The sequence below is a fragment of the Oryctolagus cuniculus genome, chromosome 6 (assembly GCF_051225735.1).
Source record: "Oryctolagus cuniculus isolate XC-2025 breed Fujian yellow rabbit chromosome 6, ASM5122573v1, whole genome shotgun sequence".
Classification (NCBI taxonomy): domain Eukaryota; kingdom Metazoa; phylum Chordata; class Mammalia; order Lagomorpha; family Leporidae; genus Oryctolagus; species Oryctolagus cuniculus.
In genome coordinates this window covers 15,730,567-15,874,745 of record NC_142872.1, presented here as the reverse complement: position 1 = coordinate 15,874,745, position 144,179 = coordinate 15,730,567, and the positions used below count along the sequence as shown (strand labels likewise).

At 46.0% G+C, this 144,179-nt stretch overlaps 1 long non-coding RNA gene and 1 pseudogene across 16 annotated transcripts; one reads left to right on the top strand and one right to left on the bottom strand.

The window, feature by feature from the left end:
• The first annotated feature begins 19,213 nt into the window (after positions 1–19,213).
• Positions 19,214–22,578, top strand: LOC100355111 (ubiquitin-conjugating enzyme E2 variant 1 pseudogene; annotated as a pseudogene).
• An 8,185-nt stretch (positions 22,579–30,763) lies between these two features.
• LOC138850050 (uncharacterized) lies at positions 30,764–141,881 on the bottom strand. Of its 16 annotated transcripts, none has more exons than XR_016235289.1 (5): positions 141,446–141,880; positions 139,389–139,519; positions 88,513–88,587; positions 72,450–72,541; positions 30,764–31,416 (listed from the first exon to the last, which is right to left on the bottom strand). It is a non-coding gene; the product is annotated as an uncharacterized LOC138850050 (long non-coding RNA). The 16 variants fall into 16 exon arrangements; XR_016235291.1 differs by lacking the exon at positions 30,764–31,416 and adding an exon at positions 47,111–47,531; XR_016235293.1 differs by lacking the exon at positions 30,764–31,416 and adding an exon at positions 59,396–59,410 and having other exon boundaries at positions 141,446–141,881.
• Between the last annotated feature and the right edge of the window lie 2,298 nt (positions 141,882–144,179).

Below are 144,179 nucleotides of genomic sequence, written 5' to 3'. Positions count from 1 at the left end.
ACATTTTACACCAAAGTAAATTCCAGATTGACCAATATTTAATCATAAAAAATAAAGCCAGAGAAATAATAGCTCCAGAGAATTAATTTCACAGTCCGAGTTGAGGAGTCACTTCAACATGCCGCAAAAACGAAGACCCAAAACAGCAAACGGATGAGTCAGATGACATACATAAAATTTTCTGCATTTCCAAACATACTATGAACAAGCTAAAAGATAAATGACAAGGCAATAAAAATGAAATGAATATGTCAAATTAAGAGCAAATAATCTTAATTCACAAAGAGCTTCTAAAAATCACTAAGACCAACAAAGTAATAGAAAAATGGAACAAGGGTAAGAACAAACAAAAATAAAAAGACTCTTAAAAATTTATATAACACTCAACTGGCTCATACTAATAAATGCAAATTAATGCTGTGAGATGCTATTTTTTTTACTTCTCGTTGTCAAGATAATGCAAGTTACAATCTATTAGGAACAGTAAAGGAAAACAGACATCCCCATTTACGCTGATAAGACTAAGTCAAAACAACTCTACTGGGAAGACACTGGCCACATTTATCATAATAAAAAAATTACAGGGGCAAGCATTTAACCTAGTGAATACCACACTGGCAACACCCATCACAGCACAAAGAGGATCAATCCTTGCTTCTGGCTTCTGGCTTCTTCCTTCAGCTTCCTGCTAACACAGACGTGGGAGGCAGGAGTGATGGCCACAGTCATCAGGTCCCTGTTACCTGCGCTGGATTGTGTTGCTAGCTCCCAGCTTGGGCTCTGGCCCAGAGACAGTACCACCGGTCTGTTGTAGGCATTTGGGGAGTGAATCAGTGAAACCTTGGTCATTTTCTCACTCTCGCTCTCTCATATAAATATTTATAGATGTCTGCATACACATATATGTGTGTGTTTATATATGGGTGTGTATGTGTATACAGACAGCTATATACAAATATTTATATATATTTAACCCAGTAATTTTACTTCAAAGAATTAATTGTTCTTATTAACCTGACATATTCAAAATAACACATATTAAAAGACATTCACTATACTACTGTTTGCTAGCAAAAATACACCGAAAACAACCAATGAGGGTCTGCTTAACTGAAATTTGTTACTTCCTTCTGTTTGACTAGTACGCTGCCATCATAAAGAACCACCCAGAATTTGGGGTATCGATCTGCACTGAATAGGACATAGGAAGTAAAAAATAAAAGATACAGAGCTGTGTGCACAGAATACTGCAAGTACTCACACGCGTACATACACACACGCGCGCACATGCACGTTTGCCGGCTGAGCGCCAGAGCAGACACAGACACAGGAGCTGGGGTTTCTCTGTGGACAGGAGCTGAGCGCACACAGCACGTGGGCAGCATGAAGACCGATCCTACACCATCAAGCCTGTCGTACCTCAAAGCAGATTCCTTGTCCCTCTGAATGGGACTCTCCTCCACTGCTGCTTCCCCAGTCACTGCCTTGACGTGGAGGAAACAGAGAAACAAAGCTTCTTGGGACACAATACTTCCTGCCCGTGTTCCTCTTCAAGCTCAGGAGCTCAGATCTTAACACTACCAGAAAGACACAGAGGGAATGTGACCAAAGGCAAATGCCTACACGTAGTAAGTGACCAGAGAAAGACATCCCAGAACCTGGGGCAGAGCCAAGGAGAAGAGAACAAGGAGACAGAGATTTCAGTAAAAGCATCCTGTATGCCCTTGGTGTCAAAACCCCAGTGTGATGATAGAAACAGGACCTGGAAAGTTAGTTCCAGAGCCAATCTTGTTCAGTTTGGCTCAGTTGGGTTCGTTGGTCACAGCCTGAGACACCTGCGCACCTCTTAGAGAGGCCCCAGACTCATCACAGACACTGAAGAACACGGCTCAGTGTCAACAGGAGAACGTCAGTGCAGCTACCAGCGTCCATGTCCTCGGGCCTATTCCACGCATGTGCAGGTCCCTGCTGTTCCTACAGGCTCTCAGAAGAAGCCAGAGAAGTGCAATGTAAAATACGGACCTGGAGAGGACAGGATAGAGTTAGGGCTAACAGGTGCAGGGAGAGGCACAGGCATCTTGTGATCAGAGCCAGAACCAGGGGCCTGAAAAGCACAGCTCAGCCCTTCACATTACAGATGACTCCCCTGTGGCAGGTGGGATGAGCCGTCCCCTGGGAGAAATGACCTGCTTGATACAGCAGACACCGAGTCCTAAGACAAAGCCTCTGAGGACCATAAAACACACTCTTTAATCAAACACTCCTTTGACATCAGTGTTTATGTTTGCTGTAAATCAGCTAAAATCATATTAGTCATAAGAGTGTAGCAATACATTCTTACCGCAATGTTGCCAAGATGGGTATTGTTGGTGAAAGCTTAATACATAATATCTACTGGAAATGAGAATCCTATTTTTCCCTAAATTTTTACTTAAAAGGAACAAACTGTGTAAGAAACATCAATACTCACTATTTTTTGGAATGGACTTTTCTCCGACCTTGAACGTCCTGCCAAGACTCCAATAAAACCTCCATTTTTAGCTTCACCTGCCTGAAAACATCAACATGCCATTTACCCAAGGCAAAGGCAAAGGCAAAGTGAGTGAGTGTGTGTGTGTGTGTGTGCGTGCGTGTTATAGATCTAAGAGCCACTAAAAAAAATCTTCAGGTAAAGCAGTAATCAACTATTTATAGTGCTTTGAACTCTCCAGGTACTTCCAAATGTAATATGAATATTCTCGGAGGCCCCCGCAGTATTTCTTGCCTTGTATATTCATCAAAGTGCTGAAAATCACACAAGAGCAATCAGATAAGGCAGTTAATATGGCTGGCACCAGTGTGACTGCATTACTCCACCCCCTATGATTAATTACAACTAAATTGATGTTACCAGCAATGATTAATTTGCAACTTAGGTGCAAAGTAAATGAACTAAGCAAATTGGAATTGGCACTAACAATTTCTTAAGCCTCAGCAAAGTACCCAAATCATGAAAAGCTATTATGCACAGAATAATTTCCCCTCCAAAATGGTTAAAATGTATAGGTGTAGTCTTTGGTTGATTTTACATATATACATATATATATATATATACATACACACACACACATATATACATATACATATACGGGTGTGTGTGTGTGTGTGTGTGTGTGTATCTTCTTAAGTCCTCTGAAGCAAATTTAAATAGTCAACATAGTCTCAATTTTTTCTCGAATATAGAGCATATACATGCATGGGAATGTAAGCGCTTCCAGTTTCTTTTGCTTGAACCAAATGCAAAATGTTTTCTTCCATCCTGACCTTTTAGGGTTGAAGTTTTTAGATTCGGTTGTGGGTAGACGCAAGGCCACAGCTGGCTCAATTGTGTGTAATTCTGAGCCAGTTCCCTTTCACTGAAAATGATAACAACTGTACCTGTTTATTAGAGCATTAAAATAATAGCAGAGAAGCCCTGACACAGAGCAGACTTCCTGTTAGATCACCTGCTAGAGCTTCCATTGGGTTCTCCTGGACAGAGGAAGAGCAGCCTAACAGGGGAGTACACTCCCTGCTGACACGACTTCATATTTACTCACAGACACAAATGCACAGGAGAAAAAAAAAAGCCTAGAGGATGACACTGTGACTCCCAAAATAATGTATTTATGATGACTGTGCTCTCAAACATCATCAAGATGGAGCACAGTTTCAACCTGCCACATTGTGTAGACAGAAACAGAATTACTAAAGCCACTGAAATTCAAATGGCTTTAATATATGATTTTATTGTAAAAACCGTGCGGATCCTTGATCGAAGCAGGGAGGAGCAGAGTCGGGGCCAGACCTAGGCTCTAGGCTAGACAGCTGCCTTTGTTTAGAACTGACAACATGGGACTGGCATTTACTGTAGTGGCTACGTCACTGCTTGGGATGTCCCCAGCCCATACTGGAGATTCTGCTTTGAGTCCAGCGACTCCACTTCTGATCCAGCTTCCTGCTCAGGTGCACCCTAGGAGGCAACAGGCGACAGCCCAAGTTCCTAGGTACCTGCCACCCGTGTGGGATACCCAAATGGAGTTCTAGGCTCCTGGCTTCAGCCTGGCCATTTCGGGAAGGGACCCACAGATCTAATATGTGTGTGTGTGTGTGTGTCTGACATTCAAGCAAAATATAAACAAATTAAGTAAATTAAAAATTAAAACAACATGTGCCTTCAGCCTGTAGCATTTATACAAGTTTCCAAATAATACCATTTAACCTAGGTGCACGCCTTTTGTATTTCAGCCAAGATTTCTTCAGAAGACATGAAACTCAGCTGAATTCAGGGACCTAACCACATAAGCTTTCCAGAACTTTCTATATTTTTTATTACTCAGACCAAAACCATATTTTGGTGCTTTATTCATTTAGTGCCACTTGCTTCCTAATTCTTTCTTGAATAACCATGTGTTTTTTAATATTCAGAATAGTAGAACAGTTTTTTTAAATATTAGTATTTATTTGGAAAGTCAGAGTTAGAGACAAAGGTGGAGAGACAGAGAGAGAGAGATCTTTCTTCTGATGGTTCATTCCCCAGGTGGTCGCCAAGGCCAGGGCCAGGCCACACTGAAGCAAGGAGCTTCATCTTGGCCTCTCACATGGGTGCCAGAGCCCAAACACGTGGGCCACCTTCCACTGGTTTTCCCCAGGGCATTAGTAGGGAGCCGGATTGGAAGTGGAACAGCTGGGACACAAACCAGAGCCCATAATGGATGCCACTGTCGCAGGGGGCAGCTTCACCCACGACGCCACAATACTGGCCTCGGTAGGGCAGTTTTTATTGATGGTTAACAATAATCAATTTTTTTGGACAGGCAGAGTGGACAGTGAGAGAGAGAGAGAAAGAACAATAATCAATTTTTAAAAGAGAATATGACACCTATCTTTATCATGTTAAATCAATCTGTGGCCAAATTTTTATTGCAAAGTCACATGTACGTTTTTATTATGGACATAAAGTATTCTGAATGCCTATTATCTTTCCTTTGGACAGTTAACACAGTCTCAAGTTCCTCTCAGGTGCCACGTCTCACACAGTTGAAGTACCTTTACATCATTTTAAATAAACTTACTAGGTTGACTGCAAACCTTAGGTGTGACCCTGAAACACCAGAAATGTGCTCCCAAGAGCACAGGTTTATGTGACAGAAGATTTTCTGACTGACATATCTCCCAATAGGTAGGATTACTCAGAGTAAAGCTGATAAGGGTGGTGGAAAGATGAGCAGTCACAAAACAGGGAAATGTCAAATATCTCATTTCAATCAAATGAGCACACTCTTGGGCACGAGCAGGATGACGTTAACCCTTGCACAGTGCCAGCTAGCTCTGTGGGCCCTTGTTCACCTCCTTCCCCGGGAGCCTGAAGAACTTGTTATTCTCTCTTTTCGGAAACCTTGTCTTTGTGAGCTCAAGGTGACAGCTAGGAACTTTGTTTCAGAAGGCGGACACTGGCTTCATTTCACAATCTTGCTTCAGTTTAAGAAAAACACTCTCTGAAAAGAAGGGTCTCGCTCCTTCCATCTTGTTACACCGAGACTTGCTCCGAATTTAATTCCCTCCCTTGCCCACAGACGCATGGCTCTACACTAAAGAAATGCAAACCTGAGCAAGCCTGAAAACCTTCAGGAAATGTAAAGGCTGATAAGGAACCTGTCACATGAACAGAAGACACAGAAATTCTGTCGTAGGTGCAGACAATGAACTTGTTCTTTGTGTGATTCAGTTGGTAAACTGAGTAACACAGACCCAAAATTTTTCAACTTGGCTCTTGGCATAAATTTTTGAGAGGCATTAAAAGCCTTATTTAAACTTACATGCATTAATCAACATTTTGTTAAACAACATGATAGTCACATCTTCAAGGATAATGAGAAAGAATAAAAGAGGGAAAATGTTGCAAAAATCCAATGCCATAAATCTATGTTCTATCGCTGACCACTCAAGCATTGTGATGATGGAGTGAGAAGGTTTATGGTCCATGTGCAGTTGTGTAGCTCTGTTTATGCAAAGCCCATGCGTTTTCTTTTCATGGAGCTGGATTATTTTTTTCCAAGTCACTCATCTCATCTTGGGAAATAAGTGAAACTAAAAATGTACTAAATTTGGGGCCAGCACTGTAGCACCAGCGGTTAAATTCGCCGCCTGCAGTGCCAGCATCCCATATGGGTGCCAGTTAGAGTCCTGGCTGCTCCTCTTCTGATCCAGCTCTCTGCTATGGCCTGGGAAAGCAGTGGAAGATGGCCCAAGTCCTTGGGCCCCTGCACCCATGTCAGAGGCTCCTGGCTCCTGGCCTCGGATTGGCTCAGCCTTTGTGGTCATTTGGGGAGTGAACCAGTGGATCAAAGACCTCTCTTCTCTGGCTCTACGTCCCTCTGTAACTCTTTCAAATAAATAAAATAAAAAGGTAAAAAAATATACTAAACTGACTATTAATTTTTGTTTCCTGTCCTTTGGTAACACTGCAGTAACATCATCCATTGATAACAACTGTCTATTACTAATGTCTATCCACTCATTCACTTTTAAAATCCTTTTCAATTCCAGTGCTAGAGATTTCCTCAGGAAAGGTGAGAGATCTTAGTCTTAGGAAAGCAAGGAGATTGACACAATCCTTCCTATTAAATCTGCCAAAATACATTCATCACCTGCATCACTGCCATCTTAAATGAACATTTTTCCAGGACCAGCGCTGTGGTGTAGCGGGTAAAGCCGCCGCCTGCAGTGCTGGCATCCCATGTGGAGGCTGATTCAGGTCCCGGCTGCTCCACTTCTGATCCAGCTCCCTGCTAATGGCCTAGCAAAGCAGTAGAAGATGGCCCAAGTCCTTGGGCCCCTGCATCTGTGTGGGAGACCCAGATGACACTCCTGGCTTCAGGTGGGCTCAGCTGCGGCCATTGCTACCTTCTGGAGAGTGAACCAGCCGATGGAAGATTATCTGTCTCTGCCTCTCCCTCTCTGTAACTGTGTCTTTCAAACAAATAAATCTTTTTTAAAAAGGAACATTTTCTCCAGTTGTACTTGAGTTTTATGCTGTATTTTTCTCACCCTATATTTAGAGATTTGTCTTCATTTTTCAACCACTAATAATGTTCAGATCTTGAGTGCCTCTCCCCCTTGCTGATGCTAGGATGCAAACTCTGGAAGAGCAAACCGGGATTACTTCATTCCTGTAGCACTTTGAGTGCCAAAAGCACTTAGTAATCTCTAAGTGTTCTAATGTGCATACAAGAAAATCACATAAAATCATCACCTTCTCACAACAGTATTAAAATTTTGCTCTACTTCCTGGTACACACAAGGAAGAGAAAATAAACTCTATAATAAGCAGAGCAAAAAGTTTCTACCATCTCTAGAGCACTGATACTATCTTCTGGGATGTGAGTATTCAGGGTCAACTACACCAGTTATGCTACTTTCTGCCCGTTCACCTAGTGGTCTGGCACTCCACACAGAAACCAGAAAGATGGCTCAGACCCTTTGACAGAGGATTTCTCTCCCATTCCTGTCAAGGACCCTTAACAATACCAAGTCTTCTGGCCATAGCCATGGTCCTACGCAAGTTGGTTTAAGCTGTTGGTTTTTAAAATTATTTGCAGAGATGGTTGTGCTCATGCAAACTATTTATTAAAATTAAGACACACGAACTAGATTTACTCCCCAAGTTCAAGGAGAGGTTAACATGCAATAAAGACCAAGATGCCAACAATCAGCGAAATGCGATTTCTTGCCCATAGGCATCAGAATGCTCATTCAAGGAGAAATCATGTCACTTAACAATAAAATGGTTCTATGCTTCCAAACTAAGAGTTTTATAGAGCAACCAAAGGCCAAAACAACAACAGGACAAAAATACAAGCCTGGGAGTAGGGAGGGAGCTTGCTGTTCACGTCTAGAAGAGAGTTTTAAAAAAGCGCAAAGAGTGCAGTCTCAGGGAAGAGCCAGGGAGAAAACATCAGAGGAAACTCCACACAAATGGGAGGAACTCAGTGCACCTACGTGGAGGGCGAGGATGCACACAACTTAGGACCCCAGCAGCCAAGAGCCTCCGCACCTGCATTGCAAAATGAGATGAGACCAGACAGCAGCAGCCCAAGACACTGGTGAGAAAGCTGCAGAAAGAGCTTAGAGGGAATCGGCTTGGAGCCCCATGGGGGATAGTGTACCCACCAAACTAGAGGAGAAAAAACAAAAGGGGGAGCACGTTTGCAAAGGCATCCTGTAACAAGCTGACAGAGCAGGTGCCATTTTGGACATACGTAACAGCTGCACCAGCTCCTGTCTGTGCCCAGCAACCAGCCAAGTGGAGACTCCTCTGTCTGGTCTAGAGAATGGACAGGGGGCTGGGTGCTCATGACTGTAGGAGGATTAAGTGTTGGGACTGTGAAAATGCTGAGGCTGTGTGGGAGGACTCAGGGTGTGGCTGGGACACTGGGCACTCACTGTGGGAGGCTGCACGCGATTGGGGCTCCCTGCTTACCTGGCGAGAGACATTGCTGGGGATCTGAGCTTACACTGAGGACTGCACAGATCCTTTGTGTGGCCCTTGTGGAAGAGCAGACAAATAATATACTCACTGGGCATAGCACCCAGGCACTGGTCTCCTTCAAGGAGAGGAGTTCAACTGAGTGTAGGACAATGAAGAAGAAGAAACCTCTTCTCTGATTAAAAAAAAAAAAAAGGAGATTTACCAAGCCAAACCTGGGTGTGCAGATAAACCCTTCACCCTGGAGCATGAACAGAGCTCCCTGGCCATACCCAACACACGACTCTAATTATTCCCTGAAAGCAGACACTCCACTAATTCACTCAGACACAGTCCAAAGATAAAAGCTGCCACAGCAAAAATAAAAGAAACCAATGAGTTTCTCTATGAATGCTGAATAACAAATGCACCACTTCAAGAAACAAGAATAACTAAGACAACACAATGCCCCCAAAAGAACAGAGCACTTCAATAGTAGGTTGTGAAGATGAAGAAATTGAAGAAATGTCAGAAATGGAATTTGAAAAATTGATCATAGGATTTACTTGGAAGGAATCAGAAGCAAACACAGGAACTAACGTAATCCATACACTACATGAAAGAAAATTTCTCCCATGAAATTGAGAGCTTAAAGAGAAATAAAAATGAAATACTGGAAATGAAGAAACAATAGAACAAACGAAAAAAAAAAAAACAGTGGAGAGCCTTAACAACAGAATTAGTGAAGCAGAAGAAAGACTATCCAACTGAGAAGACAAAGCACAGGAAATCACACAGTCAGACCAAAAACCAGAGAAGAAATTAGAAAACTACAAAACATTGCTGGGAATTACAGAATACTATCAAATGACCCAACATATGGGATTGAGGAGTTCCTGAGGTGTGGAAAGAGACAAAGGATTAGAAGGTCTTCTTAGTGAAATAGTAACCGAAAACTTCCCCAATTAAGAGAAAGAAAGGGGCATCCAAGAACAGGAAGCACAGAGAACCCCTAATAGACATGACCAGAAAAGATCTTCACCATGACGCATGGTAATCAACCTCTCCACGGTAAAACATCAAGAAAAGATTCCAAAATGTGCATGAGAGAAAAGCCAGATTACTTTCAGAGGATCTCCAATTAGACTCACAGCAGACTTCTCATCAGAAACCCTATAGGCAAGTAGAGAATGGCAACATATAGTCCAAGTCTTAAAAGAAAATAACTGTCAACACAGAACAGTATACCCTGAAAAGTTCTCATTTGTGAATGAAGGCAAAATCAAGACTTTTCATGACAAGCAGAGACTGAAAGAATTTGTCACCACCCGTCTGACCCTTCAGAAGATGCTTAAAGATGTGCTACACACAGAAATATGGTCATCACTACAGAAGTAGGCAAAGGAAGGAAATCTCCCAGGAAAAGTACAAAGGAAATCCAAAGTCAAAAAATAGGAATATTTATAGGGAAAAATGGCAGGGCAACGTTGCTATTTATCAATAGTCACCTTAAATGTAGATGGCCTCAATTCTCCAGTTGAAAGACACAGGCTGGCTGAATGGATTAAAAAAACAAACCCATCTATGTGCTCCCAACAAGAAATACATCTCACCAAGAAAAATGCATGGAGACTGAAAGGATGGAAAAAGAAATTCCATGCTAAGAGAAACCAAAAAAGAGCCAGTGTAGCCATCCTAATATCAGACAAAATAGTCTTTAACACAAAAACTGTTAAAAGAGACCAAGAAGTGCACTATAATGATTAAAGGATCAGCTCTACAAGATGAGGTAACTACTATAAACGTATATGCACCTCATTACAGGGCACCTGGCTATTTAAAAGAAATGTGAAGGGACCTAAAGGGAACCAGAGCATCCAATACAATAGTAATGGGGAATTTCAATACTCCACTTTCAGCAATGGACAGATAAACCAGACAGAAAATCAACAAGGAAACAGCAGATTTAATTGACACTATAGACCAAATGGACCTCAAGGATATCTACAGAACTTCTCATCCTACAGTTGCAGACCACGCATTCTTCTCACTAGTACATGAGATTTTCTCTAGAATTGACTACACACTAGGCCATAAAGCAAGTCTCAGCAAATTGAAAAAAATGAAAATCATACCATACATCTTCTCAGACCACAATGCAATGAAGCTGGCAATCAAAAAAGCAGAAACATCTAGAGCATATGCAAACACATGGAGACTGAACAACATGCTCCTGAATGAACAGTGGATCAGTGGAGAAATCGAAAACTTTCTGGAAATAAATGAATGACAACACAACATATCAAAACTTATGGGATACAGAAAAAAACTTATAGCAGTTGGTGCTTACATCAGCAAATTGGAAGGGCACCAAACAAATGAGCTATCAATGTATCTCAAGGAGCTAGAAAAACAGCAAACCAAACCCAAAACTAGTAGGAGAAAAAATAAAAATTAAAGAATAAACAAAGTTGAAAACAAAAAACAATACAAAAGATCAGAAAAGTGAGGTTTTTGAAAAAATTAAAAATTGATATACCATTGGCCCAACTAACCAAAAAAAGGAGAGAGAAAACCCAAATCATTAAAATTAATGATGAAAAAGGAAATGTGACCACAGAAATAAAAACAATCATCAGAAATCACTCCAAAGAGCTGTATGTCAACAAACTGGGAAACTCAGGAGAAATGGATAGATTCCTTGATACATACAACCTACCTAAATTGAACCGTGAAGACAATGAAAACCTAAAGAGATCAATAACCAAGATGGAAATTGAATCTATAATAAAGGCCCTCCCAACAAAGCAAAGCCCAGGATCTGATGGCTTCACTGCTGAATTCTACTAGTCATTTAATAAAGAACTAACTCTGCTTCTTCTCAAGTTACTCAAAACAATTGAAAAGTAGGGATTCTTCCAAAATTCTTTCTGTAAAACCAACATTACCTTAATTCCTAAACTAAGAAAATGCCTAGCAGAGAAAAACTAAAGACCAATTTCCCTGATGAACACAGACAGAAAAATCCTCAATAAAATTCTGGCCAATCGAATTCAACAACACATAAGAAAGATCATTCACCTGGACCAAGTGGGATTTACCCCTGGTATGCAGGGATGGTTCAGCATTCGCAAATCAATCAATGTGATAGACCAAATTAACAAACTGCTAAATAAAAACCATATGATTATCTCAATAGATGCAGAGAAAGCATTTGATAAAATACAACACCATTTCATGATGAAAACTCTAATAAAATTGGGTATACAAGGAACATTCCTCAACACCATCAAGGCAATTTATGACAAACCCACGGCCAGTATCCTACTGAATAGAGCAGAGTTGGAAGCATTCCCACTGAGATCTGGAACCAGACAAGGATGTCCACTGTCACCACTGCTATTCAATGTAGTCCTGGAAATTTTAGCCAGAGCCATTAGGCAAGAAAAAGTAATCAAAGGGATTCAAATTATGTGAATCTGGAAAACATCATACTTAGTGAAATAAGCCAGTCCCAAAGAGACAAATACCATATGTTCTCCCTAATCTGTTATAACTAATAAAGCACCTAAAAGGAAATCCGTAGAAGTGAAATTGACACTTTGAGAAGCAATGACTTGACCAGGGCTTGTCTGGACTGTTGAGGAACATTTTTTTTTCTTAATGGAGAATGGGACTGGAAATGGGAGAGGGAGGAGGAGGTTGGGTGGGAAAGCAGGTATGGTGGGAAAAAAATCACTATATTCTTTAAGTTGCACTTACAAAATTTGTGCTCATTAAATAAAATGATTCTTTGAGGAAAAATAAAGTGGAAAGACAGATTGTACTTATGGACTGAAAAAAAATACAACCCCAAAACTAGATAGAGCAAAAGAGAATAGCCTAAATGACACTAAAATAGATAGATAGATAGATAGATAGATAGACAGATAGACAGATATGCCAGGCTATTAAAAATACAAAGCAAGAGTCTCAAGATTTTAGAAACATGACTATGTGGCCCCTTCGAGTACTGTTTTAGAATTTGTAGAGCTGGCTCAATGTAACTCTTTGCTTTCATGAGAATCTATGATAGAATGCTGTACTCTTCTCACTTGGGCTATCAGATTTCTGTATTTTCTATGTCACCTCACATAAGGTGTTTTAGAGATGACATTCAAGTGTGAGCTTCCAGAGCAGATTTCCATAACTTTGCCAAAAATTCCTTACAAATAATGATATTAAACTATACACACGGGTTTAGCTTCTGTATTTAATATTTTATGTCATCCAGAAAATCTCAACCTACTATGTTATTTGAAAATCAGATACTGTTCATTTCTTATGATCCTAGGATATATTCTTCTTTCACAACTCATTTTTATACAAAGCATTTACTGATGCCACTAAAGCACATTAATCTTTTCTTTTAATATAATTAAAAATTCGGTCTTCAGAAATAAGATAGGTGATGTAATGCCTGCTTCCTTCACTTACCCACCTGCAAAATCAGGTTTATTTTCAGTACTGGAACAGTACTTTATTTTAACTACAAGACGATGTTTAGGTAACTATTGTCTTGACTGCTCCTTCTAGCATTCGACATTTAACAGTAAATTGGCCCCACATCCACCCATGCATAATACACAAGTGAATTTAACTCATTTCCTTGTAAAAGCTCAACAGCAGATGGCGATTATTCTGTGCCAGTAAAGAATGAACCCTATCTCCCTATTCAGTCCAGAAGATTTGTTCCCCAATCCAATGGGGATTTGGAGGCCAGCATTGTGGCATAGTGGGTGGAGCCATGACATCCCATATGAGCACAGGTTTGAATCTTGGCAGCTCCACTTGCAATCCAGCCCCCTGCTAATGCACCTGGGAAAAGCAGCAGAGGATGGCTCAAGTGTTTGGGCCCCTGTTACCGACAAGGGAGATCCAGATGAATCTCCTGGCTTTGGCCTGGCCTAGCATTGGCCACTGCAGCCATTTGGAGAGGGAACCATCAGATGAAAAATCTCTCTCTCTCTCTCTCTCTCACTCACTCGCTCTCTATAACTCTTTCAAAAGAAAAAAATAAATTCTTCCTGGATTTTGGAGCAGACGTCCAGGCTAGCCATTAAGATGTCCACATCCCACGTCAGAGTGCCTGGGTTCTATTCCTCGCTCCAGCTCCTGACTCCAACTTCCTGCTAATGGAGACCCTGGGAGGCAGTGGTGAAGGTGCCAATGATTCAGTCTCTGCCACGCACATGGAAAAACTGGATTGAGTTCTCTGCTCCACGTTTTGGCCTCAGCCCAGCCTCAGCCATTGTGAGTATTCAAATGGGGACTGATCCGATGGGTGGGAGCTCTTTCTCTCTGCCTCTCAAAGAAATAAAAAATAATTTTAAAAATTTAAAAACAAAAGGGATTTCAAGGACGAGACTTTCATCTTGAATTTTTAAACTGCCTCTGTCCCGGGGACCAGGAAATAGATAGGGCTCGGGGTGCTACACTTCCGACGTACACTGACCTGTTAATAAACGCACTAAGTTTCCCATCGCTCTTCTCAGCTCCTGCTTACAGCTCCCTCTGCAAGCAATCAGCAAGTATGAAAGCCCCAGTACTGGGGTGGGGGGCTGGTGACTGATCCCCATTTTCCGGGAAGCCATTTTTGTGGCAGGACAGGCTCTCCATTGGCAAGAAGAAACCCAGATAGAGAGAGATGGTGCGGCCATTTATTCTCATTCTCAGCAAACTTTATGCTTCCTGATGCTGGTCACTCGTGAGGCTCAGCTTTGCTGACCCCCCGCGGACTCAGTGAAATTCCTTGGGGAATATCCCTCTTCTCCAAAGACCAGGCCTCGCTGCATGACACAGTCAGTGTCTTCCACGTTTCTGTCACTTTCTTGGAAGACAACACAGGAGCAAAACGGATGAACTCAGGGAACACCGAGCGGTGACACCAAGTCTTCATGAAAAAAATCTCTGCCCCTGGCTTACACCTTCTGACCTCACCGTCCCCTCAATGGCACCAACTTCTTCCTTTCTCCACCAGCTCACCCTAGCATAAGCCCTTCAACAATTAGGAATTTCTAGCCAAAGCTTAGGAAGAGAACTGACCCCAGGCTATTTCTGCTTTGACCCTGCAGCTCAGCACTACAGCAGGGAAGGCAAAGGCCTTTTGAGAACTGACAATGGAGACACTCAAAGGAAACATGATGTGAATTCGTGTATTAACAAACTATATCCACCTGATAGTTTAAACATATGCCTACCAGTTGCAAATGAAAAATCATTGATGAAGGGGAAAGATTACCCAAATAATAAATGGGGGTTTTCACCGCATCATTACCAGAGCCAAGTCCGATGAATAAAGTGTTGTTCAAGATGGGTAATTCCGTTTGGGGTCCACAATGAGCTGTAACTCTCAAGTAATTAAATTGACATTATTAATGACTTGCAAGCTGCCTCTTAAATAAATTCCAAACCATGGAAACAATTACATAGCTAACAAAACTACTATGATCAACATCTCTTATTTGCAAATAAAATTGCTAGTGATGTGTGACTTTATTTTTCAGTAGTTCCAATATGTCACAATTCATTATTTAACCAATCATTATTAAATCTTATAAGTCATAAACTATTCCAGGCACTAGGGATACCTCCAAAAAACAAGTTTGCTCACACAAGCTAACCAAAAATGTTAAAACGCTTGCCCTCATGGAGTTTACATTCCCATGACTGGAAATAAAGACAAACAAAACAAGTTCTATATCATGCTGCATGGTGATAAGTTCTATGAAAAAAAGGAGTTAAGAACAAGGAGCAAGTTCAGCAGGATGAGGACAAGCAATAGAGATTTAAATAGAATACAGACAGGGAGTCTCACCAAGGTGACAAGGAAACACAGACATCAAAGAGCTGAGGATGCCCTTTCTCTCTCTCTCTCACTGTCCACTCTGCCTGTCAAAAAATAAAAATAAAGAGCTGAGGATGCAAACTATGCAAGAAGCATATTTTAGGATGAGAATAGTAAGAGTGAGCACTTGCACACGTAGCGCAGACATAGACCAAGTGGTTGACGTCACGGGTGCAAGGGAAAGTGTAGCAGGAATGAGGCTGGAGAGGCAACAGTGGGGCAGGCCACAAGCCCACGTTGTGAGCATCTGGGCTTTTACTGTAGTGAGAGGAAAACAACTTCGAAGGGTCTAACCAGATCTGATTTGTGTTTTATAGGATCATTGTTGCTGCTGTGTTGAAAATAGACTCAAGTACGGGAGAGCAGAGTAGGGAGACCAACTACAAGTTTTGGACAATAATTTGGGAAAGGGACAAGAATTCCCTGGACGGATGCGCCAGGAGGAATGGTCATGGAAACTGGCCTACTGCAGGATAGCATGAGAAGGCACAGTCCATTAGAATCTGCTGCCAAACAGATGTGAAATGGAATAGAAAGAAGCCACAGATGGGCAATGGAAAAGCTGATGGGCCAGTGAGAGTCTGGAGAGAGTGCCTATCAAGCATACTTGTTAGAAGACAATTGGGACTCATTCCCAACAATAATAAACCTGCTATTAGAATGGTAGTGGTATAAAGATCAGGGTAAGATACAAACCGGAAATAAACCCCGCACTTCAATTCTGAGCCTAACCACGTGGAAGGTGTGCAGATTTCTCTGACTGAAGGCAGACACAGTCCTACCCTCATGTCACACACAGGCCGTGAGGGCCAAGGCTTCAAATGTGACGTTTCCTAATACCTCTGCAGGCCTGACAGTTCTCAAACTTGTCTCACACAACACAGGGAAGCACTAGGCTTACAATTATAGTTCTACTATAAAGGATATAAACCAGGACCAGAAATATTAAGAGCTATGCAAGAGTAAAACAGGTTCACACCTCATTGCTTAACAACTTGTCTGAGTCCACCGAGACAGAGCAGGCACACACAAGAAGTTGCCCCCTGTAGGTTTATTGCTTACAGATAGGCAGCAGGTGCAATCTTGTCTGAGCATGCCCCACTAGCACCGCATCTAAGCAGGCTTGAAGGGCAGCCACCTCTGGGTTTTAGAGCACAGGGCCAGGGGAATCACTGGTCTACGTGTTGAAGGACACCCTGCTTCTAGCAGTACTCGAATGGAGCTTGGTTATCCAAGCCAACCTCTCCCTGACTTAGGATGTTGCACTCTCAGTGCATTCTACAGTTGTTCTTGAGAACTACAAGAGAGATTTAAGGGGGAGGGAAAACTGGGGCAATCGCCATCTCAGAAATTGAATGGTCATTGAAGACATTCTGGAGTGAGTTTAAAGTAAGGTGGAAGGGGCCAGCACTGTGGCATAGTGAGTGAAACCACCACCAGCAGTGCTGGAACCCCATATGGACACCTGTTCAAGTCCCACCTACTCCACCTGCTGTCCAGCTGTCTGCTACTGGTCTGAGGAAGTACTGTATGATGGCCCAAGTGGATGGACCCCTGGCACACACATGGGAGACCCAGATAAAGCTCCCAACTCCTGGCTTCAGCCTCGTTGTTGCGGCCATCTGGGGAGTGAACGAGCAGATTCAAGATTTCTCTTCTTTCTCTGTAACTCTGACTTAAAAAAAAAAAAGAACAAAGTACTAATATCTGCTGTGACAAGCATAAAACTTAGAAATGGTAAGCTACTGGGGCTGGCACTGTGGCATAGCACATAAAGCCGTGGCCTGCAGTACCAGTATCCCATATGGGAGCTGGTTCTAGTCCTGGCTGCTCCACTTCCAATCCAGCTCTCTGCTGTGGCCTGGGAAAGCAGTAGAAGATTGCCCAAGTGCTTGGGCCCCTGTTGCCACATGGGAGACCCAGAGGAAGCTCCTGACTCCTGGCTTCAGATCAGCCCAGCTCCAGCCATTATGGCTAGTTGGGGAGTGAACCAGTGGATGGAAGACTTCTGCTCTCTCTGCCTCTCCAAATAAAACTCTGCCTTTCAAATAAATAAATAAATCTTAAAGAAGGAAGGAAGGAAGGAAGGGAGAAAGAAAGGAAAGAAAGAAAGAGAGGAAAGAAAGAAAGAGAAGAAAGAAAGAAAGAAAGAAAGAAAGAAAGAAAGAAAGAAAGAAAGAAAGAAAGAAAGAAAGAAAGAAGCTATGTGAAAGAAATAAGACAGAAGAAGGTCACATATTGTAAGATTACTTGAAATATCTAGAACAGGTACATGCATACAGGCAAAACAAAGACCAGTGATTGTCATCAACTGGAGAAAAGAGGAAGGTAAGGAGTAACTTTAAGAAGATGGTTGAGGGGTGGCACTATGGCACAATGGGTTAACGCCCTGGCATCCCATATGGGCGCTGGTTCTAGTCCCGGCTGCTCCTCTTCCAATCCAGCTCTCTGCTGTGGCCTGGGAAAGCAGCAGAAGATGGCCCAAGTCCTTGGGTCCCTGCACCCGCGTGGGAGACCCGGAAGAAGCTCCTAGCTCCTGCCTTCAGATTGGCCCAGCTCCGGCAGTTGCGGCCAACTGGGGAGTGAACCAGTGGATGGAAGACCTCTATGGCTGTCTCTACCTCTCTCTGTAACTCTGCCTTTCAAATAAATAAAATAAATCTTAAAAAAAAAAAGAGGGTTGGAAGTTTGCTTTGGGGCTGAAAAAAGTGTTCACGGAGCTAGAAAAAGGTGGTAGTTGTACAACGTTCTGAACATGCTAAATGCCACCAAGCTCCTTGCTTACTTTATGTTGACTTAATTTTATGCAAACATTGGCTCAAAAAAATACAAAAGAATGAATAGAATGATGCTATAGCGCATATGATGGAAAGGAAAACAAAACTAAAGCCAGAGGTGATACGGAGCCAAAGCATGATTTTTTTTTAACAGAAGTATGTTGTAAACTGATGGAAATGACCCCGTAGAGGGGAAAATGGATGACAAAGAACAAAGAGAGATGGCAGAGTCATTCTGATTTCATTAAAATGCCAAAAGCAAAAAGCCTGCCTTTCAACGTTCACTTATATAGCACTAAACCAGATACAGCTGGTGCTTAATCCTAGCTCTGCCACTATCGTGCTCTGGGTCTTCGCAAAGTCTCCCAAATCCCCAGAAATGTAAAATTAAAGAACTGAGAGGAACCCTCAGCATCCCGCAGTCACAGGGCTCTGCGGACCTGGGATACTAGCTGATTTATTTTGAGGTCTAAGAATAACTTTATAAAGTCCACTCTCTCCACATTCGTATCATTGGATCTCCTCAAACTTCCTTTTAAAAAATTCAAAGCTATCCTGATTTATAGCAGATTAAATGAACGGAACACACAAGATGAGCAAAGGACTTCAGACACTCGATCACAGACATCTGGGAAGATTTACCACCAGGGGTTGGAAACATCTGGGTGGTGTTAGTCCTCCAGCTCTGGAAATCATGCATTCCTAAATCTGACATCAGTTTGGATGAGCAACTTGTATCCTGAAGCTGCAGATGCCTCGTTTTGGCAAGAAAACCTGATAAGCCCAGGCAAAGTCACGAAAGGAAATAAAACGGAATATTTGCAGCCTGTGCTGGCCGAATGCATTAACATAAGAAGCCATGGTCTAAACGAACATGCTATGGTTTTGATTTATGGACTACAGGTATCTGATAGCCTAGCAACCCATCAAACTCAACGTGCCTGAACCAAAACCATGACATTTCCCATAATCCCATTCTAGGCCATTTGCTGGTCTCCACCATCGCTCCCATCAGAAGCCAGGTTCAAAGTTAAGGACTAGAGCTTCAAGCTCCAGTGACCCAAGATGGCAGCCACCACTGGTTCGGGAGTGAAAGTCCCTAACAATTTCCAGGTGTTGGAAGAACCCGAAGGCGGCCAGAGAGGAGCAGGAGATGGCACAGTTAGCTGAGATCTATAAGATGATCAAGACTTGACACTTAAAAGATGGACAGGGATGGTAACTGGGTTGCCAAGAGCAACTTACAGAAACTGACTATACGGACTTGATCATCACGGACCGCAATCCAGCAGCACCCCGTTGTACGATTTGTAACAAAGCATCCTGTGAGTGGAGTTAATAGTTCTAGCAGGGTGGCAGACCCTAGAGTCCTATCAGTGCTAGCAAAACGGCACAACTCCTACAGCATCGACGCCGAGCTCCAAGAGCTGCAGCGCCGGATGATGTCTAAAGAGAACATGAAGCTCCCTCAGCCGCCCAAAGGACAGTGTTACGGCAACTCTACAGAGAGGACAGCCATAGAATCTGCCTACCTCACCAGCCAAAGGATCTGCCTACCTCACCCCACCCCCGCCAAAAAAAAAAAAAAACCTAAGCAGTCACCATCTTCCACAGGAGTAAATCATCTAGGTTCATCCTGTAGGCCTCAAAGTACTAGAAAGGAAGCTCCCATTCAAATTTATCAGGTCAGCACTTTGGCACAGCGGGTTAACACCCTGGCCTGAAGTGCTGGCATCCCATATGGGCACCGGTTCAAGACTTGGCTACTCAATTTCTGATCCAGCTGGTAAGCAGAAGATGGCCCAAGTCCTTGGGCCCTTGCACCTGCGTGGGAGACCTGGAGGAAGCTCCTGGCTCCTGGCTTCAGATCGGCACAGCTCTGGCCATTGTGGCTAACTGGGGAGTGAACCATCGCATGGAGGACCTCTCTCTCTCTGCCTCTCCTCTCTCTGTGTAACTCTTTCAACTAAATAAATATTTTTTAAAAAAGGCAATTTATCTAAAGATATCACAAATGATACTCATTTTTGGTCCACCTGAAATACGTAAATTGTGTTATAATATCATCCTGTCAAGGGTAACCACCGTCCATGCAGTTGAACTTCCAGGATCAAGAAAGCATATGAAAATTGAATCCCATCAGCACTGGTGGCACACAGCCAACTCAGCCATGAAAATCCACACCACACACCGCCTTGCTGCTGGCTACCTGGCCTGGGTCTCTGCCTTTTTCCTGCCTGCCCCTGCACCTGCCTCCATCCCCCAGCAGCCTCCAGGTCGGGGTAGAGCCGAAGGTTCCAGATGGCAGCTCACGGGACTACTGTCAGGTGTGGGGGTGCTTTGCACCCCGGTTTCTTGAGTCTTAAATAATGCCCCCTCCAGGCCATCAGCCCATTCCCCCTCCTCCACGCCTACCCTTGGCCGAAGCACAGACTGTACCCCTTCTGCTCCCCTTTGAAACTGGTCTTTGGTGGCCCATCCCCAGGGTTGGCGGGCTGCGTTCCCAGCTCTCTCTTCTGTGTTCCCACTTTCCATGCAGGACCACCAATGCTGAATTGTGTACACACATGTATGCACAGGTGTATATGGTGTCCTCAAGCTCTATTTTCATTTATTTTTTAGTATTTGTGTAAAAAAAAAACTGCCTTTTGAAGCAGCAACTATCAAAGCGAAGGAGCAGGTGTTTCCATTTGTCTTTCAGGGGAAAACCTTAGCTCTGAGTTGGTCAGATCCTGTCAGTGAAGTCTAACCTCAGAGTATTCCAAATGCAGCCTTTTTATTGTCAGACCATTGCCTGACTTTAACATAATAAAGTGTGCACCAACATTTTTTTTTACAAAAAGAAAAGCTAAGGGTCTTCTCTGAGGCTCTCTTCCTCTGCACACTCAGTGAGGCTATAGATTTCCGTCCCATCTTTCTCCTCGCTGCCTTCCCACAGGGATGGTTTTGTTCCTTGTTTTCTGTTTTACCTGCAAATCATACTGCTCCCCACATTTCCCGACAGCGGGGCATTTGGTTGTACCTGACTGTTATCCCCTAGGAAATCCCACCTGGGTAACCCATGCTTCTGGAACATTCTGCATTTCTGAAGACATTTCTAGAGGTACTGAGGCAACATCAATGCTGTCACACAATTCAATCAGCAATATTCTCTTTGGACAACCGTGTGCTCAGTCGCTCAAGTTGTCATAGAAAGAAAGGAAATGTTAGGCTTCTTGAAAACCATGTTAGATATAATACTTCCGTGTGATTTGTGTTTTGTCATTTATAATGCTTAGTAAATTAGCTGGAAAAAAAAATACCCATTCTGGATAAAATGCTACGATTTCATAAATACTCATTATCTATTTGTAACAAAAGATATTGTTAATGTCACCTTCGTCACACAACTTTCGAAGTTCTTCATTGCTCCGATGTTGTGGCTTTCGCTGAAGTGCAAAGCTCATGGCATTGGGGGTGGCCAAGAATGGAAGACAGGACCCCAGTTCATTCCCAGACTGGAATTCCTGGCTATCTTCTCCAGCAGGATTAAATTACCCATTGCTTTCTTTTCACTGTCATTATCCAGAAAGCCAGGAAGACAAAATCTAAGAGCGATGTTTGTCAAGGGCTTTTGTTTCCAATAGAATGTGGTAAATGATAAAATATCCCCAAGAATTACTGACCGTGTCAAGGTTGCTGACGGCTAACATGACAGGCAGCATCATGGAGGGTCATTTGGCAGTGTTTCTTGTTTTTTTTTTCCTTCGTTTGAAATCGTGGTGATAAGATAGATAAGCTCATTTAAGGATGGTGACATGTGGTATCCGTTAACAAATGCCGGGTCGTTTTTAAAACACTGGGAGCAGCACAGAGCCACCGACATAATGTTCTTAGCTCCTGAGCCTAATATCTCTTCTACTGTGTAGATTTCCATCAATTGGTTCTATTAAGTAAATTACATCTGACCTTTACATCCCAGTAAAGCTCAATGTAATTTAAGAGTTTATGAGTAGGGGAGCAGAGGAGAAAAGTCCACTGTGCAAAGCTGACTTTGTGAAAGAGTGACACAGAAGGCTTCGACTTCTTGTACTTCCGGTCAGTTCCGTTACAGCCGCCCAGGATGAAGAGTTCTATTCTTTCTTAATTTCCTGGGTTTTCTCTTTAAAGTAAATCTCAGAATTGGAGCCTCATTCCTTTTTTATTTTTTATTTATTTATTTTTTTGGGTTGAAGTTTTCCTTCGGGAAACACTTGTTTTTCCAATCAGTTTTATTGACAGCAGCACACAGGTTGGCCAAGGCTCCAGGGCACAAGTATTTGCACACGCTGTGGTACAGCAGGCAGTTCCAGCTGTCACATGACTTCTTCATGAACTTTGGTCCGGTTCTTCCAAGAATTTACCTGAAAATAAGAGATGTGCACATCTCACCAACACTTACTGTTTGGTAACAGCCATTCCAGCAGGTGTGAGGCGATATGTCTTCGGGGTTTTGAGCTGCATTTCCTGGTCACTGGAGATGTTGAGTATTTCATCAACCTGTTGGCCATGTCTGCCCACTTCTCAGAAACGTCTATGCAGATCTGGTGCAATTTCCTAACCAGGCTTGTTTTCTTAATATATAGGATTATGTCACCTGCAAACTGAGGCAATTTTAATTCACCCAATTTGAATGGCTTTTATTTCTTCTACTTGACTAACTACTCTGGATAGGACCCCTACTACTGTATGAAACAGAAGAGTACAAAGCAGAAACCCTTGTCTAACCCCTGGTGTTAAAAGCAAAGCTTCGGGGCCGGCACCGCAGCTCACTAGGCTAATCCTCCACCTGCATCCCAGGTTCTAGTGCCGGTCGGGGCACCGGATTCTGTCCCAGTTGCTCCTCCTCCAGTCCAGCTCTCTGCTGTGGCCAGGGAGTGCAGTGGAGGATGGCCCAGGTCCTTGGGCCCTGCACATGGGAGACCAGGAGAAGCATCTGGCTCCTGGCTTCGGATCAGCGTGGTGTGCCGGCCACAGCGGCCATTGGGGGGTGAAGCAACGGAAAAGGAAGACCTTTCTCTCTGTCTCTCTCCCACTGTCCACTCTGCCTGTCAAAAAAAAAAAAGGCAAAGCTTCCTGCTTTTCAATGTTGATAGTGATATAATCAGTAGGCTTGTCCTATATCGCCTCTATTATGTTGAGGTAGATTTCTTTGAGTATTCATCTACTCAAAGTGTTTTTCATAAAACAATGTTGCATTTTCATCAAAACCTTTTTTGTATCCATTGAGATGATCATGATTTTTATCCTTCATTCTACTAACGGGTAAATCACTGTTGCTGATTTGTAAATGATGCGTCATCCTTGTGTGGGAGGAAGTGCCTTGGCTGTCCCAATCCTTATCCCTCCCCAACCAGGGACTTTTCACTGATGGCAGTTATTGTTAAGTCTTGCAAACTCCTTATTCATTGCTGGTCCATTCAGATTCTCTACTTTTGCCTGACTAAATCATCGCTGGCTCTGTGTTACTAGAAACTGATCGATTTCTTCTGGGTTATCCAGGTTTTTGGTGTCTCATTTTTCATACTGATCTTTTATGATCACCTCTCTCTCTGTAGTATCAGCATTAATGTCTTTCCCATGTATTTTTCACCTCTCCCTCCTCATTCTCTCCTTCTCCCCCTCACTTTTGAGTCTAGCCCAAGGGAGGTCATTTTTTTTTTTTTAAAGCAACTCAATTTCATTGACTTCTAGTATTCCACTAGTTTCTCTTTCATCTATTTCTGTTCAAATCTTTATTACATTCTTCAGACTTTTTTCTAGTCACTTGAATTTTAAGTTACATTTATTGGAAACCTTTACTATTGCTCACTTCAGGCATGCAGCACTACAAATCTCTCTCCTGGTACAGTTTGTGATGCATTCTGTAACTTCTGGTATGCTTTAATTCCATTTGCACGTCTCAAGGTATTTTTTAACTGCTCTATTTCTCCTTTGACTTATGGGTTGTCCAGCATTGTACTATTTAATTTTCAAGTATTTTTTTTACTTTTCCAACTTAACTGCAATTCTCCTTAGGTATCACTGTTGTCAGAAAAGATATCTAAGGTAATCTATGTCCCCTGGTATTTGCTGAGACTTGCTTTGTAGCCTAATATCTATCTGTCATGGAGAATGTTCCATGTGTCTTTTTTTTTAAGACTTATTTTATTTAGTTGAAAGACAGAGTTAGAGAGAGAGGTAGAGACAGACAGAGAGGTTTTCCATCCACTGGTTCACTCCCCAGATGGCCACAACTGCTGGAGCTGTGATGATCTGAAGCCAGGAGCAAGGAGCTTCTTCCAGTCTCCCACTCAGGTGCAGGGGCCCGAAGACTTGGGCCATCTTCTACTGCTTTCCCAGGACATAGCAGAGAGCTGGATCAGAAGAGGAGCAGCCGGGACTAGAACTGGTGAACATATGAGATGCCGGCGCTTCAGGCCAGGGCTTTTAACCTGCTAAGCCGTAGCACCAGCCCCCCAGGTAACTTTAAAATGTATGTTCTGTTGCTATTAGATAAAATGTTTTATAAATGTCTATTGCATCCATCCGGTCTACAGTGTTGTTCAAGTCCATGTATACTTACTGATTTTTTTGTCTGGAGTATCTAACCATTGTTAATTATATGAGATTGAAATACCCTATTATAGCATTGCTGTCTAGTTCCTTGTTCAATTTTGGTGATATTTCCTTTAGATGTTTTGGGAACTCCATTGTCAAGCACACAAAATTTACAATTCTTATGTTCTATTGACAAATTGATCCCTTTGCCATTATACAATAACCTTCTTTTTCTAGTATGACAGAATTGACTTAAATTCCATTTTGTCTGAGACTAAGTATAGCCACCCCTGCCTTATTTTGGTTTCCTTTAACACTAACTATCTTTTTCTTCTGATTTCACTGTTAGGGGCTTTCAAAGACAAGCAAAACCCTATCTCTGTTTAATTTCCCAGACAGCCTGGTTAGTATAGTACCCTTGGTTAGCAGGGCTCTTCCTTCCAGCAGTTTGAGCATACTTAGATCGCCCCAATCGCTTTCACTCTGCAGTGTTTTTGATGAGAAATCTGCCATAGTTACATGAAGGCTTGGGGTTTTCCTTGTGTGTAATACATTGCTTTTGTCTGGTTGCTTTCAAAATTCAACATTTTTAACTTCTGAGACTGTGATTATAGAGTGTTTCAGTGAGTATCTCTATATTTAATTCATTTAAAGTTTTTGAGTTTTAAGGATCAAAGTGCTCAATTCCCTCACCTGATTTGGGGAATTTTCAGGCAATATTTCTATAAATAGGCTTTTATCACTTTCTCTGCTCCTTCTTAGACGTCTGTGATATGCATATGGATCACTTGATGGTGATTCTTAAGTTCTGCAAGCTTTCTTCTCTTCTTCATTCATTTTCCTTTCTATTTCTCTGACTCAGGAAATCTTAGATGCTCCGAGTTCGCAGTTGGAGCCAAGTCTACTGCTGTAGCTCTCATTGGGATTTTCCATTTCAGTCATTGTGTTCTTCAGCTCCAGAATTTCTATTTGTTTCTTCTTAAAAGTTTTTAATTCTAAGTTGAATGTCTCATTTGTTTATAGTTTTCCTGATTTCATTTACTTATCTGTTTTTTTTTTAGCTCAGAGAGCTTCAACATAAATTTTAATCAATATGTATTTATATTTTTGTATTTACAAAAAAAATCAAATAATTCCAAAAAACATCATTCCCACTTTTTGTGCTTCTGGTATTGTTCCACGAGTCCAGAAAATAGGCATGGAATTCTTTTGGTATCCAGCCCCAAAGATGACCTCCGATGGGTCTCATTTCTTGACAATCACTTTCTTGGGAAGTCTGCTTATGGAAAGAATCTGAATTCTGTGACCAACAGGATAGTGCAAAAATGCTGGTGTGATTTCTGGGACTAAGCAGCAACTGGTTTCTTGGATTACTCACTGGGAAGGAAGCTGTTCTTGTGTCACCAGTACACTAAAATAGCTGCGTATAGAAAAATGAAGCTTCCTACCATCCACTAGGATGGTAAACCATCTTGGGAGTGAATTTTACGACCTAATAAAGGCTTGAGACTACTGCAACATCAACAGAAACTGTGCTTGAACTCCTCAAACAAGCCGTAACACATTCCTGCTAAAAAACATTAAATGATTTTACTGTTAGACTGACATAATTTGCTATACAGCAGTAAATAACTATTTCTATGTATTAATTCATTAGTCTTGAACATTTTCTCATATGCCCTGCTATGAAAAATCAGAGTTAGCTCATCTTAACAACATCTGCATTTTCAGTCCTCCCCCTCATTTTCCCACCTTGTGACATCTGTGCCATTGAGGCAAGGATATTCTAGCTTACAGAATTGAGAATTTAAAATATATGTATATGTACATGTATACATATATAATTTAAATATATTTATACTTAATATGTATTTAATATACAACATGGTTGTGACTGAACAATTTTCCACATCTGGCTAGTTTGGATTTGCTGTTTTTGTGTGATGTCTACTGGTTCACTTGATGATGTCTCATAAGTTCCGCAACATTTCTTCCCTCTGTCACTCATTTTTCTTTCTATTCCTCAGCTTGTCTAGCTGGTATTCTGGCTTTCCTGTTTCCCTTGTACTCTCAGGTTAATTCCACCATTTCATTTATTCATGTCTTCCTGTGAATAGTTTTTTGCCCCACATTTCTGTATACCTTACTGATGAGGATCTTCTTCATCCTGACTGTGTAGAAACAAAGCTTTTTATGGCCTTTCTGAAATATCTTCATTATACCTTTGCACTAAATCAAAATAGTTATTAGATAATTACAGCTTCAAAAAACCTCTTCCCTAAGAATTTTGAACATATTGTCTTATATACCCTCTGTGTATACACACCCTCAGGAGATATTTTTATTAGTTTGCTTCATATCAAATTTTATAGGATACTTCACTTCTCTGCTAAGTATCAGAATTTAGCATTTTCTTTGCTTTATTTGAGTTTCATGGAACAGTCTCTAAGTCATTTGTCCTATGTATGTGAGCACAAACAGGATGAAAGGACCACAGCCAAGGGAATTATTTAAGACATTATTTTCAGAGCAGTTTGAGATTCACAGCAAAACTGAATGGAAGGTTCAAAAATTTCCCACATGCTACCAGCCTCGACATGTGTGTGGCCTCCAGGGATTGTTTTATTTTCTCCTTATCTATGAAGAAGGGCCACAGTCCAGGCCAATACTTATAGAAAGCAAAATTTTATTCAGTTAAAATTAAAATACTAACAGTAGTTGTTTCTCATTAGTGACATGTGAACACCATGATTCTTTCTGTAATTTATGTCTGTCTGTCTACAAGAAATATGCATTACTTCTATGATTATACAGAAACTGTTATCAAAATTTTTCCTTCAGTCTGGTTTTTATATTACATGAGAGAAAAGCAAAGCCAATCTCCGTGCCTGAGTGATCACTTTAGACACAGAAGAATCCAACTGAATAGTGCTGGTTTATGTGGTTTTGTTTTCTTCTTAAAGGATACTAAAGATAATATCCAAAAATATCTATTCAGAAATACTTCAAGATCTTCTGTGTTAAACACAGCTGGTATTAGCTTAAGACATAAAAAAATGGCAAGCAACATGGAACAAAGTCTGGGTTCATGATTGCCTTGTGCCTACGATGGATGTCATGGAAACACAAAGCACATTAAAGGGGGGGAGGGTGGCTTCTATGATCAGCATTTAATCATTATCCTGCCCCCAATTGTCTTGCTCGCATTTTTATTTTTATAAAGTTGCTTTTATAGAAATCAAGTGGCTCAAGCATACTATGATCAAGATCATTTGATTAAATAAAAATTTGATCCAGCCATAGCAGATGTTGTGTTGTGTACTTGGGACATGTTTTCTTTCTGCTGTATAACTAGAAACATAATAAACTTTGTCATGTTGTTTATTTGTACAGAGAATTCTTTAACCAGAATAGGGCACCATAAAAGCACAGTAGGACAAAATACGTAAGTAAGTTAAAAAGAAGACCACTTAATCAGTCCTCTGAATTTGCTAAAACCTAATAGAGGGAAAAAAAAAAAAAAAAAGAAAGAAAAGTCCTTTTTAAGATTCCTGATGTGAAGAAACCCTGCAAGTTTATGCTCTCAGGTTCAAGCTCCTGTCCTCGCAAGTCCCCGGCACTTAAAGCGGCCAGATTCACCTGCTGCACTAGGACACGTGGCTGGATGACAGCACTCACCACTTTTGAGAGAGTTCACACGTGCTCACGTGTACTTGCTCAACCATGCTGTGAGACCCTCTCAGCCAAGAGCCAGATGCTGGCCTCTGCACAGGGCCCAACAACACTGAACCCTTAATAAGCACCAATTTCCAAGTGCGTTTCCCACTGCAATGCTAAGATCAGCTAGCATACATGGAGTACCTCTGGGCCTAGGCAGCTGCCATTGTCATCTTTAACCCTTGTGGCAACCAGAAGAGTTAGGTCTTGGGCCAGTTGTGTAGTTGAGAAAAACTGAAGTTCAGAGGCATGAAGCCATCAGTCTCAGAACTTACAATTAGCCCAAGGGGAAGGGCTAGGAACCTGCCCCAGGCATATGCAACCCCAAAGCTATGCCAACCCACTGCATTACCCCCTTTGCATCCCTTACAAACAAGTTAGAAGTCTCAAAAACAGCAACAGAAGGAGAGCATCTGTCTCTACGTAGCGTGTTCAGAAAGACTAAGACAACATCATAGACGGTCTCCAACTTCTCAGTAGTTCAACTTGAGATCCGTGTGACTTTACAAACGGTACAGAGTGACCGCACACAGTAGCGCTTAGAATTTTAGGCTTGATCTTTCCCTGTGCTAGCGATATGTTCTCCAGTGCTCTACCGAAGCTGGAAGTAGGCCACGGCAGCTGCCACAGCTCCTGGTCAGACGTGAGGCCACGGGGTGAAGCACCGGAACTCTGCAGTTGTTAGGCTGTGATGCTCCAGAAGCCAAGTGCATTAAAAGCATTTTTGGCTTACGCTATCTTCAACTTATCAATCGATCAGTTCATAACCCCACTCTAACGGCTAAGATAACTATCATATATTATAGTTGGAGAAACTGCGGTTTGGAGGATTTAAGTCTTCAGGGTAAGTATATAGAACTAGCAAAGTGTTCCTGCCCCGTGCCAAATAAACCCTAAGATCGCCCTGCTTGCTGAGAGCTAGCACGCCAAGGGCTGAAGAAAATAAGAGAAACCACTCGTCAGCACCTTTGTGGGTCAAACTCACAGCACAGCCAGAAGCAGCCGAGAGTTTACTGAAAATCTACTGTGCCTCGTTCTGACACGTTCTGCGGACACGCTCTCGGGGAAGATGGACCAGAAATAGGAGCCGCACAGGGGCTGGAAAATGGAAAAATATTTCCTTTATGCATTCTTCTGGTTAACCTCGGCATGTGGTTTACTTGCCCTTTTTTTTTTTCTTTTTTTAAAGGTTTATTTATTTATTTGAAAGACAGGCTTAGATCCCACCTCAGCCCTGTGTGACCCCAAAGTCACACCAACACACTGTATTACCCTCTCTGTTCCCCTTCCAAAGAAGTGAGATGTTCAGCAGTATTGTACTTAAGATATCGAAACATACATGAATGTGAGATTCATCAAATTCCCACTTTGCAGATTTTAACACATCCCAAGCACAGTGCCCAGGGCCCTTTCGTCTTTGTAAAATTGAGGTAGAATAAAGTCACATGGCTTCCTACAATAGGATGCACCATCTCTCACTTCTAGAGGACTTGAAAGCATCTATTCTGTCTCTAATTGTCTTGCAGAGCAATGTTTTAAAAAGCAGGGGCCTATGTTGCGGCCTAACAGGTGAGCCCACTTCCTGCAACACCAGTATCCCATGTGGGCACCAGCAGCTCACGTCCTGGCTACAGCACTTCTGATCTGGCTGCAAACGCAGCAGACAATGTGCCAAGTACCTGGGGCCCCTGCCACCAACATGGAGATCCGGAAAAGCTCTTGGCTCCCAGCTTCAGCCTGGCCCAGCCCCAGCCATTGAGCCCATTTAGAGAGCGAACCAGCAGATGCAAGATCTTCATCTCCACCTCTCTCTCCCCCTCCCCCACCCTACCTCTCTCCCTTTCTCTAACTCTGCCTTTCAAATAAACAAACCTTAAAAAAAAAAAAAAAAAAAAAAAGACAAGTAAATGCCATGCTGAGGTTAATCACAAGAATGTATGAAGGAAATACATCTCCATTTTCCGGCCTCTGTGTGGCTCCTATTTCTGGTCCATCTTCCCAGAGAGCATGCTCACACGACGTGTCAGAACCAGGCACGTGGATTTTCAGTAAACTCTCGGCTGCCTCTGGCTGTGCTGAGAGTCTGACCTGGGCCAGGCTGCCACAGGGTGCTGATGGGTGGTTTCCCTCACTCTGTCCAGCCCTTGGCGTGCTGGCTTTCAGTGAGCAGTGCGATCTTATGGTTTATTTGGCATGGGGTACATAAAGTTCTGAGTTATATAAGGCTATTAAATCAGAACCTGCCTGGGCATCGTAGGAAGGCTGTTAGCCTAGTTCATCCTGGGCAAATACAATTAAAGTCATGGCCGTTATTTACAGCAAATACCAGCGAAAATAACCTCAAGTTCCCAGGTTTATTAACATTGACGCTGTAGAAGGTGGAGGATCGATGCAGAATGTGTTCAGTGTTGCAGCTTGCACTGATTAAAACCCTACTTGTCATATTCTATATCGCTGTACTGTAGTTATAGCAAATGTTCCTTGTAATGCATTTTCAAGTACAAAAATTGCTTCAGAAAAGAGCATTTAGAAAACTAATTCTATTGAAACCAATGAAGTGTTGACACATTGCCTGATGCAGATTTGTTTAAAGAGGCTTGTTTTAAGTTATAAAAGTACAGTCCTGGAGGCAAATATCAGTGACTTTTCAGTCCAATGGCTGTGAACACAGAGAAGCAGTCTGTGCAGCCTGTACCCTCTCATTACTCGCTGCCCGTAATTCTACCCCAGTCACCTTCTCCCTGGCCTGACTCAATAGCGTTTTAAACCTCCTGCCAGCCCAGGAGCTCGCTGGGAATCCATTCATTCCAGGGGCAAGCCATTTATAATGTTTGCTGATGTGCCGCCGCCGAACAGGAACACAGTGTCAACCTGGATTCAGAGTGCTCCTTTTTGTCTCCTGAATTGCTCCTATGTGATGTGCTCCGTAAGCCTTAGCCGTCGTAGGGGGTTTTTGACACCTTTCTGAAAGGGGCATTTCACTGTGTCCAATCCTAGGGAAGAAAAAGACAGACTGTTTGCAACTGAAAAGAGAGACACAGCATTAACTAAAAAGCTGATTATTCACCCCAAACTAGGCCACTGGATCCCACAGCAAACCTGCGGCCCCACAGCCCCTGCGGACATCCAACATAAAAGCAGGCATCTCATGCATTCCTAGCGGCCTCCCAGCGAAAACAAATCAGGCAGTTTGGCCATGAGAGAGTGTTAATGGATGAAGGGAGTGTTCAGACACAGGCCTGCTCCAGTCTGTTTGCGAGCTGTGTTGGGGTAGGAACGTGCAGTCATGAGGAGGTCACTCCAAGTCTCCTGGCTGCTTTACCCCTGCACGGAAGGTGGGGGAAGCCACAATGGCTCGTTTGCAGACAGGAGTGAGGGGATGATTGGGTGGGGCACATTTCTTCTGTTCACGGGGGTGGCAAATTCATCAGATGTGCTGCGACTCTGCATCTGGGGTCACGTGTGTATCTGGAAACCTAATTCTTACCCAGATCTTGAGCCTGGTGTCATCAGGATATGGAACAGCACTTAAGCCGTCAGGCTGTTTTAAACTAAACTGACATTCACAGGACGTAAGATCAATCATCTTGAAGCCAATGATTCGGCTGCATTTAATGTACACTAAGCGTTACACACCTTCTACAGCGACCTAGTCGTAGAATATTTTCATCCCCCAAAATAAACCCCAGCTCCACTCAGCAGTTACTCCCCACTATTCCCTACCCCTTGGGCTCTGCTCAGTGATCATCTGTACTGTCTGTGGAATTACCTACTCCTGATATTTTACATAAATGCCATCATAGATGACATTTTCCTCTGCCTGCTTTGCTTTAATGAAATGGATCCAAGTTTCATCCATGTTGTAGCCTCTCTCACTACTTCTTCCTAGATCACGCTCCACTGTTATGGCACAGTGTGTCCCTCAGACCACCCACTAATGGACATTTGAGTTGATTCTACCCTTTGGCTATTGTGACTAGCGCTGCTATGAACCTGTATGGGCACGTTCTTGAGTACCCGTTTCCACTGTTTTGTGTATTTTCCCCAAGTGGGACTGCTGGTCATCTGGCAATTCTGTTTAGCATTTTGAAGAACCACCAAACCATTTTCCACAGCACATAAACCATTTTATAACCCCGTCAGCAGTATCCAAGAGTTGCTATTTTTCTATACCCTCGCCAACACTTGTTATTTTTCTTTCCTTTAATTGCTTTTTTTAAGTGAAAGGAAGAGACAAAAACAGATTTTTTTTTTTTTTGACAGGCAGAGTGGACAGTGAGAGAGAGAGAGAGAAAGGTCTTCCTTTGCCGCTGGTTCACCCTCCAATGGCCACCGCAGCCGGCGCGCTGCGGCCAGCGCACTGCACTGATCTGATGGCAGGAGCCAGGTACTTCTCCTGGTCTCCCATGGGGTGCAGGGCCCAAGCACTTGGGCCATCCTCCACTGCACTCCCTGGCCACAGCAGAGAGCTGGCCTGGAAGAGGGGCAACTGGGACAGAATCCGGCGCCCCGACCGGGACTAGAACCCGGTGTGCCAGCACCGCTAGGCAGAGGATTAGCCTAGAGCCGTGGCGCCGGCCAACAGAGATCTTTCATCCACTGGCTCACTCCCCAGATGGCTCCGACAGCCAAGACTGGGCCAGGGTGAACCAACAAGCCGGGAAATTCACCTACATCTTTCTCATGGGTGGCAGGGACCCAAGTACTTGAACCACCACCTGCTGCCTCCCAGGGTAGGCATTAGCAGGAACCTGGAAAAAGCAGAGTAGCCAGGACTTGATCCTGCACTCTGATATGGGACACAGGTGTCACAAGCAGTAGCTTAACCCACCGCTCTGCAATACCAGCCCCATTAAGCATTACTCCACGTGCTGTTGACTCTTTATATATCTTATCCGGAGAAACACAAAAACTCAAGAATTAAAGTTCTTTGTTCATTTTTTTACATTAGGTTATCTGCCCCTTTTTAAGTAAAATTGTTCATTTCTTTATTTTCATTTTATTTGTAAAGCATAGAGAGAGATCTGCCATCATCCCTTTGTTCACATCCCCAATGCCCCTAACAGCCAGGGCTGGAACAGGCCAAAATCCAAAGCCAAGAATGCCACTGGGTCTTGCTCATGGGTGACAGGACCAGAGCACTTGAGCCATCACCTGCTGTCTCCCAGGACCTGAAGCCAAGGAGCTTTACAAAACGCACGCTTCCCTACTCTGACTTAAGCACTGAGCCAGACGCCTGCCCCTTGGCTGTTGGCCTTGTGGTTGTTGGGCTTTATCCCGTGAGGTTTTAGGTCTAAGCACTACTGACAGGCACATCCACCTGCCTTTGGGCACAAAAGGGCAGAAAAAAAAAAAACTAAGAATACGGAGGTTTGTATTACAGAAGGTAACTCTGATATAAACATGATGGGGGAATGGACTTTGAGACATGCCCCACCTGTGTGACCTTCAACAGGCAACTTACTCTGTCTGAACAAGACTGGCAATACCTATCTCATATGGCTGCTCTAAGGATTAAACTACATGAACCCAAAACTTGTGGCCCCAGAAGCCACTCTGCCAACTTATTGTTGGCTCTTCCCTATGCAATAAATATGGCCTCACGGATATTTTCATGAAAATCTCAAGTCCCACTGTAAATTTGCAAGAAATCTGCTGCTTAAGAAGATTTGGTGTTGAAGCTGATGCTGCATAGGCGCATCCTTTTGTAACTGACCTGGTTTTGCTGTTGAGTAAATCTGTTTCCAGCTCCAGTGCACATCAGTCTATTTTTTTCAAAAGTTATGAGTCAGTTTTTAACCCACGATGTGTTTTCCATTGGAATAACTTCAATGTGGCGGTTACAGGCCCAGGTTAGCTCACAGAGCCTCCACAACAGCCAGCAGTGCACTAAAGACCTATGGTAACCTCATCCTAGACCTGGGGTCATCTGAGGCCAGGAGGATGAAGACGGGTGAAGAGGGTATGTGGCTGGCCTGGGCACAGGGGTGACAACAGCACGGTGTTGGTCTTCCCCATATTCTTTCTTTACGCCTTCCCTTCCGTGTAGGGCTGACCCGCTGTGCCCTGAGCTTCGCAAGCATCCATCCACCCCTTCCACCCTCCCCCACAAGCTGCAACTAAGCCTCCAGTGCTTCCAAGTTCTGAGTGCTGGGAAGACAGTGATCCTCCCATCAGAACTGCTAGAGGCAGGCGGCAGGTACAGAAGACACGGCCAGGGACCCTGCACTCCAAATCAGAGCACTGGGGAGCACTGGGGTCCAGATCGACTCAGGACTCCAGACTCATGCTAATGAGCACCCTGGGAGGCAACACATCAGGACTCGGGGACTTGGGCCCCTGCCGCAGCCAGAGGAGATGGGGACTGGGTTCAGTCTGGCCCATCCTCCGCTGGTGTGGGCACTTGGGAAACGAAGCAGTAAAAGGGAGATATGCCTCCATCTGTCTCTCTCATTCTCACTCTCTCTCTACCTTTGAGATAAAATGAAAATTAAATGTTTGACTGTTAATTTCTTGGTGCTTTCCAATAAGTGAATTCCTAAGAGTCCCAGATATTTCAAAACGGTATCTTCATTATGAACACACCAGATTTGGTAACTACAACAAATGGCTCATGTGTGGAGTAGCATTGTATTTTCAGAAAAAAAGCAAAAAGCAGAACAGAAAAACTTCCTTCATGAACAGCGCATGTCCTGGCTCACTGTCCTTAAGCCTGATAATCTTGTCCCAGTTTCTTCAACTGCTTCCCTCCTGAGCCCACGTTCTCAAAAATTCTCAGAGTCAGGTCCGGCACTATGGAGTAATAGGCTAAGCCTCCATCTCTGCCTCTGGCGTCCCATATGGCCACTAATCGTTGTCCCCGTACCTCCTCTTCTGATCCAGCTCTCTGCTATGGCCTGGGAAAGCAGTGGAAAACGGCCCAAGTAATTGGGCTGCTGCACCTGCTTGGGAGACTTGGCTTCGAATCAGACCAGCTCTGGCCATTGCGGCCATCTGGAGAGTGAACCAGCGGATAGAAGACCTCTCTCTGTCTCTAACTCTGTCTCTCAAATAAATAAATAAAATCTTAAAAAAAGGAAAACGGAGTTTTTTCATGGAGAGTTTCTAATATCAGTAGTGCTGCAAGTAGAAGCTGATGTAAACAAAGTTCTGACAGATCTACCACATGGGGAGGCGTCTGTAAGCTCAGAACCATCTCTGCTGACTTTAGATGATCTGCGATTTTTAAGCATTCTCCTCTCACAGAGAAATCTGCCCATGTCATTTGTGGTTACACTTCCTGGACAATTTTCCTAATTTTTAAAATCTTTGTTTTTCTTGCAACCATTGTGGTATAGCAGGTTTGAGTCCTGGATGTTCTACTTCCAACCCAGCTCCCTGCTAATGCACCTGGGAAAGCAGCAGATGGCCCAAGTGCTTGGTCCCTGTATCCACACAGGAGACCTGGAAGAAGCTCCTGGCTCCCGACTTTGGCCTGGCGTAGCCCCGACCATTGCGGCCATTTGGGGAGTGAACCATCGGATGGAAGATTCTGTGTGTGTGTGTGTGTGTGTGTGTGTATAACTCTACCTTTCAAATAAATAAAATGAATCTTTAAAAATAAAATAAATATAAATTTTAAAAAAGAAATCCCAGATGGTGATGTATTAGTGCCCCATGTTACAAACAAGGAAGCTGAAACTTAACATTCTTAAGGAAGTTAACACCACGGTAATGTATGTGTGAGCATGCGTATCTATGTGCACACACACACAGACTTAGAAACAGAGAGGAGAGATTTATTTTAAATAATTAGTTCACGGGATTGAGGAGGCTTGGCGAGTCCAAAATCTGATGGACTAAGCAGGAGGGAAGTCCAAGGCCACAGGCAGTCTCCTGCAAACCTGCCTTCTTGTTCAGCAGAGGTCAGTGTAGCAGGGCGCTGCACAAAGGTCATTCAAAATGCAAGTCGATTCGTTTTGATCCAAGAAGTTTCGGAACCATATATATAAAAGTTCTTCCAAAGTTCATGGCAAACACACACTATGACAAAGCTATAGACTTACTTTTTTTTTTTGCATCAAAACAAACATCTTTTAATTCCATTTTCCCACTAATCTCTTTGGCTGATTGGATGAGGCTCACCCACATTCTGGAGCATAACCTGCTTTTCTCTAAGTCACAGATTTCAATTGAAATCTCACCCACGAAACAGCTCCGTGATCTTGACTCCTCTAAGAAGTTAGAGAGGGTCAGGCCGGGTTAGAACTCAGATGGTCTACTTCCCGGGAATACTGGGGACTACAGGCTCTTAAGAACACTTTCAGGGGCTGGCACTGTGATACAGCAGGTTACGAAGATGCCTGTGATGCTGGCAAACCATACAGGCCCAGTTCAAGTCTCAGCTGCTCCACTCCCCACCCAACTCCCTGCAGATGCGCCTGGGAAAGCAGCAGAGGATGGCTCGAATACGTGGGCCACTGCCACCCACACAGGAGACTCAGATGTGGTCCCAGGCTGCCGGCTTCAGCCTAGCCCAGTCCTGGCCTTTGAGGCCATTGGGCAAATGAACCAGCAGATGCATTTCTTTATCCCTCTCTCTCTGTATCCCTAACTTTGCCTTTCAAATAAACAAATAAAATCTGCATACACACAAACACACACACACACACACACACACACACACACCCCTTCATGGAAGTATCCAGGATGGAGGAGGCATAGTAGCACAATAGGTTCAGTTGCTGTTTGCCAAGTACTTGGTTTCCAATCTAGCACCCTGCTAATGCTCCTGGGAAGACATCCGATGACCGCCCAGGATCTTGGGTCCCTGCCAGCCACGTGGGAGATGCATATATACTTTTAAGCTCGTGGCTTCACCTGGCCCCCACTCACTTACTCTCTCTCTCTCTCTCGCTCTCTGTCACTCTGTCTTTGAAATAAACAAAGAAAGCTTAAAGTTTATGCATGCTATTTAGGAACAAAAAAAGCTTTGACAAAATATCCAGGCACTGTGGCCCAGCCAATTTGATCCATAAAACTCACCAGTACCCTCCCTTCTAGCCCAACATTCACAGTTCAGAGCTACCCAAACTCTCAATCCAGTGTTCTCCAGCGTCCCGCGTCCAAGTACCGTGTTTCATTCACCTTGCTATTCACCATAGCTGCAGGAGGGGCCACGGCTCTCGGGAGACTCTCTGGGGAGGAGGGAGGCAGTTAATTGTGACCGTGCACCCAACTCTGCATGCTGTGTGACTGCAATCTCATTTTCTCCCGTCTGTCCTCTTAAGCCTGACCAACCAAACTCTCTCGGGTTTCCTTTGAGGGCAAAGAGGCGATGCGTTGGTTAATTGGTGTGATCAAGTCTCAATGTGAGAGAGACGTGTTTTCTTGGCCCGCAGTTTAGGGTTTCACGCTGCTGTGGCTGACACAGTTCAGATCAGTGGGACCCACCTCGGCAGCAGCTACTCTTTGATCTGGAGTCTAGTTTGTAATTTGACCCATTCATATGGCTTCCCTGTAATAGTGAAGCAAGACAAAACCAAATCAGCCCATTTATCTTAATGGGCTTTTTCTCCTTTCTTTCTTCCTTTCTTTTTTTGAGACTTGCCGATCTTTTGTTAAGAAGAAAAGGAATCTGTGTATCTGATGGGCTTTGAAATACCATCTGGTGTTTAATGTTATTGTGTTCTGTTCACACAGCGCTGTGCTGAATCGTATCTTAAAAGTTCAACAACCATTCAGTCACAGCTACCATTCAATATACTGTGTCATTATCAAAGATGGGGATTTACGAAATGCTATCTGGAAACAAAGCACACTTCCCAGTCCATTCTGCCCGGGGCTGGCCCTGCTGCTTGGACCGGCCTTCCAGTGTTTCTCTGACATTTGTCACTGCCCTTTGGATGCTCAGAACTTTTAACCCTGCAAACTGCTGGCTAAATTAAATTATTTTCAGCGACAAAAGAAACACAGCAGCTTCCTTACAGTGACATATAATTCCGGGCATGCATTATTTTTCTTGTATAAACACCCATCTATTGGCAAGGAATGTGGGAACAGATAAACTTCCTTTTAAGCATTAAATGTGTGCCAGAAAAAAAATCTGAACCCTTGGATTACTCTGTCAGCTCTGCAAGCAGGAGGAAAACCCATTGAGGGAAAAAACCCTTGTGGTCCATGACTTTATTTGGGAATACACATTCCAGAAGGCACAGTCTGGCAGGTTTCAGGGGGACACACACCTACAGGTATCACGGGCTCACGACGGTAGCCTGGTTCAACACTCGCACGAGACTTGGGCTTGCTGGTTTTTGAGGCACACCGTGGCTTTCTCCTTTCACTTAATAACAGTCACGACGGCTCATAGGAAACACAGCAGCCCCCTGCTTCACGCCATTGTCATCAACAACCTCTCCTAAAACACATTTGGGCTTTTCTGCCTCACTGAACAGCTCTGCTTGAGCCAATGATCCATCCTTGAACGGCACAAACAGAGAGAAGATCAGCCCCCGATGGTGGTTTTAATAAACTGGACGTGTGCCAGCATCCTCTGAGCGGAGGACGAGGACATTAATGCTAGCATGCAATCCAGCCCGTGTTTGGATAGGAGACAGAATTTCATCTTCTGTCCTCCTTTCCCTCTCTCCCTCCCTCTCCCCCTCCCTCTCCCCCTGACACACGGTCTCTGTTCACGCAGTTAACTCAAACTACCCTCAACAGCATGAACTGATCAAGCACGGTGCTTTTCAAAGGGGAGGTATTCACAAACACTGGAATGCGGAACAGCCCAACTTCGTTCTGGGGTACTTAGTTTAAGAGAGTGGTGATTAATGAGTTTATGGTATCTATCAAAATGCTCCCATCACACTGCTGATGTGACGCAGGATTTATGGTAATGAGAAACCTGCAATCCCATCCCAGAGATCTCGACCCATCAGCCCCGCATTCATACAAAAAGCACTGAGTGATGAATTTGTAGCTATCTGAAAGCAAGATCATTTTTAAGCGATTAGGTGCTGCCAAAAAGGAACATTCTTAAAATACAGGAAAGGAAGCAGATTTCTTTCCAACCTATTGCTCTAGCAAGCGTCATCCGATGAATATCAATCTCTTCCCAGAAAAAAAAAAAAAAAAAGCCAAGAGGCAAACCCTGAGCAGATGAAGACCACGTGACCAGGCCAGGCCCGCTCAGTGAATTTCCTGTAATTTTCTCAGGACGCCTTTGTGATGCATTTGCTGAGGGTCACACAGATTTTCATTGGGAGACTTTGCAATTGCTCTTTGTGCTGCTGCACGATTTAGAAAGGGAAAACCCACCCAAACCTTGAATAAAACTCACGTGGCTCCATCTGCCAGCCCACAGCCCACAGAATTCCAGAAAGTCCAATAAAAACTGTCATCCGTTCTCAGCAGCTGGAGGCAAGCACCCGCACCAGGTGCCCCATCCTTCATTAAGTAGACGCCTCTATTTTCACCAAAAGGGTAACAAGAGCTGTCTGCATCTGGCGTTTCAATGCCCTCTCAAAGCGGTACTGGAATACACACGTAACACACCCAATTATCACGTGGCTGTGTGAATTCACAGTGTTCCTAAGCCAAGGTCCCAGGAGGGTGTGAATTAGCTAGCAAAGATATTTTTGTGTCTGCCCGAAGTGCAAATACTGCACTTTGCAAAAAAAAAAAAAAAAAAAGGACCAGCTGAAGTGTCTATTCATAAAATCCCATCCTCCGCCACACCCTGCAATGCTCTGATGAGTGGGAGAACAGGAGGAGGATGCAGACCCTCAAAGAGCAGAAGCGTTCACATCTACCCGGTGGACGGAGTCACGGTTCCGTGTGCCCCGGTGGAGGTGAGCGTCGAGAAGGGAGCAAGAACCAGGGCTCTCTGCACCGCGAGGGGCCCTCCATCTTCTCACCTTGGCAGGGTCATCTACAAGTCAGGCATCCCGGTGCCTGCATTTTAAGTTAATCCAGTTCTGTGTGCTTTGGAAAGCAGACAAAGAGTGCTGTGGGGAACTGTTTTCCTTCAGGCCTAATCTCTGCCTCCAGCGTGTGGACACGAGCCTCCCGTGTTCCAGAAACAGCACAGGCTTGTGCTCCTTTGCCATTTCCTGCTGCTTTTGCTACTTCTGCCTGGGAGAGGTGCAAAAGACGGAGCAGCACACTCAGCAGCAAGGAAGCCTGGAGGCCAGGCAGGGCGAGGGGTAGGGGTAAGGGTAGGGAGCCAGCGTGTGGGTAGCCTGTGGGACAGCAGCAGGTTTGCAGGGGGGAGGCAGACTCCTGCAGAAACCACGGAAACTGCCTGCACAGCAAACAGATCCTCCTCCCCCACCTCCCCTTCCTCGGGCTGTGCAAAATGCCATCGATCCCTATGCTGTTCAAAGCAGTCCCCCGTGATGCTGGGATAAAAAGGCTGTTATGACAACTCGGAGGTGGGAGGAGCCTCTAGCCACCCAGCTGTCTGTCAGACTGGGAGTCTGAGACCCTTAGGATCAAGAGGGTCATCCCAAGATCTGGCTACCCAGTTGAACGATCCTCTTCTGTCCCCTCTCCCCCACAACCCATCTCCAGGCGCCCTATGAATTAGTCCCTGGGGTTAAAGTCACAGAAGAGTAAATGTGATCTCCTACCGATGATGCCAGTGCGGCTTCGTTCTGGCCTCCCTGGCGTGACTCTGACCCAACCCAAACATCTTCTCCAACACGCTTTGCTGGCCCAAGCTTAAGAAAGAAATGATGAGACCTCGAGTTTTAAAAGCACACTTCTAGTTTACACAGAGGTTGGTTTCGGCTGGGCACCAACAGTAGAATGTCAACATAACTGGCCCAAGAGTTACCTGCCACACTGGCTATTGGCATAAAAATGCAATTAACTGTTCGTTTGCCAGCTGGGAGAGACAGTCATGAAAATATCATTCTCTCTTTAAAGGCAGGCAATTTTTTTTCTATTGCCAGTGAAAAGGAGGAAAGAATTTACATACGCTAGGAAGTAATAAAACAGAAATCGTCCTAAGAAAACACCTTTAATTGCTTCAATCTCATAGCACACAGAGAATAACAAAGCAGACACACGTTTCAAGCAGAAATAGAATAGAAACTAATCAAGTTGTAGAAAGAACGAGAAGAAAAGGGACTTCCTGCACTCAACTGTCAGTGTTTGGAGACTTTCTCATGGCCACCCCTGCTGCTGCACATGGTGAGAACTCTCTCAGGGGCCTAACCCCAGGGACAAGCATGGTTGTGGCCCAAGGTCACTGATACTGACGTGGCCAGCCACCTTGCAGCCAGAGGGAAAGGGAGCAATCAGTAACACCTGTGTATGCTTAGCTAAAGTGCTGATATTTTGCACACCATGATTTTTTTTGCATTAATTTTTTTAAATATTACATCTAAACATGATTTATCTTGATTTGTGAATTTGGTTACCTCCCAAGTTTCACAACTCTGGCAAGTGCCCAACCTGCCTCCCTCGTTTCAAGCTAGTCAAACCCTGCTTTCAGGGAAAAACCAGACAAACCAAACAGAGCCACTGGCATAGAGTGATTTTCCTAAACTTGCCAAGTTCCAATGGACATGAGAACTGAAGACAAGCTTTTAATTGACATGGTCACCTACACGCCTTTTCTTCAGCACAAGCAGTCTGAAACATTTATGGAAATTAAGTGACAAATTTGGAAATGATGGCTGGTGATTTTTCTCTCCCACCTCTTATTTGTGGCCAGCAGCTCTCTACCTATTTAGTCTGTGACCTCATTACCTCAGTGGCTGGAGGTACTATACAAATACCTAACAGAGACCGTCTAGAAAGCTACAACAGTGAATTCCAAAGGCAAAGTAATTGAGAAAGAGATTTCTTCATTTTAAAAGTTTATGGCTTTGGTGGTGGTGGGGTAGTTACTGTTTGTTTTTTAAAGATTTATTTGAAAAGCAGGAAGACAGAGAGAGAGAGACAAAGGTGTCTTCATCCACTGACTCACCCCGCAGATAGCTACACCAAGCAGGCCTGGGCCAGGCCAAAGCCAGGCACTCCGTCTGGGTCTCCCACACTTGTGGCAGGGGACCAAGTACTTGGGTCATCCCCCACTGCCTTTCCAGGTGCATTAGCAGGAAGCTGGATTGGAAACAGAGCAGCTGGGACTAGAAGGGGCACTTGAATATAAAGTGCTGTTGTTATAAGGAGCGGCTTAACCTTTAGTTCCAAGATGCCAGCCCCTAAAAGTTTTTTTTTTGAAGATCTTATTTACTTATTTGAGAGGCAGTTACAGACAGTGAGAGGGGGAGACAGAGAGAAAGGACTTCCAACACTGCACCTATCCAAAGCCAGGAGCCAGAAGCTTCTTCCTGGTCTCCATGTGTGTGCAGGGGCCCAAGGACTCGGGCCATCTTCTACTGCTTTCCCAGGCCATAGCAGAGTGTGGGGAGCAACTCGGACTAGACTAAGTTACTGGAATTAAGACTTATTCTATGCATTTGCTCTCCCACAATATGGCGCTGGGAGAGGAGAAAACAGCTTCTACACAGCTGCCTCCAGTTCAGCCAATAAACTGTAGGACTTGCTCCTGATTGGAGGAGAGCAGCGTACTCGGTGTGTGGGCAGCCGAGTTGGGATTGGCAGAGGAGGACTATAAAGGAGGAGAGAGACGGCATGCACCAGGAACATCTAAGGGGAACATCTGAGGGAACACCTGTGCAGCCCCCGAGAGAGCTGGCCGGCGGTGTGCCGCTCCCCTGCGGAAGTGGGGAAAGTGGCCAGGGGGAACCGCCCTTCCACGGAGGTGGAAGGGATGGTAGCCAACCCGGGAAGAACCAGCAGCAAACCCGGGAAGGGCCGAGCAGACGAAAGAACAGCGCAGGGTCCTGTGTCATTCCTCCACGAAGAGGGGGAGCGACAGCAGAGAGCTGGATGGGAAGAGAAGCAGCCGGGACTAGAACTGGCACCCATATGGGATGTTGGTGCCGCAGGCCAGGGTGTTAACCTACTGCACCACGGCACCAGCCCCAGAAGTTTACTTTTTAGTATCAAGAAACATGATGGGATTTTCTGAAATCACACCATGGGAAGAATGGGAGATTCCCTAAGAAGCTACCGTTTTCCCACCTGAAATTAAATAAGAGCTCTATCAGTAGAAAAATCTTAGAGGATGTAATAAAAATATAGATATCAACAGGCACCTGGGAAACTGTCCTATACCTGTGTCCTTAATGGATCAAAATCCTATATGGTGCAGAACTGCCATGTCTGAACCAGAACCCCAGAGAAGAGGAGCTTTTTTTTTTACAGACCCTTTTCCCAGCTTCTGAGTTGTCAGCGGTCACACAGCTTGCAGGTGGCGGAGCTGAGATTCAAACCACGGTTTTGGCATGGTCCCCAAGTAATGGAAAAGCACTGAGTGAGAGGCAGTTTGAGTGCATGGTCTCCAAACAGACCCCACAGAGCCACTTCGCATGCGTCAGCACCGAGCTCTCCATTCCCCGAGACAAGCTCGTATGGCACAGAAGTACGTAAAAAGTTCCATGAGAGCCCAGTGGCTGAGCGCATGGAGACACAGACGGCTCTGTAAGACCAAGTAGAAGAAGCCATCACAGTAGAAAAAAGAGACGACAGATTCAGTAAGTGTAAAATGTGCAGCTGATACATAAGCCACCAGGACACAGAGAGCCCAGAGAACACAGAAAGCGGAGAGCTAAGATAGTACAGGCTGCAAACACGTATCCTGGCACATTCCCCGTTCAGAATCCCAGCTCTGCTGCTTCCAGAACTTGCGGCACTCTAACTTCCCCGTATTTCAGTCTCTACAAGCTACAGTCAGGGTGGTATACTGTCTGCCCACAAGATTAAATGAGTTACTTGACACAGAATATTACATAGAAGGTCTAAGTACTAAATGCTACCACATTTTTACTCAAGAAGACCACAGAAAAACAGTAGGAAAATCCCAAATTAACTACAACGCATAGCAAATAGAAATATGTGAAGTTCTAAGTGACTCAGTTTACCTCGACAAATCTAAATTTTGCATATTTTTTTTAAATGGAGATTCTAAAGTTAAGCTCATTTTATTACAGAGGAATACAGAAGCTTACATTTCTATATACTGCATCTATTGGGAGGTGATCGTCCTTGGGTCCAGCCGTTTCTGCGCATGTTGGGGGTGGGTGGGCTCACTGACCTGCCTTTTCCCTAAAGCATATTTTGAAGGGTGTTCATATGATAAAAGGCTTGAAGGATGGAGACAGTGCTTCCCTCCTAAGACAACATGATATAGCTGTTTATTGGCCAGCTTTCCAACAGCAAGACAAACTCTCAAGGACCAAGTCACAGACTATTGCCTAAGGTTCAGACTCCCTCAACGCGGTTTTCCTCTGTCAGCTTTTCTTCACCATCTGGAGGTCCAGGTGAGACGAGGTGGCCCACTGATTTGGTCCCTGTGAGGGCGGCAGGCGACAATGGCAGAGCATGCGTGGAGGTGAGCAGGGAGGCACAGACAAAGCGGGTGGGTGAAAAGCAAACTCAGGCTGTTCCAACAACCTGCTCAGGAGAACTCCAGCATTCATGCAAGAACTACCTTCCAAGGGCACACTCCAGGGACCTAAGGACCCCTCATTGGGTCCCACCTCCTACAAGTTCCACCAGTTCAAATAGCGCCACCCTCAGGAACAAGTCTTGAACACATGGGCCTCCGGAAGACACAGACACTGATACCCACATCGTGGCACACTCCTGTAACAGAGCCCACTGTGAGGACCAGCATGACCCATCCTGCCCTCTGTAGCCCAACAGGAATTGACTGAGGCTGGGAAAACCGGGCTAAATGCTGCTCCTCTCCCTACTGCTTTTGCTGTGAATAACAAATAGTTCTTTGTCCCCGACTAGGGAGTCTCATGTTTTCTGCCAACATCCATGAAATTTTGGCAGGATAACTTGCTAGTCTGAAAGCAGGGTAAAATCTCAGAACATTCACATCCTATTCAGTATGGTACCAAAAACTTAGGTAAATCTAATTATTTTATGTATGCAACATTATTTTAAATGGCCCAAAGAATAATTTTTCTTACTTTTATACATTTTTGTGTTTCATTCTCAGACCATTCAGTATGTGTGCTTATTTTATTCTTTACTCACAAGATGTCCTTTTATAAAAAAAAAAAAATACGTGTCTATATTTAGGCAGTAATTAAAGGTTTGTGCTAGTGACCAGAGATGACCAAATGCAGTACATTCTGAACACAGACACAGTCCAGAGATGTATCATTACCTAAACTTAGAACACTGAGGAATGCAGATTTTCAAAGAGTACAAATTCCATTTCTCCATCTGCCACATGCAGATGAGGTCATGGAATCAGAATACATTAACATTTCAAACCCAAGTTCAAGACAGTACCATGAAGAAACTAACAGCAGCAAATGGCAAATTCAAAACAACTACAGCTCTCATTATTTGATTATCTCTGATTCAAAACATGCAGTTGGGCCACATTCTTAAGAGTATTTAAAGAGACAGACAAAACACATCAGCTGATGGCTCTTCTAAAATCATACAATGAGATCACCAAAGCAAACATTCAGGGTATGTTTTCTCAACACCACAAACATCCAAGAAGAGAGTCACTGTTTTTCTCTAGCTCTCCCTGAGCCTGGCCATTCTGGAATAACAGGCTTCTACCATCTGCCCCTTCGTGAATGACTTGTAGAAACTGACATCTAAAATAACTTGATGGGGGTAATTAAACCTAACCAGTCTTGGCTACTTTCTCAAATGTCATAATAAAAGGGTAAAATTATATACTAGACATAGTTGTTTTCCAAAGTGGGAAACATAAAAATTTAAGGAGATGAATTATAATGTTATGACAGCAGTATTTTTACAGAGTGGACCTATGAATGTGGCACTGGTGAGACATTTTTCCCCTTGCCCTGCTGTTGGGAGTTGCCGTCCGCCCCTGCTTTCTTCCTCCTCCACTTTCCTTACTCGGTCATTATCGAATGCACTCATCTTGTTTAAATAACACGGTCCTTAACCTCTGTTTGATGTTGAGAACGTAGGGCTGCTGAAATTACAACCAGGAGGGTAGGAGAGAGGGCGAGAGACACAGGCAGAGAGGAAAATAGAAACAAAATTCACATTTAAGCCTTGTTACAACCCCAAAATATTCCAAGTTCAAAGCATGACCCCTTCTTCTGGAAGGAGGAAGCCAAACTGACGATATTCCAGACTAGTAACCTGGTCAAACTAGACACAATGAATGGTTGTTAGGTTGATGGTTGATTTCAGGATTTTAACATGGTTTCATATTAACATAGCTCATGGGCCAGTACCTAATCTAAATAACTCTTCTCAATTGTGAATCTGAAAGAAAACCCAGTAAAAGTAGTATCTCCTTCCCCATGCATTTGTTACTGACCTATCAAGCTTTTAGACACATCTACACCAAAACTCTGCTTATAAACAAGACTTAGGGTGACTCAGGTGGTACCTACTGAGAATCACGAATCTTGGTCGTGTTAGCTCAGTCCTCTGCCCCTCCATAGCTGCCCAGAAGGGACATGCATAACTCACCTTCATACCAGGGGATTACTAAAATGATAGCAAAGGAAAGCTGTGTTTTACAGTCCTTCTAAGTCACAAAGCTTTGCTCTCCCTCTCCCTCTTCCCCCTCTCCCACCCTCCCCCCACCCCCCGCCCACACACACAAAGGATTTACAGAGGCATGATTTGAGGTGCAATCTTGATTTACATAATCAAGAGCTCGCCAAGTCCAGAAGTCTATGGATTGATACTGCTTCACCACCAAAGTGCAGTCTCGCTGATGTTGTGATGTGTTTCATGCAAGCTCCCGAGAGGAGGAGCCGCCACAACCCCAAAGGGGAGCCCCTCAGAGTCCATCTTCCAGTCCCAGCCAAGGGCGTGATGCTGGAAAGCCAGTCCCTCTGCTTCCCACTCGCCTAGGGAACAGCTACCGAGCTCACTCGCTCCCTGTGACGCCTTTTCTATCAAACACTGAGCCACTTCCATGCTTGCGTGCAGTGATGAACACACAGTAACCGCACTTTCTTCACATCAGTTCAGCTGAAGTCAGTGTGCCAGAACGCAACCTTGATTTGGAAGATACAATTTTTCTGCCGATCTGCGAAAACAGAATCAACTGAGCTAAGTTTATATCAATTCTGAGAAAGGAAGAGGGGAGGGAGGGAGGGTGGAAGGAGAAAGAGAAAGAATGAAATAGAAAGAGTTGACTCCCTTCAGGGTAAGAGCTGATGGAATTCAAGGCTGCACTATTGCCAGTCCTTCTCACTGGGGCTGAGCCATCTAATTGCCACTTTGGGGGTGTCATGCCACCCTCTTCCCACCAGCCTCTGCTCACGTACAGGGACTTGTACGTGAGGCTCCCTCCACCTCGTATTCCTGGAACTCTGTGATGATCATCCAATCCTGAGACCTCTTCAGCCCTGTCACCCTCTCGGCACGTCGAAGTCGCAGCTGGGACCCGAGAGTGCATTGCACGTTCTCTGCGTGTTCTGGGGCCACCAGGAGGCTGTCCGCGGCCTGCCTGCCTAGGTGTCTCGGTGCCACTGTCACTGCACCAACAGCTGCTACAGTATCACACTGGTTTTGCACTGCCTGTAAGAGGCCACAGCTTCTGCTCCTGCACCCTGGGAGGGGAGACACACAGTCCCCAGCTCTTGGATCCCAGCTAGGATGTCAGGCTACTCCCTCCTCTGCCTCTTCCTCTCCATCCTCCTTACCTCTCACTCCATTCCCCAGGGCTCACCCACCATTTTGGTTCTAGTTTGTTCTCTACCTTTCTCCGCCTTCCCACCTTCTACTCAGTCCTCTTTTGGCTGAGAAAGCTACTGCTTCATTTTCCACTGTGCTATGTTTCATGACACTGTATACACCAGGGGACTTCAAAATTACTGGAAAACTTCAAAGATGTTTCTTTTGGCACAACACATTTAGAAAGCCTTGACCAGGTTTTTCACAATACACGGTTTTCATGAACTTTTTGAAGACCGTCCATACACCTCCCACATTTCAGTCCTCCATGTCTTGCTGTTTGGTGTCTCAAACCACAAACTTCAGGGACACCTAATCCCTCTAATCACAAGCACTTAGCTCCGTCACATCAGAAACACAACGTCGACATTAATTGGTCAACACTGGAGGACGCTAATAAGAGGTCCATTGTTCTTGAAAGTGGGAAATAAGATTGAGCAATCAACATGTATCTTGCCTTCCCTATAATGTACGCCACAAAAAAACAAACAGTAAGTGAGGAAACATTTTCTTTACAAAAGTATCCCAACTTTTTTCCATTTTTTTTACATCATGAATGCATTTTTACATAGATACAACTTTAGGAATATAATGGATCTTTCCCCCACATCCCCCACCCCACTCGCATCCCACCTCCCATTCCCTCTCCCATCACCTTCATTATGGATGATTTTTAGTATGACTTTATAAACAAAGGACCAACTCTATGCTCATCATAGATCCAACTTTTAAAGGAAGAAGCCATGTGAGAATTCAATGCAACATCTGTAACAAAAGATATCAATGGCCACAAACATTGCAAGAAGAACAAGAAACAATCTGTGACTTTTGCTCAAAGAAACCACCCCTCCCTATTCTTGCCAAAGCTAATGAAATGAATGTATGAATCCGATCAAGCTCCAGGGCCAGCTGACAGGAAATGCAAAGGTAGAGGAACAAGGAAAATGACCTCTCGAGGATGTGATCAGAGTAACACGCACTAGACGATACCTAACAGCTCCATTGGGTTTTTATTTTTTTACAGATTTATTTTATTTATTTGAAAGAGTTACAGAAAGAGGTAGAGACAGAGAGTGAAAGAGGTCTTCCATCAGCTGGTTCACTCCTCAAATGGCCAGAGCTGCTTTATCTGAAGCCAGGAGCCTCGAGCTTCCTCTGGGTCCCCCACGTGGGTACAGGGGCCCAAGGACTTAGCCCATCCTCCACTGTTTTTCCAGGCACATTAGCAAGGAGCTAGATTGGAAGTGGAGCAGCCAGGACTTGAACTAGTGCTCATACGGTATGCCAGCACTTCAGGCTGGGACTTTAACTTGCTGCACCACTGTGCTGACCCCACAACTCCATTTCTTAACCAAGTAAGTTGCAAACATGGAGGAAAGGGAAGCACAAACCTATATAAAAAGAAATTCAAAACAAACTAATCCTCCTGCTTGGGCCCTTTGTGTATCTAAAATTAGGGGAGAAAATGGTTTTATCAACAGGATGGAGGTCCTACTCTGTGGCATAGTGGGTAAAACTGCCACCTGTAGTGCCAGCATCCTATGTAGGTGCTGGTTCAAGTCCCAGCTGCTCTATCTCCTATCTGGCTCTCTGCTATGGGATGGGAAAGCAGTGGAATATAGACCAAGTCATGGGCCCCTGCATCCACGTCGGAGACTGGGAAGAAAATTCTGGCTTCAGATTGGCACAGCTCCAGCTGTTGTGGCCAAATGGGGAGTGAACCAGCAGATGGAAGACCTTGCACGTGCTCACTCGCTCGCTCTCTCTGCCTCTCCTTCTCTTTCTTCTGTGTAACTCTTAATTTCAAATAAATAAATAAATCTTAAAAAAAAAAAAAGAATGAATCAGCACAAAAAAAAAAAAAAAAGAATGAAAGAAAGAAAGAAGGAGCCAGTGCCGCGGCTCACTAGGCTAATCCTCTGCCTTGCGGCGCTGGCACACCGGGTTCTAGTCCCGGTTGGGGCACCGGATTCTGTCCCGGTTGCCCCTCTTCCAGGCCAGCTCTCTGCTGTGGCCAGGGAGTGCAGTGGAGGATGGCCCAAGTGCTTGGGCCCTGCACCCGCATGGGAGACCAGGAGAAGCACCTGGCTCCTGCCATCAGATCAGCGCGATGAGCCGGCTGCAGCGCGCCAGCCACGGCAGCCATTGGAGGGTGAACCAACGGCAAAAGGAAGACCTTTCTCTCTGTCTCTCTCTCTCACGGTCCACTCTGCCTGTCAAAATAAATAAATAAATAAATAAATAAAAGAAAGAAAGAAAGAAAGGAAGGAAGGAAGGAAGGAAGGAAGGAAGGAAGGAAGGAAGGAAGAAAGAAAGGAGGACAGGGGCTGGCGCTGTGTCATAGTGGATAAAGTTACCACCTACATTGCCAGCATCCCACATGGGCACCAGTTTGAATCTTAGCTGCTCCACTTCCGATCCAGCTCTCTGCTATGGCCTGGGAAAGCAGTAGAAGATGGTCCAAGTCCTTGGGCCCCTGCACCTGAGTGGGAGACCTGGAAGAAGCTCCTGGCTCCAGATCAGCTCCAGCTGTTGCGGCCATCTAGGGAGTGAACTAGCAGATGGAAGACCTTTCTCCCTCTGCCTCTACCTTAACAACAACAACAAAAAAAGAGTCTTGAGGAGCTTTGGGGGTCAATACTGCAGCATAATAAGTTAAGTCTCTGCTTGTAGCACCACCATCCCACATGGGCACCAGCTGGAGTCCCCGCTGCTCCACTTCCAAACCAGCTCCCTGCTAACATGCCTGGGAAAGCAGCAGAAGACAGCCTTAATCCTTGGGCCCCTATACCCTCATGGAAATCTCCAAGAAACTCCTGACTTTGGCCTGGCCTAGCCCAGGCTGGTAAAGCCATTTGGGGGGTCAAACAGAGAATGGAGGACCTCTCTCTCTGCCTTTAACTTAAAAAAAAAGTCTTTGTCTTTCAGAGGTGGATATTACAACATTTACAGAGGGAACTGTCTTGCTACATTGAATACACTGCAAAGTCATTTGGTGGCTTGAGTTGCATTCTAGAGCAGAGAGAGACTATTAGTGGAAAAATGGGTGGAGAAAGAATAAAGTCTCTATTTCATTAATAGTTCATATCAGTATTAATTTATTCATTTTTAGCAAACGCATGAAAAGACAGTACCTGTAGGGGAAACTGGATAAAGGTTACATGAAGATCTCTCTGCTCTCTTTGCAACCTTTCTATCAGTTTATTTAAAAAGTCATGAGGAAGCCAGAGAGGGAAGTATAGAGGAGTTCAGGTTAACCATGGACTTGATGTTGCTGAGACTGAGTGATGAGCTGGGGTAACTAAATTGCTCTGCCTACTTTTGAGTGAGCTGTAAACCCTCTGTAATAAAAAAAAAGCTGAGTGCATTAAATACACCCTGATGTTATTTATAGACTCTCGAGTGCCTGTGCAGACTTGAAGCAGTGATTTTACTCTCTGCTCCAAGGACACTGGCTTAGAGAAGACACAAGTTCCTACGTCTCTCCTCCTGAAGACAGGTCTGGAAGTCAGTGCCCTCAGACTGTCCCAGGACTGCTCGACAGGTGTCTCCTAGGAATAGATTCCTGGGATGCTGCCCTACCATTACGCTGCCAAGATAGTTTCCTTATCTCCAGCCATCACTGACACAGGAGATGGCAAGAAGGGAAGTCAAGCTACTTCTTAAAGAAACCATCCCCAAATCCCACCTAACATTTCTGATAACCTTTCACTGATCCAAACACACTCAGCACAGCCAGACACAGCTGGAAGGCAGAGTGTGGGGCATGGGGTTTTCCCTGTACCCTGCCACTGCTCTGTCAAACAAGGTTCAATGATGAAGAAGGTGGGGACAGAGGATATTGGGTAGGAAATCATGAGCCATGGGAAAAATCTGCAAACACAGCACAGAGTTGTCCACCCATGATCTGAGCTCACACTTCATCTAAGTCGCACAATCAGCAAAGATCTGCAAGAATCTGCCATCCTACATGGACTGCCGACTCCTTCATGGGGGGTTGGTTTGATGGACAGGAAAAGCTAGCAAACTGCCTGAAGACTCCCCCATGACAGCAGCAGAGCCCCTGTGTGTGGATGTGTGGCAGCATCATGGGCAGCACCAGGTAGGCCTGCTGGGACTCTCAGGTCCTCTGAAATGGAGTCATTGTGGGTTGCACCTGGCAGCCCTCCTGCGTCTGCGAGAAGCCTCCTGGGCAGTCTCCATGCCATTCCTGGCTGTGGAGGCCCCTTCTGGGCTCCCAGTCCACATCCAAGCCTACTGCTCCCCTGGGCAAGGAGCTGCGTCTCTTTGGGTCAGTCTGCTGCCTTTAGGTGAGTGCGCCTGAATGCCAGTGACATGGCGGGCAGAGTGTCTGAAATCAGAGATGAAGAATTATGCCTAAGCTCCCTTTGGCACTTAGGAAATTCACACAGGGCCTTGGTTTCCTTGCACACTGGACGGGGGTATGGCTACCTCCTCCACCTTCCTCATCAGACGACCAGGAAGTTCAGTTACAAGGTGATGTCACACCTCAAAACGCTGTACTTTATCCCCAAAAAGTGACTACTGTGACTGATTAATCTAATGGTCATGAGAGCCAACTAAAAAGTAACAGAAAAACCAAACGTAGCAATCATGTGCTTCCAGCCTATTTGAGGCAAAGATTTGACAGTGCCAAATGTACAGGATACAAGGGTGAGACAAAACATCCCAAGTTACACCTCTCCCAGAAAGGACAGCTTCTAAATGACTCATTCTACGACGTCAACTCCAACTGTCCTAGCCATGCTGGCATTTACCATCAGCGACTCCTGCACACAACACTAAGGCAAGGAAGACACAGACGGTGAAATATCCCGACCTCCCTCGGCTGCGAGGGTACAGTCTGTTTTGTTCCTTTCACCTAAGAAACCTGAAAACACAGCTAGATTCGCATTGAACAGTGAAGGGCCACAACACTCACAGAGAATTTTCCTTGCTCAACACCATCAGCAAATAACCACATCCATCCACAAGCAAGTAGTTGTGTGCACAGAGACTCTTCCTGGGTCTGGTGAGCTCTGCAGGTGTGAATGCCCATAAAAACTCCAACTCTCCAACAGACAGTGGTAGGGCGCAATTGTCAATCCTCTAGTTTTTGTCCAAAGGAGCAGTTTTCTCTTCCGAAACATAAAATTAGAAGCCCTTTCAGTTGCTGCTGCTTTCAAATCCACATTTTTATCGCGAGTTAGAGTCGAAGCTGAAGACCTGGGATTTGACATGACCAATTGCTTCTCCAACATGAAACAAAAATCGCCCTGGCTCTCTGCGCCAGGGAAGGAGATTCTCTCTGATCTGACTTGAGCGGGTGGCTCCTGTCAAGAGCTGAAGAACCACACAGCCCACAACTTGATGGCTGACACAGACTCAATAAGCAGATTCACTCGCTGTTGGACAACTTTCCATGTGACCCACAGCTGCAGCCAAGGACCTCCCAACGGTGAGAAAATTTCTCCTGATGAGATTAGAAGTTTTTCATTCATTTCCTAAATCTGGGCCTTCGCCTGCTTAGAAAACACCCACATATCACGAAAGGAATCCAGCCCAGACAGGCCAGTGGCCTTGCTTACAACACTGTCTGGTTTTGATGGTCAAAGCTGGAATTCGGTAGGTGGTCACGGCGGTTATTTTATTCTTAAACCTGAGGCCATCAAGACATGCTGCAGAATTCACCTGGTTTCTATTCTATGATTTTTACCTAATGAAGAAGGGACAACGAGATGAGAATATTAGCCGAAGCTCTCCAGGCCCTAAAGCTGGAATGTTTGGGTTCTGAAGAGCAGGTGCTAGTGCATGGTGAAGCTGACTGCATTCCTAGCACTCTTCCATGTTGTGTGGAGAGAAGAAAGGCAGGCCTGTCTTAAGTCCTGAGAACTTGCAAAGACCAGTGAGCAGCCAGGCCAACAGCATGAAACCACTAAGACGCTCCCATTGTACCCCGTATGGCACTCTACATACACAAACCACACTGCGGGACTGTCATGATCCACTGTGGGACTGCTGTCACCCACCACATGCGTACCCCAACAACAGGAAGCATGACGCATCTGTCAGTGACAACACAGAGCGCAGAGCCTGCTCAGTGTTAACTCAGGAATACAGGAAACAACAGCATGACAAATGGAAGGGTGTAAGAGCTGCAGGATTCAAGACGCACTCCAACATGAACCCTTATTCATCAAAAGTTGGTATTTTTCATGCTGCTAATAAGGAAGCCCTTTGTATTTCCTTTTTTTTTTTTTTTTTTTTTTGACAGGCAGAGTGGACAGTGAGAGAGAGAGACAGAGAGAAGGGTTTTCCTTTTCTGTTGGTTCACCCTCCAATGGCCGGCGCGGCTGGCGTGCTGCAGCCGGTGCACCATGCTGATGAGCTGAAGGCAGGAGCCAGGTGCTTCCTCCTGGTCTCCCATGGGGTGCAGGGCCCAAGCACGTGGGCCATCCTCCACTGCACTCCCTGGCCACAGCAGAGAGCTGGCCTGGAAGAGGGGCAACTGGGACAGAATCTGGCACCCCGACCGGGACTAGAACCCCCGGGGTGCTGGTGCCGCAGGCGGAGGATTAGCCTAGTGAGCCGTGGCACTGGCGTGTATTTCCTTTTTAATTTATTTGGCAGGCAGAGAAACAGAGACAAGGATGGAAGAGGGGGAAGGAGGGAAGGAGGGAAGGAGGGAGGGAGAGAGGGAGAGAGGGAGAGAGGGAGAGAGTGAGAGAGTGAGGGAGGGACAGAGAGAAATCTATCTGCTGTTTAACTCCCCAGATAGCTACAATGACTGGACCTGGTCTACGCTGAAGTCAGGAGCCCAGACCCCCATCCTGCTGCAAAATTGGTTGCAAGGGACCCAAATACACCAGCCATCTTCAGCTGCTTCCCCAGGAGCATTAGAATGGAGCTGGATCCAGAGAGGAAGAGCTAGGGCTGAAACCGGCTCTCGTGTGGGATGCCAGCATCCCAAGTGGCGGTTTAACCTCCTGCACCACAACGCCAGCCCCAGGCCCTTCCTACTTCCTAAGACCAGTTTAAAGCTTCTGCCCCCAACAGTGCTAGGAGTGGACTTCAAAAAGCACCCCCCGGGGGGCTGGCGTTGTGGCACAGCAGGTTAAGCCAATGCCTGCATTGCCTACAACCCAAACGAGCCCCATTTGCAACCCCAGCTCCCTGATAATGAACCTAGGAAAGCATCCAAGGATGGCTCAGGTACTTGGGCCCCTGCCACCCACCCATGTGGCAGATCCAGATGAAGCTCCCGGCTTCTGACTTGGGCCTGTTGCAGCTATCTGGGGAAAGAATCAGCAAATCAAAGATTCTCTCTCTCTCTCTCTCTTTCTCTCTCTCTCTGCTTTTCAAAAGCTCATGAAAAAACCATATTGGGATATTAATTTGTTCTGGTGCACAAAAATTTCAAATGCATGCAGAGTGTTTTCATGATATACATTTTCTATCAACTTTTCAAAGACCCCTCACGTGCACAGAGAACCACCACCACATGAGGAAATCACATCATTTCTTCTAGAAGTCCAGTGCTACAAGCAGGCGCTGTGTATCTGCAGAGGAAGCAGAGATAGTAAAAGACAACTAACAGCAACAAGTTGCTTCCTTGGAATAGCTGGGCTTTAACTCAGGTGAGGACTAGAGATTTGTTTCTCAGGAGGTAAATTAGGATCTTCTCGGTAGAACACAGCTAAGCGAGGTGAAGTGTCTCCTCCTTAGACTCTGCCCAGCATGAAGAATGAGGAGCCCCAAAGGCACCTTCACGGAGCCCCAGCTCTGTTGCACTCCCACTTTGCACACCTACAGGGGTTGCTTCACAGGAAGTGTCTGACCTCTGGCTGCAGGGTCAAAGGTTTCGCAAACACTGAGCACCATTTCTCCCCCTCCTGACGTGCAAAGTACATTGACATCATACAGAAAAGTGTTCTTGTGTATTCGCTTGGGATGTACTCAACACTGTTTGACTATAAGTCTGCATGGTGGTTAAGATGCCACTCGGGAAGCCCGTAGTGGAGCTCCTATTTCTGTCCCTGCTCCACTTCCCTGAGAGGCAGCTGATCACGGCTCAAAGACTTGAGCTCCTGCCACCTACAAGGGCGACCAGGATGGAGTCCTGGCTACTGGATTCAGTCTGGCCCACTCCAGGCTGTCGTAGGCATTTGGGGAGTGAACCAGTAGATGGAAGACCTGCCTCTGTCTCTTTCTCTTTCCCATTCAAATCAATGAAAACCAATCCATTTTTAACTACAGCATTAGATTAGAAATCACCACTCTAGAAACCTACACTGACTGATCTCCAACCTTTCGCCCAATGCTAACATTTCTTATCAGTTTGGGCTAACACTGTTCATCACTTTTTAGACACGATAGTAAGATTTATGAACAGATAACTGTTCCAAAATAAAGTAAAAAGTCTCTGAAATCCAGAGACTGAGGCTTATCCAGAGACCACCCGGAAACCCAAGCAGAACAAATAGCAGCTGGCTTCACAGTCACAAAGAGAAATATTCATGAGGAAAAAAACTTACTGAACTTGAACCTGATCAAGCCTCTACCTCTTCCCACCAATTGTCAGGGGCGACGCCATAGAATGTCATCACCAGACTCTAGACTGGAGACACTCTGAAGCATATATACCCTGCAATCTCCAACAAGGAAATTTCAAGAAAAAAATAAAGAGCAGGAGGTATTTGTAAACTAAAAGTCTCATCAACATTGCAATGCTTGAATTTCATGTGGATCTCAATTTGAGCAAAAACAACTCTATGAGACAATCAGAAAATTCTACTTTCTGGATCCTGGATGACATTGGGAAACACTATTATGCCTAAGATGCAATAATGATATTGTGGTTATAAGTTTGTAACCTTAATATTTAAAATATATTTTTAGATATATCTGTACAAAATAATACAAGGTCATGAATTTGCTTCAAAATAATCCTGGGAAGAGGTAGAACAATAAAAAAATTGATCAATTAGGTTCATGAGCCTGACACTATTTTTCCCTATTTTATGTTTTTTGATATTTTCCCAACTAAAAGTTTTTAATAGCAGTTGGAATAGGAAAACAGGACCCTGGGATGGCTATAAACCTGATAAAACACAGAGTGTGAAAAGCCAGGAGACGAAGGAATTTTGTGAAGCAGGGAGCAAACAGCACTATGGGTGCAGCAGAGAAGTTTCAGAGCAGGCAAACCAAGCCAAGAGGGATGTCAGTGGCATTGTGGGAAAGGCAAATGGGCTCGGGGTGGCGCTTGAGGGACAATGCAGGTATAGAACAGCTGCAAAGCTGTCACGGGGTGCTCCCCAACAGCCTGTGGAACACTGGAATCCAAGTTAAGCTTTTTTCTTTTTAGAAATAAATACCTGGGCCAGTGCCGCGGCTCACTAGGCTAATCCTCCGCCTTGCGGCACCGGCACACCAGGTTCTAGTCCCGGTTGGGGCGCCGGATTCTGTCCCGCTTGCTCCTCTTCCAGGCCAGCTCTCTGCTGTGGCCAGGGAGTGCAGTGGAGGATGGCCCAAGTGCTTGGGTCCTGCACCCCATGGGAGACCAGGAGAAGCACCTGGCTCCTGCCATCGGATCAGCGCGGTGCACCGGTCGCAGCGCGCCGGCTGCAGCGGCCATTGGAAGGTGAACCAACGGCAAAGGAAGACCTTTCTCTCTGTCTCTCTCACTGTCCACTCTGTCTGTCAAAAAAAAAAAAAAAAAAAAAAAAAAAAAAAAGAAAGAAAGAAAGAAAGACAGACCCATACCTAGTTTTATCAATGTAGGCATGTTCAATGGAATTTTCTACTTGATTGATTTGAAAGGCAGAGTTTACAGACATCGAGGAGGGGTGGAGAGGAATAGAGGAAAAAAGAGGGAGAGAGCCAGAGAGCAAGAGCTTCTACTCACTGGTTCATTCCCCAGATGGCCACAGTGGCCAAAGCCTGCCAAGTCTGAAGCCTGGAGCCTCCTCCGAGTCTCCCACATGGGTGGCAGAAAGCCAAGTACTTGGGCCGTCTTCTGCTGCTTTCCCAGGCACAGTGGCAGGAAGCTGGATGGGAAGTGGAGCACCCAGGACTCAAACTGGCTCCCATGTAAGATGCTGGCTTCACAGGTGGTGCTCTGCCTGCTACGCCACAGTGCCAGCCCACTCCTTGAACTTTCTGAAGGCCCCTTATAAACCCTCTCATAAGACAAAGACTGCTATGGGGAAAAAAAATAGTGATTGCAGACCAGGTGAAGATTTACAAGGATGAGGGAAAGTTTTTCACCTCCAACACTCATGATGAGTCCTCACCCCCATGTACTTACTGTACATCTGGGGAGATGATTAAGGTTAAATGAGGTCATAAGGCTAGACCCTCACTAGGTTGAACAGGTGCCCTTACAAGAAGGGAGAGAGATACTAGAGATCTCTCTCTCTCTCTCTTGCTCCCCCTACCCTGCCCGTACCCCTTGCACACAGAGGAAAGGCCATGAGAGGGCACAGCAAAAAGACAGCCATCAACAGCCAGAAACAGAGCCATGACCCAGTCCCTGGGCATTCTGACACTGACCTTGGACTTCGGGACGCCAAAACTGTAGGAAAACAAAGTCCAGTTGTCAAAGTCACCCTGTCTCCCACACTGCCCTGACAGCGACAGCGCACCAGTACAGGTACGGCACACACCTGTACTCCACTAGCCTTTCTTGCTACTTTGTTCAGCTACTTTGGAATGAGACACCAAGAAATAAATGCCAGTGAGGGGCACCGTTCTGTGTTCTCTGATGTGATAGCCAAGTGCAGCCACAAGGGGCCACAGAGGAGAAGGCTCCCGCAAACAAAGCTTATTATCTGCTCAGGTCCCACAGAGTCACCACCTCCAAGATGCACCCACCAAGGACGAGTACTAAGAGTGGCCTCAACCAAGCAGGTACAGTTTCAAGGCCAAGCAGGGAGTAAGGGCAAGTGCTGTAGTGGGGGTCAGGGTGCAGCACCCAGGAAAGCCTCAAGGTAATTCCATTGGTGCATTTGAACCTTACTAGTTCAGGGTCAGGACAGGACAACAAGGAGGACTAGTGCCAGGGGCCAGTCTCACCACCTCTGTGCACCCACTAAGCCGGGCAGGGCATACACAGCCAAACATGAAGCGGCAAGAAACGAAGCTCCGAGTTCTGAAATGCTTACGAGACAGGTCTGAAGTCTCAGTCATTGCTTCTTTCCCATGTTGCTTTTGTGCTGTGTTCACCTGTTACTTCAAGGGGGGAGGAGGACACACAGCTCTCAGCTTCAGTCATATCTGAGAGCTTGGATAGGCAATTTTCATTCCAATCTTTCTCCCTAATTACTTTCAAAAGCCTACAGACTCACTTATTGCAATCATTAAAAATGCACTACTTCCAGATCTCCTTGTGTTTCTGAATAAGTGGATGCTCCTACATTTTCTGCATTCTTATGGACTAGGAGTCCCCAACCACACCGCTCCGCAGAGCCCCTGATTCACCCGGTTTCACAGGACTCAGCAGATGGTCACAGCGCTGATTTATGCCAGCAGAAGGATCAAGATGCGTGATGGGAAATGATGATGGGGTGAGGCCCACAGGACCCCAGACACAAGCTTCCCAAGATCCTCTCCCAGTGGATCCACCCAGAAGCTGCTAATCTTCCCAGCTATGAAATCCGACAACCCATGTGAAAGGCTGTCTAGCAGGGATGATCAAGAGAGACTGAGTGGCTGGCGCCGCGGCTCACTAGGCTAATCCTCCGCCTTGCGGCGCCGGCACACCGGGTTCTAGTCCCGGTCGGGGTGCCAGATTCTGTCCCGGTTGCCCCTCTTCCAGGCCAGCTCTCTGCTGTGGCCAGGGAGTGCAGTGGAGGATGGCCCAGGTGCTTGGGCCCTGCACCCCGTGGGAGACCAGGAGAAGCACCTGGCTCCTGCCATAGGATCAGCGCGGTGCGCCGGCCACGGCGGCCATTGGATAGTGAACCAACGGCAAAAGGAAGACCTTTCTCTCTGTCTCTCTCTCACACTGTCCACTCTGCCTGTCAAAAAAAAAAAAAAAAAAAAAGCGAGAGAGAGAGAGAGACACTGAGTGCCCCTGAGCCAACAACAGCCAAGGCTGAAGCCAGGGGCCTGGCACCTCCTCTGTGCATCTCATGTGGGGGTGGCAGGGACCCAAGCTGTCACCTGCTGCCTCCCTGGGTGCTGATTAGCAGGAAGCTGGCAACAGGAGGAGAGCCAAGACTGAGACCCAAGAACTCTGATATGGGATGTGGGCATCCCAAATGGTATCTTAACCACTGCATCAAACACCCACCTTGATACAACTATTCTTAAATTCGTCCCAGGTCCTGTTTTTTTCTGCGAACAAATTCTCACTCCCCATCACTGAGATCTGAATCAACTACATGGATGCATTTCTTTTACTGTCCACTGACAAATCATCATTTTTCAGACTTAGCCTGCCAAATCCACAGCTGTCTACACAGGAATCTACAAACAAAAGAAACCAAAACAAGTCCCCTTTGCCATACAGTCTCCTGCCCCACGTTAGGCTGCACTTGTATCCAAGTGTGAGACCAGAACAAGCAAGATCAAATTAACAAGTATCGCTGACTGGCAAGAGTGTGGTTTCTCTCACCGACTGCTTCAGGGCTGACAGCTCACCTGCATTTTGGAAGAGACACCTGCTAATTCGTCTTTAATCTCAGCCTTTCACCAATGGCATTTTAATTACCCTGCAATTAATATACTCCTGGTTGTACCCACAAGGAAGAGAGGGGAGGCAGAAGGCAAGAGGAGGGAGGCCATCCTGAGAGCAGCCCACAGCCCAGACAGCCCCCTTCTCTGGGCCTGGCTGAGTTCCTCCTGACTCGTCCTGCCTACTCACAGATCCTGCAAACAGCCACACAACCTGTACACACATGCGCACCCACACACACACGCATAGAATGACAGCTTGTCTAACCTCAACCATTGTCCTTACCTCCCTACTAATTCAGGTCTCTGACCTCTGCCCGCTCAACCTCACTGCAGACTCCTGGGAACCTCCCGTGTGCTTGAAAGAAGGTGGCGTGGCGAAGGAGTGAAGTGACCAAGAGCCAAGGTCCTGGAGAAGTCAGGAGAGGAGGGGAAGGGAGATGAGGAAACATTGCCTTTCCTGTGCCCTGGCCTTTTTCATCACGATCCCCAGACAACTTCCCAATTCTCCGTAGAGGCACGTGCAGGCCTGCACCTGCCCCAGCTTTGTGGGTGTCCCTGGTAAGTCAACGGGACATGCTTTCCAATTGCAGAAGAAGCTACAGGGCTGGGGGCTCAGCACGCAGCCTCCTGTGTAGCGCCTTCCACCTTACTGCCCCTCTGGACTGTACTCTGGCGGTCACCCCAGGCTGCCTGCTGGACCCCTGGTCCTCCTGCCAGGGGAAGGGAGGAGAAAGCTCACCCATCTTGACAGCACTTTCTCCTCTCCATCCTGGGTACTACTGGTCTCATCAGTAGCCACTGCTAAATCCTACAGGCTGTCTATTGCCCCTTCACCTTCTTCACGATGGTCTATTCCAACACTGGATTGGTGTTACCTGACTACCAATCCTTGGCTGTGTGTTTTGTGTATTTCAATGAACACTCATGGTGACTCTGGGTACTGGTACTCTCATGCCCATTTCGCAGAGAAACACACTGAGGCACAACCTGTCACCCAACCTAAAGCCCAAGTCCTCCCAGTTCTCCACCAAGACAAGGAAGACCCAGTGGGCTCCATGCTGGGGGCGGCAGACCTGCGGCATCACCTAAGCAAATAGGGAGGCAGGCGATTTCTCCAGAGACGCCATCCCTCCTGGCTACCAACTGGCAAAGTGAGAACAGGTGATGGTTACGGCCTCTTAGAAATTAGAGGGACAGCCTCGTTCCAAGCACCGATTCCCCTCTCGGACTGACTAAGGTACACCGGGAGCTCTAGCAACTTACGATTCAACAAACCGAGGGACATAGCGGGATCCCAGGTCTATAGACCAAAAGCCAGCACGCGGTCTCCAGCTTGCCTCTTGATTCACCCCAGCCCTCCCGACAACCTGACAATATGCATAGAACATCTTTGCTTGACTGATTTACTCCACTTCCCTTTGCATTTCACACTTGGAGCTCACAGGGCTTGTCAGTATCTGAAAAGTTTCCATACAAGTTATCTGAGTATCATTTCCCTGTTACATGGTCCCATTTCACAGATGAGGCCACCAACCTGCCTCACAATTCAAGTGCCTTGTTCCCCTCCTTCCATGTTCCCTCTGCTCTTCCAACACAAAGGGTCAAGAAACACTCCTGTTGTAGAATTTTGGGTTGAATCATGTTCTCCCAGGGATACGTTGAAGTCCTCACACCTGGCACCAGGGAACATGACCTTATTTGGAAATCAGGTCTTTGCAGATATAATTGAATTCGAGCTAAAATGAGGTTACACTGGAGTAGCCAGTGACCTTGATTCAGGGTGACTGGAGCACTTGCAAGAGGAGGAAAGACAGAGACAGCCACTTAGCGGGGAGGCCAGCATGGGCCAACAGAGGCAGAGATGACAATGCTGCATCCACAAGGCAAAGAGGGCCAAGGCCACCCAGGAAGCACCAGAACCCAGGACAAAGCACACTAAGTCTCTCCTAGGGCCCTCAGCCAGAGCTCAGCCCTGCTGACCCCCTGGCTTCTGACTGGTAGCCAATAGAACTAGGAGAGAACATACTTCCAATGCTCTGTGTCACGTACTTCCTGGCGCTTTGTGATGGCACCGTCTGGAACCACCAGAGGCAGCATCTGAATCCAGAGCACAGACCACGCCACCAGCAAGGACCAGGCTGCTGCGACTCTAAAAACAGCCGATCTCCAGCTGCTTACCTCTCCAGGGAGGAGTCTCCCGTGGCTGTTGCGTTTCCTCAGTGTGATAGAAAAGTTTCCTTGCCAATGTCCTCCTCCCACAGAAGAGAAATAAAGTCTTGGCCAGCCACAGCTGATCTCCTGCCTTCCCCCGGCCCTGGCCTGTGGCTGGAGCCGGCTCACAGCTCACATTTCCCACCTACGTCCTGCAAATGCACTTCTTCAATTTTGATCATTCGTAGCACCACAGTGGGGGATTTGGTAGCTCCTAGGAACCCCAGCATGGAGCCCACGACCAATTCAGTGAGAATCCTGGGATCCAAGTGTGGGCCCCAGGCTGTGTATTTTTTAGGTTTCCAGGAGATTCAAGCGGTATTTCACCCAAGTGCAACATCCTACACATTCCTCTTGGGGTCTGATGACGTCAGATAAGCTGCAGCCAATCCCTGCCTGGTTATGTGCGTCCAGACCAGGGGTTCAGCCTCCTGCCTACAGGCTGTTTGGTTTCCTGGGACACAGCAATGAGCACTTGCCTTCAGGTTTCAATGACAGAGGTGAGAACTATGACAGACCATACAGCCCACAAGGCCCCAAATACCGACTGCCTCTTCCAACAATTTGAGAAAGACGGCAAATGACCAGCTTGTGGGTCTCCTCCCATCATGAAGACCCAGCAAAGGTCTCTGCACTTAGTAGGGACTCAGACAGATGACACTGAAGTCAAGCGAAGTGAAATTTACAGAATTAAATGGAATTCTCTTCAACAAATTATCTGAAAGGAATCCGAGCCTCCCAGGAGAATTTGCAATTTAATAAGTCACTCGGAAAGCCCCCAAAGCCCTCATCTGAACACAGAAAGGCATACCTAGTTGCTGAAACTGCTGGTACCAGAAATTGTGAAGGCACAATTCTGTTCTGTTGGACCAAGAAATCTGGCCCAGACTCCTCCACCTGCACCAGTGAGGCCGCTCCCCAGCTCACCTAAGCATGAAAACGACTCTACCAAATACACACTCACGGCAGGAGGACCTGTTCGTCCTTACAGTTCAGAACAATATGTATATATATATATATATATCTCCAATTTTTATTTGCTCTGCGAGTAATTGCTTTGTGTTCGCTCTATACTATGGTTTCTTTAAAGATGTCACCACTGCCACCTCTCTAATTCCTCAAGTTTCCTTCCCACAGTGACATTTGTGTTTCATCATGAATAGGAACACCCGCTCAAGAAGCTGGCAAATCTCATTATTTAATTTTGCCTGCGTCTATGAGTGATGGAAAATTGCTCTGAATTAAATTCCCTCAATGCCAAATCAACTTAACCGGGAGATTTGTCAGCCACCTATATTGAGGCGAAGGCTTCTAGGAGCCTCATCATCTGAGAAGTCCTTCCATCGTAATTAATTGACACGGATGCTCATCAAGATCAAGTGTCACTCTGGGCGCGCGGGCCTGCAGGAGTCCGGAGAGCGAGGACGCCAACCCGGGGGCAGACAGCTCAGGGCTGCAATTCAGACATCCTGCGGAGTGGCCACCTCGCTAGGCACCTCCCAGGCCCCGTCTTAGTATCAGTTTCCCCACGTGTAAACAGAGGATGATAAAAGACCTTGGTGCTGTGCTCAGCATAGCATAAGCCTCAAAGAAAGGCCGTGTCACTGTTGTGTGAGCTTACACCTTCAGCATGGAGTAGTCCAGAGAATTCCACCTGTATTGTCATGCAATGAGATTGCTACATCAGCTTTGTGTGTGTTTCATGTATGGATACAAAATTCGGACATCTACCCAGCAGAACCTACCATCTGATGACTCTAACTCATTCTTTTTCCCCAGAACACCATTCGGCCAGCTGGAATCCCATCCCTCGCCCCAATTCAGGAGTGGCTCCTTCGTCCCGGGCCGCTCATGAACTCCTGCACTTGCTCGCGAGAGCCCCGAGACTCCGGCTGCTTGGTTAACTCAGGCCCACCACAGCTGCCTGTGTTACTCTGATGGCCATACTCCACAGTTAAGTCACCCCAGTTCTCTCTGTTGTCACAAACTGTCCTATCTGCCCTCTGCCCCCCAAATCACAGCCATCCTGACACTCAGCTTGACTTGAGCAGCCTTCCTGGGAGAAACCCCCCAGGCCACCTAAATGTCTCTGTTTCTCAATTGGATGGCAATTATAATCCATGTCACACAAGCTAACACTTTACTGAATACCGGCCTCACTCTTTGTTCTTGCTTTACACGTGCAAGTTAGCGGCTTCTGGGTCTGCAGCCACTTGGCAGTCTGTACCATCCCTGTGTTTCTATGTCACCTATACCAGGTGCTGTGAGGGACATGGGGTCTCTAACAGCAGGTCACGTGCTCTGTGACTTGGGCAGCTTTCCTAACCTGTCTAGAACCAAGTTTCTTCGACTGTCAATGTAGATGTTGTTGCCAAATTTAGATGATCTAGCGTCTGGTGTCTGGCTCATAGAAACCACTCACTAAATGCTAGCGATGATCACACCTTTGACTGAATGAACGGTAACTTTGAACTTGGTTTCTGTGTCAGACACTGATGTAGCTTGTCCTCAGAAAGGAGAGGGAGACCCTGGGAGCTGCCACATCGTCTGCACATTGGATGCAGGGAAGCAGAACTGAGGCCAAGAGGAGATGAACCGAAACTCATTTGGCCAAAACCAGTCCTGCTACCTGAAGGTAAGTTTGGTCTCAAGGTGCCTCTGTACATAGGATTTGGTATCTCGCATTGCCATGTCAACAGGCTGTAATCTTACTTAAGAGAACAGCTTATAACTAACGCAAGTGAGCCTCAGCCAATCACAGCAGCCGGCCCCTAAGCCAATCCTAGGCTGCAGGCTCCCAATGACGGCCAAAGATGGAAAGTTCTAACCCGGCCACCAATCTGGTCCTCTCTCTCACTTCCTGTCTCGCAGATTACACAAGTGGCTCACCGCATTGTCACAGGGAGACACTTGGAACCATGCTTTATCTGGAATGCTGTCGCTTTCTAAAACCTGTCTCTTGCTCATGTGAACTTTCTGCAATTGAGCTGATCTGTCTTGCTTTTAAAGGGGGAAGTGGAACAGAGAGAAACGAGGGCCATCTCAGAGGGTGCTCTGTGGAGCTGGCTGCGCCCACACGTGGAGTGCTGCCCACGCTCACTCTCGCAGAAGCTTCAGAGATGCAGATAAGACATTGCAGCTCACGACAGCACAGCCAGGGGAGGAAGGGAGGAGTCAACTAGGCCTGTCAGTCACTGGCTAAAGGCCCCACCCAGGGGACACTAACTCTGCTACATGGCCTCAGGTCAATGCACAGTAGATCCCTGGTGTCTCCCGTCTCAGCTGGCGTAGACAGCGTGAGCACATGAGGAGAAGTCCTATTGGATTGGTACCCTGAGCCCAGGAAGAGTTCATCATGGACACCTTGATCAAGAAGCAGCCTGCTGAGCTGTGAGGTCAGTATCTTCTAATTCACTTCTGCCCACCACGCTTGTCTGAAGTCTTCTTTAAAGTTTTTGCATAAATCTCATGGCCTTGTTATTTTATACCTCCTTTCCCTATGAATGCTGATGGTAACTTGTATTATAACCTCATAAGTAATTTTTATTAGATTGTTAATAATGCTTAGTGTACAGAAATATTAAAATAGGGAATTTAAAACCTTCAAAAACCTCTATTTTGATGTTATATTTAACAGGTTTTTTTTTTAACTTAATACACTGTGGATATCTCTTCTTAACACAACTGTCTATATATTTTGCGTTAAGTTTGAGCCATGATTTGCTGTTTCAATCCCTTATTATTGGACATTCATTGCTGAAATTTTCTAACAACTAACTGCACCAAAGTAAGCAAGTAAATATTCCTAATGACAAATTCCTAGGAGGGAAATTGTTGGCTTCAGGGTATGATCCTTTTTACCGCTTCGGGGATTTCTCATCAACTTCTCCAGAAGAGAGCGGCCTGGGCTGGTTCACTGGGAAGATACCCATCTCCACATCTGCAGATTCTGCCTGCTGGCTCTGCCCCCAGCTGGAGCCATGCCGAGTGTGCAGGGCTCGACCACCCGCCTCCAGGCCATCAGTCCCTCATCCCCTGATCAAAGAGCAGGATGAGGGCACCCCAGGAGCAGAGCTCCGCAGAGCCCCGAGCTCCCCGTCTGCTCACCTCCATCTCTACCCACACTCGCTCTCATCAAACAATATTCATTTTGGCAAGGAGCCTTTGAAAGTCTACACTGGTTCTCACCTGTGACTGTGTTCAGGCCTCGTTGGGACACAGGGGTTCTGGTGAGAGTCATTCCCACAAACACCCTCTCGAGCAACCTGTTTACCAGCGACGCAGCGCTACACCTCAATTTTCTATGTTGCATCATCATTTCATCTCTGGGAAATGCATGTGCCTGCCCAGCCAGGCTTGTGGTGTGCTTGAAACAATAATAAGCATTTACCCCAGGCTTTTCATCTTCAAAGTGTTAGCGAACATTAACTCATTAATTTTCACAACACTCTTAAGATTACTAAGTTCTACTCCTCCCCTGAAATCCAAGCAGTGTACACTATTGAAACATTTGACACATCTCTAAAAGCTCAAAACCTAATAGTCTGGGAAGAGAAGTGTGCTGATAGTATCTCAATCCTGACAGTGGAAGGGAGCTGAGCCGGCTCACAATTTCTCTAGAGTCACAAAGGGCACCCGTTAGATTCACTCTACAAATGCCCATTGCTACGCTCAGGCCACAAAGCTTAACAGCAACACACTCCAAACTCTGTACAAGACTTAAAGATTCCTGACAAATTCAAGGTCACCTACACGCCACCAAGTAACACGAAGGAAACGTCTGAAGAGTCATAAATATTCAAAGCCATGAATAAAGGGAGAAATTGTATCTCAGAAAACAGACACACGGGGCATTGAGTTTAGAGGTTAGACAGTGATGAAGAAATTCAAAAGTAAAATACAAGTGACTACATAATGAATTCTAAGAGGACATTCCGCGAATTCTTACCTTGGTATGTTACCAGCTCCAACAAATAATGTTGACTATTAGAACTATAAAATTCCAGAGAGCCTTTATCAGTGTTGGGGAAACAGGTCAACAACTTGTTTTCCATGTTCAGAACCTAGAAGTGACTTTTGATCTTTGTGCTATGAATAGATAATAAACAATTCTATGCTTGAGAAATTTTATCAGCTAACTCACAAACTTTATCGTGTTGTAGATTCTAGTCTAACTTCTAGTATAATTTCCCTACTGCCATTTTTTTGCCTTTTGTGGATGGCAAACATAGTGACTACTGTGGCCAAAGTGTGCCATACTCTTGAAAATCAGAATAATAACAATAGTAATGCAATGGCCTACTGTATATGCAAGTATCATTTATAGTAACATTAACTTGATAGAGTATAAACAACAGTACTTACCATGTGGCCTTTGGTCAAAAAAAAAAAAAAACCTGACTCTGAACTCTAGCATTAGCAAATTTTAGTACATTCTGTGTTGTTGGCCATTCTCTGATCTTCAACTCCCTCAGCTGTATATTGAGGGCAATGTACAGCATTGCTCAGGACTCCTGTTCTAAGTGACCTCTCCTTGGCTCTGTGTCCACTTCTAATGACTGCCCCCTTTCTCTCTCACTCTGGAAGAACTGCATGACCTGAATTTCCTGTCTCTGTTCAGTCCAGAAATAGGTTCCTATTTCTCCCATGGTTGCACTGAAACTTCTCTTTTCAAGGTCAACTCATGAAACACATACCCAATTCTCAGGGCTCACCTTACAGGTGCTTAGCAGACATGCCTCAGCGCAGTCTTCCCCCAAGTCCCTCAGTCAGTTCATCATTTCCTGACCTTTAGATAATCTCAAGAGTGCTCACATGCCTAAGTTTCTGCCTGTATTCTAGATGCTGGTCTATTCAGGGCCCTCTCTGCTTGTCCCTGCTCTTCATCTATTTCTTCCCCTGAGATATCTCAATCCTAACTCAGGGTTTCAAATAGCATACACAAATTTCTGTCTCCAGTCCAGATCGCCTTCCTAAGCTCCCCGGTGGCAAATTGAGCCGTCTACGTAACACATGCTCTTCCGTTGCTAGGAAACATTTCAAACTCAGCATCCGCAGCATCAAAACCGTAACCTGTACCTCCTCATCCCCTCCCCAACCCTGTCATCTGAGACATTCTCCTTCTCTTTCAGTGAACAGTGGCACCGCTTTTCATCCAGATGGGTACTCCAAGAACCAAGGGAACAGTGTAGCGTTCTCTCTCATCATCACTCCTCCCGCCCTCAGCTGACTGGTCCATCAGATGTCCTGCTTGCTGCGTCTGAGAACATTTCCTGATGCCACACACTGCCCCTCCCTCACCACAGCCACCCCCACTCTGGCCAGCAGCATCTCTTGCGTGACTTAATGCAGTTTCATTTGTTTTCCCAGCTGCTTCTCTTCTTACTCCACCAGAGTCCATGCTCCATGGAACAGAGTGAGCATGCTCTCGGAACAGAACTCAACTTGATACTTGTATCATAAAGCCGCCCCTGGTAGGCCAGTGCCTGCCAACTCCTCAGCAAGTTCTAACAGGTCTTAAGTGAACGGATCAGGCAAAGCCCAGCAACCACGCTCACCGTGGGCTTCCTGTGGCTTGAACACAACCAGTGCATCTGGACTTCAAAGACGTTGTCCTTGCACCTTCCCCCGCCAGGAATCGGATGCCTGGGATTGTCCCTCGGCTGGCTCCCTGACAAGCCGATCTCATCTGAAACCGTCAATTCTGTAGAGACTTCCTTTGACATTCCACATAAACTTGTCTCTACCTACTAATACACACACCTGTTTTCTCCTCCATTTACCTTCCTCAATTTTTTCAAAGTCCTTTTTACCACACGAGAGTCTATTCATTGCGCATTTAGTATCTGCTTTCTCTGTGACAAGATTTCATAAAGCCAGAACCTGTGTTGTCTCCGCTCCTCCACATCCCCCCATACCTAGAAGAGTTCCCACTTGACTCACAGGCACTCATTACATATATTTAATTTTCATATGAAAACCATATTCAAATCAGCTTAAGAATAAATAGAAAAATAAATACAACCTATCAGTTTAGGGATAGATTTAACTTCAGGTATGGCTGGTACCGGGTCAGCAAGACTGACACATGTAGGTGTCTCAGTGAGAATTCACAAATAACACCACCCCTACAGGTGTCAGTGTCGGAAGAAGCTCGCTCAAGAGCAGAGACACTGTTCTGACCACTTTTCAATTCCCCAAATCTAAAGCAGTGGCCGGAACATGGTAGATACTTGTTAATACTTATTGCATAAATTAATTCATCCAAGTGAGCTCTTGTCTCCTAGCACTGATCTGCTGACGCTTCCATAGCTCTCTGCTAACTCCTTCAAGAAGGAAAAGCAACACTGATGAACCACCTGGGGCACGTGCTCAAGCCAGCCAAGTTCCTTCCAAATCACAGAAGATGAGTGACAGGCTACAGAAGATTCTTCCACAAACACTTAACTACTTACAGCAATTTAAAGGTTAAATGAGTTCATATGTGTGAAAAGCCCTTCCACAACACACCAAAACAACTGCTCCAGCAAACACTTTCTCCCACGACTTCGAAAGCTTTAACCTACAACAGGCATAACAGCGGGTCCAGCATTCTTTAGGTTTTATCCACGTGGAGGACTCCCAACTACCTGAGAAGAGTAGGCTTGTCCATCACCAGGTCTGCAAAGCCATCCTCGCAGTTGGATTCTTTGGGCCTAGAAGCCCAGGCCATCTGAGTCTCGGAGAGCTCTTATTCCATTTACTCAAGAAACACACATGCTGGATGCTGGAACCCGCTTTTCACAGGCTTCCTACAATGTGGGGAGCAACTTGGACTAGACTCAGTTACTGGAATTAAAACTTATTCTATGCATCTGCTCTCCCACAATATGGCGCTGGGAGAGGAGTAAACAACTTCTACACAGCTGCCTCCAGTTCGACCAATAACCTGCAGGAGCTGATCCTGCTCCTGATTGGAGGAGAGCAGCGTACTCGGCGTGTGGGTAGCAGAGTTGGGATTGGTGGAAGAGGACTATAAAGGAGGAGAGAGACAACATGCATCAGGAACATCTAAAGGGAACATCTGGATAACATCTGAGCAGCCCCCAAGAGAGCCGGCCGGCGGTGTGCCGCTCCCCTGCGGAAGTGGGGAAAGTGGCAGGGGGAACCGCCCTTCCACGGAGGTGGAAGGGACGGTAGCCAACCCGGGAAGAACCAGCAGCAAACCCGGGGAGGGCCGAGCAGACAAAAGAACAGCGCAGGGTCCTGTGTCGTTCCTCCATGAAGAGGGGGAGCGACACTACAATTGCTCGTGTCCACAACCACTCTGTGTCCCACAGGCGGGCACAGGAGCACTCCACATGGATAAATGACGACGGCTGGGGCCTTCGTCTGTGAGGTGAGGTTCCTGGTGCCTGCTCTTTCAGACATGGGCGAGGCAGCATAGGACAATGAGCATTTCTGCCTTCAGTCGGATGTGATGTCACTTAAGAACATGCTGTCTTATTTACTCATAGTCACTGCCCTGAATTCAAGACATTTCTCTCAACTCACCATCCCATTTTCCCAGAGAATGTTTTCCCATTCTACCTCTCCCCAAACCCCAAACAACTTCTCCCTCCTTCTCAATTTTTTTTTTTTTTTTTTTTTTTTTTTTTTTTTTTTTTTTACAGGCATACTGGACAGTGAGAAAAAGAGACAGAGAGAAAGGTCTTCCTTTTCCATTGGTTCACTCTCCAATGGCTGCCACGGCTGGTGTGCTGCTGCCGGCGCATCACACTGATCTGAAGCCAGGAGCCAGGTGCTTCTCCTGGTCTCCCATGGGGTGCAGGGCCCAAGCACGTGGGCCATCCTCCACTGCACTCCCTGGCCACAGAAGAGAGCTGGCCTGGAAGAGGGGCAACCGGGACAGAATCCAGTGCCCCAACTGGGACTAGAACCTGGTGTGCCGGTGCCGCAAGGCGGAGGATTAGCCTATTGAGCCACAGCGCCGGCCTCCCCCTTCTCAATCTTAACCAAAGGCACGGCTGGGATTTTTCTAAGGAAATGGAAATTTTAAGCTTAGAATATCCATGAGGTGCCACCACTAAATATACACACTCCACTTCTTACATATCATCTTCTCTTTCTGTAGGTAACAAACCTGTGCTTTCTAGGACTATGCACACAAATTGCACACTGGAGTCATCCCTCTCATGTGCTCAAGCATAGTTATCTGGCTAGCACCTGCTGTCTCTTTCCTGAACTTCCCTATGCCCCCTCAAAGTGCACAAGAACCATCAGCATGCCAACACTTTCACAGTCACTGGGGATCTAACATAACTTAATACGTTTTTCATCAACTTTAACCAAAACTTCTGAGAGGAGTTGCTTCCAAGGAAGAAAATTTATGTCAGCTCACAGTTGAGAGGTTCCCAGGCAAAGATCAGGAGACTCCACTCGTCCAACCATCTGGCACGGCAAGAGGATGGCAGAGAGAGGACCTCGGTGAGCCTGAAAGCACAGAGCCAGGTGGATCAAAGCATCAACCCACTCCCACGTCCCACCTGCAGGGGCCGCACCCCGGTGCCCTCAGGACTTTCTGTGGGCCCTGACCTGGATGTCACAACGGGGTCATCTCCACGTTCACTCCATTAACCATTAACAAAAGGACATTGGGGTTTAAATGATTACATGAGTTTGGGAGTCAAATCCTGTTCAAACATGTTTTTAAAGTTTTTTTTGTTTTAATGCTTCATCAGTTTTTAACAGATTCAATGTGATTTGTAGACACATTTCTAAAAACAATGATATTCTCACCACCCTCCCTCCTATCTTTCTTCCTTCTCTCTTCCTTTTTTCTTGTTTTTGAGATAACATATTAAATTTACATTACAGTAAAATGGCTTAATACTTCATCAAAAGAAGTATATCAAGTAAAAAGCAAAAAGACTCTGGTACAATTATAGACAATGGCTATAAACAAGAATTGAGTGGGAAAAAAAAGATCATTTCAGTCATGTCCAGTAAATTTTAAAGTAACCACAGATCATTAAAACTATACTAGTTTAACATTCTTAACCATTGGTTTGACCAAGGTGTAAAACTAAGTTTTACCAAAGTGTATTTGCAGGAACACTATGAAGCCATTACCTCATTTCTCCATTTCCCTTTATTGAAACTTGCCAATGAACTTGCAGTCCATGCCTCCTTTTGTGCCCAGTCCAGTACGGCTTTGTCTAACAGAACAGCTCTCGCCAGTGTCATCGCAAACCTCCCCACTACTAAATTTTGTGGTTGGATTTCAAGCACCACCTTACCCTATCACAAGCACTTGATACACAATAATTTTACCTCCTTCCTCCTTGAAATACCTTCCTCACTTTGGGAGTACCAATATGATTCTTTCCTGAGATCGTTGGGCTTTGCTATGGTTTGAGAGCTCTCACACCCGTGCTGAGGTTTGATCTCCATTGGAGACATTGAAAGAGTGGAAACTTAACCTTACCATGTACCCAACGACTGAATCAGAGTGGCCTTCTAAGTGAAAGACACCAGGGAATGGACACACAGGCACACTCCCTGTCTTCTGCCTTGTGATGTCTTGCACTGTGTTGGGGGCACTGCCAACAAGAAAGCGATTATTGGGGCCGGCACTGTGGCGTAGTGGATTAAACCACCACCTGTGGTGCCAGCATCCCATATGGACGCCAGTTTGAATGCCAGCTGCTCCACTTCCGATCCAGCTCTCTGCTATGGCCTGGGAAAGCAGTAGAAGATGGCCCAAGTCCTTGGGCCCCCGCACCCACATGGGAGGCCCAGAAGAAGCTCCTGTCTCCTGCCTTTGGATCAGCGCAGCTCTGGCCATTGCAGCCATTTGGGGAGTGAACCAGCTGATGGAAGACCTCCCTCTCTCCCTCCCTGCTTCTCCTTTTCTCTCTGTGTAACTCTTTCAAATAAATAAATATTAAGAAAAAAAAGAAAGAAGACAATCATCAGATGTGGCCCTGCAACCTGGGACCTCAGAACCATGAACCAAAACAAATTTCTTGTGTTCACAAAGTTACTGAGCCTGATTTTTCCTGTAGTAACAGAAGACGGACTCAAACACTCTCCCATCCATCTCCTGGCTGGTTCTTCTTCATGTTGCCCACGTCTACATCTTCTGATGAGCCAGGCTCCATCCTCACACTTCTACTTAACCACACTCACTGCATTCAGGATGCCATCCAGTTCAACTACTACCTCCACACTGGCTGCTCCTGAACACCCATATGCAGCTCCAGCTCTTTCTGAGTTCCCAACACACATGCCACATTGCCTACTCTGTCTCTCCAATTCAATTGTAAAAGCCTTCTCAACCAACAAAACATTCTTCAGCTGGGGTGAGGAGGGTTAAGCCCCTAAGTGAGATGCCTGCATCCCATGGCTGACAGCTGGTTTGAGTGCCAGTTTGAGTTCTGGCTACAGCTTCCTTCTAACGTGCCTGGGAAGGCAGAAAACGAAGACAAAAATGCTTAACTCTGTCAGTTACAGGGGACACCCACATGGAATTTTGGTCTCCAGGCTTCCTCCTGACGCAGCCCCAGCTTTGTGGGCATTTGGTGAGCGAACTGCAGTTGGAAGATGTGTCTTTCTCTCCCTCTCTCTCCCTCTATCTCTGTCACTGTGCCTCTCAAAGAAAAACATTAAAACTTTTGGAAAACTCTGAACACTTGACCCACAGAAACCCCCAACAAGCTTGTCTCATCCCGTCCACAGCAAATTCATTCTTCAGTCTATCAAGAAACCTGGTCAACTCCAGTTCCACACTAATCAGAAAATGAACACTTCTCCCCCCTGCAGCTGCCACAGCAGACCACGCCCCATCAGTTTGCATGAGCAGTTTTAATAGCCCCATTACCTGTTAGCATTGTTTCTTTCACCCAGAAGCCAAGTCATGTTACTTCTGTGCTCAAGATCAAGATCATCCAGCAGCTTCTTTTTACCAAAGCACAGAGTCCAAGCCCTTTACCAGGGTTCAACAGGCCCTACCCAGTCTGACTGCTCATCAGGATCCAACAGGCACCACAGTATCTTTCTGACTTCTTACCACTTGCTACACTCACTCACTCAACCCCAGTCACACCAGCTCTCTGCTCTTCTCTGGATGTGGTCATCCCATACCTACCCCCCGGATCTTTGCACGTGCTGCCCTATCAGTTTCCTACACCCACTCGGTGTAGGAGGCTTCAAAATCCCTCCCTGACCACACTCTCTGAACCAATCCCTCCCTTAAGGACTTGTTTCTCTTTTTCACACTTATCACTGCTTGGTGTGCCTATTAGTGTATACCAGGAATTTGCTCAGGGGAAATGGCATAGAGTGAGAGATTATCAACTAACCAAAGAGACAGGCAAGTACCCAAAAGGGCCTAGATGCAGAATGTGCGAAAGGGCGGCCACCATATTTACATCAAGAGCTCTTCTGGAAGGAGGCTACAGCTAACAGCGCCCCACTCACACCCTGAGATTCTGACCCCTCTGGAGAGGGTTTGGCCACCCCGGGAATATACAGCCTGGTTGCAGCAAATCAGCTCAGTGAAGGGTCTGGGCTACCACTGGTCGTCAGGAACACCTTGCTGCACCAGCGGGTGCAGGCGACGACAGCTCCTGTGTGAACTTGGCTGCCACGCTCAAGGGTAGAATCAGGCAAGCTTCCAGGTGCTGGAAGGGGCAGGTAGACCAGCATGGCGGACAGCTGGCCCAAGGCTGGCTCTGTGGTGCTTCCTCACTCAAGGTTAAACACGGCGACTGGCGATGGGTACTCAGCCAGCAGCCAAGACCCTGCTTGGGCATCCGCATTCCGTAATGGAGGACCTGGATTCTACATGCGGGCTCTGTTCCTGAGTCTCACTTCCTACCAGTGGATACCCTCACAGAGAGCACGCGATGGCTCAAATACTGGGTCCCTGCCAACCTCATAGGAAACCTAGATTGAGTTCCTTGCTCCTGGCTTTGGCCTGGCCCAGCGATGACGGTTGAGGATAATTAGGGAGTGAACCGGCACATCTAAGATCTCTCTCTCTCTCTTTCTCTCTCTTTCTCTTTCTCTCTCTTTCTCTTTCTCTCTCTCCGTCTCTCTCCCCCTCCCTCTCTGCCTTTCATATGACCAAAAAATAAATTAAATAAATAAATTTAAAATATATTTTTAAAAGAGATGTTTCAAACCAATAAATTAGATAGAAAATGAAACTGAAATGGAGGACTGGACCAGGAAAGGAGACATCACCTTGCTCTGTGATTGCTCTTGAAACTGAACATTCTGCCAGCGGCCAGAAGCAACCATCATGTGGTCCGGCTCCAGCATTTATAGCAGCTCAAAGAAGTGAGGATTTGTTAAACAGCACACAGATAACTGGCCCAGGACTCCACATACTTATCTCTTTATTTTCTGTTCCACCCCCACTGGAATAGAAGTGCTCTGACACCACAGACTTCCCACGGCTCTCCATGATACCCCAGCGTCTAACACAGTTACCAGCACACAGAACAATTTCAACTTTTATAAATATACAGCCTGGGTCTCCTTGGAAGCCACTTGCTGCTTTCTGGACAATGATGCTGCCATAGCTCTTGCTAAAAATCATCTTTTTTGGCCGGCACCGCGGCTCACTAGGCTAATCCTCTGCCTGCGGCACCGGCACCCCAGGTTCTAGTCCCAGTTGGGGCGCCAGATTCTGTCCCGGTTGCTCCTCTTTCAGTCCAGCTCTGTGCTGTGGCCAGGGAGTGCAGTGGAGGATGGCCCAAGTGCTTGGGCCCTGCACCCCATGGGAGACCAGGAGAAGCACCTGGCTCCTGGCTTCAGATAGGCGCAGCACGCTGGCCAGGGCGGCCATTGGGGGGTGAACCAATGGAAGGAAGACCTTTCTCTCTGTCTCTCTCTAACTCTGCCTGTCAAAAAAAAAATCATCTTTTTTGTGACTCTCAGAGGCCACACAGGCACATCCCATGTGTCACAGTGAACCAGAGTCCTACAGCAACTAGCCACAGTAGCCCATCATTTAGCCAATCAGAGTCAGGCCCAGATGTTTTCGAGAAATTGTTCTTGAGGAGGAAGCTGAGGTCTCGAGTTTTCACGGTTGGAAAGGAAGCCCTGCAGGAAGCCCGGGTGGGCCTGTCCGACGCTGGAGATTTCACAGCTGAAAAGTCACGCAGAGGGACGGGACGGGGATGCTGCATCCAGCTGACCTCACTTGAACCTCCGGAACGAGGCAGGCAGAGATTTGCAGCTACCCGGGTCACCTCCCTCACATTCTGCCTCGCCAACGTGGTTGGTTTTTCTGAACAGGTCCTGACCAGCATGGTGATGAAATGACAGGATCCTTAGGGAGCGTGTCCCTGCCGTGGGCCTCAGGGCCCTCCCTCATCCAGCAGTGCGCTCCCTATGGAAGATACTCGTTCTGCTCGTGTGTCATCCCACACCATCTCTCCCAAGTATCAGGACAGCGATTTTAACTTGCTCCCTTGGTCTCCATTCCAGAACAGTCTGATATATATTCGTATATGGATAGAGAAAATGAAACACTCAAACTATTTTGTTTTCTGAAGAGACCCACACACAGAGATGAAGAGACAGCTTTGAAACTGACAGCAGACCTCCACATAAAGGCAAACATTTGGCACAATGGTTACACTACCACTGGGCTACCCACGGCCCACACCAGAGTACCTAGGTCGGAACCCTTGCTTTTGTGAAGTCAACCATTGGATAGATCTCTCTCTCTCTATCTCTCTCTGCCTTTCCAATAAATTAAATATATAAATAGTCCTATTAAATATTTTATATACTATTATTAAATGCTTGTTTAAAACCTTATCATAGCCAAAGTAACTAAGGAGTTACACCAATTCCTGTTGTAGTTTGAGTGGCCAGCGGGCAGTTGCTGAGTAGACCCCACATAAGGGTCCATGAGAATGACAAAATTAATCAGCAATTGCCTTCTGCCTGGCAGGGGAATGGACTCAACTCGCCACAAGGAACCGACTCCCTCCAGCTCACACCCCCTCTCAAGAACACCGGCTTGCTAATGTAGGGTTAGGAGCATCCACTCCCATTGCCTCCATCTGGGCAATCTGGAAGGGCTGTCCCAACCCCAGGGCTTCTGCAAAGAATGCCCGTGACCCCAGCTGCAGCAGCAATCTTCTCCTTATCCATTTCCAGGAAGCTGATCTGAGACAAACAAAAGAGAAAAGGAGCTAAGAAAAATGGCAAATAATAAGCCTTTTCTTACTAAAACAAATGGAGGATGAGGCCGCCACTCAGAGAGGGTCCCAGATTCTAAAGTTCTCATTCAGAACGCAACTGGCACCTCTCAGTTGCTGCATCTTCTAGAAGTGGAAGTGGGAATTGAAATCTCGCTGTTTTAAAATTTGGAATTTTAGAGGTAGTTCCCTACCTTCTTCACTCCCACACCAAAATGCACTGCGAATGTATTGAAGCTCTCAACAACAAAAATAAATAAATAAATAAATAAAAAACAGAGAGACAGAGAGAGAGTCCGCATGTATCCAGTCCTCATAGTGGTTCCGAGTCTCTCACTGAGCACCACTGGATCTTACTGCATCGATCTGAGCTACATTGAAATGCTAGGCATGAGGGCTTAAGACTTGAAAACTTTGAAAAATTAATGATTTCATACTAAGTGATAAAACATCACAGCCAGAGCTTGCATTTATCGAAATATCCCCAAATGAGAAAGATGAAGATGACACCTCCCTAGGAAATTTTGCAGAAGGATTTAGGAAGAAGGAAAAGACACGATGTCATAATATCCAAATATCTGCTGTCACATTAATTGATCTTCGCTGGTTCTGTCTTCGCTTTTGTGTTCCAAACACTGAGTGAAGAGAGAAATAACTAGACTGGAGTCGAATGGCTGACAATTAAAGTGTCAACTTTAAGATATTTTTTCCAAGTTTTAGGTTCACAGGATAATTTCAAATTTAAATCTCTGTGTCAGATGTTCCATACGCCCCCAACTCCAAATATATAGCCTCCCTCGTTACCACTGTCTCCCCCAGAGTGCTGCATTGCCTCCAAGTGACGAACCCACACTGATAAGCCACCATCACCCAAACAGCGCGGTCTGTCTCAGGATTCTCTCCCGGTATTGTACGTTCTAAGTGTATGCACAAACCTAAAGTGACACGTAGCCGTCATTATGCTGTCTCACTCAGTATTTTCATATCCTGAAAAATCCTCCTTGAATCACCTGTTCATGTCCTCTGCTCCCCACCTCTGGCATCAAACCTTTCTTACGATCCCCATGGCTGTGCTTTCTGCACATCATCATACCGCTGGAACCACACAATATGGAACCTGTCACATTAGCTTTTTCCACTTAGGAGCATGCATGTAACGTTCTTCCATGTCTTTTCTTGTCTTTGTAGCTCTTTTCCTCTCCACTGGCTATTGACCGTTCACCTACTGAAGAACCTCTTGGTGGCCCTAAAGCTTTGACAATGACAAATCAAGCAACTGTGAACATCTCAGCACAGGTTGCTGTGTGGACCTATGTTTTCAACTCCCCTGGCTAAATACCCACGAGTGCAACTGGTAGGTCATAGGGCTCTTATAAACCCAATTGCCAGCCAGCCTTCCACAGTGGCTGGGCATCCCCACCAGCAATGGACAAGCCTTCCTGTTGCCCCACGTGCTCATGGGCTTTGGTGTTGCCCCACGTGCTCATGGGCTTTGGTGTTGCCCCACGTGTTCATGGGCTTTGGTGTTGCCCATGCTCTGGTTGTGGCCACTCTCACAGGTGCACGGTGCTATCTCACTGTTGTTCTCAACTACACTTCCCTGACCACATAGGTGATAGAGCATGTTTTCATCTGCTTATTTGCCATCAGCATAACTTCTCTTGTGAGATGTCTAAAACCTTAGGCCCATTATTTAACAGGGTTGATTATTTTGTTGTTGTTGAGTTTTAATAGCTCTTCGTGTATATTGGAAAATCTTTATCAAGTGTGTCTTTGACAAGCATTTCCTCTCAGTCATGTCCGTTCCATTTCTTGACACTGATATTTGCTGAGCTGAAGTTACAAATTCTGAAAAAGTCCAGTTTACTGATATTTTTAAGAGATTGATTTCATTGGTTCGATAGGCAGAGTTATGGAGAGGGAGGGAGAGACAGATTCTCCACCCACTGTTTCACTCCTAAAGCAGCCACAATGGGTAGGGCTCAGCCAGGCCAAAGCCAGGAGCCTGGAACTCCATCCTGGTCTCCCACATGGGTGGCGGGGGCCCAACTACTTGAGCCATCTTGCACTGCTTTCTCAGATGCATTAGCAGGGAACTGGATCAGAAGTTGCGAGCACTCAAATGGAGCCCGGAACGCAGGCTTTGTAGGCAGTGGCTTAACCCACTGTGCTGCAACACCGGCCCTACAGTTCTTTCTTACATGGATCAAGTCCTCGGTGTATATCCCAAAAACTCATCACAATACCTAAGGTCATTTATGTTTCCTCATTTTTTTGTTCATGTTATCTTTTAGGACTTTCTTCATCTTGCATCTTACGTTTAGGTCTATGATCCATTGTGAGTTAATTTTCTGAGTATAAAATCTATGTCTACATTTTTAAATGTGGCTGTTCATTTGTTTCCAAACCATTTTTTAAAAGAGTATTTTTTGTTTAATTGTATTGTCATTACTCTTTCATCAAAGATCAACTGACCATATTCTTGTAGGAAGATGTCAGATTTTCTCCTTAAATTTTACTTCCTCTTAGGTTATTTATTGCTTTTAAAAATATATAGTGGGGCCAGGATTGTGGCATATTGGATAAAGTCCACAGCACCCTAAAAGAGCTCCAGTTTGAGCCTGAGCTGTCCTGCTTCTGACCCAGCTCCCTTGTAAGATGTCTAGAAAAGAAGTGCAGAATTGTCCTATAGTGCTGGGCCCTGCACCCACATGGGAGACCTAGAAGAAGTTAATGGTTCCCAGCTTCAGTCCGGCCCAGCCCTGGCCATTGCAGCCATTTGGTAAGTGAAACAGCAGATGAAAAACCTCCTTTCTCTCTCTCTCTCTCTCTCTCTCTCTCTCTCTCTCTCTCTCTGCTTCTCTTCATGCTATAACTCTGACTTTCAAACAAATATATAATTATTTTTAAAGTTCATGGAAAATGACATGTAAAAACTTATATACATACATATTCACATGTATACACACGCACACGCGTGCATACACACATCTATATAACTATTTCCCCAGAATGGTTGAGACTGCAGCCTACAGTTGTAAAGAGAAAAAGAATTTGCATCTTTACACAATGTACAACATACCAAAAATATCTCCCTCAAGATTACTTTCAGATCCAATTTTTTTGCAACATCTGTTTCCATTGAGCAAAAATAATATGCTGTCATGTATCTGGGACATACATTTTCCATTTTCATATTAATGGCACCAAGACTGTCATTGTTAACTTGATATAACTGCCACCACCACCACCTCCAACACACAGACACGCATGCCGCATACCCACAGCTTCATATTATTTTGTACTTAGAATGTTCTGCACAAATCAGCAATTTCCCCAGCTCATTTCAACCAGTTGTAATCCTATCATCTGATACAAAGTGACAGTTTTACTCAAATAGACACAAAACATCTCTATAGTTGAAAATAGTATCTTTGTTAGCATTGTATTTTCTTAGTTTTCTATTATAAGTGGATATTATTCTTCCAAACAGAAAAATGCTACTTTCTTAAACATTTTTTTTTTTTTTTTTTTTTTTTTTTGACAGGCAGAGTGGACAGTGAGAGAGAGACAGAGAGAGAAAGGTCTTCCTTTGCCGCTGGTTCACCCTCCAATGGCCGCCGCTGCAGCCGGCGCACCGCGCTGATCCTGGCAGGAGCCAGGAGCCAGGTGCTTTTCCTGGTCTCCCATGGGGTGCAGGGCCCAAGCACCTGGGCCATCCTCCACTGCACTCCCTGGCCATAGCAGAGAGCTGGCCTGGAAGAGGGGCAACCGGGACAGAATCCGGCGCCCCAACCGGGACTAGAACCCGGTGTGCCGGCGCCGCAAGGTGGAGGATTAGCCTATTGAGCCACGGCGCCGGCTTCTTAAACATTTTTTGAAAGGAAGAGTTACAGAGAGAAGGGGAGAGACAGAGAAAAGCATCTTCCACCTACTGATCCACTCCCCAAATGGCTGCAACAACCAGGACCAGGCTAGACCAAAGCCAGGGATGTGGAACTCCATCCTGGTCTCCCACGTGTGTGGCACACGCACAAGTACTCTGGCCATCAACCACCTCTTTCCCAGGTGCATTAGCAGGGAACTGGATGGGAAGTCGAGCAGCCAGGACTCAAACTGGTGCTCATATGGGATACTGGCATCCCAAGTAGCAGTTTAACCCGCTCTGCCAACACACCAGCATGAAGTGTTCCACGCTTTACAGAATTAACACAACGTAAATTTCTCATCTTTACATTCAGTGGCAAAGTGCTCTAAGAGAGACTTTCAGAAAAGCAAGAAAACTTGTTTACAACAGAAATATTTTCCACAAGATCTTTCCTGCATAGGCACATCCCACTGCTAACAGGAGTGCTGCAACCACTACCACTCCTCAAGGCGTGCACACCTGTTTTCCACCTTGTGTCCATTCCTTTTAAATCTTAATGCCATTATATACATCCAATGCATATATGTGTATTTAGTGTGTGTGTGGATGTGTGTCTGTATCGTCCTAACTGCATCTTTAGTTCCGCTCTGACCATCTTCTCCAAGACACTCCAAACTCGAATCCTGCCTCTTCATCTGCTCCATCTCTCAGTTCCTTTAATGCCAGATACCCAGGGCCCGGTGCTGTCCTGTGATGTAGGCACCCCACATGGGCACCAGTTCAAGTCCCGGCTGTTCCACTTCCAATCCAACTCTCTGCTAATGCACCTGGAAAAGCAGCAGAGGATGGCCCAAGACTCTGGACACTCACATCCATGTGAGAGACCCAGATGAAACTTCTAGCTCCTGGCTTTGGCCTGGCCCAGCCCAAGCTGTTGTGGCCATTTGGGGAGTAAAGCAGAAGATGGAAGATTTCTCTGTGTCTCCCTCTCTCTCTCTCCAACTCTGCCTTTCAAATGAAAAGAATCTTTAACAAAAAAAAATTCTCTATTTTATTTATTCATTTATTTACTTATTTACTTGTTTATTTGAAAGGCAGAGTTACAGAGAGGTAGAGACAGAGAGAGGTCTTCATCCACAGGTTCACTCCCCAGATGGCTGCAACAGCCAGAGCTGCGCTGATCCAACGCCAGGAGCTTCATTCAGGTCTCCCATGTGGGTGAAGGACCCAAGGACTTGGGCCATTTTCTACTGCTTCCCCAGGCCATAGCAGAGAGCTGGACCAGAATTGGAACAGCTGGGTCTCGAACCAGCATCCATATGGGATGCTGGCACTGCAGGCAGCAGCTTTACCCACTGTGCCACAGCAGCCAGGCCGTCTGTAACTCTCTTAAACCCAGTTCTTGTCCTCCATCCCCTTGGACCACTTTGATTCTGGTCCTATCAATTATTGGCTGACCCCTTCACAATTTCCCTAAGCTTCCATGATTCTCCTAAGAGTATCAGGGAATCCGTTCACCAAAGTTCAATCTCAAAGGGCTTCAGGGCTTCCAATAACTGCCCCTACATGAAAATACAGTTTACAGGCCGGCACTGTGGTGTAGCAGGTAAAGCTGCCACCTGCAGTGCCAGCATCCCATCCAAGCTGCTCCACTTCTGATCCAGCTCTCCACTATGGCCTGGGAAAGCAGTGGAGGATGGCCCATAGCTTTGGCCCCTGCACCCACAGGGGAGACCCGGAAGAAGCTCCTGGCTTCGGGTCAGCACAGTTCCAGCCATTGCGGCCAATTAGAGAGTAAACCCGCAGATGGAAGACCTCTTTCTCTGCCTCTTTGATTTATTTATTTGAAAGTCAGAGTTAAACAATCTTTAAAAGAAAAAGAAAATACCCTTTTTCACACCAATTTTCTGACTTTTCACGACAGAAAGTATGTCATTTTCTACGTGAGACTCAGTTCTGTTCATCTGTAAAATTCTCATTTCCAACTTCACACATCACCTGAGTCACCTTTCCCACCTGCACTACTGCATGCAATGTGAGATTCCAGGAGCATGGGATAGGGGTGGCAGAGACACAGGCATTTCTACCTCACTCGCATCCATTCTAGACACATGCTTGTGCCAAGTGGTGAGGCCAGGACACAGAAAAGGCAAAGGCACTTGACCAAGCTTGACTGAGTGGCCAGGATGAGGTCAGCAAGCTCCATGACCAAGAAAATCTCCAAAAAAGAAGCAAAAGCTAATCTTGCCTTCTTATGCACATCCCCAACAGTTAGGGATAGTTGGGTCTTGGAGACCCCTTCTCTTTTCCTTAGCTTCCAGAAGACTTTTACCAAGACCACTATATTCTGCCCAAAGGCACCAAGAAAGTTCTCTATCAGTCATGGCATACGTGGGAGCGTGGCAGAGGAGATGCAGACGATAAATACTGGGGCCAGTTCTGCCTTAGCTGTACTCTCCAATGAGCCCAGTAGCTGGCAGGTCTTTGTAAGGCAGTACCTAACCCTTTCATCCTCAACTTCAATCTGTTATCAGATCTTTTAGATCCCAGAAGAAAAGAAAGAAAGAAAAAAAAAAACCACCTTGATGTCTTACCTTACTAATTGGTGTTGCCATCTATCATTTGATTGTTCTATTCATCACTTTCTGGGGAATTGTGAACGAGTGTAATTCCCTGAAAATCAGCTTTCTGAAAGCCAATTGACTAAATGACTAACTTGCAAAATTTTTCAAGTTCACTCGTTCACCAAAAACTTATTTTGCAGAAACCACTTCACCCAAAATCAGTTCGTCCAAGGCCATTTTGCAGGCAGTCTATTCACCAAAAGAAAAATTTAGCCAAAGTATAGATTTCCTTATACTTGCTCTGTGGTATCTACTTCAAGTTTATACCAAAGTTAGCAAGGTTGCTTGGGAGATCTTAGCAGCCTTGAAATCTCTGTTTTCAAGTTTTTTTCTTTGTGTTTAGTTTTAGATATAAGATTTTTTTCCCTGTAGCCATGTCACCCAGCTGATTAAATAAATAAATTTGCTACTCCCACAAAACTGGGAGTCAATTCTGTGTGTATGGTTCAGATCTCAGACACTAAGTGCTTCTTGGGTTTTTTCAAACACACGTAAAGTATTTTTGTCGTCAACCAGGTAAAAATATCTATTAATTCTGAACAGTACATAACCAACAGACTCATTTGTAGAAGTTATGAAATTGTCTCTACAGTTCATAAAATCATTGACATCCAGTTATGCACAACAGTTGTATTCAAAACACACTATAAATGTGCAGTTCCAAAAGCCCAAGACCAAAAGTCCAAAAAGAAAAAAAAAGAAAAAACCCAGACATTAATGTACTTTGCCAGGCCACATTAAAATGTTCACTGCCAAAGTCAAATTCAAGCGCACCACAACTTCACAACAGCCAAACAGAATTTCACAGAAATCATCAAAAAATGGTTTTTAAAAAAAACCTTCCTTTCCATGGGAATTGCCCCAAAACATTATGAGCAGTCACAAGAAATAACTTTTTGTAAATCTGAGAATCTGGTAAATTGCACATTTGATGACAGTCAAATGAGCTCAAGATGAAGTACACAACTTAGATGAGGCCTGGCAGGGATTTAGTGCCCTGGTTCTATGCACACTGCCTGGCAGGAAGGGATGCTGGTCTCCAGCCACTGTGGGAACCAGCGCTGGATGCATGCACTCAGAGTGTTTTCCATACCTGGGATCCTGCATTTCAAGCACAAATGAGAACAACGCATTTAAAAGAAATAACGTGCAATTAAACAAGAAAGAACAGTCAAGTGCAACAGGAAGCTGTCAGCTGGGAACAGGACTGTGTGTGTGCGTGTAAGAACCAAGTGCTAGTGGAATCTTGCTGAATTTGGCAGCTTAGAATTTGCCTTGAGGGCATGGGGTCAGCTCCCTGAACCAAGCATAGGAAGTAGGAAGTAAGGTTTGATTACAATTATTTTATCAAGGACCAGGCTTCGTGGCAGAGGGTTAAGCCTCCAGCAGAGACATCCTCATCCCACGTCTGAGTGCCCGGCATGGAGCTCCACCTCCACTGCTGACTCAGCTTCCTGCTAACGTGCCCCGGGAGGCAGCAGGTGATGGCTACAGTGCCCCCAGGTCCCTGCCACCACGTGGGAGACCTAGACAGAGTTCCAGGCTCGTGGCTTTCGCATCCAGGCATTTGGGGAGTGAAACACTCCATGGAAGATCTCTCTTCCTGCCTCTTCAATAGACACTTTCAAATATTAATAAATAAAACACTAGTGACTACTTATCAAAAAGCTACTGAATATGAGATATCGGCTAGAAAACATGGCAATTGAAACTCACCCTAATCAATATATTCCCCAAACCTTGAAACTTTAAATACTGAACTGCTTGGCCTCACAGAACAGCCCCAGGTGACGACATGGTCCTTTCTGCTGCTTTCAACCACTCTACTTAAATTATCAGGCAAAGGGGACACTGAATTCTTCATTAACGTTGAGTGTATCGCGTCTAGGATAACTCTACCTGGAGAGAAAGTAACTCAAGCAAATAAAATCACAGGGCAGAAGAGCTTAACGAGTGTATTTGATGTGGCATTTAAAAATTAAGATAAAGGGGCCGGCACTCTGGCACAGTGGGTTAATGCCCTGGCCTGAAGTGCTGGCATCCCACATGGGCACCGGTTCTAGTCCTGGCTGCTCCACTTCCAATCCAGCTCTCTGCTGTGGCCTGGGAAAGCAGTAGAAGATGGCCCAAGTCCTTGGGCCCCTGCACCCACGAGGGAGACCCAGAAGAAGCTCCTGGTTCCTGGCTTCAGATCAGCATAGCTCCGGCTGTTGCAACCATCTGGGGAGTAAACCAGCGGATGGAAGACCTCTCTCTCTGCCTCTCCTCTCCCTGTGTAACTCTGACTTTCTAATAAATACATCTTTAAAAAAATTAAAAAATAAAAATTAAGATAAAAAATTTTTAAAACTAAATTTAAAAAAAAAGTAATACTACTGGGGCCGATACTGTGGCGTGGTGGGTTGATCTTCTGCCTACAGCACCAGCATCACATATAGGCACCAGTTCATGTCCTGGCTGCTCCTCTTCTGACCCAGCTCTCTGCTTAAGGCCTGGGAAAGCAGTGGACGATGGGCCCCTGCATCCACAGCAGAGACCTGGAAGAAGCTCCTGGCTTCAGATCAGCCCAGCTCCGGCCATTGTGGCCAATTGGTCAATGAACCAGCAGATGGAAGGCCTTTCTCTCTCCCTCTCTGTAACTCTAACTCTCAAATAAATACATACAATCATTTTTTTAAAAAAAATCATTTTAAAGTAAGGCTACTAACTAATCTCACTGATTTCTGCAATTATATAATAAAACGAACAAGAGATTTTCCTACAACAAGAAGTGCTGTGTGCAACAGGCAATTGGTACAGCACTTAATATGCCACTTGTAGGCGGAAAGGTATTGTGGTGCAGAGGATCAAGTCGATGCCTGCAATGCCACATCATCCTGGAATGCCAGTCCAGATCCCAGCTGCTCGGCTTCCTAGCCAGCTTCCCGACAATACACCTGGGGAGGCAGCAGAACATGGCCCAAGTACTCGGGTTCCTGCCACCCACAGTGAAGATCCTGATGGAATTCCAACTCCAGGGTTTCAACATGACCCAACCCCAGCGGTTGTGGCCATTGGCAGAGTCACTCAGAAGATCGGAGATCTCATTGTCTCTACTTTTCCAATTTTTTTAAGAAAGATTTATTTATTTGAAATTCAGAGTTACACAGAGAGAGCGAGAGGAGAGGCAGAGAGAGAGAGAGGTCTTCTATCCAATGGTTCACTCCCCAACTGGCTGCAATGGCCAGAGCTGCACCAATCCAAAGCCAGGAACCAGGAGCCTCTTCTGGGTCTCCTACATGGGTGCAGGGGCCCAAGGACTTGGGTCATCTTCTCCTACTTTCCCAGGCCATAGCAGAGAGCTGGATTGGAAGTGGAACAGCTGGGTCTTGAACCAGCACCCATATGGGATGCCGGCGCTTCAGGACATGGCATTAACCTGCTGCGTCACAGCACCGGCCCCAGCCTTTCAAATTAATAAAAATAAACATTTAAATGTGCTCAAATGTAATACTGCACTTTTTTTGTTGCCTTGTGATTCCTTTTCCTGAATTTGGCTACCACACAGTCTTCTAGGGTGAGCAGGAAAATGCTCACCAAGCACAGGTGAGGCTTTAAGGCCAGGCTACAGGTGCAGCATGGGACCAAGTCACCTATGTGCAGTCATCAAAGCTGCTCCCAGAGTTAAGCACCACTCAGGCTCCACAAAGAGGAAAATCAGAAGTTTGGAAAACTTGTTGCGTGCCCAGAGATACATTCCAACAAACTAACCATCGATATCCACTGATCACTTCCTAGCAATGGTGATCACTGATCCCCAGTAGTGCTGTTAGTCTGCTGGATGTCCTGCAAAAACAATGAAAATAACGAAAACACAGTTTATTCCCCTTCATGACCCATACATAACTTAGGTTTCCTTCATTCATTTTCTCTCGCTTTCACAGTTCTAAGGATGCTTCAACTTACATTTTACAGAAAAGGCACAATCAAAATATTTTCCTATTTTTCATTATTACTTCTATTAAGTAGAAATATGTAACCTCACATATTCTAAGTGTGAAATAGTAGACTTTGTAAGGCCTACAGTTTAGAAATATCTAATATCGGATGTTCTATCTATGAATTCTAAGACTTTGTAAGGCCTACACTTTTGCTTTAGAAGATCATTTTAAAAAGCAAGAAGGCAAAGTTTTCCTGAGCAGTAGCAAGTCTGCCAGATCAGAGTAAGGAGAGCCAGGATCAGTTCACTTCGGCCTTACCCTTGATGACATGGCTATGCTGCGCAAAGAGGTGTGATTTCCTTCTCTACAGCCTGAGCCTAAAGCTCAGCCACCTCCCTCCAATTCTTGAGGCTTCTTGTCCACGCTGCCAGAGGGACATGCGGTCTGATTCCCTTACAGACTCGCAGAGTTAGTTTAGCTGCTTGTCAAGTCTCTCCCTGAAGAGCTGGTCTCTGCTGACGATCCCTTGGTGGGTCTTGTAAATATTTGCTTCACTAACCAACTGGGAACACTGTTCCTTCCCCAAATCTTCTCTCCCTCAGTTTAATCTCATTGTTTCTGATTCTTAGACTCCAGTTGGAATCCTCATGCTAACACATTCGACATATCCTAACCATTAGCCCTCATCTGCGTGCAGTAAAGCTCTTTCTTCATCTAACACATCACAGTTTTACGAGTTAAACACCATTATCACTCCCTGTAAATGCATGTGTTGCAAGATGATTTTTTGTTAAAATTATTGATTTATTCCACCCTGGAAATCTCAGACATAAAAAATAAATGCCTATAAAATTATGAGTCAACTGGTACATCTGAAAAAATGAGATGAAAATAGATAAATAGAATTAGTATCTAAAATTTCTAAACCCATCATTGCTTCATACTTTTGTTCAAACTAGGGGGTTAGGGATGCCCATTGTACCACAACAGGTTAAGCCACTGCTTGAGATACCCACATCCCCTACCAGCATGCCTGGGATCAAGTCCCACCTCCACTTCCACTCCAGATTCTGGCCAATACATCTGGTAGGCAGCAGATAATGGGACAAGTACTTGATTTCCTGCCACCTATACAGGAGACCTGGATAGAGATCTGGGCTCCTGACTGCAGTGTGGTTCATCCCTAGCTTTTGGGTCCATTTGGGGAGTGAATAAGCAGATGAAATTTCTCTCTCTTTCCCTCTGCCTTTTAAATGAACAGAACTATTTTCAAAAATCAGCATGGCTCAAGTTCATGCATATTTAATTTCATTTTATTCCTATTTGTATGAATGAGTTCACCCCTTCCTAGGAGTCAGATATCCAAGGAGAAAAGGTGGCACTTAGTTGCTGGCACTGTGGTAGCACCACATGGAATGCGCACATTCCATATTAGGGTGCCTGGGACCGAGTTTCACCTCCTTATCTGTTTCTGATCCATCTTCCTGCTAAAGCACCTGGGAGGCAGGTGATATACTAAGCCCCTGTCAGCCACATGGGAGATCCAGATGGAGTATGTTGAGACACCAGTGGTAGGGTGCGAGTGTTCATTCTTTTTTCTTTTTGTTTATAGCAAAAGGTTATTGTAGATCTAAACAAAAATATTTCAAGAGTTCCTCTTGTAACAATAATTTGAAAACCAGAAAGGAATGGCATTCTGACACATCCTAAATATAGTTACACCTTGAATACTTCGGGCTAGGAGAAATAAGCACACGTGAAATGATGCATCATATAAAAAATTTCTACTATTTTAATTCTTTAAATTAGACAGGCAGAGAGAGAAAGTCAGATGCATAGCAATCCTACTTCCAACAGCTAAAATAATAATTTATCTGGGAACAAATTTAACTAAAGAAGTGGAAGAAGCCTACAATGAAAACTGTCAATCACTGGTGAAATACACTGAAGAGGACACCTCTGGCTCGGCCAACCCCTGGCTGTTGTGGGTATTTGGGGGATGGAGCTGAGTGGATGTAAGATCAATCTCTCAGTCTTTTGGTCTTTCAAATAAATTAAAAAAAAAAAAATCAACAGCCAGGAGTAAACTAAGGCAGAAACCGAGACCCTGGAGCTGAGTTCCAATCTCCCACATGGGGACAGGAACCTATCATTTTGCCTCCCTCTGTGTCCATCAGCAGGAAGTTGGATCAGAAGCAGAGCCTTACTTGAGCCTAGATGCTCCCATGTGGAATAAGAGCATCCAGAGAGACAATGTAACTGCTGCACCACATGCCTGCCTCTGGTTCTGCCTTAATAAACACAATAATGCTTCTATTTACAAGCAGTGTCTAAGCCGGTGCCGTGGCTCACTAGGCTAATCCTCCGACTTGTGGCACCAGCACACCGGGTTCTAGTCCCGGTCGGGGCACTGGATTCTGTCCCGGTTGCCCCTCTTCCAGGCTGGCTCTCTGCTGTGGCCAGGGAGTGCAGTGGAGGATGGCCCAAGTGCTTGGGCCCTGCACCCCATGGGAGACCAGGAGAAGTACCTGGCTCCTGCCATCGGATCAGCGCGGTGCACTGGCCGCAGCGCACCAGCTGCGGCGGCCATTGGAGGGTGAACCAACGGCAAAGGAAGACCTTTCTCTCTGTCTCTCTCTCTCACTGTCCACTCTGCCTGTCAAAAAAAAATTTTTTTAATAAAAAATTAAAAAAAAATACAAGCAGTGTCTAGTCATTTTTTTCTATTTAGTCATTGTGCTCACTTTCCTGATTTCATTTACACTGAGTGTTACACACACTCAAATATTCTGACAACAGTGGTTGAGCCCATATCCTTTCTTCAGTGTCCATTTTATTGGTCTGAGCAAAAATTAAAGAAAATGGACCTAGTACCAGGGTTCTGAGGCTGTGTCCTGCCCAGGATTCTATTCCAAGCTCCTCTTTCACATCTAGAGCTCCCAGGAACACCTTGTACATGAGCAGCAGCCTTGAGCACTGCTCCTCTCTGAAGCACTGTGCTGTGAACGGGCAGCCAACCTCACAAGGACTCTTAGCAGAAACTTCTCCAACACTGTCACAGCCATGGTGCCTCCCAAGGCTGAAAGAAAGGAGGCAGCAGCCAAGGGATAGCCCCTGCTCCCCCAGCCACACCTATGAGAGGGGCCACTCAGGAAGACTCCTGGGATTCCACATGTGTGGGAGAGGAGCTGGGGATGTGGCTCAGACTAGAGAGTATGAGAAAGCCACAAAACACAGCTCTTGTTTTTTGTTTTGTTTTGTTTTGTTTTCAAGATTTATTAATTTATTTTCTATTTTACCTGAAAGAATGGCAGTGAGGCCTATCTTCTATCTGCTGGTTCACTCCACAGTCACTCCAACAGCCAGGGCTGCACCAATCCAAAGCCAGGGGCCAAAAACTCCACCCAGGTCCCCCAGATGGATAGTGAAGTGCTAAAGTGCTTTGGCCATCCATTGCCACCTTCCCAGGTATGTTAGCTTTGAAGCTACATCAGAAGCAGAGGAGCCAGGACTCAAACCAGGACTCAGATATGGGATGCAGGCACCCTAAACCACAGATTCGTCCACACCAGCTTCAGCACTTGATTCGGACAGCCAGGTATCACTCTTTCAAGATTTCATGGCAAGTCCCCGCCTTTGATACTCTTAACTACCCTACAGGCTGTGACTTAAGATACGAACAAAGAATTGTGACGGTCTCAGCTGTTTGTAGTAGCTGAGACCCCTTCAGAAGCTTCCTGAATGGGTAGGGCTAGACTGATTCAGACTGGTCAAAGCCCAAATGAGGAATAGAAAAACAGTTTGCAGTATGAGTAAATTTTATCTACACAAATTGATCAAGAACATATGCAAATGATTCTCTTTGGTGTTTCATGGTATCTCATCAGCTATCAGATGACTGATCTTATGGTTTTTTTAAATGCTCAATTTTTATATATAACAAATTATTTGAATTAAATTTTACTTCCTATGATCCTGATTCAGCTTCTAGCTCTTCTTCAGCAAGTAATTTCTTAATCAAGAGTTGCCAAAAAAATGAAGTTAATATGTGAATATCAAGTGCTGAAACTTTTAATTCACACTACTCAATCGGATGACTAAGTTTCCCTGTTGTAAACTGTAGCAGGCTTCCAGGAGACAATAAATAATCCTGACAATGTCTAATAAAAATAAGTGTCATATCAGAAATCCACAGCGGAGTTTAAACTTAGTTTAGCAGAAGCAACAACTTCCTCCCAAGACTGATGAGCTCAGTTTCACGCCTTCAACAAAAGGCATTGTAAAAGCGATAGGCAAGTGTCTCCCTGACATAGATGGATGATGGCGCATGTGCCAGGAGCCAGTGGAAAACAGGAGCCGTCATCTAGAAAATGACAGAGCCGTTTTGAGTCCCTCTGGATTAGCACTCCATCTTTAGAGGAGCAGATAGACTGTTAGTGGAAGGTCTATTGCCCACAAATCAGAAGCTAGAGGGCAGAGCCCTGTCATTCTGAGATGCCGGAATCTTCCGAGGCCCCAGGACAGAGAAGGCATGAGATGGTATCCCAGCTTTCTCTGGGACTTGGGCCAGAGAAAGCTAACCAAATCCAAGTAGGTCAGCAAAAATACAAATCTCTTCACCACAGAGACCAGTCAACGGTCAAAAATAGCATAACCCACAGTACACAGATCATGTGTAACCACCCCACCCCTCCACCCCCTGCCTCCTTTAGAGCACCTTGTAGACAGGTACCTGCTCATGAAGTCATAAATGCTGCTACTTAACTCTGCTTCAACAGTGCGGTAGCTCCAAGGTCATCTCCTTGGACTTGGATCACCAAATAAACTCGGTCCGACTGACCAACCAGCATCTAGAGAGGGAACTCTCAAGGCTCAAAGCCAAGTGCAAAGCTCCACTGACCAAGACAGGTTTTCAAAGGCAGCTGGTCTGTCTGCAGCAAACGCTTCCCAACTTGTCCTGGAGCTCACTGGGGGCCGTCTCTCTGAGACTGTACTTAATGGTTGAGGATAGTGCGCTGTTCTCTGCATGGTCCTCCACAGAGATGGATCACCGCCACTTCATTAATGGCCTGGCACTGTATGGTACACTCTTCAAAATGCTCATTGGATGCCTCTGGGCACAGGGGACCCATGCAGAGGCAGACCACTGTCTGGTGGTCAGCCATTAGGGCATATTCAGCTTCCAAGGCCCAACCCAGGCACCATAGGCAAGGTCAAGGTCAGGACCGAGGCCAGCACATCTGACAGTGAACACAGTTGAAGGACACCACAGACGTAGCCAAAGTTTTGCTGCAGAACAAAACACTACCCTATACATTGTTTTTTCAATGACTGCATTTAACAAGAGAGAAAAACCTGTTTAAGTATTTGGAAGCTAAGAATAATCAAGAAGCAAGCAGGCCTTTCACTCCAGGGTCAGTAAGAGAAGTGTTTTAACTGCAACTTGAACTACCAGGGATGTTACTTTATGCATACTTTAGGAACCTCTGGAATCTCCTTATTCCAGTCCAGCCAAGAATGTGGCACAGATATTTCTCAACAACCTTATATGCCAAATAGAATCCACTTTTACTGATGAGGCTAACTTCACAAGAAAATATTTTTCTAAGTCCTCAGTGTGGCCATGAATGACATTCTCTGCGCATTGGAATGGAGAAAGAAGGCAAGCTCCATCCCTATGGCATTATCTCTTGATTTCAGGTCTGTGGGGTCCCAGCGCACAAAAGCCTCCTTTTTCCCTTCTCTTCCTCTCTCTTTTCTTTCCATCTATGACATTCCCTGCGACGAGCATTCTAAGAGAATAGTGGGTGCTTCTCTCGGCAGCTCGGTTTGGTCAGTTCTGAGCACAGGGTCTTGTTTTGCCATTTTCAAGGTCTCTTTCAAGCCCTAGATCACAGCTTGCACTTCAATTGGGAGCTCACACCGTGAGGAGCTGGCGTGGATCCCCGACCAGCTCCGCGGAGGATGTATCATCCCTTTCATGGCACCCGGCGGAACACACCTCTCATGTCATCCCCAGGACAGACGGCAGCATTCACCAGTCCTCATCGACAACAATACTGATCACGTCCCAGCCTCCGAAGGGACAAAAGCATTCTGGGGGTTCCAGTGAAGTGACCTCAGTCCCTCAAAATGATTTGACTCTAAGAAACAAACACAACAGTGAATCCTGTTTCCTATTGTGGTTGTAAAATCTGGTACAGGAGCAAATTTAGGGACATGTTAATTATGCTGATCAAAACAAAATGTGCCCAAAAAAATGTGTAAATGGAGCTTTTTAAAAAGAAACATGCTCACAAAAATGCAATTGAGATCCCTTCCCAATGCGAGAGTACTTCTAAAAAGTTCATCAGAAAATGGAATTAAAAAATGAGTTCCAAAAAACTAAACAGGGGCAGGCACTGTGGCGCAGTAGGTTAAATCCCTGGCCTGAAGTGCCGGCATCCCATATGGACGCTGGTTCTAGTCCCAGCCTCTGCTCTTCCAATCCAGCTCTCTGCTATGGCCTGGGAAAGCAATAGAAGATGGCCCAAGTCCTTGGGCCCCTGCACCCACATGGGAGACCCGGAAGAAGCTCCTGGCTCCTGGCTTCAGATTGGCACAGCTCCAGCCATTGCAGCCGTCAGAGGAGTGAACCATCAGATGGAAGACCTCTCTCTCTCTGTAACTCTTTCAAAAACAATAAATCTTAAATCTTTTTAAAAAATTAATGAAACCTATATATAGTTTTTATTCTAACATACATTTTTCCATGTATTATGAAAAACAGGGTTTTTGCACAGAAAGTATACTTTTAAAAGGTTGTTCATTCTATTTATTGGTAAGGCAGATGCACTCTCCAATGCCCACAACAGCCAGGAGTGGCCCAGGCAGAAGCCAGGAGTTCTATCTGGCTATCCCATATGGGTGGCAGGAACCCAAGCACCTGAGCCATCATCCGCTGTCCCTCAGGATGTGCATCGACAGGAAGTGGGACCGGAAGCGCAGGGGGAACTCCAACCCACACGCTCTACTATGGGATGCAGGCATCCTCATCAGTGGCTTCAATCACTTGCCTCAATGTATATCCCTGAGCTCATCATCATTAACCCCATTTTCCCGCCAAGTTTCTGAAGATCCCCATACAATGCGTGCTATTTGTTTTCAACCACATTCAGAGGTGCATTGCAATAAAACCCCTCTCAGACAATTTTTCAATATGGAGAAGCTGTTTTATTGAAACCTGGGGGATACGAAGACACTGAATGACTTTTAGGAAGAAAAGCCATTGGCCATGGCAGAAAGATGAGATGTCAGGACCTATACTTGAGGAGCAATCAACACTGGACACTAGCAGGTGAGTGAGAAAACGGAAGTGGAATCTGATCGTCCATAACAAGAATTAAAGGCTTGAGAGAGAATTCTCCTTGCTTTACTGCTGTTTTTCCACATTCAACGGCTTCACTATGGAACTTGGGTAACCATGTTCTAAGTTGTTAGATACACAGGCAGAGTAAGCCGCCCTCAGATACTAATGCAGACTAAATCTAAATATGCCAAATGAGGCAGAGAAGTGGGAGATTAGACACCCAAAAATCGCTTTGACCTCAATTATCCAGACTGTATTTTAAGAATCACTCTGTGTGGTGAAGGAGCGTGTAATCTAGTTGTCTCCAAGTCATCATGGTCTTAGAGGAAAACCATCCTCACACCTCCTCCACAACCAAATCCGAGCCCAGGGTGAAAGGCACACTCAGCACCAGACAGGACAGGATCACCTATCAACTCCCATACTTCCTAATTACTCTAACTATGAATGTTGTACAGAGAAGCAGAAAATGAGAATTTTAGGTATCCCATTTCTGAACGGAGCAGTTTTCCAATGAACAATACTATTTTGCAAAGGCATTAGTCTAAGGACCAGATAGATGTTTCTACAGGATCACATCTGAACATATAGATCAAAACCAATAATTAAAGCTACTTCCAGAGATTCTGGTGGGAGGGGACGGGGGGTGTTCTTATTTGTGCAATGTCACAGCTTCCAAGAAAACAAAGTTCTAGAGAGGTCAGCATTGTTAAGCATCCCATATTGGAGCATTCAACCGTGCCTCTTCCCAGCTAGCTTCTTGCTAATGCACCCGGAAAAGCGGAAGATAATGAACCAAGAACTTGAGTTTGTGCCATCCCTGTGGGTGATCTGCATGGGGCTCCTGGCTCCGGGCTTTGGAATGGCCCAGCTCTGGTCACTGCAGCCATCTGGAGAGTCAATCAGCACATCAAAGACCCCCCTCTCTCTCTCTCCCCCTGTCACACTGCTTTTCAAATAGTAAGTTCTGGAGGTCAGCTGCCCAACAGTCTGAGTCAATTTAACACTATTGAACTGCACACTGAAAGTTGGTGACAGTGCTGAATGGTATGTCATGTCATTTTTTTTAACATGATTAAATGTTTCTGATTTTTAAAAAAATATTATCAGGAGGAATATCCTATAAATAGGAAAATGGGCGAGGTGCGACTTGTTATTAATTTGCCCAAGGCAGCTTTTGCTTATAGAAACCATCGCAGCCCTGTGGGTAGAGCCACCCAAAGGGGCAAGGAAAGCAGTAAAGGCAACATCGTGTTTGCCTTGAGAATGTGTCATTCGGGCAGAATACCAGAAGTCACCTCGCTGAAAAGGCTCCTGGCGTGAGAATTGTGTGTGGGGAACTGAGAAACCCTCCCAGACAGGCCATCGTGGTCCCCGATGCAGTCACAGTATTGACAACAAGGCCAAGTTTCTAAATGTCAGGTGCACACTGAGGGGGGAAGAAAGGCTGGTGAACGCAGAGCAGAGAGTAGGAGGTTGTACTGAGCTGACACCAAGCGTGTCACGCATGATGGGCAAACCACAGCCTGCGGGGGGGACGACCTGGGGCCCTCTGAAACTCCAAGCTCACCTTACAGGAAACTTTGTTAAAACTCCCCACGCTGACTCAGACCTGTCGGGACCCTAGGACCACAGAGACCACGGGGGACTTACGGTGTTCTGAGCCCTGTGTGCGCCCGCTGAGCCTGCTGATTTTCATGCATGCTATACAGAGTCTGCTCCCACTCAGGAAGCCCCAGAAGGCCTCTCCTCAGCCAACCCCTGCACTCCACGCTTATCCCCTCCCGTCCGGCTGCCTTCACAACCGTCTCTTGCAAAAGCTGTTAGGGGAGTCAGGTGGCAAGCCGTGTTCCTGGCTCCTTCCTTGCGTGCCTCGTGAGAAATTCTCTGTGCAAAACAGCACGGCTTTGCCACGCTCACAGGCAACTTAACGAGCGTGGATTCCCAGCAACGTCTCACTCACTCCTGTAGGTAGGCACTGCTTACCCCAGCACTGCCCAAGACGGAAGGTGCGTGTGAGAGGTTAAGGACTTCACCCCATGCCAGCCGCACAGGACCCGTGATGCTAGAAAGGGAACTCCAGAGTGTGATTCAGTCCAATCTAAGTTCTTGGTTCTACTTTTGGGCAAACTCAGAAGTGACATTAAGAGATAGAGGTATTATGGGTTCCTCCCGTTCTTGGAGATGGTTTTCAGCCCCCATGGCTCTCTCTGCTCCCTGGTTCCAAGACTCCAAGCCACCTGCTTGAGTGACAGCTGCTTGCCCCCCCCCCCCGCCACACACACACACACACACACACACACACAGTATTGTTAGCCATTATCTCAGTATCCAAGCTCTCGGGAACAGACCAGTCTTCGCTAATCCTTAGGCAGAGACAAGAAGCTGAGGATCTGACATGAAAGCTGACTGGCGAGTACGTATGTCAAGGAGTTGCCCTCATAGGCTGTACCAACACGTCCATACAGCAAGAAACGAAAGACACAGACAGGGACAGGAGGCTGAGATCTGGCCTAGCAGTTACGATGTTTGCACTCCCCTAACTGGAGTGCCTGAGTCCACCATACCTGCCCTGGCTCCTCATTCCAGCTTCCAGATTATATGGTCCTTGAGAGGCATCAGATGGTGGCTCAGGCTGCCGAGGTCTCACCACCCGTGTGGGAGACCCAGATGGTGGCCCAGCCCTGCCCTCTCTGGGTACTGGGTAGAATGAACCAATGGAGCAGAAGTCATCCTCTCCCTCTCTCTCTCAGCCTTCCAAATGAGAACACTTCAACACCAAAACGGAGGAGGGAGTTGATGGTGAACAGTAACAGACGGTGTCCAGGACCACGGGCCGTGGAATGACAAGGATGCCCGGCATGCGCCAGGCCCACCTCTGATGCTCTGAACACAACTGCTAAACTTAAGCACTGCTTCGCGTATTCATTTTTTCCTGATTAATATCTTTAACTGACAAAATAACATCTCAAGAATATTTATTATCCTATTATCTAGGAAAACATACAGTGCTTTGTTAGCAATCAGGTGGAGGTTGTGGGACAAGACTTCATGCTTTATGAAAACCCCCCTCGAACCCTGACACAAGCAGACACAGTAGTGAGTACTCCAAGCATAGAACCCAATGCATAGCATGGTGAGGATTAGGGATCCGTTCTACCACCTTCTTGCATTGTTCCTTCCTGAATCGGAATCTCATCTTCCAATTCGGTATCATTGTATATGCAATGTTACATAATACCTAATTTTTCTGCTAACTTCATAAGGCCACCCAACAGGGACTGCCTTCAACACACCAAAACCTAACTTGTTGGGCATCAGTGGGAAAACATTTTTAATACTCCCAGATTGCTTTGGAATTTCTTCAGATTTCTTGAACAGCATTTCCTTAATAAACTGATGTAGCTGTGCTGAAGGGGGCACATTCGACATGAAATATTGTCATCAAGATCCTGGTAACGGAATGCTGGTATTCAGTACAAGATGCTGCCGCATACAACATAATCCTCCTAGCATTCAAGAGAGAAAGAAGCCAGAGAACACTGGAGAGGGTCACCAAGTATAATTAGCTCCATTAAATCCCTTCAACTACATTTCTGCCTTGTTGTTTTGGGGACATTTACATGGAAAAGCAGTGCACCCCGTTTCGGGTGTTAAAAGTAAACCTCATGTATGGGCCCCATGGCTATCAACACTAATTTCTTCAAACAGAGTTTCCCCAGCCTTGTTTGTCATCCAGGAAATTTCACAGCTTTGAGGGACCCTGACTTCAAAGTCAAGGAAGCCAATCAGAGGCCTGGGAGCCTGGGGGCACCAGGGAAGCCTCCCTACCACCAGCATTAGAGAAACACTTCATTTCTTTTTTTCTTGTCATTTGTTTGCTGCAGAACCAGAGATCCACATCTAATTCCCAAAGTCCACACACGCATCTTTTTAGATACATATTCACAAGCTTATCGCACCCTTAAAAGCCTGGTCTTTCGCAGCACTGTTTGCAGTTGTTGATGGACGGAGCCTTTCCCTGGTAAATTTTGTGCAGCCACAGTGACCTGACCCTGGGGTCATGGGATAGCACTTGCGCACTCAGGCTCCCAGGGGCTCTTTTTTCTAAGTGGCACCTGCTGTGAGGCTCTGCGTCTAAACACGGAGGGCCTGTAGCAAATCACAGATGTTTTATGCACTAGAAAAGCCGGCAGGAAGTAATCACTAAAAGAAAGACAGCAACAGTAAGGGGTAGGTTAAGAGCAGGGGGGTGGGGAGACCAAGGGCTGCAGAGCGGAGACTGTAAGCGGTGTGGCCGCGCAGCTCTGAGGCACACTCTGTCTTGGCTTGGCTGAAAAGGCAGCGGACACCCCCAGAAGCTGACGAATGGAGTGTGTGCAGCATGACCGAAAATCCCTTCGCAGGGTTGCTGCTGGGCTGGAGTCCTCCCACGTTTTAAGCTCTTGGAACTTTGTGCCACCCAGTTTTTTCATGGAGCAAGTATGCCATGATTTCTTTTTTTTCAGGGTAAAAATAAGTGCTTTCATTTTGGTGGAAACCTGTCTTAGGAGCGCAAGGCCACCTTCCTGTACTGTTCCAAGGGACGGTCCCCACCACCCCTTCCTACTGTAATCAATATTGGCTCTCAAGCTTCAAAAACACAAAAATGCATGCCTGCCTGTAACTTGTTTCCACACCAGCTTTTCAGGGTATTTCAAAGCCATTTACCATGATTTTATAGACTTCCAGCTAAGTGCTAACAAAGAAAATATTTGTGTAGTCTCTACTCCCCCAACTATTTCTGGCCCTCGTCTCAAAGAGTTGAGTGTTACCTCAATGTTAATGTGCTTTGCCTTTTTCCAGAAAAACCAAAGCCTGGTGCTTGTTTTCCTAGGAATATTTCTACTTAACACATTTACATTTTAAGTTGCAGTTGCCCTACTCCTTAAACGACTTCTTTAATAACTATTTTTTAGCTTCTAATCACATTAGCAATCTGCCCCTACAGAATTCGTCAGCGCTCTATTTTTTTTTAATTTGTATTTTAATATTTGACAGTTTCTTTGTAGAAAGGAAAGAGCATTTGAAATAACACTGGATATTTTGCCAAGTCTGTCAAATGAGTAACGCTTCTACTTTCTCAGCTCCGTCTCATTAAAATTGCATTCTAATTCTGTCTCAGCTTGGTCTCTGTGCTTCCTAAGTCATTGCTTGCTCATTACTTGTAGTGTGGGAGATGAAATTTATTCAAACCTGATAGCTGAGATAAGGAACTGAGAGGCAGGCAGCTGGGAGAAATGAAATTAGCCTTTTTTAGTGCTTTTCCGGCTGGATTTTTGCACAGCTACCCGTTATACCACGTGTCAGTTGGCATTTGTGACACTATCTGTGTCTGCTTTATAGATTTCCATTAATATGATATGCTTAAGACAAAAATACAGAAGAGCTTTCTCCCATTCCTGTTTCATGTCTTAGCTTTCAAATGCCACTGAGTATCTGAGTTGATAAAGGAGGAAACATGATTTTCTATAGTTTTCCATAATGACAGAATCATTAAAATTGCTCCACAAAGATTGTTTCATTGTGTTCGAATTCTTATTCATTTCTCTTACGGGAATGAACGCTGGTGACAAGGAGTAAATGTTATACCCTCCAAATGGTTTGAGGCGAAATGGATCTCCACTGTAATGTGACATCCAAGAAATTTCACGTGGGACATAGGAGGGAGCCACGTTTTCTAACCTAAACCTTCTAGCCTGAGTTTTAAATGGCAAAAGAATACACTGTGGAATTCCCAATTTTGAATGCGCAAGAGTTATTTGGAGCAAATTGACTAAACGCATTGTACTTTTCCATTATACAATTGAGCTGTTAAGGAATTATATGGTCTAATTACTAAACTTGGTATTTTTGACTACTTTGATTATGAACAGATACTGTCATTAGCTAGGTAATTACATTGGCTGTAATAACAAGCAGTCATTTAGAAATATGTTCTAAATTATTTCCTATATGAAAGCCAAGTCTTGGTTGATCAGCGTATGTGATTAATGTCAAGTGTCACGGAACAGCTGAGTGATCTCTGTGTAGAAAACCGTGCATTTACGTAAAATCCTGAAGAAACTCTTCACACTCCAATACCAATAGTACACGCAGGGGTTAACATGTACCTAAATCTAAGTCCTGATACATTTTTTTCCAAATTACTCAAGAAAAATAAAAGAATACAAACACCTTTCTTAGAAATGTGATGTTTAGGTCTAGGTTTGCTCTAACCACAAGTTCACTGTGTATACGCAACCTAGGCATTTTACAAATACATTGTAACTGAAATTCAAGTAGAACCAAACATTATGTAAGATACGTGAACAGATCTGCCAAGCCCACTGCAGTACCAAATTACAGAACAATTTATGGGACTAATAAATCGTACAAATAAGAAACAACGGGCCACAGTCATAAAATCACCTTTGATGTAGCTGTTGTCTAGGAATGGTAGCTGGATTCCAAAGGTGACCTTTCTGAGAGCATTAAGCAAGGTACATTTTTTATTTTCATTTTATTTCTTTCCTGTTGTGCTTTTTGGCTCAATGTGCTTGCCATTCTAACCGCTAACATTCTGTAAACCATCCAGCACAGAGGGAGGTCACACTACAATCTAGGACAAAACTCAGAATCAACAGACTACACAAGGCCAAAGGATTGTCAAACAGATCAACTATACAATGTGTGCATATATATATTCTCTGAGTAGACCCTAAACACCCAAACTGATATGGACACAACCAGTTAACTACTACAGGATTTGTTTCTGGACATCAGAGTAAACCGTGATTATATCCTCTAAGTAACACACCCAGGCCCCCTCCGGTTCTATCTCCTTCCTCCTTTCTATCACATCCACTCCAGGTACTGGGCAAGAGCTTATACCCCAGCCCTATGACAGACACGGCCTCTACCAAGCAAATGGCTATTAGGAACATGGAAACTCAACTGGAACATTTGCTGATGCTACATGTGGGTATGTATCAACTTAGAATTTGTAGCATAGGCCTCAAACACCTACAGACTAAAAAACTGTCAAGGAACATACTAAGACCATGTGCAGTGTGTTCCTATAAAGACATTTATTCTATTTTTTCATGAACAAAGCAGTTTTCCTTCTTTTCAGGCTGTAGGAATCTGGTTGCCAATTCTACTTAATTATACCTAGTCCCAAGATTCCTTTATTAGTTGGACATCTTCATAGAAATGACAGCTGTGTCAACAGCACTTTTTCGAAGCAGCCATCATCTCCCCCACCCCACAGTCCCATGTTGCTCCTTCTTTCTCACCAGAAAGAAACAGCAAATACCTATAGGGCCATTAGTCAAAGAGCAAGGGGCCACAGTGGCTGTACCGTCACTGTCTCTAGAAGTGTCGGCCGCAGCCACCAGGCTTTGTAGCTATCCTCTCTCCTTGATACTTTGGCTTCTTTCTGGTTGTTTGTGGTGGTTAAGACCTATTTAGCACCAATGGCTGCTGTTACCAGTGTCAAGGCATGTGGCTGATGGGCTGGTGCTGTGGCGTGGTGGGCTAAGACTTCGTCTGTGGTGCCAGAATCTCTTATGGGTACAGGTTCATGTCCCAGCTGCTTCTTTTCTGACCCAGATCTCTGCTTATGGCCTGGGAAAGCAGCAGCAGGTGGCCTAAGTGCTTGGGCTCCTGCACCCAAGTGGGAAATCTGGATGGAGTTCCTGGCTCCATGCTTCAGCCTGACCCAGCCCCAACCTTCACAGCCATTTGGGGAGTCAACCAGCAGATGGAAGACCTCTCTCTCTGTCTCTCCCTCTCTGTCTTTAACTCTACCTTTCCAATACATAAAGTCTCTTAAAAAAAGAAATGTAGCTGATAACTGAGATTCTGATCCCTTAACATTCCCTCCATAGTTGCAGGTCTTCTCCATAAACCCCAGCAACACTAAAACGTATGTGCCATCAGATATCAAAGAAGCAACTCTTTCTTCATTATTCATATGAATAGGCATACTCTCACACCACTTTGGCTTTGCGGCATTTAGTACAAAACAGTATCAATCTGCTGTTTGCCAGAGCTTTGAGAACTGTTTGTCCTCCTAGATAATTTTCCTTGGCCAGCTGTTTAACATTTATATTCTACTTAGATATGATTCTTTCTTTGACTAATTCCAACTAGTCGGAATTAGTGGCCCTAAACCTTTAGGCTGAAAGTCTTTTTAAGATTTGTTTATTTGAAAGTCAGAGTTACACAGACAGAAGGAGAGGCAGAGAAATAGACAGAGAGCTCTCCCATCCACTGGTTCAATCCCCAGTTGGCCACAATGGCCAGAATTGTACCAATCCGAAGTCAGGAGCCAGGAGCTTCTTCTGTGTCTCCCATGCAGGTGCAGGGGCCCAAGGACTTGGGCCATCTTCTACTGCCTTCCCAGGCCATAGCAGAGAGCTGGATCAGAAGTGGAGCAGCTGGGACTTGAACCAGCGCCCATATGGGATGCTGGCACTGTGGGCAGCCACTTTACCTATTATGCCACAGCATTGGCCCCAGACTCAAAGTCTTGATTCAGCATCAGCGGTAGTTGCTCTTTGTCTAAAAAAAGAAAGTGCTTTAGAGGGGTTTACTGGTTCCTTTTAGGTTTTATTTATTTATTTATTTATTTATTTATTTATTTTAAAGGGGGTGGGGGGACACAGAGGCAGAGGTATCTTTCAACTGCTGGTTCACTACACAAATGCCCTCAACAGCCAGATCACGGCAAGGCTGAAGCCGTATGGGTGGCAGGGATGCAAGTACTCAGGCCATCTCTGCTGCCTCCCCAGGTGCATGAGCAGGGAGCTGGCACAGAAGCCAAGCAGCCAGGTCTCCAATGAGGTAGTGATATGGGATTCAGCTGTCCCAAGCAGCAGCTTCCCCCACTGCGCCACAACACCTGCCCCGAGGTACTGCTTCCTATTCAAACGTCTTTAGAATATTCAGTATCTTCCAATATTTTTATTCTTCCTTGTCTTTCAGTCTGCCTCTTTGATGCCTCCTTTACTGACCTGTTCTTACACCTCTCAGAGAGGTAATGCATCAAAGATGGGCAAATAAACCCCAGGATATTAAGCAGCCGGCTTTAAAATGACCATACAGAAGATAAGCTCTTGCAAAAGAAGTCACATTCAATGAAAAAGCTCATGTTCAAATTCATTTAAGGACAAATTTCAAAAGGAGATAAAACCATGACTCTCATACAAATGTAAAATGAACGTGTATTAGGGATTCTATTTACTCAACTACATGACAGAGCCAAGTTGATGTGACAACTGGTTCAAAGGAGAACCCCAGGGGCCAGTGCTGTGGCATAGCAGGTAAAGTCGCTGTCTGCAGTGTCAGCATCCCACATGGGCGCTGGTTCAAGACTTGGTTGCTCTACTTCTGATCCAGCTCTCTGCTGTGGCCTGGCAAGGCAGTAGATGATGGCCCAAGCCCTTAGGCCCCTGCACCCACATGGACGACCATAAAGAAGCTCCTGGCTCCTGGCTTTGGATCTGCAGAGCTCTGGCCATTGCAGCCAACTGGGTGAACCAGTGGATGGAAGACCTCTCTCTCTGCCTCTCTTTCTCTGGGTACCCTGACTTTCAAATAAATAAAATCAAGAAGAAAGAAAGGAAAGGAAAGGAAAGAAATAAAGAATAAATCTAGGCTCTCTTGTAAAAAGTTTCCTGCCTGCAAAGAGAACTTTTCATTGTAGCAATGAACATGAAACTCCAGGCAAGCAGGACTCTACCTGGACAAAGCATAGTCTTGGCCATCTGTCATATTCCTCTGCAGAATTTTTGTCCAAAATGAAACCAAGTCCCTGTGCAGTTCATGGGACACAGATGCTAAATGTCATCAGGTCCCAGTCTCCCATGGTCTCCCAGGCTTCCTCGCTTAGTTTACACTTTCCCAGCCCTGATTTGAGGATTTCAGATTAACCTCTCACCAATACTAAGGCATTGAATTGAGGCTGTGGTGCAGTGGGTCCCACACAATCCCTAATCGCTGGACTCATGAGGTCATTTATTTCCCTTGTATGTGACATCTTGTTAGTTCTTATCTTCAGCAATTCCTTTACCAGGAGTCCCAGGGCCTGAACAAAAGTAAATATCCCCAGACTGAAGAGACCCCACTTAGCCATCACCAAAATTCCCTAGAGGACATATTGCCAACCAATCAAAGAAGGGCCAGATGCACAGCCAACAAATCAGGACCTCGGCCATCAGCAGAACAGGCACTTAGCCCCACCCTCAGCCTGTAAAAACCTTTACCCCTAAGCCATCAGAGTGCACTGGAATTAGGTGATACTGCCTGGTTCCTTGCTCTGTGTTTTGTAATCAACACCTACCTTCTTTCTTCACTCCAGTCAGTCACTGGCTTGCTGCCCGTGGATCCAGTTTGGGGGGTTCTATTGCACGTCCTCCGCTCAGCTATGGGGTGCTCGCCATCAGTAACAGAGACTTGCAGAACCCACAGCAAAATGTTCTGATTCAATACATTTGGGCCAACACCTGGAAATCTGTGTTACAAGTCTGCAAAGAATTTTGATGATGGCCGCTGTGAGGACTTGTGAGTTAAGCCACAGTTTGTCTATACCGGAAAGAAAACTCAATATGCACCTGCTCCAAGACTGACTCTAAAAACAAAGTTGTGGTTGCTTAGTTGGAGCATACAGTGCTACTCATTTTGTTAACTCACAGAATGCTGCTGCTCCAACTATCTTATCAAGAACATAATAGATGAAAAATTAGGGCCCCCAAAATGCCCAGTATCCACATAAAGCCCAGTTATTCTACCTTTTTCTCTTTTTAATTTATTTATTTAAAAAGTGGAGTGGGCTGGCGCCATGGCTCACTAGGCTAATCCTCCGCCTTGCGTCGCCAGCACACCGGGTTCTAGTCCCGGTCGGGGCGCCAGATTCTGTCCCGGTTGCCCCTCTTCCAGGCCAGCTCTCTGCTGTGGCCAGGGAGTGCAGTGGAGGATGGCCCAAGTGCTTGGGCCCTGCACCCCATGGGAGACCAGGAGAAGTACCTGGCTCCTGCCATCGGATCAGCGCGGTGCGCCAGCCACGGCAGCCACTGGAGGGTGAACTAACGGCAAAAAGGAAGACCTTTCTCTCTGTCTCTCTCTCTCTCACTGTCCACTCTGTCTGTCAAAAAAATAAAAAAATAATAATAAAAAAATAAAAATAAAAAGTGGAGTGATAGAGAGAGGCAAAGAGACTTTCCATGGAGTGGTTCACTTTCTAAATTGGTGCAACACCCAGGGCTGCGCCAAGCTCAAGCCAACAGCCAGGAACTCCACCCAGATCTGTCCCATGAGTACACACAGGCCCAGGCACTTGAAGCACCACCTGCTGCCTCAGAGACATCAGCAGGAACTTGGATCAGAAGCAGAGCAGCCAGGACTGGAACCAGCATTTTGATATGGGATGCAGGCATCCCAAGCAGTGGCTTTATCTGCTACACCACAATGCCAGCCCCTTTCTAAAAAACATTTATTTATTTTCAGAGGGAGAAAAAGAACTCCCATGCCTTGGCCCACACTCCAAATACATGTAACAGCCCAGACTGGGGTAGAAACCAGCAGCGAGGAACCTAACTCAGCTGTCCCATGCACGTGGCAGGAACCTGACCACCTAAGCCATCACCTCCCAGGATCTACACAAGCAAGAAGTTCAAGTCAGCGGCCCGAGCTGGGGATTGAACCCAGGTACTAGGATACAGGATGCAGGCACCCCAATGGCATCTCAACTGCCAAGCCCAAGGCCTGCTCCCCGCCCCCATCCTTTTTTTCTACTCCACTGCCTGCCCGTCCACCTGGATTTTGTATTAAGAAGGTTTTTAAGCATTTATTTTCCACACATGAAATGTTCTCCTTATTGTGTTGCTTTGTCCAATTTCTGTTTCCAGAAAGTGACCAAAACAGTGCTTGACAAATATATGCACAACAAAACAAAGAAAGGCCAAAGAGAAGGGAAATACGTCGTCGGTAATAACTGATCAACTGGCAGTGTTGAGGCTCAGCCGGGGTGCCGAGCCCCTGAGCCGTCGGAGCTGGCAGAGACCATCAGGCAACAACCTTCACGCAAGGCACTCAGTGTGATCTCTTATTACTCCCTTCCTGCTCAGCCCCAACTTGCTCCGTCAGTAATTAGGAGCTGTCACCTGGAACACGGGCGCCGATTGCATTCAACTTCCAATCCACCACGCCAAGGACCTACACATTTCAGGGGACTGCTCAGAGCGGGACTGAAGACCACGGAGGGCACGGAGTGGCCCGTGGCCAGGAGCACACACACACCCACGCCGGGAAGGCATGGGACAAGACGCTGAGCACTGTCCTGAACGACTTTGTGTTTACGCTGCTCAAAGTTTTCCAACCTACCAGCCAAGCCTGCATACTGTGTATTTCAACAGCGTCTGGAGCAGAGCTACTTGGGTTTCTTTTCACGTTCTCTCTCCCAACACTACTTAGAATTCTCCAGCCCCTTCGGTTTCTCACTCCTGTTTTCCATTTTCTAAGTATTTCCCCGAAAACAATGGTGGGAAAAGAAAAGAAAAACCATTCAATCCCAGGCTCATAAAAAGCACGAGCTCCCCGCTTCCCCAGCCGGTTGTGGTTGTGGTTGCTACTGCTGTTATGACTGTCCTGTCTTTTGTGTAACTAGAATGTTTCTAGCTTTTAAAAATGTTTATCCAGGGCTCTGCGTACTTCCCATGACTCCCTGCTGATAAAGCCTCGGTCTAATTAACGTATTTATATGAACATTGCCGAATTCCACTTGCATTATTTCGACACACAAAGGGAAATTCCTGGCATTTTCAAGTCACAATTGTGTAATCAGATGACATTGTGTCAGCTGGTTTAAGAATACCTCTACACCAGTAATAAAGAAAAAAAAGCACAACTTTTTAAAAAAATTGATTTCCCCTTTCTATTAGTTTTACTGGAAAATACTTCAAGTAGGGCTGAATTAAAGTTTTAAAACTAAGCAACCCAAAATAGTAGCGATGGATTGTATTTGTTTACTTAATTAACTTGGGAATTACTGGACAGGGGAGAAGCCATTCCATCACCATTCAATTAAACCACAAGGCATGCTTTTCTGTTTCGTTTTTTTGCCTCTAGTGAAGTCTTGCCCCTTGACACATCCTCATTATGGAAATAAATGTAACATTGAATAAGCTAATGCCATTCCTTTGGAATTATGACACGAAGACGAAGAATTATGGCACGCTGGGAATTCGGGGAGGAATGGATTTACAAAAGAAGTCAGCACAATTGTTTTTATTGTGGTTGAATCTCTAGTTTGGGGGGAAAAAAACCAAAGGGCAAGGAATTGGGGAGTTTCTGGATAAATGTGGATCTAATGAAGAGAGCCCATTGGTTCCACAGGCGGGCTGGGATTCCCACAGTCCTGAACAAACAGTTCTCAGCCAATAATTCCTCAGCCTTTGTTTCCCCACTCTGGAATTCTGACTACAGGCGTGTTACCAAGCCAACTGGGTTCACTACAAAGACACAGAGACGCTCCTTTTATCACAAAGATCAAGACAACAATTGTGTGCCTACAAGAAAAGAACAACTAAAACCATGCAACAGGCATTAAAAGAACAATTCTAGAGATAGTTGCCTTTGAACTCCAATAATGGGCAACATTCAGTCCTGAGATTTGAATTCCAAGTTAAAAGAATTCATCACCAATGGCCTTTCCTTGTCATTCTAAGAGCTGCTGGCATCAAATGCACTCCTCAGCATTGATTTTGTCAAATGCAATGTTTCAGTCAGGTGGAATCCATACAATGATCATACTGTAAATCAAATTGATAGACCCAGTTTTGTTTATTATAGAGCTCACTTATGAAACAGAAGAAATCTACATTTTGTCTTGGCTTCATCCCAAACTACAGAAAATGAAGTTCTTTAAAAAACTGGCTCCAAATTGCCACTTCCACAAGGTTAAACCCTGCAGCTTGCACAGACTCAGTGCACAGGTGTGTCCAAGACCCAGCTGAGCAAACAGAAAATACTGGTTAATGTGGGTGCTTCTTTCTTTCTCCTAGCTTTGACCTGTGAACACTCTGAGTTCCATGCTGGGGGGCAATCAGATATTTTCATTTTTGTGTCAACATTCCATGTTCTAGTAATGTGGGGACATTTAAGCTGAATCTGAACAGACATCAAGAATTCAGAATAAGGGGCCAGCGCCGTGGCTCACTTGATTAATCCTCCGCCTGCAGCGCCGGCATCCCATATGGGTGCCAGGTTCTAGTCCGGTTGCTCCTCTTCCAGTCCAGCTCTCTGCTGTGGCCTGGGAGGGCAGTGGAGGATGGCCCAGGTCCTTGGGCCCTGCACCCACATCGGAGACCAGGAGGAGGCACCTGGCTCCTGGCTTCAGATAGGCACAGCGCGCCGGCTGTGGCGGCCATTTGGGGGGTGAACCAATGGAAGGAAGACTGTCTCTCTATTTCACTCTGCCTGTCAAAAAACAAAAACACTAAAAATCTATGATCTAGCAGTCCCACCATTGGGTAAATATTCAAAGTGAAATCTGTACGTTCCAGAGAGATTTGTACTACCACATTCACTGCAGCATTACTCCCAGGAGCCAAGACAGGTAATCAGCCTAAGTGTTCATCAATAGACGAAAAGATGGGGGTGGGGGGCAGTGCTATGGCGCAGCAGGTTAACACCCTGGCCTGAAGCGCTGGCATCCCACATGGACGCCGGTTTGAGATCTAGCTGCTCCACTTCTGATCCAGCTCTCTGCTATGGCCTGGGAAACCAGTGGAAGATGGCCCAGGTCCTTGGGTCCCCGCACCCACATGGGAGACCCAGAGGATGCTCCTGGCTCCTGATCGGTGCAGCTCCAGCCATTGTGGCCAACTGGGGAGTCAACAAGCAGAATAAAGACCCCTATCTCTCTCTCGCTCTCTCTCTGCCTCTCTTCTCTCTGTGTAACTCTGCCTTTCAAGTAAATAAATAAATCTTAAAAAAAAAAAAAAAAGATAAGGGCCAGTGCAATGGCATAGTGGGTAGAGCTGCCACCTGCAGCACTGGCAACTAACATGGGCACCTTTCGATCCAGCTGCCTGCTAATGCGCCTGGGAAAGCAGCAGAACAGGGTCCAGGTGTTGCTTCCGGATCCATGCGGGAAACCTGGAAGAAGCTCCTGGCTTCAGATCGGCCCAGCTCCAGCAATTGCAGTCGTTGGGGGGTGGGGGTGAACCAGCGATGGAATTCTGTCTCTCCCTGTCTCTGTACCTATGCATTTCAAGTAAATAAATAAATCTCAAAAAATTGATGGAAAGATGGAGATAATATTAGCCATACACACAGTGAAATACTCTTTAGCCTTAAAAAACAAGGAAACCAGGGCAAGTGTTTGGCACAGTAGGGAAGAAGCTGTTTGGGATGCTTGCAACCCACGTCAGAGCATGTGATTTCAAGTCTGGGCCCCTTTCCCATTCCAGCTTCCTGCTAATGCTCACCTTGAAAAGCAGCGGCGAACAGCTCAAGGACTTGGTCCCCACCACCATGTGGAAGACTCGGATTGAGTTCTGGGCTTCTGTCTTCTGCCTGGTCCAGCCCTGGCTATCATAGGCATTTGAGCAGTGCATCAGCAGATACAGGACCTCCCTCAGGAGCTGTCATTCTGGCACAGCTGGGGAAGCTGCCACCTGCTGCAGCATCAGCATCCCACAGGGGCGCCGGTTCTAGTCCCAACTGCTCCACTTCTGATCCAGCTACCAGTTACCATGCCTGGGAAAGTGGTCAAAGATGGCCCAAGCTCTTGGGCCCCAGCCACCTACGTGGGAGACCCAAATGGAGTTCTAGGCACCCAGCTTCCATCTAGCCCAATTCCAGACGATGTAGTCATTTGGGGAGTGAAAGAGCAGATGAAGAATTCTGTCATTCCTTCTCTGACACTCTTCGTTTCAAGCAAATAAATTAATCAAAGGAGTCATGCATACATTAGAATACTATTTTTCAGTTTGCTTTAGTTAAAGGTGGCATTAAATGGTTCTTCTGCCTAAATATTATAGATTTAATTTAAAAAATTAAAAATTTTTAATGTAACAGTGACTTCATTAAGATACAACACAGAAATCATCAGCTATCTGTGGCACTCATTCACTATCCTCTACTTTATTAATAAGTAAGTCTATGCGAAAAAAGTGTTCCTATAAAGCCTTACTGAGGCCAGCGCTGTGACGCAGTGGGTAAACGCTCTGGCCTGAAGTGCCAGCACCTCATATAGGAGTCAGTTCGAGACCCAGCTGCTCCACCTTCGATCCAGCTCTCTGCTATGGACTGGGAAAGCAGGAGAAGATGGCCCAAGTCCTTGGGACCCTGCACCCACGTGGGAGACCCGGAAGAAGCTCCTGGCTCCTGGCTGCAGATCGGCACAACTCTGGGCGTTGCAGCCATCTGGAAAGTGAACCAGAGAATGGAAGACCTCTCTCCTCTCTGTGTAACTCTGACTTCCAAATAAATAAATCTTTAAAAATAAATAAATAAAGCCTTATGACATTGGGACATCTCCAAAATCCTATTTACAAGTAAATCTTTATAACTATATATAACATGTCAGGGGGAACAAGTTGTCATTTTATGTCCGATTGTTAAAAATTGAAACATCAGAGTAAGGAATCTGTCAATGAGACATCAAAGCTAGTGTTGCTGCTAATGAGCCTCCCACTTCCCAAAATAAAACAATGTCTAGCAGTAAGGAAATCGCCTCTATTTTACTACTGTTTACAAAGCATTTTCCTAAGTTGTTCAAAAGAAGGTATTTTTGTTCGTCATCACAGAAATCCAAAGATAAACATGGTTACCTGTAAAGCTGAGTAAACCATTTTTATACAAAAGCTAATGGAATGTGAAGAAATAAGGCAAAATATATGTTCATTTCTAAGACATCAAATAACCTTGTTCTCTGGTGAGATCCTTCAGGGTTTCTTCTTCCCTCCCCTGCTGCCACCCAAGATAGGAGTGAAAACATTTGACAGTAACTATGTATTTTTGTCTGCCAGAGGTCCTGTGATATAGCTGTGTCAGCAACCAATACGCAGCCAAGTAAAGAACCGAGGGGCTGGAGCTGCGGCACAGCAGGTTAAAGCCCCAGCCTGCAGCGCTGGCATCCTTTATGGGCACCGGTTCAAGGCCCAGCTGCTCCACATCAGATCCGGCTCTCTGCTGGTGAGCTTGGGAAACAGTAGAGAATGGCCGGGTTCCTTGGGCCCCTGCACCCATGTGGGAGACCTGGAGGAGGCTCTTGGCTCCTAGATTCGATCGGCTCAGTTCCAGCCATAGGGGGAGTGAACCAGAGGATAAAGACCTCTCTCTGTCTCTACCTCTCTCTGTAAGTCCGTTTTTCAAATAGATAAATCTTTAAAAAACAAAACAAAGCACAGGAACTAAGGGGCTGCTGGGGCGGTGCAGCAGGTTTGGCCACCACCTGCCACACCAGCATCCTGAATCGAAGCACCAGTTCGAGGCCCGGCTGCTCCACTTCCATTGCCACTCCCTGCTAACCTCATGAGAGAGCAGCGGAAGAGGGCCCGAGTGCTTGGGTGGGTCCCTGCCCTCACGTGGAAACCCACACTCCCGGCTTAGGCCTGGCCCATTCCTGGCCATTACAGCCATCCAGGGAGGGAAGCAGCAGATAGAAGATATCTGCTTGCTTCCTCCTTGCCCAGGGGAAGGGTCTTCATGAACATTCTCATTTTCCAGAAGGATCCCCTCCTGTCCCTTGCAAAACCAACTGTTCACAGTGCTTTAGCAAGATCTCACGTCAGGTTCCAGAGCGCTCTGGAAAAGCACATTTGAGTACGGATCGCTGTGTATCAAATGCACAAAACATGTAAAACAATTTATTCTCAACCTACTTTCAATCAGCCAACTCTCCTGCTAATCACAAGTCTACACCTCCCTGGAAAACACAACAGGCTTGCTGCCCGTCCAGTACAATGCCATCTGCTGCCATGGTTCTCCAAGAGCAAGCCCTGGACTGGCAGCAGCTCAAGCATCAGGAAACGTGTTAGAAATGCAAATTCTCAAGCCCCACCCAAGATCCACTGAACCCAAACGACCACAACACCAAAACCTGAAAACCAGCTATCTGGATTGATTCTGCTTGCCTGGGGGGTGAGCGGGCAGCTCCAACTACAGACCACACATTATGAGCGTGTGCAAGAAAAACCTACAGAACTCACCACAGGAGGGAGAGCGCTTATCCCTTCATAAAAGATTGTTAGATAGATGTTCAAAATACATATGTACTTAGCTGGCGCCGCGGCTTACTTGGCTAATCCTCCGCCTGCGGCACTGGCACCCTGGGTTCTACTCCCGGTTGGGGCGCCAGTTCTGTCCCGGTTGCTCCTCTTCCAGTCCAGCTCTCTGCTGTGGCCAGGGAGTGCAGTGGAGGATGGCCCAGGTCCTTGGGCCCTGCACCCGCATGAGAGACCAGGAGGAGGCACCTGGCTCCTGGCTTCGGATTGGTACAGCACTGGCCTTGGCAGCCATTTGGGGAGGGAACCGATGGAGGGAAGACCTTTCTCTCTGTCTCTGTCTATAACTCTACCTGTCAAATAAATAAAAATTTTTTAAAATATTTATTTATGTATTCATTTGAAAGGCAGAGTTAGACAGGAAGAAATAGAGATATAGAGATCTTCCACCTACTGCACCACTTCTCAAAAGGTCACAGTGGCCAGAACTGGGCCAGGCTGGAGCCAGGAGCTTCTTTAGTGCCTCCCACATGGTGGCAGGGCCCAAGCATTTGAGCCATCTTCTGCTGCTTTCCCAGGCACATCAGTAGGGAGGTGGATTGACAATGAGGCAGCTGGGACTGGAACTGGTACCCACCAGGGATGCCAGCACTAAAGTTAACCCGTTATGTCACAGAACTGGTCCCTAAATTAAACTCTTACTGATGGATTGAAATTATCTTCCACAGCAAGTGGACACACAACCTTCTAATTCTGAATTTAGGATGGTCTGTACCACACACTTATTTTAAAATATAGTTAAGTCAACAAAATTAAAGGAAACCAAGAACTTTTAAAAAGTTTATTCATTTGAAAGGCAGAGTTAGAAAGACAGAGAAAATGGGAAACAGAGAGGGGTCCTCCATACACCAGTTCACTCCCCAGATGGCCACAATAGCTAGTGCAGGACTGGGCCAAAATCAGTAGCCTTTAACTTCATCTGGGTCTCCCACAATGGGTAGAAGTGACCCAAACACACGGGCCATGTTTGGCTGCTTTCCCAGGTGCATTAGCAGGGAGCCGAATCAGAAGTGGAGCAGAGTAGACACAAGCCTGCATCTGTACGGGACACACATGTCGCAGCAGGATGTTTAACCTGCTTTGCCACTACAGAATCTACCTCCCACACTAGACTGCAGATCCAGAAAGAACACTTGAACTGCAGGCTGTGGAGGAGAGATGGGAGGAGCCTGAACAGAACAGAAGTCATATTGCCAAATGGCTACTAGTTCAAAGCTCTCCGCCTTTGGGCTTTTTTATCTTAACCACACTGCCTTCAAAAGAACAATGAGTGGTCACGCATCATTGCCTCACAGATAGCCTGACATTATCTGCTAGCTGCCCACACAGCCAGGCCAGAGCAACCCATTTCTGTTGGCGCTGTCAGCATGATTTAACAGGGCTGTAGGGAACTCCGTGCACTCGTGGCCCAGGGGTCCTCTCAAGTCCGCCTTCTCCCATGGCTGGCAGTCCGTTCCCTGACACTTAACAAGCAGAGAAATACTTTGAGTATGAATTTGATGCCTGACACATCTATCCCCACATTATAGTTTGCTTTCTATTGGGCAGCTGATCACACATGTAACATCTGGCTGCATCCCGTATCAGTGCCAGGTCAAGTCCCTGCCACTCTGCTTCGGATGCAGCTTCCTGCTCATGTGCCTGGGAAGGCAGTGGATAAGGACCCAAGTACTAGGGCCACTGATACCTACGTGCGAGGCCAGAGAGGGCGCCTCTTACTTGCTGGACCCGGAACTTGTTCTGGAGCGAAGCTGGAGATCAGAGGTCCTCTGTATATGCCATTTCTCAGACCCCTTCAGCTTCAAATAGCCCATCTGCCCAACAGCCAGGTCCTGGGGGAGTGGGTCCCAAACACAGCACTGCGAAGGCACTTAGTGCAGGGGACTGTGCAGTTGAGACTGGTAAAACTTATGTTCTATCTTACTATGATGAAAAAAGCAATCCTGAGATTCCTAAAGGCCCACAGCATGGGCCTCTGGTGAGGATCAAAGATCTCTGACATTACTGCTCTTAAGTGGGGAAAGCAAAATGGAAAACTCAAGAGGCATCAACAAATCCTTCCTGAAGTCATACTCCATCTCACAGGACAGAACATTAGGAATCGTCCCAAGCCTGAAACAGTGGGGTGATGACATGCTGTAGGGGACGCAAAGCAGGCTTTCCTGCCATCTGTCCAGGGGTCCTTGCCTGCGGCACCTCCACCCAGAGCAGATGAACAAGCTCCAAGCATTGCCACTTCTGGAAGCTTCTCACAGCCCTGGAGCCCTTCCCCAGGAATGAAGCCTGCAGGGATCACTGGGTTCCAAAAATGGAGAGTGGGAGAGAAGAGAAGAGGTCTGTGAGCGCAGTGGGCCAACAGCAAGGCCTGTTGGTTTGCATTCCTGAGCAGCCCAGAGCCTGTGCAGCTCAGAAAACTCCTTTCCCCTGGGCGTAGGGGAGGGCAACTCTCACATGAGGTCTCATGACCTACTTCAGGGACAGCTGCAAAGTCTGCCCCAAACAGGTTTTTCAAACCCTTTCAGCGTCCCTGTGCCCAGCTGACCCATCCCCAAGGCCAGCGATGTTGTGGAACAAGGACACCCTCCACCCACAGGAGGCAGGAGGCAGGGGCCTGAGCCGATTGCACGGGAGTGCCAGGAGAGATGCTGAAGTTTAGCAAGTGATTTCACAGGTCCATTTCAGCAGAAGAGGCAAGGAAGAGGGCCAAAGCCAGCCAAGGGGGAGGCAGCAAAGGAGTCCAGCTACACAGCAGCAGAAGAGCAGGCAAGAAGGGCAACCCTGGAAAAGTTGAAAGTAGGGAACTTAAGCCGTGTGGGACAAAGTTGTGTTCAGTGGGCCCTGTGTTGTGATGCTGTGGGTGAAGCCGCTGCTTTTACTGCTGGTACCCTCCCTGAGCACAGCTCCAGTCCTGGTTGCTGTGCCTCCGATCCAGCTCCCCAGTAGTGCTCCTAGGAAGGACTAGATGATGGCCCAAGTGCCTGGGTCCCCTCACCCACATGGGAAACCCAGAAGATGTTCCAAGCTCCTGGCTTCAGCTTGGCCCAACCCTAGCCTTTGCAGCCATGTAGGGAGTCAATCAGTGGATGGAAGACCTCGATCTCTCTTTTTCCCTATTGGCCACCCCCTCAGTCTGCCTTTCAAACAAATCAATCTTCCTTAAAAAAAAAAAAAAAAAAAAAAGGCCTGCACAACTTGATAGTGCTTCACCAAGTTTCATTCTGCGGCATTCAACTTGAGTCTCAGCATCCACGAAGCTATTATTCACCAGTACAGAGAAGAGTCTTTGGGCGTGGGTGTCCGGGAGACTGATTCAACCAAGCAAACAGAGGAGATCCAGGTTTGGGAGCCTGAAGAGCAGGTACTGGCAGGAGCTCTGAGCAGCCCACACAGGGGCCAAGGTGTGGGCAGGTTTGCGAAGACAAAGAGAGACAACTCCTGGCACCGACACAGAGCAAAACGCGGCAGGATTTGGCAAGTAGAGCCAGGAAGAAAAAAAAAAGGAAAGATAATTGAAAGATAGCAATGAGCTGTCATCTGGTAACGAGGAGGAAAGGCAAGGAAAATAAGAGATGGTTAGAAGCAAAGGAAAGTACTACGATAGCATTTAGCTATCGATGGAGCTACTTCAATTTCTCTGAATTCCCAAAATGTAAACAGAGCCAGGGAGTGAGGTGCACAATAAATCCAACTTCTCACCAGGGAGCATCCCCATTCACGTACCCACACACCGACACGCGGCTGCTTTTGGTGGGAAGGTGTTTTTCCCCTCCAACCTGTGCAGGATTGGATGGAGTCTTGGAACCTCCTTTGCAGCTCCCCTCCAAGTCACCCTCCTGTAGGAAGGGAGCAGGCGCTGTAGGGACCCAAGTAGAGAACCAAGCCTGCCAGGCCGAGCGTTCCTGTCCCGTACACAGTAAAAACAGCACTTGGTGAGCTTCACTCCACCAGATAAATAACATGATGAGATGGTATCTTACACCCAGCAATCGATGAAAACAAATGCCTTCCAGAACAATCATTTTATCTGAAACTCTTAGCACGCAACAGAAACTCCATTTCCTATGCTCCTTGGCATATGTTGGGCCAGCGCAGCAAGCCAGGGGTCTCTGTTGATTTGTTTTGGGAAGTTGCAAAGGAGGAGAGGACTGTCTGCTGGAACAAAATCCTTTCCAAAAACCAGAGAGAGATTCTCATCTTTCATTTAGGTTAATAACACAGCACATATATTTGTCAATCAAATTAGAATTACTGTCAGCCCATAATGCATTCGAGTTTAGCCAATATCAGTCAGTCCTGATTTATTTGCTTAATACAAATCTAATTGAGTTTCAGGCTCCTCTCCTTTCAGCTGTTAACCGACCAAGTACATCTTTAATTTCCAAGACCGACGGCGGGGTAGCAGTTGAGAGGAGCCGCGATTTGCATAAGGCCCCAGAAGGGTGCCAAAACCCTTCACGCTTTAAACAACAGCCTTTATTATTCTGTAAGTGGATGTGTTGAATTTTCATGCTTTTGTTTCCAGTGCAGGCCTGACAGAAAAGAATAAAGTAGATTTTGCCAGCACCCCTGCTGTGCCCTGGGGGAGAGATTCAACGTGCCTCATTTGTCTTAATTGGAGATCCGCCCTCAGCACCAGCTTTCGATGCATACATTAGCATAACAGACAGAAAATGCAAGCCCACTTTGGTAGAAAGAGTCTCCCCCAACACACACACACACACACACACACACACACCTCCCATTTTCGAAGACTAATAAAATCCGCGAGAGGGGAGAAGTACGCATTTCATCTCCTGGATTTCTTAGGGCCCTGGCAGTAAAATCGCCTATACAGCGAGATGCATCAAAGCCTACTTTATCTCTGCACTGTTATTAGAGTCAATCGTGAAAAATGTGATAAATATCATCGAGGAAAGAGCCTGAAAGCCTCTCTTTATTCTTCCTAATGTGCTAATCCTATAGACTTGGGCTTTGACTGCTTTCCTGGCTTTCTCAGAGGCCAGAGTTGGTGTTGCCCGGAGATGAATGCTGTAGCAGCTAGGAAGGATTCTAGAAGGTGGGAAAAAAAATCCTCGCCAAGGTGAATTGATAACAGGAAAACAAACGCAGTGATCTCCGTTCAAAGCAAGATGTTAAACCTCCTGCCAAGTCCTAGGAAAATTATTAAATTCCCCTCCACGTTTTTCAAATTACAAAAGGGCTCCAAGCCTGGACAGACAGCCTGTGCCGTGTAAATCATTTCCCTAATGCAGCCTCTGCCACTATCAGATGGAAGTAATGGAACACAAAGGCAGGTCTTTCCAAAGAAATATTTCGTCTCCGTGTTCCCAAGACTGGTATTAATTCTCTCTTCACATCTGTTCAACCTGCTTGCCATGGCCAGCACGCGAAAGAGACAGGAAACAGGAGGCAAGGTGTAATTTCTTAATAAAACGTGGTGCACACATTCTCTTGGAGAGAAATGGCTGCCTTTCAGAACAACAATGGATCCCGGTTTTGCCTCGCCTGATGTCCAGCAGATCTCGTTTTCCACGTCCGTCAAACGGGACTCCCACTAGAAGCTTCTCCGGGGACTCTTTTCCAAAGTGCATATTTGTGTTTATTTTGTTGTGCTTAAGAGCTGGCTTTGTTCTCAATTATCTGTACGCACATGTAAAAAGTAAGGACCTTTTGGGTCAAGTCCTGATGAGCAATGAGAAAGCAAAATCATTCTGGAATGCGAAGCTGGAGATTTCGAAGTCTGTGGTCCTGGGAGAGCCGCCAAGGCCCGCCCGCAGTCCAAATCCTCACTGATGCCTGGAGGTCAGCAGTGGAACCCTGGAGGCCAAAGTGAGGTTTCCCCACCCCCACCACCACCCTCACCTCCCCCCAGTCTCCACTTTCCTCCCACTCGGTCCCAATAAACATCCAAAGGAGCGAGGCTGGGCAGGTGGGTGTTGCAGAACAGAAACTTGTTTGCTTTCTCATGCAAATCCATCTCAAAAAAAAAAAAAAATCATCTTTTGGCTGATCTGCCCTTTCCACTTTACCACTGGTTTCATTTACATCACAAAAATGACAAGCAGGGACCCGGCTTATCAGATGATCCCTGCTGCTTTCTAAACAAACATTCTACACACGCGGAAAGTTCTTCCTGGAATCCTCCCACCGGCCCCCAGGAACTGGTCTTGATGTTTGGCCTGGGAATTAGACTCACACCTAACTCAGGCCTGGTGCAAATACGCAAGGCTCTTTCCACCCGACAGCCTCTCCTTCCCCCTCAAAAAACAAGATACCTTCCAGGAATCAACAGTTCTATCCTGGCAACTTCCAAAAATTATTCCCATCTCAGAAGTGAATTGAGAACGGAATCTAAGCTTTCCTTGGGCAGTTGTTGCTACTAGTTGGTTGTTTTCTTTTTTTAATTTTGTTTTCTTTTTTCTTAATTTGAAAGGCAGATACAGAGTTCTCCTCCTCCCTGGCTCACCCCCCCTCTCAGGGTATACATTAGCAGGAAGCTGGAGCAGGAAGCAGAGCCAGGACTGGAACCACACCTGCCATGGTCACTGTGGGACAGAGGAAAACGCAATAAGGGCATCCCTAGTGGCCCCATAACCACTGCACCAAGCACCTGCCCTGTTGAATAGCGAAATGTATTGAAGATCAAGATTTTTCTTATCATTGCTATTAGGAGAGTAATGTGTGCTCTTTGTATAAAAGGACAATCTATTTCAAAGAAGAAATGTCATTCAGGTCTGTGCATATTCCTCCAGTTCCTGGCAAAGACCCTGCATTCTTCGCAACCATAATGTGCAAATGGGTATTTCAAATGCACTAGTGACAGAGACTGGTTTCCAGTTCAGCCCTCAGGCATCGCATGCAAGAACAGACCAGTTCCAGCAAGAAGCCTCCACCTCCCAATCTGACCAGCTTCAAGCCTGCTGTCCCCAGTGCTCTCCCCACCACGCCTGACTTCATGAAGACTCCTGGCAGGGGATGTCAGCAGGCATTGCCCTCCCCTCCTGGTCCTGCTCTGACCACCAACTCCCCATCCGGCTTCCTCGGCCCCCAGTTTTCCTTGTTCCATTCAGAGTTGAACCCATCTGTCCTTCCTACAGCAAACCCCTACCGCAGGAGCCCTGTCCTACTCAACAGTCCCCAACAAAGTTGGCCTCATTGTCTTAGCAAGGAGCAGTGTATTTTTAACACTGCTTAAAGATGATCTTCAGCCAAAATTAGCAGCATTTACTCGCACGTTGAAGAACTCATCAGTGTGGCAGCGCTGGACACTGGAAAGGTTCCCAGGGTATTGCTGTAGCATCACGAGCTGTGAACTTGTGCAGGCTGAACTTGGAGGCAAAGCGTTTACTTGGTTGGCTATAGATGAGCGCTTGGATAATTGAGAAACTTCCTACCAAAGCTTAGTTGGAATTAGCTTTTTTTTTTCTTTAAGATCTATTTTATTTTTTTTTAAAGGCAGAGTTGTAAAAACACAGAGCAAAAGAGATCTTCCATCCACTGGTTTACCTCCCAAATGGCTGGGCCAGGCCATCTTGACCCTCTATGTGGGGGCAGGGGCCCAAGCACTTGGGCCATGTTCCACTGCTTTCCCAGGCACATTAGCAGGGAGATGAATGAGAAATCTATCAGCCAGGATTCAGCTGGCACTCATATGGGGTGCTGGTGACCCAGTGGCAGATTAACCCACGGCAGCACAATGCAGACCCCCAGCTCACAATTCTTAATATTCAAGATTGAGTTTTGCTGTTCATACAGAACAGGGTTTGGTTTGCTTATTTAAGGAGAAATCTCAGCCTGCCTGCTTCCCAGTTAACTGTCTTAACACTAACTTGAACCTGCCACCCCAGCATCAGTCCAGCCCACATGTTCTGGGTTGAAAGGTGCTGGTTAGATTTAACCTCTTAGAATGACCAATCTGCCTTTTAAATGAGCAGAATTACAGAGAACCTCTCTGCAGTGACTCATCCATTTTTTTTGTTGTTGTTAAAGATTTAATTTATTTGAAAGAGTTACAGAGAGAGAGGAAGAGACAGAGAGAGGTCTTCCATCCGCTGGTTCACTCCCCAGATGGCCACAACGGCTGGAGCTGCGCCAATCCGAAGCAAGGAGCTTCTTCTGGTCCCCCACGCAGGTGCAAGGGCCCAAGAATTTGGGTCATCTTCTACTGCTTTCCCAAGCCATAGTAAAGTAGGCAGGCATACAGGCTAAAATCAACTATGTTTGTGAGCTGGAAGACCACTCCTTTGCCACACCCCTGTATGACCTCACTTCCTGATACCTTCACCACACCCCTGTGTGACTTCATGCCCCCACCTGGCCACACCTGGGTGCCCACCAGCCAATCAGGTTAATTAACCACACCCCTTTGGAAGTGGGTTAAAAGCCTGGGACACGGTGTGTCCGGCCCTTCTCTTTGGCCCTGGCCTCTTGCCAGGAGGGGTCTTGCTGTAGCCCTGCACCACCCACCCTAGGCTTCCTGGCCTGGATGCTCCTTCACGTGGCTGGTTCCTGATGCTTGATATGAACCCATATTTACCTCTCTCTCAAATAAAGTTCTCATTCTCCTATGCATCTTTCTCACTAAATAAAGGATCAAAATGTATCACACCGCTGGTATTTAGAATTCTTCTCTAAATATTAGGCAAGAACCCTCTCAGGCTTATTCATATCAGGGATTTATTAATAAGTATATGGTGATATCGCATGGCACCCCAAATTCTGGTAGCATATGTGGCACCCCAGATGGTGTTTCTGGAGAACTTTAAAGGGCCACATTTTTAGTGTAGATTTTAAGGGGGTCATCTCCAATTTCAATAACAGAGAGCTGGACCGGAAGAGGAGCTGGGACTAGAACTGGCGCCCCTAGGGGATGCCGGCACTTCAGACCAGGGTGTTAACCCACTGCACCACAATGCTGGTCACCCTTTTTTTGTGCCATCATTCCTTCTGAACATCAATTCTCACCATAAAAAACAGCATTTGTGATAACATCTCTTGAAAATCAGGCATTGGCCTTTTGGAGAGCAGGTGCATGAGACCTTAACTTTCCCCACAGCCATAAATATAAATTTCTCTTGAAGACAAAAAAAAAAAATCCTGATGGTTTCATGTAACATTTTACTGTGGGCCTCAGACAGGGTACTGGTCCAGTGGGTAATGAGATGATGGGCCTGGAGAAGCTACCTCTCAGAGAAATCCTAGCATTCTTACATGATTGGATAGTCCTCAAGAGCCAAGTCTCAGAATCCTACCACTATTAATATGGAAAAATTTACTGTAAATGATTTTGACCTGATTCTGTAGACTATACAAATGTACTTAATCTATACAAGTACCTTAAACAGACTAAAATCGAACAAAGTAGGAATGAACCCCATAGAAAGACCAGAGTTTATGGCAAAATAGCCTAGAATTTAAAGAGTTCAACTGACAATGACCTACAAGGCAAGTGGTAATTATTGCTGTTCCAAGGACAAAGAAAAAGACATAGTGCTAACTTAGCATCAACAAATTAACTATCAGATACTCTTTCCTGTATTACCAGGCACAGTGAAGTGATGAAAAGTGAACACTGCATCTGTTTTGTACACAGACATTTCTCACCTTAGGGAATTTGTAATGGATTAGTCAAACGGGAATCTCCTCTTTATTCATTTTCTTGGTAGATAATGTCTGAGTTTGATTTGAAAGACTTGGTCAGCACTGACTGGGAGAGAAAACATTAAGTGGCAGCGTTACTTTAAGTCACCCCTACTTCACTGCCTGACGGGAGACCGGATGTGAAGCTCTTGGGATGGCTATTGGGGGTAGCGGGTAAGAAGCCTGCATCTCATCCGATTCCGGCTTCCTGCTAACGTGTACCCGGGGAAGCAGCAGATGATGTCCCCAGAGGAGACCTGGACTCAGTTCTTGGCTCCTGGCTGTTGCAGACATCTAGGGAGGGAACCAGCACGTGGACAATCTCTGTGGGTCTCTCCCCTCTGTCCCACTATCCCATGACACCCAAAATGTGGCATCCAGAATTTTTAAGCTGAAGGAATGAGAGAAACAGCAGGAGCTGGGAGGCCAGAGAGGACAGCAGGAGCTATCCTAAGACCCTCATGGGAGCGGTGCCTCCACCATACCCAGCAAAGGGGCTCTCAGATCTGACAGCAGCCTGAATGAACAGGCTCCCCTAAGCTTCCCCCAGGTCATTACCCTGTACTCACACCCTTGACCTAATGCAGTTCTCTACTCTTCATCAAACCCACTACAAAAATGCGTTCAGCCTTCAGTTCCTTAACACAGCTCCTGATATTTATATTAATTAAGTTGGTATGTTTTCTCCAGTTCATCTGTGTTTGGTTTATCTCATTCCCAGGGCCCTCGACAGAGGACTGAGGAGCACAGAGCAAACGCTCTATTCATCTCCTGCACGGCCCTCATTCCTCAGTGGTATCTGTTCTAAGAGGAGGAATGTCAGGCAATGGGTAATAACTAGTAAGTAACCAATTCCTCTAGGTTTAACTTTCCAAGCAAGACCAGACACCTGTGCAAGGTAGGCAGTTGTGCATAGAATTTTCCCCTCCAGGCAATCAGAGATTCTGTCCTTTGAGCTGAGCTAAGATCAATGCACCAAAGAGGTCCAACTGGCCGAACTACAGAGAGGCTGCTGACAATGTGGCTGCAGGTAGGCCTGGGAGTAACAGCTCCAAGCTCAGGCCACCCCTCAACTTCTTAGTGGATTACCCTCATCAGTTTGGGCAGCTGCAACGGAATGCCACAGAGAGCATGGTTTCTCAACAACAGAAATTCATGTCTGACGTCTGGAGGCTGAGCAGAGCAAACGTCAGCACGCCGGCTGACCCAGTGTCGGGGCTGCTCCACTGCGTCTTCTCTGACCCTGCGCTCCGCAGGGCAGATGTGTGGAGGCAGCTCTGAGGTCTCTTTCTTTATTATTGTTATTTATTTTCATTTGATTTGAAAGGCAGAGAGACAGAGCAAGTTCTTCTTGCTGCTGGTTCACTCCCTAAATGCCTGGAACAGCCAGGGGTGGCCCAGGCCGGAGCCAGGAACCAGGAACTCAATGCAGGCCTCCCACATGGGAGGCAGGAGCTCAGCTCCTTAGGCCACCAGCTGCTTCCTCCCATGGTGGGTGTTAGCAGAAAACTCGGGTCAGAAGACGAAGAGCCAGAACTCGAAACAGGCACCGTAAGTAAGATGGGATGCCGTCAACCCAAGCGGGGACTTTAACAGAATTTCCATCATTTTTAATATTAATTATAAAAGGCAGAGTAGCAGAGACTGAGAAAAAAACAAAGATCTTCCTTTTACTAATTCATTCTCCAAATGGCTGCAAGAGCCAGGGCTGGGCCGGGCTGAAGCCAGCAGTTGGACAGGAAGTGCAGCAGCCAAGACTCGAACAGGCACTCTGATGTAAGAACGTGCAAGTCCCAAGCTGTGGCTTAACTCACTGTGCCTCAATGCTCAGCCCAAACCAGGCACTTGAGTGCTACAGCAAATGCCTCTTTTTTTAAAAAGATTTGTTCACTATATTTAAAAGGCATAGTTATAAAGAGACAGAGATCTTCAGTCTGTGGGCTCACTCCCCAAGTAGCCCCAACAGCCAGGGCTGGGCCAGGCTGAAGCCAGGAGCTTCGACCAGGTGTCCCATGTGGGTACAGGAGCCCAATGACCAGGGCCAACTGTGCTGCTTTCCCAGGCGCATTGGCAGGAAGCTAGATCGGAAGTGGAGCAGCCTAGACACAAACTGGTGCACGTATGGGATGCTGGTGTCACAGACACCCAGCCCTACAATGGTCTCTTTGTAAGGGCACTAATCCTATTCATGAAGATTCTACCCTCATGACCAAATCCACTCCCCAAAAGGCCACACATCCTTGTATCATCACACTGGGGGCCTGAATTTCAACACAGCCATGTGGGGCAAAGGACATCCACGCATCCAGCACAGAGCACTAACTTACACAGAAGACCTTGAGCCCGATTCAAAGCCTGACATTCGATGTCCATATACTGATGGGGTGCACGTGAGTGAATGGAGGTTCGTTTGCAAAGTCATCCCTTAGCAGAAAAAAATCCTAGCAAGAAGGGCGTTACGCACAGGGGACCAAATGCAGAACCAAGTACAGAGTCAAACAGCACAAGGGTACCAAGCACAGAGCTCAGCTGGCCTTGTCTTCATCCGACCTAAGCCTCATGCAAGCTGGGTCAAAGGAGGCCAACAGGGGAGGTAAGAAAGCCACAGGAAGCTGTATGGACGTAGCCCCCAAGTGTGCAAGAACTTCAAGGGCCTCAAGCATTCCCCATTGGGGTGGTTCAATGAGCAAGCACCATCGTTCCAGGGGCCTGAACACCACGCAGTGGCGACTTGCTGGGACATGTCCAGAAGCATGCTCGGGGAGGGAGCGGAGAGCAGTTACAGCTGAGAATCACAGATCTCTTGGAGGCTTCATACAGAAATGCCAATAAACGAACCCCCTCACCTGCCGGGGATTTCTTCCAAGACCCTACTGGAGGGTGAAAACCACACACACTACCAGAGCCTGGGTACATGACGTTCCTTCCTACTCGCACAGAACTCTGACAAAATTAAGCACGGTAAGAAGATGAACAGTAACGAACAGAGCCATTGCAGCATGCTGTAAGAAAGGTTATACGCCCTTGTTCTCTCTGGATCTAGATGTAGTTATCTCAGCTGGGGAACCATCCTGCACCCAGCAGAGCTGGGCTGCAGGACTGCATCACACTGAGGGGACCCATGACAGCCTACCATTGATGAATTATTTCTGGAATTTTCCATCAGTACTTTCGAATGAGGGTTGTCAGTAACAGAAACCATGGAAGGGGAAGCCTCACGCTGGGAGGAGGGACCTGCTGCATTGTGAGAACCCTTGGGGGAGGGAACTAGTCTGAGGGCTGCCTAACAAAATGCCACAGAGCCCTCTTCTCACACTCACTCCAGGCAGCCGATACCCACATACCCTTGGGGTTGGTTTATGGTAAGGCCTCTCCTCCCAGCCAGCTTACGGTTGCTTCCTGGCTGTGTATGCACACAGTCTCTCTTGTTTTAAGGGGCACAGGGCGGGGTGGGAGAGGTGGAGTAAGAAGGAAGGAGAGAGGGGGGAGAGGGGGAGGGGGGAGAGCGAGAGAGGGAGGGAGAGGGAGAGGGGGAGAGGGAGAGGGAGAGAGATAGAGATGTCGCTCCCTCTTCTCACACAGCCATCCATCCCACTGAAGTGGGGCTCCAGCTTTGATCTCATTCCATCTTCAACACCTCCTTAAAGGTCCTGTTTGCAAATAGAGTGACACTGTGGGCTGGGGCTCCATAATTCAGTGCACAGCCAGGAGCCAGGGTGGACCCTAAGGAACAGCCCTAAGAAGAATAAACGCTTTGGAGTCCCGCATTCTCTCCAGCATCAGGAGACAGGGCCAGCCGTGTTCAGGGTCCTGTGGTCCTGTCCCCAGGACAGGCCTGGCACACCCAGCAGGCAGCCCACACCCCTCTCTGGTAGCTCCTGACCAAGAGTCTTTTTTTTTTTTAAGATTTATTTATTTATTTGAAAGTCAGAGTTACACACAGAGAGGCAGAGAGAGAGAGGCCTTCCATCTGCTGGTTCACTCCCCAGTGGGCCACAATGGCCAGAGCTGCACCAATCTGAAGCCAGGACCAGGAGCTTCTTTGGGGTCTCCCACATGGGGGCAGGGGCCCAAGGGCCTGGGCCATCTTCTACTGCTTTCGTAGGCCACAGAAGAAAGCTGGATGGGAAGGAGAGCAACTGGGACTTGAACCGGCACCCATGTGGGATGCTGGAACTGCAGGAGGCGGCCTTACCCACTATGCCACAGCACCGGCCCCCTGACCAAAAATCTTGATTCATCCTGTAGTGTGGTGCATATTTAGCCAAAACAAGTACCCAGCATTTAATCATGTACTTGGTTAATCCTGAACCCAAATTATCATTTTTGGGAAATTGTAGACATGTTTTTGAAAGTGTTTTTGAGAAGAATTGTGGCAATATTTGAATAATAATCACTACAAATTACCATTGGCTTTAAGGAAGCCTGCTGGGGTGGGTGTAAGGGCACAGTGGTTAAGCTGCAGCTTGACACACCCACATCAGAGCACTGGTTCAAGTCCCAGCTGCTCTACTTCCCATCCTATTACCTTCCTACTAATGAGCCTTGGAAGCGGCTCAGTCCCTCTCACCACATAGGAAGCCCAGACGGGGTCCCTAGCTTCTGCTTCCACCCTGGCCCAAACTGGCTGTTGTGGCCATCTGAGCAGTCAACCAGTGAATGGAAGATTTCATTCATTCATTCACTCATTCTCTCTCTTCCCCCCACTTCCTGTCAGTCACCTTTCAAATAAATCTTTCTTCAAATTTTTTGTAAATTACATTTTTCAAGAGAAGAGGAAAATCAGAAATCCACTCAAGTTTCAGTATCCAGCTGATTTTTCTCCCAGAACGAGTCGAGGAGCATAGGTTTGGTTTTAGGGTACGCCCTTAACTCGAGTTAGGTATGGCTCAAGGTCACACCGAGCAATAATTCCAATATTCTCTAGTCTTCATTTTCATTAGCTAGCTATCATTTGTACAAAGAGAATCGCACAGATGGCAAGGGAAAAGTCACAGGACATAGGATCCAATAGCCACACTGGGGATAAATTCCAACTCCAATGTCCAAACTCCTACTACCATCAGATTACCAGAACCCAGGGTAGAAGCCCACTTGCTGAGTAGTTCCACCAACAGCACTATGGTGGCAGAGTGATCATTTCTAGAGAAACTACATGGCCCTATTAAGTAACTGGGAAATGTATTGAGGACAGAGAAAAACTCCTGTCCACCAGGAGCAACTGTCTGAAATATACTTGCGTATTAAGTGTGGAAAGGTAACACTGTTAACATTAGCACTGACAGCATGTAGAACACACCCTGCCTTTCTCTCCCACAAAGGACCTCCCAGGAAATCTTCAAGCCTCTGAGTCCACAGTAACAACACCCAGAAATAAAGGCTGCAAGCTGACACCGACTGTCGAACAGCAAGCTGCACTAACCACCGGTGCAGTGTCTTGGAAAGCTCCCTACAGCCTTTCCCTGGTTTTTCACCTTTGTGATTCACAGTATGATCTTCATTTGCTCTTCTGCCCTCCGACCTCCTCACCCACCCCCGCGTCTCAACAACAACAGACCCAGAGCAACGCAGACTTGGCTGGTCCCGTGACGGCTCTCTTAAGCCATGTGGGAATGACTGCAGGCTAACAGTTCTCTAAGCTTTGGCGCCCAGGCACCGTCATCTCATCTACGGTAATGAGACCCCTGTTTGTCCGTGTAGGTCTCAGCAAAATCGAACTCTCATGATGCAATCAAGGAAAATCTAGACACACACGAGGCAGCCTTTCAACTAGATTTGTGCATTTTTGCGGGCTTCTGCGCTTTGCAATGACTCCCTTCAAGTCCAAGTGGGGAAAAGCCAAGAGTTCCGGGCAGCGCTTCAAGAGTCACCAGCTGCTCGGGCACTCCCAGTCAATCCCAATTTGCCACTTGGCTGCTTGCTAAGAAGCTGTTTGCCCGAGTGCTTGATGGCACCATCGTGGATTCCCTGTCTCACCCCTTGGCTTGTCAAGCTTTGGCCGGAGATCTGGTACCCCAGAAGTCTGGCTTCGCTGCCGAACAGCTTGTTTTAAGGGAAGGGTATCAGATTGGCAGTCAGGAGAGCAGCTTCAGGTCGGAACTGTCCCTAATGACACACGCATTGTTGGGCAAGTCCCTTCCTGTCTCTGGACCTTAGCTTTATGGTTGTGTTGTTGCTGCCGTTACTATTTTATTAGGTGAATTTCAAGCATATGCAAAAGTATACAGAATAAATCCCAGAAAGAGAAAATAGTACCTGTCACCTCGTTTCAACAATTATCAGTTTATGGTCAGTTTTTATGCATTTACACCCTACCTTGCCTTCTGTGTTCCTGTAAAATAAATCCAAGACTCTTAAATTTTATCCATAAACATTTCAGACTGTACCTATAAAAGATTAGGACTCCTTAGTATTTAATGTTATTGTGACTTTTTAAAAGCTAACAAAATTAACAATATCTTCAAATATCCAGTGTGTCAATTTTTTAAAAAAAAAATATTCATTTATTTCAAAGGCAGAGTTACAGAGAGGCAGAGGCAGAGGCAGAGGCAGAGGCAGAGGCAGAGGCAGAGGCAGAGGCAGAGGCAGAGGCAGAGGCAGAGGCAGAGGGAGAGGCAGAGGCAGAGGGAGAGGGAGAGGGAGAGGGAGAGGGAGAGGGAGAGGGAGAGGGAGAGGGAGAGGGAGAGGGAGAGGGAGAGGGAGAGGGAGAGGGAGAGGGAGGGTCTTCCATATCCTCATTCACTCTACAGATGGCCACCACAGCTGGAGCTGGGCCAATCCGAAGCCAGGAGCTTCTTCTGGGTCTCTCATATGGGTTCAGGGGGCCAAGCACTTGAGCCATCTTCCACTGCTTTCCCAGGCCATAGCAGAGAGCTGGATCAAAGTAGAACAGCCAGGGCCCAAACCAGCACCCATATGGGATGCAGGCACTACAGGAAGCAATTTTAACCACTACTCCACAGCACCGGCCAAGTATGTCAAATTTCAAAAATCCTTTTTTTTTTTTTTTTGAATCGGATACAAACAATGTCCATAAAATTAAATTGCTGAAATACCTAAGAATCTTGTGAACATTCTCACTTTCTCTCTTATCCTCTCTTCCTCCTTACACCTTATTCCATCCTTCTTCAGGTTATTTGAAAGAGAAAAAACCTAGGTCAATTATCAGCAGAGTTGCTTAGTCAACCTCACCCTGTGGTGCTAAGTACCACGTTCCTCTGTCCCTTGTGGGTCCACATCAGAGCTGGAAGCTTGACCTCTCCATCCCTAGAACCAGGCACTCATTTTGCTAAGAATGCTTCTCGGGTGGTGTTGTGTTCTTGTGCTATGATGGATGTACCAACTGGTTATTTTCAACTTCTGAGCTGCTTCAAGCCATTGCTAATCATCGTCTAGATCCATTATTTTTATTAGGTGTTGAAGAATGTGCCTAGGCTGCTAATCCTGGTGTGCCTTCCACATTGCGAGTGTTTCTATCAGCAGGAACTGTCCCTTATAAAATACCTGGTTACCCTGAGATATAGCTACACCGGAAAGCCCAGACACACAGTGACTCTGTCTGGATGTACAAAATTTTTTTTTTTTATTTGAAAGAGTTACACAGAGAGAGAAGAGGCAAAGAGAGAGAGACGTCTACCATCCGTTGGTTTACCCCTGCCCTCATTGGCCGCAACAGCCGGAGCTGTGCCGATCCAAAGCCAAGAGTTTTTCCAGGTCTCCCACCCAAGTTCATGGGCCCAAGGACTTGGGCCACCTTCTGATTTCCCAGGCCACAGCAGAGAACTGGATTGGAAGTGGAGCAGCCGGGACTCAAACCGGCGCCCATATGGGATGCTGGCCCTGCAGGCGGCAGCCTTACCCACTACACCACAGCGCCGGCCCCGTACAAATTTTCAGAGATAACGAATTATGTCTCCAATACCCTCCAAAGGAGGCGATGGGACTTTGTCTGCACTCCCAAGTTTGAACGTATGTGGTGTGGTGGTGTCTCTTTTGGTTGGTATTCTTATCTATGCCCAAGAGGCCTGGGAAAGCCTGTTCAACTAGGTAGGCCTCCAAGTCCTTGCAACATGACACCAAAACCCTTCAACAACTTTCCTGCTTTCTAATAAGCTAAGGTTGTATGCATTTCCCCAAGCTGCAATTAGTTGTTTTCCCAAGGAGCCTCGGTTTGGATATTAAGTACTTAAACTATAACTGCTTGTTGTCTCTCTTTAGTCTCTTTCAATCAGAAGCCGCCCCCCGCCCCCCGTTAGCCCTGCCCACCCCCAGGGTATTTATATAACAAAATAGGACCTGCACAGTTTCCACATTTGAGATTCTGTTAACCGCATCTTCAGACTGTTGCTCAATCTGCACCTCTCCCCTGGTCTAACTATACAGCTCTCAAAGATTAAATTTTGTGAAACATTCAAGAAAGCTTATAGTTCGATCTATAGTTTCATTTTATTTCAAATGCAGATAGAAATTCGATATCTGCTGGTTCACTTCCCAGATGCCCCAAACAGCCCAGGCTGAGCCAGGCCAAAGCCAGAAGTTTGAATTCCAGCAAAGTCTTCCTTGTCGGTAGCAGGGATCCAAAGACTTGAGCAACTGCCTGCTGCTTCCTTATCTGTGTGCCAGTAGGGAGGTGAGTACAAAGCGCATTACCTTGGACTTGAACTCTGTATGGGATACAGCCTTCCCAGCCTAAGTGCCACACCAAACACCAGCCTGCCCCACAATACTTCTCAGATGACACATGCTTGAATTGAGTGGCCACTGTATCCGACTGTCTCTTTTGAGATGGTAGCAGCGTAAGTCATCAGTTGTACCACTGTTACAGTACGAGTTGCAAAATCACCACACTCTAGTTCTGTTATTTCTTTATTTTGTTGCTGAATGCATTTATAAGGTAAAGTGAGACCTTTTTAAATTACTGAATTGCTCTAAAGTACAATTCCACTTGCAAACTCGGGATACATGCTTGCATTTTTATTTTATTTAAAGTCAGAGTTAAACAGAGAAGAAAAGACAGATCTTTCATCTATTGGTTCACTCCTTAAATGGGTGCAACAGCCAGGGCTACACTAGACTGGAGCCAGGAGCCAGGATCTAGGAGCTAGGCATCAGGAGTTTCTTCTGTATCCAACATGGGTGCAGGAGCCCAAGAACCTGGGACTTCTTATGTGCTTTCCCAGTTGCATTAGCAGGCAGCTGGATCTCGAAAGGGCACCTATATGGGATGCCACATCACAGGCCTTTTTATTTTTAAGAGATGTATTTATTGGGGCTGGCACTGTGGCCTAGCAGGTAAAACCACCGTCCATGACACCAGCATCCCATACGGGTGCTGGTTCGAGTCCTAGCTATTCCATCTCTGATCCAGCTCCCTGCTAATGTGCCAGAGAAAACAATTGAAGATGCTGTCTGTCAAATAAAGAAAACTAAATCTTAAAATTATTTAAAGGTAGAGTGTGAGATAGACAGACAATGATGTTACATCAGCTGGTTCACTCCCCCAATGGCTACAAGGACCAGTGCTGGGCCAGGTCAAAGCCAGGTGCTTCCTCAGGGTCTTGTACATGAGTCGCAAGGGCTCTAACATCTGGGCCATCTTCGGCTGCTTTCCCAGATGCAGTAGCAGGGAGGCGGCAGAAGACGACAGCTACAATATTTGTGTCCTTGCCACCCACATGTGAGCCTCCAATGAAATCCCTGGTTCCTGTTGTTAGCGTGGCCCAGCCCCAGCATCTGGGACTGAACCAGCATCTCTCTATGTGCCTCTCTCACTGGCTGCCTTCCCATGTACATTAGCATCAAGCAAGGTTGAAGGCAAAGCAGCCAGTACTTGAACCAGTGCACCCATATGGGATACCGGTGCTGCAAGGGGCGCCCTGACCCTCTGGGCCCCAGCGCTGGCCCCAGTGCTTGCACTCTGGTCGACTTCCCTAGCATCCTCCACAACAGAGCCATTAGGAAATCTTCCCTTTCCTTCTCCTTCTCCCTAGCTCATCCTCACTATATATTAGTATAGACTCATGTTTTTAAAAATAGTTGCTATCATCAATCTATTGTTTGATAATTCAATAGGGAAACTATCCAAATCTGAGTGGTAGGAGCCTCTTCTGTTACGTTCTAGGTCCTTCTGACACAACACTGTCATCGCTGATAACTACCTTGCTTTCTTGATATGACAAAATCAGCCATTTCACCCAAGAAAGTGCAAACACTGGGTCTGATGAACACCTACATCTCTTCCAGTTCTAAAACAGATCATGGACCCCGTTGTGGTGTAGCGGATTAATCTGCTACATGCATCCCATATCAATATCAGTTGGAGTTCTGGCTGCTCCACTGCTGATCCAGGTCCCTACTAATGTGCCTGGGAAAGCAGCAGAGGATGGAACCAAGTGCTTGTGCCCCCACCATCCATGTGGGAGACCAGGATGGAGCTCCTGGCCTGACACTTTAGACTATTTGTGAGTCAGCTAGTGGATCAAAATCATTTGTCTCTCTGAAACTGCATTTCCAATAAACCTTTAAAACCTTGGTTTTAGGATTATTTTTCACTTAACGTTCTCATTGCACACAGTTTTAAAGTAAAATATAGAGGGTTGAATATGGGTCTGTACACAAAACCCTCAGACTTCATTTATTTGTTTATAATAAAGCTAGTACACTTCCAATCCAGCTCCCCACTAGTGCACCTGTCAAGCAGCTGAAGATGGCCCGAGTTCTTGGGCCTCTGCACCCACATGGGAGACCCAGAAGAAGTTCCTGCCTTGTTGCCTAGCCTAGCCCTGCCTCTGTGGCCATATGGGGAGTGAACCAGAGGATGGAAGATCTCTGTCTCTCCCTAACTCTGCCTTTCAAGGAAATAAATCCTTAAGGAAAAAAACAACTTTAAGACACTGCTGGCATCCCATATGGGTTCCAGTTCTGTGTCTCAACTGCTCCATTTCCCATTAGGCTCCCTGCTAATGTGCCTGGGAAAGCAGCAGGAAATGGCCTAGATACTGGGACCCCTGCAGCTACGTGGGAGACCCAGATAAGGCTCCTCGCTCCTGGTTTTGGCCCAGCCCAGTCCTGGCCATTGCACCCATTTGGGTCGTAAATCAGCAAATGGAAGACTTCTTTCTCTGCCTCTCCCTATCTGTAACTCCACCTTTCAAATTATCAAATAAATCTTCAAAGAAAAAAAAACATTAGAAAATTATCTTGTGATACTGACCTTGATTAAAATCAAATCTGGAAGGATAAAAACTGAGTAAGGGTTTTGTCACTTTGTAGGTGCTCCAGATATTAAAAAAAAACGGGACATCTCCATTCTCAGTGGTTCTAGATATACTGTCCTCTCCCACCCCCACCCACCCCACCCCCTAAGCACAAAAGCTTCAGCTTAAGCCGAGTACCAAAGCTGGAAGCTTCGCCTACACCTATTCCTGGTTAAATTATAAACTATTCTGTGTTACCACATGATTGAACAGGTGCCATTTTGGCCCAATCCCAAGACAAATGACCCAAATTTCATGTCAAGATTTTTCCCATCAGAAAAGATGACAACCTTGAACCATTACTGAATTCTGTAGAGGGATGTAGCACATATTCTAAGTATCACTGAGTTGAGACAGTGAATTTTGTTATGCACTATCATATTTGAGAATGTATTTGAACTTTTAAAATGTACTTCATGGCTAGTTGTATTAAGTTCTGCTATAACCAGTTGATCCGTCATGTCAACAACCTGTCACAAGGCCTTGGGAGAGCCACTGTCCCCACAGCCAAATCAAATCTGTGTGCTGACTACTCAAACAACATTTCCTTACTCAATGACTCAGCTAGCTCTGGTAATCTTGCCCAATAAATTATGAAGGTGGCTGACAACTTTGGGCCCTGGGGCAGTTTTACCAACAAGACGGAAGCTTTTACTGATTTTATACTAAACAAACCCTTCATTTTATCTATGCAGGTTCTTGTAGTCACTTCACAGAAACTTAACAACATATAGACATCATTGATCCTGTAGATTGTCTGAAGAGGCAGACGTTCAAGTTGATATACAACCTCATTTCCCAATCAGAGGCAGGTTAAGGACAAACACTGGGGTCTAACTGACCTGGGGTTCAAGGTCCAGCACTGCTACTCAGTGGAGGCCACATCCACCTGCGCCAGGGCTCTCAATCTTCATGGTGCCGAGTGCCTGACCCAACCTAGGCACTCATCCTCACAGGGCTCGTGTTACTACCTCACAACAGAGCATTCCTCTCAGACTGCTAACTGAAGCATTCCCAGGGATAAACACACAAATCCAAACAATGTATGAAACAACCCGGAGTAGCTAGACCTGCGACCAGCCGGCAAATCCATCACCCGCCTCAAGGCAATCCAAACGCAATTAGCCGTTGCGGCCAAATGGGGAGTGAACCAGCAGACGGAAGACCTCACTCTCTCCCTGCCTCTGTGTAACTCGGCCTTTCAAATAAATAAATAAATCTAAAAAAAAAAAAAAGAGGAAGAAGAACTTCAGGCTCTGGTCTTTAAGGAGTCCCAGCAACACAGAAAGTGAAATAGCTCCATAGTCTGAGAATCCCCATAATGTTCAGTTGGCTAGGGTGTGTTTCCATTTTTTGTTATCTAAATAGCTTTAATTAGTGATGAGGGCACTGTCCCAATACTGAAAAACAACCACCACAAAAAACAGCTAGCAACACAAAGATCTACAAAAACCTGCTGTGCCGATTTGACCGAACCTGTCTACTTAGGGTCTCCAACAGCCACAGTCCCTTCCAACAACATGCTTCCAAAATCATTTGCCTTTGAACAACTTTGTATCCCCTGTGCCTACAACAATCTTTTACTGGTTTTTCCACAAGGAGATTCTAAACTGACTGTCAGTTTTTCTTCTCTACTTCGACCAACACATTCGCCATTCTGTATAACCCAACTTTGACTGCTTCCCCCACTGACGCAGGGACGCTGAACACTCGGATATCTTTGAGAGGCATCGCCTGGGTTTCTCTGATGACCTGAGTGCCAGAAGAGCCACCAGGCACGGAACAGAGTGCTCACAGAACACAGCTCCTTCCCCCAAGCTTTTGCTGCACTGCCATGACCATCTTCACACCCAATGCCCCGAAACTAGGACTTGCCTGAAACAAAGATCCCGTTTTTCATCTCTGTGTGTTTGTCATTTATACAATTACTCTGTGTTTGAGGAATGTTTTGGAAAAGACCCTTAGCCATGCAGGGGGGAGACTGCTTCAAACAGTGACCTGATTTTCTAATGCTTTTCAAAAAATTTTTTTCCTCCACAAATATTAGGGGATTTTCCACTTGCAAAGATGGACTTTCTGAGCATTTGCCATTGCCACAAGTCCACCTCCATGAGGACTTTGAATTAAACCCTCAAGTGTTTCCCTTTCTCTTTGTCGGCACCACCAACAGCCCCTTCCTCTGAGGGTCAGATTCAGTCTGACTGCCTGAGGTCCCAGAAGTTGCCAGCAACACCTGGAGCAGCAGAGATTGGCCCGTCACCCAGTCCTAGATGTTCCCCCGGACCGCCCTTGCCAGATTTCCAGTTCAGTTCCAAGTGGAGAATACACGGAGGCCAGAGAGCTTGTAGAAGGCGAAGATGTTGAGGCGACATCATGAAGGCTATAGGACCAGAGAGGCTTTCTTAATGTTTGCATGGCTGCCAAAGAATCTGAGGCAGGTATGTGACATCGTTGTGCAAAAACCCATTTAAGGATCCAATCAAACACATAGGCAATGATTCATAAACGCACTATGCCTGTGCTCACCCATCGCGCTGAAAATGTTGCACATTTGCAGAATGCATTTCACCCACCCAGTACATCCCCAATGGAACAATTTTAGGATCTGTCCTATGTAGACAAGCCTACCAGCTCGAATTCTTATAATTGTATTTGATTTTCTCCAAGCAGTGTCTCTACAGGATTATTCTGGGCTAACCTCACCAATGGAGCCTCCACTATTGTGGACCAACAGTAGCAGCTGAATTCCTTTTCCTTGCCTTCTCTCCACCCACATCCACTTCCACCCCACCTCAAATCCCAGTGTGCTAATTAAGGCAAAATACGTACATGTGAAATACAAAAGCTTCAACTTAACTGAAGTAGGAGGGCTGCAAGTCCAGCCTAACCACGAGATTCGGGGACATCTGAAAAGGCTTATTCTTCATTTCCATAGACGAAAGTCCAAGTGTGCCTCTTGGACCGGCATGGCTCCAAACTGCTTGTTCTTGTGAGGAGGACAGGTGAGATGGGACTTGGAAGCATGGAACCGTGAAGACTGCATCAAGAGGCCAGCGCTATGGCGCAGCAGGTAAAGCTGTCGTCTGCAGTACCAGCATCCCATATGGGTGCCAGTTCGAGTCCCAGGTGCTCCACCTCCAATCCAGCTCTCTGCTATGGCCTGGGTCCTTGGACCCCTGCACCCATGTGGGAGATCCAGAGAGGTCTCCTGGCTCCAGACTGGTTGCAGCTCCAGCCATTGCAGCCATCTGGGGAATGAACCAGCACATGGAAAATCTTTCGTTCTCTCCCTCCATTCTCCCCCCTCCCTCCCTGTAGCTCTGCCTTTCAAATAAATAAATTTTTTAAAGATTTTATTTTTTATTTGAAAGGCAGAGTTACAGAGAGAGGTATAGACAGAGAGAGAGGTCTTCCATCTGCTGGTTCACTCCCCAGATGGCCACAACGACTGGAGCTGTGCTGATCCAAAGCCAGGAGCTTCCTCCAGGACTCCCTTGTGGGTGCAGGGGCCCAAGGACTTGGGCCATCCTCTACTGCTTTCCCAGGCCACAGCAGAAAGCTGGATCAGAAGAAGAGCAGCCGGGACCAGAACTGGCACCCTTATGGGATGCTGGCGCTTCAGGCCAGGGCTTTAACCCACTGTGCCACAACGCTGGCCCTAATAAATAAATAAATCTTTAAAAGAAAAAAGACTGCATCAGAAAGTTCATTTTGTGGCAAAAATTTTGACATCAACCCCGGTGTTGCATGACACACACTTCAGTGAACAGTGTGAAGACTTTTATATCTGTCCTCAACCATTATATTGAGAAACCTCCCAGTCCTACATCTGAAGTCCTTTATTTTTAAAGATTCATTCGAAAGCCAAAGTGACAGTGAGAGAGAGAGAGAGAGAGAGAGAGAGAGAGAACGAGTGCTCTTCTGTCGGCCAGCAGCAGCCAGGGCTGGGCCAGGATGAAGCCAAGAGCCAGGAACCCCATCAGGGTGGCAGGGACCCTCCATCTCATTGAGCTGTCAGCTGTTGCCACCCAGAAGCCTTAGCAGCAAGCATCTGGGTGAGCCATCACAGCTGGCAACAGGCTCTCCCGAGTGGGATGCGGCTGTCCCGTGCATTGCTTAACCTGCGACGGCCCGAACGCCCAACCCTCACCTGTGCTCTGCAGACTCTGCCGCTCAGGGCCCCTCGGGTAGAATGGTACTGCTGGTAACTCTCAGTCCTGCTCCAGTTCCCAGGGATTTGACTATTAAGTAGATTTACAGGTAGGGCTCTTGAGTCACGGCCTGCAAAGATGATAAAGTTTGCGTGGCCTATTTAGAAGCCTCAGCCTGTAACGCGATTCTCCCTCTTCCATTTCTCCTCCCTTTACACGTCCAATCCATCAAGCTGTTTTACCGAGGTGGAATGTGAAAGGGCAGTGGAAGTATATTATTTCTTAACCTGTTATCAAGGCCACAATATTTTAACAGGAGCGATCACCCAAATGCAAATTTCCATTCTCTTTGTCTAACATTTATGCAATAAAGAATGAATGGAGCACATGATTTTTCATTTCTGGAGTACTACAACTAGTAATGCATGAGCTACAAGCAGCAAGCATTAATCTACCTAACTGCTAAGAAATGAAATGTCACTTGCAGAACTGGTTCTTGCTGGCACACTCTTTCACAGCCTTCTCCAGCAAAAAGCAGAGAAAAAAAGTTATTCTTTTTCCAATGGCTTTATATCATTGCACATGCCGTCTTTCTCATGTGTTCTGACTTAGTTCCTGCATATGGAGTGTATTGAGGCTTGAGTTTTTCAAGGAACCCTTGTTTGATTGCATTTCCTACATGAAAGAGGCGATTAAAAAAAAAAAGGTAGGATATATGTCAAAGAAGTCTTCCTTCAAAAGGACACTTTGCTATTTTGTTTCTCAATAGTTGTTGCTATTTCTGGATGGTATCTTAGCTACTACTGGATTCAAAGGGTGTCCGGGCAGAGAGGGGGTTTTCACCAGGCTGGTTCTGTTCACTCATGTCACAGAATGAATTCTTTTTCTGGTCATTTGAGATCCCAGACTTCTCCTTGAGTTAAGACATCAGCATTGAAACAATACGGCACTGACTATGGAGTTTTAATGCCCAACAATGTTTTCAATTATGTATTTACAGTATGCCGAACTTACACAGGATTATCTTCAATATAAAAATTTCAAAAGCATTCAAAATTATTTAACTTCAAGGCAAAGATGACAAAGTTCTATGTTTTGTACAATTAAACTACAAATGTTTCTTCTTAAATAGCATTACTAAACAAGTTCCACTTGCAATTCTAGCTTCCGGCTAATGCAGACCCTGGGAGGCAGAAGAGGGATGGCTCAAGTGCTTGGCTCCCCGCCACTCATCTTATAGACGTGGGCTCCGGGCTTCGGCCTGACCTGGCCCCAGCCGTTTCAGGAGTTTACCAACTGAATGGACGGGACAGGAGACCGCAAACTCTCCACCTTTCAAATAAAGAAATTTAAAAATGTATGTATTTGAGAAATTTAAATCTGTAATGCATAACCTATAAAACTTTTAACCATTTATAAAACAGTTGTCTCATCAGTGCAAACATCAGCAGCTGAGGCTTAACGAGTTATTTGGCCTTAGGCTCAGTGGCCTACAGGTGCCTCCTATAAGTAATTCGAGGCATGGTTTTAAGGAACAGCTTTGTGGTCCCTGTTATATATTTTTTTTTTAAATTTATTTGAAAGGCAGAGTTACAGAGAGGGTTGGGATAGAGAGTGAGAGAGTGAGAGTGAGAGAGTGAGAGAGTGAGAGAGAGAGAGAGAGAGAGGTCTTCAATCTACTGGTTCACTCCCCAAATGGCTGCAACGGCCAAACCTGAGCCAGTCCAAAGTCTTGAGCGTCTTCCTGGTCTCCCCCGTGGGTGCAGGAGCACAAACATTTCAGCCATCTTCTAGTTCTTTCCCAGGTGCATTAGCAGGCAGCTGGATCAAAAGTGGAGCGGCCGGGTCTCTAACCGGCGCCCATACGGGATGCGGGCACTGCAGGCTATGGCTTTACCTGCTACACCACAGCGCCGGCCCCTCCATGTTACATGTTAACGTTAGGCTAACAATTGGCCTCACTCTGATCCTCCCCTGGCTCCCGCCTTGGCCCACTTCTGTGCTAACAGAATAGCTGTGACTGTGGCATTCCTAAGGAACAGACGCACTGACTCACAGTTCTGGATGCTGGAAAACCCAAGCTCCAGGTGACAGCCTCCAGCCAAAGCCCTCAGCCTACGTCAAGACGACGCCCAACACTGGAGTTTTTATCTCAGCACCAAGCCCACCCTTGAGGAAGGAGCTCCTTGGCCTAATCACCTCTTAAAGGGCTCGCCTCTGAATCCTCTTGCAATAGCAGCTAAGTCCCCACGTGAGCACTACAAAGGACCAGTGTTCAAAGCAGGCCATTTCTGTGGCTGTGACCCAGGAAACCAGAGTTGGCCAAGTGGCGGGGTCCCCTGAGAGGTGACGCATGGAGCCCACAGCCTTCCCACCTCTTTAAGCCCAAACAAAATGCTTGCTGGTGCTTAACTCAAGGCTTCTGGGTTCTCCACAATGAATGCAAAACAAAGCAAAGCAAAGACTAGGGTAATAGTAAAGAGAGACATCTTGGTATCTCTAACAGGAGTGGACTCTCAAGACCACCGCTCCTGATGAAGGGAAGCCAGACACCCCTCCCCCATATTCCACAGTTTTATTATTTTATATACTTTAAGATTTAATTATTTATTTGAAATTAAACAGTGGGAGAGACATCTTCCATCACCTGGTTCACTCTCCAAATGCCCGCAACAGCCAAGGCTGGGCCAGGTTGAAGACAGGAGCGCATAACTCTATCCTGGTGTCCCACACCAGTGACAGAGACCCAAGTACCTGGGCCATCATCTGCTGCCTCCCAAAGCACATCAGGAGGAAACTAGATTGGAAGAAAAGTACCCAGGACTCTGAAACAGCATGCCAACATGGGATGCAGGCTTCCCAAATGGTGGCTCAATCAGCTGTGCCACAGTGCTTGCCTGTGCTGGTTTCTTAGTCTCACAGGTGTGTGTTGCTCACCGGTGAATTTCTCTTATGTAACTTTCAACACCTGTCATCCGTGAGAAGCCAACCTATTCAAATCAATACCATCCATGACAAAGTCCTCTTGGGATTGTCTTTGTGGTCTTAATGAACTATTTGAATCTTGAGCACTTATTTTTTTTTTTTTTTGGGGGGGCAGGCAGAGTGGACAGTGAGAGAGAGGTCTTCCTTTGCCGTTGGTTCACCCTCCAATGGCCACCGCGGCCGGCGCACCGCGCTGATCCAATGGCAGGAGCCAGGTGCTTCTCCTGGTCTCCCATGGGGTGCAGGGCTCAAGCACTTGGGCCATCCTCCACTGTACTCCCTGGCCACAGCAGAGAGCTGGTCTGGAAGAGGGGCAACCAGGACAGAATCCGGCGCCCCGACCGGGACTAGAACCCGGTGTGCCGGCGCCGCAAGGCGGAGGATTAGCCTAGTGAGCCGCGGTGCCGGCCGAGCACTGATTTTTAAAACTTTAATTTTATTTCAAACATGGGGAGACAGAAAGAGAGAGCAAAGATCTCCCACCTATTAGTTCACTTCTCAAGTGTCACAGCAGCCTGGGCTGAGTCAAGGCAAAGCCCGGAGGCTGGAGCTCAATCCACCTCTCCCATACGGCTGGCAGAGACCCACGTATTTGCGTCATCACCTGTGGCTTCCCAGGAGACTCCTTATCAGGAACTGGAATCAGAAGAGCGGCTGGGTTTCAAACACAGAAGCAAGTAGATTTACTGTTGTCACTTTTTTTTTTTTTTAAAGATTTGTTTATTTCAAAGGCAGAGTTACAGAGTTAGGGAGACACACACACAAAAGGAGAGAGAGAGAGAGAAAGAGAGAGAGAGATCTTTCGTCTGCTTGTTTGCTCTCCATATGGGAGTATGGCTGCAGTGGCCAGGGCTGGAGTCAAGAGCCTGGAATACCATCCAAGCCTCCCATGTGGGTAGCAGGGGCCCAACCACTTGCACCATCTTCTGCTTCTTTCCAAGCACATTATCAAGGATGCTGGATCAGAAGCGGAGCAGCCGGGACTTGCACCAACACCCTTCTGGGATGCCGGCACTGCCCGTGGTGGCTTAACTTGCTGTACCACAAAGCGATTTTTTATTACATGCTCATCGTCGTCATAAGGAAATACAGCAGTGTTCCTTCTACTGTGCTACACATTTGACTTGTGAACACACAAAGCTTAAAGGTGAGACTTGGGTTTGTGGAGAGGCTTCTGCCTAAGGCCACCCAGACATAACCATAAGCAAATAATTTTGTCTTACCATTAGTAAATATAAGACAATAATAAAAAATTAGTTCCCCAAAATGTTTTAAATATTTTCAAAATATGCCAATGTACTTTCTACATTTTAAATATTATGCAGTGTGAGTACTGCACGCATCATTGTCTAGGTGGCTTTCTACACAGAAGGACAATGCATCTCACAAACAAAAGATAAAAAAATCACAATAAGCAGATTGGAAACAGAAGTGTCAGCTCTCTCAGATAACATGGATTGTGCTCCTGCTACAACACTTAGCATGCCGTTCATGAATTGGCCAATGTTTTGCCAAGAACAGAGTAAATGACAACTCCCATATCACTTCTCCATTGTGCTGATTACAAGCTTGTACACTGGCATGATTCATGGTTTACTTGCTCGTCAAGTCACCATTTGAGGCAGCATCATTTGTCTTCTTCCAACAGCTCGAGCCTAGACCAAGAGTGTGCGAACTGATCTCTCGTATTTCACACCATCTCTCGCCTTGGATGGCCCTATTCAGACGGTTACATCTGCAAGTACTGCAGTAGTCTTCTTAAAAGATAACTTTTGGTTTATGTCTCTTGATCACAACTATTTTGC